This window comes from Falco punctatus (assembly GCF_963210335.1).
Source record: "Falco punctatus genome assembly, chromosome: 2".
Classification (NCBI taxonomy): Eukaryota; Metazoa; Chordata; class Aves; order Falconiformes; family Falconidae; genus Falco; species Falco punctatus.
In genome coordinates this window covers 118370928-118508036 of record NC_137581.1, presented here as the reverse complement: position 1 = coordinate 118508036, position 137109 = coordinate 118370928, and the positions used below count along the sequence as shown (strand labels likewise).

At 42.3% G+C, this 137109-nt stretch overlaps 1 protein-coding gene across 1 annotated transcript; it reads left to right on the top strand.

Annotated features, from left to right (window-relative positions):
• The first annotated feature begins 43818 nt into the window (after positions 1-43818).
• LOC308059202 (uncharacterized protein C3orf85) lies at positions 43819-108299 on the top strand. Its single transcript, XM_080376189.1, is given in 4 exon segments — positions 43819-75328; positions 75570-75655; positions 78011-78071; positions 78073-108299. Coding segments are annotated over 4 exon segments (309 nt in total). The 5' UTR covers positions 43819-75184; the 3' UTR covers positions 78091-108299.
• The last annotated feature ends 28810 nt before the right edge of the window (positions 108300-137109 follow it).

The following is a 137109-nucleotide window of genomic DNA, read 5'->3' as shown; positions in this document are numbered from 1 at the left end:
GAAAATCTCTTGACCTTTTGTAGTTCATATTCCTCCAGAGGATTTTCATCACCACTGTGCTATGCAGCACTGACTGTGCTGCAAAGTCGTCTCATACTGCCACGGCAACCGCAAAGATCATTCCTGACTGCTGTAGCTCTTGACAGATTTTAAGATATGAAAAAGTATCAGTAGGCACAACATTTATTCAAGTGGTGGCTTTTTTCCCCCTGAGTACTGACAAAGAGTATTCCTCTGCGTTTCGGCCTGAAAAACTGACAAAAATACGTGCTGGAGACTTTACTCTCCACACAGAATCTGCACTCTGAGTAAGGCGGCACAGCTTTGGGACTTTTAGGAGAGGCATGTACGTGCTTAATCAGCACATGCAATTAAAATAAAGGCACGGGAAATCTGGTAGAGTTTAGAAAGTACAGATCACTGTTTGCAGACAGTTTTGCTGATGTATTACAGATTTCTTTTTTTCATTTTTAAAGTATTTTCGTTGTCATGCAATAGGCCAGCACATCAGCGTTCACTGTTAAGGGTAAACTGCTTGAACTCTAAGTGCTGAAAAATTGGATTCAGATTTGCCAGCAAAATTTGAAAAGAAACAAAGAAGCGATCGAAGTTCCAAAGCCATTTGAAGGTTTGATTTCATGAAAAGAAGCATTCCCTCTAGCTTAAGAAGTGGAGGTCACATATTCCGATTGTGAAAACAAGTAGGTTCCTCTCAGCCATTACACTTAGGTGGAAACTGAGACCTCAACCGATCTTCCAGTCTCATGAGATGGCATTTTAAGAAAGTCTCAGACCTGTTCCAGACTTCCCTTTTCCAGGCAATACAATCTCCGCTGAACTGGTAGAGAGTCCCAGGAAGATATGGGATGACAGAAAAAAATTCTCATTCCTTAAAAATCACACATTCAGCGTGCAACAGCGAGCATGAAGCTTTTGCCAAATTCTTTTCCATAATGGGTACAAAAAGCGAAAAATATTCTTAAGTACTCCAGGTTCATTTACTTAATAAACCTGACCTCATCCTTGACAAGCACATCACAGTGAAACATGTGAACTCTTCTTGACAGCAAGTGCAGTTTGCGCAAGCCTGGAAAGCTGACCTTTAATAGAATAACATTGCTTCTCTCTCGGTGCCTAAAAACCACTGTGTTGATGAGATTTGCCTAATACACAAGATACACCTCATAGAGCAATTCCTCTAACTCTGAAGATTTACTCAAAGAACTACCCTGGCTTTGCACTAATGAGTTTGAGACCAATTTCCCAGTCTGTTATCAAAGAAATTAGTGTCCTCACAATGCCCCCAAAATTTCACAAAAAAAAGCATTTCAGTGAACTAAATTCTTTCTGCATTTATCTTTTGGTAGTCTTGATGGCCACTGTATTTTGCAACAATAGCTGAAAGCTAAAGCTCTGCTCAGGTTTTCTGAACTAGGCTTAACCTTTTTACCGACCTCACATAATTTAAGGCTGTTCCCCGGAGTACTAAACATACTTCAATTAATAAATTCAAGAATACAAATAAAAAAATTCTCTTTTCCTTGGAAAGCAGCATCCACAAAGAATAATTACACCTATCTTGTGGCACATCATCCTGGAACAGAGATGAATTTAGTTAATATTTTTTTTTACCTGGGTGTAGCATGATTTTGACTTCTTTAATTATTCAGGGGGAATCTCTGGTTGTTCTTACTTAGAAGTAAAAATAGTATTTACATTCTGGAGGTGAGCATTATGTGTGTGTGTAAAAGGAGTCAAGGGAAGTCTGTAAAGGAAGAACAACTGAACGAAAGCAAATAGAGAAAGGAGAGGACACCAGTGAAGTTCAGGAGGGTATGGAAGCCCTAGGTGAGCAAACTCTTTGCTGTCAGCTGGTGAATAACAGCATTTTCACAGCTGAGTTCTCCTCCTACGCCTTAAACGTGACATTGGAGTATCTAAAAATAATAAAGGCCAGGACAACCGATAAACCTGCCCTGTGATACTGATATAGGTTTCAAATCCTTTGATCTAAAATGAAGCTCACCAGCAGAACCATAGCAGGCTGTTCAATTCTGTAGATCATTTCCAGAGAAAGTTTGAAAACCTGGAGTTTGTTCCTGTGACAGACCTCAGAGAATGTGAATGTGCACTTTGGACACCCAGCTGCTGGCATCTTTCAGTAACAGAAGCCCCCAGTAAACACGCATAGGTAATGAACATTCCTGAAGCTGCACAACAGCTTAGGACAAAATACAAAAAGGTACCTGAAAACAAATCGATGTGTCTCTTGGGTCCTTGATAGGGAAGCGATTGAACCTTTGCATGAAAATACCTGCTTTGCCTTTCACCTTAAAGGTGTCTGGAAGCTCTTCCCTTTCTAAATTGAATTATCAATATGTAGAAGCTGGGGGAAAGCAGCTGATTAGCAGGGCAGGGTGAGCTGCAGCTTCTCTGAACAGCCCTGTAGCCCCGTCCTCCGAGTGTGCCGTGCAGCTGCAAAGCTTTAGAAATAAGTGTGAGACACTTTTTCCACGGACAAAACATAGCAACTAAGCACATGTAACGTGTATAATCAGCCTGAATAGCTGTACGTACCAAGAGTGACTCCTAAAGCATACCAGTGTCTGTTGTAAACGACCGTGGTGGGTTGACCGTGGCTGGCTGCCAGGTGCCCACCCAACCGCTCTCTTATTCTGCCTCCTCAGCAGGATGGGGGAGAAAATAAGATGAAAAAACTCACAGGTTGAGGTAGAGATGGGGAGATCACTTACCAATTACTGTCATGAGCGAAACACTTGACTTGGAGAAAATTACCTTCATTTAAATTAAATTAGAATTCAGTTAGTTCCCAATTAAAATAGAGTATCACGCTGAGAAAGACAGACAGGCAAATAAAGCCACCACATTCCCCACAGCCCCTCTTTTTTCCATGCTCAACTTCATCCTCTCATTCCTGACCCCCCTCCCTCCTCCCCGTGAGCAGCGAAGGGGATGGGGAATGGGGGCTGCCATCAGTCCACAGCAGCTCCTCCCTGCCTCTCCTTCCTCCGCATTCTTTTCCCCTTCTCCAGGGTGGCCCCTTCCCAGGGGCTGCAGTTCTTCAGGATAAACCTGCTCCAGCGTGGGCTCTCCATTGGACGCAGCTCCTTCAGGGCATGTCCAGCTGCTCCAGTGCGGTCTCCTCCAGGGGCTGCAGAGGAATCTCTGCTCAGACACCTGGAGAACATCCTCCTCTCCTCCTCCTGCTCTGACTTTGATGGCTGCAGGGCTGTGTCTCACACTCTTCCCCTCCTCCCTGTGCAGTATTTTGTTCTTTCTTGCAGACACTTTTCCCAAGACACCATCATCTTGGCTGCGGGGCTCAGCTGTGCCCTGCGGCTGGGACTGGCTGTGTCCAGCACGGGGCAGCCCACCCGCCCGTGACAGAGGCTGCGCAGAGCCCCCAGCGCATCGACACCTGCACCCCCTGCACTGCTTCAAGCAAACTTCAGTGTGGCCGAGATGGAGACAAAAGCAGACACTGCCTGCACTGAAAAATGGGAGAGGGAAATCATTTCCCTTCCAAGCTCATTGGGAAAACTGCATCCATGCGCGCCTTGATACCAATTCTGTAACGTCTTCATGTCTCTGTGTGTTGGTTGGTGTCACTGTGGTTTCCAATGAAATGGGAACGGTACCTGCATCTGTATGTCAGAAGCACTTAAGAAAGCAGGATATTCCCCCCTATTTAGAAAGCATCTTTTTGTTTGTTTTCTTTTGTTTGTTGGGTTGTTTTTTGTTTTGTTTTGTTTTGTTTTAATTACACCTGTGTGGACCTTTTCTGGTGGAAGATACTTTTATTCTAAGTGAATGCAATCAGGCAGCTGTAGGTTCCCATACTGTAAAAGCAGATGTTTACATCCTCCATGGGCATGCAGGTAACCTGCTGTCTTGATAGCTTACATCTGGCAAGAAACCACAGCAGAACTCCAAGAAGTTCAATGACAATCAAATCAAATACATGTCAGTGATGAAGCTTTCTAAAGCACCAGGAAAGTCACCTCCTGGTCACTTGGGGCATTATTACAAAGGACCATGGCTGGAGGCGAAGCTCTCCCCCGGTACAGTGGAGGCAAATAAACTGTCTGTAACAAATGAAACTGTGCTTTTAAACACAGCAAGGCTTTAATTTCTTGTTGCTTGGTCAGAGCTTTTATGGAGAAAGATTAAAATCATACACACAAAATGTGCTTACAAGACTTCAGTGCACACCATTCTGCCAGAAGAACTAGCAGAAAATTTACGTAGTGGGCAGTTTCCAATTTAGTACGCTTTTAAGTAGCAGAAAACTTCTCAGTTTTATGAAGATTAATTCTGTTTATTCAGCCAGCTGTATAAGATGATACTAAACCATCTGGCAGCCATAGTGTGTAATTTGGTGTTTAAAATTAAAGGACTGGACAGCAGGACAACCATTTATACTATCCAACGTGTCTTCACTCCGTGCCTGTGCTATCCGATGCCACCAATGTGCCATCCACATAGTGCCAGCAGCAGAACAGTGAGCTTGATTTTTATTTTTTTTTAATTTATTTTAATTTTACATCAGTGATGGAAAATGGCCATGTTTTGCAAACCACTTCCTTGTATTTCAGCTAGGAAGCTGAGCACAGAGAGGGATTTGTCTCAGAGCTGCAGCGAAACCATGCCGGGGTCAGCAGTGCCGACCTGACACCTGGCTTAGTCATTTGGCATCTGAGGGGTGAAGTCCCCTCCCGCTCCACTCGCTTTGTCCTTGGAAGGGATGCCCCAGGGCTGTCTGCTGCTGCGGGGATGCGACAGCTTCCATCGAGTGCTGTACAGTGTATTTACTTGTGTCACTGCGTGCGGTGGTTGTGAGTTCAGTAGAAGTAGGAAGAGAAAGGATGAAGGACGGTCGTCTTTCAGAGAAAGTATTCATGTTGCCTAGTCTGCATTGCCTAATAACTCTGCCTGAATTACTGAATGCCTGAAGATGGATGCAAATCCATCACGGATGCCATTTCAATAAACGAAGGGCAAGCCCAGTCACAGACAGAGGCTTAACTCACCTGGAAATTACTGCAAGCTCCTGCCAGACCCTACCTTACACATCCAACTACCGTGCCACTGCACTTAGAGAGTAAGGGAGGCTGGCTTCTTACAAGCTTAATTTTACCTGCAAAAAGTCTGAGTGTAAAGGCTGGCACTGGCGGCATTTCAGGTGCCGGTGCTCCTGGCCTTACGGCAGCCGTGCTTTCCCATAGAACGGTGTCGGCAGGCTGGGTCTAAGGCATTTCTCCCTATCAGCAAACAAGCCACCTTAGGGAACCGCTGGCAAATCTGGCAATTTTATGGGACAGCTGCTCTGTTTCAGGCCCATGATAATGATAAGGCTGCAGTATCACACTTACAAGACGCACGTGAAGAGAGCATTTAGTGCATGAACTGAGATCTGACAGTTCAGCCGCAGCGTGCTCCTGCTCATTTGCAAACTGCATCTGCCGCATCAAAGAATAAACAAACAAAACACAGCAGTTTTTCCTCTGTCAAAGTTATAAAAAGGTTTTGCAGTGATTTCAACACTTCCTCTAATTTAGGAATTATTTTTCTCCTCTCAGAAAATGACTTGGAGCAATTATATTAACATTCTTCATGATGTTGTTGGCCACAGCAACTACTCACTGGAACAGAAATGTCGTCATTTTGCCAACAAACGTCTTCATATCTCTTTTTCACTGCACAAGTTGATAATCTTTAAATAGGAAGCCTGGTTAAGTTTAGTCTGCTTAATCTTAGTTCCTGCCTATATTTTTTTCTTTCTTCTTTTAAGAAGACTCTGCTAAGATATGCTTTGTCCAGTGGCTGTTTAATGTAAGAGACTCCTGGCGAGCAGAAGCCTACTGTGGGACCAGATGCTCTTTATACCTGACCTAGAGTGTCTTGCTTTTAATGACCAGTGTTAAGAGGAGCATGGAATATGTCCCTAATTCTGTCATTTGCTCGGCACATCACTCCATTTTGTTTCAGGAGATAAATGGCCTGAAAACATCTAAAACTCTTTTTGCTTCTGTCTTCAGAACTTGACATAACACGTTGCTTTTTACCACAGAGCAGACAGTCTCAGAAGGCAAATCTGCAAGTGACTCAGTTTGGTGTTTTACTCCCTATGTGAAACACATAGTGCATGACGAGGCAAATTGAAAATGCAGTAAAAAATTAAAGAGTTGCAAAAAGAGTTTCAATAGCACTGCTACCACAATGCAACTAGTTTAAATTCTAAAAGCAGCATTTCAAAGTTATACTCCCAACTCCCCGTTCCTCCTCCAAGTCTGGTAGAAACACGTTTGCCAAAAACTTACGTATTCAACTTATGCTGTTTCCTGACCACTGAGTTCAGCACTACACCAAAGATTTCCTCCCTCATCCAAGGTCAAACTACTCGCAGCTTCACTTTTAATTCAATTCACTGTCCAGAGGAAGGAACAGTCTTTCACTCCCTGAAAAACAGCCCTGAGCACCCGCAGAGAGTGGGGCTATTCCTGGCTTCAGAGGGAGACATAAGAGGTAGTAAGAGACGGAAAATCCTTATTTCACCCTGCTAAATCCACTGCTGCACTTGGTGATGTGACAGGAAAAGAGCCAAATACCTGCCACCTTCATCCTGCTGAAGTGCTGAAACCAGGATCAGAGTTATATAAATGTTGTACAACGGGAATTCAACTTGCCAAGGGAGGAATCTCCCCGTTCCCTTCCTTATTAAAATCACGGCTCATGCAGCTCAATAGCATTGCCCCAACGTGAACAAAAATCATGCAGAACCCAAGTCCTCCAGGTAGTAACTCTCACCCAAGCGCAGTCTGACAAGAGCACACTCCAGGAGATCTACGTGCACCTGAAACTCTCTGCTTAGGGTAAAAATGGCAGAGTACAAATCCTAGACCGGTGAAAACTCGATCAGATGTTTATCATGTTCTGGGTACTTTGCGCAGTGCTCAAACTTTTATATTTCTGCATAAGGCTCTGAAGCACAGACTGAAATTGGGTTCTGACCTGCCTGCCCGCAGGATGAGCACAGCAGGACTGCTCAGATGTTCACCGTAGAAAAGCTTACCTTAAACGAGAGGGTGGCATTTCAACTGTCCTCCTCCACACGCACAGGGAAGATCCCACGAATGCTGTCACTGCATCGGCTTCCCACCTAACGGTGCAGACTCCTTCAGTATGCTAAATAAGCAGAGAACAGAGTCAACTCAAAGCAAGCCAGAGGTACCACGCTGCCACGGGGAGTGTCAAACTAAAACCTGGAATCGGGGAGACCACACCATCCTTATTTTTGAGTCAGGGTGTGGAAGCGGGTGAAACCTCCACTGGACAGAAGGTGCTGGCTCCAGGGCTGCAGACTGGGAGCTCCAGTTTTCTCCAGCCCAGCTGCACAACCCTAAAGTGCACTTGGTCCTGAAAGCAGGGAGTAAGGCGCTGTCTGGTTTAACCCCGGCCGGTAACTGAGCCCCATGCAGCTCACCCAGGGGGATGGGGAGGGGAGTCGGAAAGGAATGGGAAACTTGTGGGTTGAGATAAGAACAATTTGTAAGTAAAGCAAAAGCCACACATGCGAGCAAAGCAAACCAAGGGATTCATTCGCTGCTCCCCAAGGGCAGGCAGGGGCTCAGCCATCCCCAGGACAGCTGGGCTCCAGCACACGTTGCAGTTACTTGGGAAGACAAACACCGTAACGCTGAACGTCCCCTGCTTCCTCCTTCTTCCCCACCTCATATACCCAGCATGACGCCATACGCTATGGAGCATCCCTCTGGCTAGTTCAGGTCAGCTGTCCTGGCTGTGTCCTCTCCCAGTTTCTTGTGCTCCCCCCAGCTCTCTCGCTGGCAGGGCCCAAGAAACTGAAGAGTCCTTGACGTGGTGTAAACATCACCCAGCAACAGCCAAAACCATCAGTGTGTTATCAGCGTCGTTCTCACCCCAAATCCAAACCACAGCACAGCACCAGATACTAGGGAGAAAATTAACTCTATCCCAGCTGAAACCAGGACAGGGGCACCTGCGCCAGCCTCTTTGGTCAGGGAGCAGAAAAAGCGCATTTAGAGTCGTAAGAGCCAAGTGGAAGGAAAGGGCTGGCAGAAGGGCTTGCATGTGGTGCTAATGAGGTGCTTTGCAGTGCCTGGGTGGCATCTGCTTTGCATATGGGGCTGGTGACCCAGACTAGGCACCACCGAACCACTGCTGAAACTGGGGGTGCTCACAGCTGCAGCTCCCATCACATGGTGAGGGGCCATGGGACACTGCCTGGGGCTTTGGATGGCCCCTCTTCAGTCTTCCTTCCCCACCTGCCTGCAGCACCGGTGAGTAAGAGAGCATCAGGGTGGCAGAGCTTTGGGGTTTCCACATGAGCTGTGGCTTTCCTTAGCCCACGGAGATGCCCCACTGCCTTAGTTGCTCTTTTTCTGCTGTTTCAGCCTGGTGCTGAGGGTGGAAGGTCCATCCAAGGCACAGCAGAGCGATGTCCAACCCAAAAGGAGAAAGAACTCTTTCCCATAAAATCTGATGGGGGATGTCAAGTTGAGCTGGTTTTGGGTGTTCCTCATCTGTCACCATCCTGATACTTTCCTTGCCCTTTCTTACTGGTCAGGGTATCTCAAACAAGCTCTTGAGCATGCCAGAGCTTTGCAGAGCCTTGCAGGTCAAGTAGGTCTGAGCCTTTCCAAATTGTGGCAGTACTAATGCCTCTCAGGAAGAGTTTGGAAGAAGTGGAGTGAAAGCAGCTCAGGTATTAAACATCTGCTTTTGCTTTGGGAACAAGAGTATATGTTTCCTGGAAAAGCATGGTCTCCCTGACATCCGGAGTGCGATACGCGCAAGTGTAAGCCAGGGAAATACTGCTAAACTTAAGTGTTTTGCCAGCTAGAGCTCAATAATACCAGACAGGGATGAACAGAAGGCATCCTTCAACCTGTTCTTTCATCCAACAGAAGACAGGTACTTTTGTACTAGGAAGACAAGTCAATTAGAGTTGTAAATTTTACTAAAGAGCAAATAAGTGGTTGGTGGAGTGAAACCTTAGAACTTAATTAGCTTACACGTGCAAAACCAAACAAGTAAAAGGTGAATATGCACTTTTGTGAAGAAATAAAGAAGGTGGGAAATAAACTAAATCCCTTAAGAAACAGCTAGTGTTAGGTGTTTCGGATTTTTTAAAAAACTGTTGGATATTTTGTATGAATAAATGATCTTGTATTTTAGTACTGACAAGCCAATATTCTGACTGTTACCCTCTCCACAAACATTAAATTACTTTGGGAAATCTGCTAATAATAAAGCTTTATTCAGTGGGTTTCCTTTTACTGCATTTTCAGAGAAGTGCATGAGAAAATTCAAAGCAACAATTCCCAGTTTTGATACATACTGTTAAGTGCAGAAATGTATACTGCACGCAGCAACAGTCCAAGATACCACATAAATATAAATGATCGAGGTACCACAGAAAACATATTTATCCAGACACTGCCTTATTCTGCTGTAGCATTATTTTAATGCCTACATTAGTGTTCCTGAAGTACCTTTTCCATTTATCTTACTGCTGCGCGGCAGCACTCTACATGTCTTTAAACTCATTCATCCAACAGAGCCAGGACAGTTGTCTGAATGCTACATTGCATTTAACCAGCCTGACAGGACTAGGGTCAGGCATCCAACAGCTCCAGCCTAGGGAGTCTTATTATAGCAAATTTATGAGAGCAGATGTTGCTCCAAGCCTTGCAACAGTGTTCTGTTTGGCACGCTGGAGATGAGCAGCTACAATGGTACATATATTTTCTCACAGCTGCATAAAGTAGTAATTATATTGGTCTAACTACATGCTAAAAATGTATAGCTGAAGCTAAGCTAGCATGATTAAGGGATCTGAGACCTTGGGCAAGTCCTTGACTGTGATACACTGGGTGAACAGCTGCCTCCTAGAGGAATTTGGGGAATTTAGGAACTTAGAGCAGTTTAGGGAATAGGTGTTTTATCGTTGCCTTTAAAGTCTTTCTGAAAATAATTGAGGCTGTGTTTTCATCAAGAATGTCAGATTTGTTGTATTAACCCTATATTTATCGAATAAAGTACCGGCAAATGAGGAAGAACAAAAATAAACATGAATTCCATAGCTATAATTTACATCTAGAGACATTTATTTATGGAAAAATGTTGCATTAAAATTAATTCCTCAAAAATGACTGGAATTATGAATTAAATCTTTAAAAGAATAAAGGAGAATTTCAATGGGTATGGAAGGCAAAATTTCATACATAAGACTCAAAGTCACTCTCAAATCTAGGAAAAGGTTGCTAGCAAAGAACATTTTCTGTTACTTTTAGTAAAGGCAAGGCTGCTGGTCTGCTGCTGCAGTGTTATATGACACAGTTGACTCTGGGATGAGGAGGTGGGAGGCTGTCTCAGGAGGATGCTCCTGGTCATGTCATCCTCAGATAATACTCATACTCTGATATATATATTTTGTAAATTAAATATCATACTGAACACGGTCCCAATCTCCCAGTGTACCTGTTGATTGAAAACAGCCTCCAGTCTGAAACATTTCTTGAAACCAGGATGTTTTTAGCAGTCGCTTCACTGTATAAAATCAATGAAATAGTTTTAATGCTATGCAGTCACCAAAAATAAAGCGTAAATACATGACACCAGACATCATTCTCCAGGGAAGGTCTCATCACTGAAACCTGAGCAGGTCATTAGCCCTAGTATTGAACTCACTCTTTTATATAGAATGGTCTATGTTATGCTTTGCATTATGCTTTGTATCACTGGCTGCAGCTATTCCAGATGGCATGGTTACTCTTCTCACCTGTCTGGTTTAGAGGCAGCAAGCTACTTCCCTTTTCCTCCCCATCAAATACACGTTTACACATCATCACTTCCTCACTGCTCTCAAGTAAGCCTACAGACTTAGCCAAGAACATCAGTCAAATGATTTGAAAATGGTATCTTTAAACAACTTCTTAACACATCTACCCTTAGTAAGGATGTACCTGCTTACTGGTTAAAATACCGTAGCAATCATTGTTTTCAAAGAGCGGAAGAATCATACTGCTCCGTGTTGAGTGGAAGCAGAACAAAAGGCTCCTCAAGGTGGCTTTTCTTCCAGGTAAATAATCTGTAATAGAGAGATGGCATTCAGATTAGTTAGCTGCAGTTCCACATGACATACTAGCAAAATAAGGTTTTAGTCCTGTTATACATAAATAGTTTTGTTTAAAACCATTCAAAAGCAATAAAATCTCATAAATGCAAATTAAAGCTCAGAGCAATTTTTTCCCTGTCTTCCATAAAGCCTGTTCTTAACTTTCCTGATGATAAAGCCAGTCCTCGATCTTGAAGCAAAGTTTATAAATGTCACAATAAAGTCAGCTTTTCTATGTGCTACTCTACCTAACTTTGATCAAAGCACAGGTATAGCTAGCAAGAGTCAGATGCTATTGTTCCATCAGGTGCAGCGCATCCTACTTTACCTTTGCTTTCATTTTCATCAGAAATATGTCCACCAATGTTAATGGGTTCAAACTGGCAGAGACGAGCTATAAATATTTCCCTGCTGGTTGTTTCCCATGTCAAACCAACACATTTTCAGATGCCAGCTCATCATTATTATGAAACAGATTATGAAACTGGATTCATCTTGAACCATGAATTTTTCTCACTTTTGCTCTTTCTGTTCTCTCCCCCGTCTCCCGGGGGCTGGAGGTGGGTGGGAGTGTGAGCGAGCGGCTGGTGGGTGCTCAGCTGCTGGACACAATATAGAACAAACAAAAGTGTGTGGACACAAAGCGTTTTGCTACAGTTGGTGAAGAAGCTTAAGCTTTCCGCAGGCTCTTTGATTGACTTAATTATCTTAAATGTGTCTGTATCCCGACTGTTACTAAAGAACGTAGTAAGCAGATACACAGACCTTTAAGAGAAGTGGTTGAGCTGATGCTAGTGGGAGAACCCTGTTAGGAACAGCTGTTGAAAAGCTGAGTGAAAGAGCTTAAACCCAACAGCCCAAGGCAGCGGCAGGTCAGCCTCTCACCTCATTCTGCCCTGCTACACGCCAGGTCCCAAAGGAGGAAGTAGAAGCCAGACTGGTTTGGCCGGGAAGGCACTCAGCTGGTGCAGGCTGGCTGTCGGAGACAGAAACCGAATCCGCTGTTGGACCAGAGGAGTAGATCTGTACAAGCCTTCAATTCCCGTCAATTATATATAGCCCACACCCGCTTCAACAGCCCTGTTTACTGCCTGCTGAAAAGCGAGCGCGTAATTTCCCACTTGCTCTTGGATATTAGGTTTATTATACCAAGCTTTACCTTAGAGTATATACTTTGAGAACTGTTATATATTTTGAAAGAGCGGGGATTTGTAACAGAGCTAGTAGCAGGCCTTTGTTATAGAGGTGATAGAGTTACCGTCTGAGAATAGTAGAGGCTTTTTCCCAGGGTAATTGGCATTGATTATCTTCCATCTGTGCACACTGTCAGTTATCGGTACAGATGCCCTGGAACGATGGTTTTATGAAGTGTCCGTTCATGTACAGTACTGCAACTTTCTTTGCAGTAAGAACAAGTTTATTATCGCCTACAATCAAATCAGAGCAGCCAAAAAAGTTAATCACAGGTCTAGATGTCTGGTATAGAAGTCATAGAAAGTCAAGAATTATTAAGCTCACAAAAGGAGACAGGCAAGCTTCTAGCTTAAAAGGGACCCCCCCACCCCCCCCAAGAATTAGAGCTGTAACAAAAGAGAGCTCCTGAAGTGCAGGGTGCTGTTAATGGACAGCAGGAGGAACATCACTGAGTGCTCTTATTCATGTGGTTTGGCCACAGTGGGTTCTCAAGTTGGTTTAGACCAGCTTTAGCTGTGCCATTTCCCTGAAGTGTGCTGGTGTAGCTAACGACACGGCCCAACAGATGATGAAAGACACGTGGAAAGGCAGCAATGCCATGGTTTCCAGAGAAAGAAAGGGTCAAGAGAGATGTAACTTACTCCAGTCTTTAGCATCACGTTCCTACAAATAGAAACTGGTACTGAAACTATTATTGTCACCATTCAGGCATGATGAGAAGCATTAAAAATAATGAACTAACTATCTGAGAACATAAAAATGAGGTAAAGCATGGTATAAGGTATGATTATTGGACATTGCAGCTATCCCTGAAATGGGGATAATACCTGTTCTGCAAACTATCCATCAAACCTATCCTACATTATTCCATCTGACAGATCAAATGGCTGATCTTCAGTGCATGTCAAATCACCAGATATCCAGCACCTTAAGATGACCCAGGCTAGTGACAAAGTGCCTGAGCCCAGTACTAATGAAAATTACTACCTTCTTTTATGCTGCCAAAATGCCAAGTTGGCATGGCTTGAAACAGAAAAATGCACAAAAGCCTGCGTGCAGATAGCTAAGCAAAGAGAGTGGGGTTAAGATGAACAAAAGCAGGTTGAAAACTGCCAGTGTGAGGGTAACAGAAGCTGCTAAGGGAGGGCAAGGCACAAAATCTTATGCTAATTTTCTAGCACAGAACAGCATAATCGAACAGCAATCAAAGGTACATGAGGTAATTATCAGCCGACCTAATTGCTCACCAACAATCTGAGACTAGATTGTCAGCTGTGATCATGCAGCTGTGGCTTAGGCAAGTCATAGTCTAAGACATATGTATATACATTCCAAGCAAATTGAGACAGTGTCATAAGGGCTAAAAGCTCATGAAGGATCAGAAAAGAGAAGCATCATAGCAGGTGACATACCTGGGGAGAATTGTGCAGCAATTTTGAAATGTTATTGTTTCAAGAATAACCATTTGTAGGGAGTTTATAGCTATCCACCATTTATAGGACAAGCAGAATAGTATCTAAGCAGTAATTAAAGACAGATTAGGATCAAATGATACAGGAATGCTACAGAATGGGTAGAACTTGTATCATGGCGAATTCTTGATCAATACAATAAAACTTTCAGTGTAACACAGAAAAGTGTCCTCACAAGATGCAAATGGCTTAGCAGCATTAAGTGCAGTGTATGGGCTCAACTTCTCTTTGCACACGAGCAGCACAGCCCCTCTGCTACAGGGAGGAAACCTAGCAGGCAATGCCAGCTGCATATCCTGACTTGGTGAGACCTGTAAACTCAGGCCAGATGATAGTAACTTATATTCCAGTTCTACCACACATGCCACCTCTTTAATATTTGCACATAGACAGTTATTTATTTGCAGGAAACCCACAGAACACAGCGTAGCTGAAAGTGACACAACTGTGGTTCCTCTTGAGCAAAAGGACCACAACCTGAGCAGCTTCCAGCCCGGGATGGACATATTCCAAGGTCTGGTAGTAAATGAGACACACCTTTAGTGCCTCGCTTAGTGCCAGACACTGTGTCACTTATGAGAAAGAGTTGTGTGCTATAAGCACTCAAAATTTTACTGACAATTAGCTTAGTGGATGGAAATGATTTTGCTTTCAATCAGCTCAGGAATACTCTGCTCTTTGACTGCTAATTCCTAATGCGAGCCTGCTATCTATCCACACTGCTACCCAAGAAACTGCTCCTTAATTTGAAAGTCCCTCTCTTTCTCCATCAAAGGTGTCATAAATTGGTGTGGATTTCTTCAATTAAAAATGTCGTTAGGAACTTTTTTTATACCCTTTGTACTGTTAAAAGCCCATTCTGTGCTGCAGTGAAGCGCTACAACAAATTCATGAAAACAACCTGCTCATACCTTCCGAGCTCTGCCTGATTTATCTTCTGCTTACGGTGTACCCTCTTGGTTCTGAGGTGTCCAATTCAGACTATCTTCAGAAAATTATGTTTCCTGTATTTCTTTATAATTTTGCAAATTAGCCTCTGGCTATCAAATTTCCATTTCTGAAAGTTAATATGTAATAGATATCTTCACTTCCTATATATACTGTATCAGTGTGGTTTCTTTCTTTCTTTCTTTCTCTTTCTTTCTTTCTTTCTTTCTTTCCTTTCTTTCTTTCTTTCTTTTCTTTCTTTCTTTCTTTCTTTCTTTCTTTCTTTCTTTTGTTGGTTGTGGGTTTTTTTTCCCTCCCAGAGAGGGAGACAGGGAGAGAGAGGGAAAGATAAACCTGCTATGTAGAGTGTTTGATATTATTCTAGCTTGCTTATGTTTGCGTAACTAATTGAAAGGAAGTATTAATTGAACGTCTCTAACAGGTTTGTAGGCTGACTTTCACTGCATCACCAACATTATGTTTTCAAGAACAAGTCAGCACTTTAAGACAGATGATCCACAAGTAATTAAGGCAAATTAAGCCAGAGATTTAGAGTGCTCAGTCACCAGGTTAAGAGTATTACTGGCTCTAAGACACTGAAAGCCCATCCATGCTAGAGCTCATCCATGCTACCTTTCCTGCCACAGCACGGTCTTTTATGCTGCTTTTCCTGCTGTGCACGGTCTCTCATCATGGTTTACAAGAAACTTGGCAAATTCACATTTATCTACAACTGCTTTCAATCCTCAATAATAGTACAATATTGTAAGACACCAGTTTTAGAAATGATTTTTAAGCAGCAGGATATTTAGGATCACCCCTGTGTTCAATTTTGATACAATTTGTTCTCATACAACAGCTTTGGTGCTTTAAAGAAATTCCTTACACAGATAAATTTCGCATCAATTGTAACAACATCCGTGGTTCACAAAACAGGTGTTTTCCTTTAGATTGGGAAGGGGCACCTGCAAAATTATATACGAATCTATACAAAACAGTAAGTCTGGGGGTATTTTTAGCTTAACATGTATGCCGAATGCCCTCACAGTCTGAAATCGTTCCCTGGGACAACTCCTTTTGTGCTACACTGCAGAATATGTTTCTTTTTTTAAAAAAAAGGTCTTGAGTTTGTTGTGGGATGTTCCAGATGGCACTTACACCCTGTACCCAAGGTGCATGGAGGTGATGCTGCACCGACCTTTCTGGGCTGCGTACTGCAGCTCTGCCGCAGCGGAGCAGGATGGCGGGCAGGAGAGCTGCCTCATGCCTGCTTGGCAGCACAAAGAGTCATCTGCCTAGAAAGATATAATTAAATTGTCTTACAAACCACTGCCATCACTGTCACGAGAACATAAGATACATTGTTAAATAGCATTTCTGGGGAACGTGCCCCCATGCTACAGCATCCCGGTTCATGTTCTGGTTTTAGGGTCAAATTTTCAAGAAAGTAGCCTCTAAAGCATCAATCTCTTGTGCAACATCCCACGTGCTGTTTTTGTAGAAAAATGTGGGTAAAACTGGATGCTTTTACTTTTCTCTGATTGACTGTCATAGAAAAAAACCCCAGGTTTTCAATTAACAGCTTATGGGCTGACAACCCTTTATCTTGTTGATAGCACTTAGCTTAATGACAGGTTAATCTTTGGAAGACAGAGATCTGACACACCTCTTTTTCAGGAAATCAGAAAACAAATAAAATGCTAATCATTGCACATGTGGCCACATAATTCCTCACTACTGCTTGCTGCAGATATGACCAGGAATTATTTTATCAGGTTAAACCAATATTTCATGTAATCTTCACCTGGAGTAAACAACAGGGAAAAGCAAATAAACCAGGATGCAAACAACCAACGTGCTCGTACTCGACAAATTTGCAGTGAAAGGAGGAAAAATGGGCTACGAGGGGATAAATTTTTTCCTGGCCTTTTTGTGCGATCGATGTATATCCTGAAGCATGAAGACTGACAGCGCCAATAAGTTTTTATCCCAGCCAGTTTAACTACAAGCATTACTCATGCCGTGCCTTATAATTTAGATTCTTATTAACATACAGCTTTATTTACTGCTCTCTGACATTCTGTTTCTTCTAGCACAACACAGAAATGTTGGGCAAGTTGAATTATAGGAGCTGTAACACCACAATGTTATCTTCCCAATTGTATATACATTAACATTCTGATCCCTTTCCTTTGGGAATGAAATCTGTAGTGCTAGAGGCCTGGTCTCTGTCCAAGGCAAAGCATTTATTTAACTTCCCCCTCTTCCCTGAATCTCTGAGGATGTATGCGGGGGAGGGGTGTGTGTGGAATTTTCAGGCATCTGAAATAAAAGTGGTTCTGTCTTTTTGATTCTTGAGGGAATGTGAGAACAATCTAATGCAAAAAAACCTTACTTTTTTGTTCTGAATAAAAAATTGTAGCAAAGTACTGTGAGCTAACTGTCTGAAAAATGGCTTGGGAGCTATTCTAATGAAGAAAAAATGAAATAAACAAACCTTCACAGGAGCAATGTAATTAGTTCTCTTGTCAAAGGCTTGACCTGCAATATCACGGTGTAAGAGGCTATTGCCAAATCCAAGAAGCATTAATCCTGAGTTGATCCAATCACCGTAATAAAATTACCAGCAGAGAAGATGAGCTTCATCATCATTCATGAGCTAAAAGATGAGTGGAAATATTTGTGGTTCAGCATACAAACATCCTTTTCCAAAGCGCTGGCTAACTACACTGTATATACCAAACGCCTGTTCCTGAACCTGGTATTTCACACAGCCAATCTCAAGGGCAATAAAAAACCCCATCGCCTTGCTCTGAACTGCTACTCCGGTTTCAAAACGAAGATGATGAAACATGTAGTCAGGGTCTATAATTACAAGGAAACTTTTCGGCGAGAAGCCAAGTATGGTAAAAATTAATCAGCATATTTACTATTTTAAAAACACCACGCAGGGCAAAGATCTTAGGAGAGAAACTTCTTAATAGATACACCGACTTCTGTATGCCTGGGAGAAAAATATTAAAGGTTGCCTGAATCACCACCATCATCAAAAATCACCAGCAACAGCTTACCATATAGTGGTGTTTCGGCGTGCGGTAAATGGGAATCAAACAAATGGAGAGTTGGATGAAAATAGGTGTGTAACAACAGCAGAGGGGTACGTACTTACCTGGAGGTTGTTCCAGGGAAGCTACTACCCATCGTAACGCTAAACAATGCTATCCTTTCTGCATTAAACCCCACGCAAACCAGCTTAACCTTGAATGTGTTCATTTTCCCTGTACAGCCGTACAAATGTCACTTAAGGTGCACGCAAGTTTCTGTAACTGCCTTGCACCTGAGGCTGCTCATTGCGTGATCTCCATTTTTGAGCCTTCCTTGTTATTTAACCAAACAGATATTTTTTTTAACCGTATCCCCTCTTTCGCGTGGCTCTGGCTGTCAAATGGCAAAGGGAAACCTTGTGTTTTGATAACACTGTGGACTCTGCACACAAATGCAGAATTCCTGGGAAAAATATTTGATTCCTTACTTACTTTAAAAGTGCCTCAGAACCTGAAAATAAGGTTTCTCATGTTGTCGGAAAAGAAATAATAATATCCTACTAATACTACTACTACTAAGTAATAATAATAATAGCAATAGTAGTAGTAATAACGATATAATATTAATAATAACAACAACAACAACAATAATAATAATAACACTTACAAAATCATTTACTACATGCCCCAAGAGCTTTCAAAGGCTAGATCTTTGGGGGCAAAAACCCTTCTAAAAATACCGAGAACGATGCCTCCCTCAAGAAACTTGCTCTGCAATGTGTCTAAAGCAGCCGGATTCAGAACTGGGTGTCCCCTCACAGCAGCCTCTGCTACACAGCAAACCTCTCCTGGAGGCCTGCCCTGCCCTAACTCACGGTATTTACATCTGCAGAGCTTTAGTGAGGAGCAGGTTGCTACCAGGGTGGCCCAGCAGCTGGTCACTAGGGAGCCCACGGGCAACTGCCTAAAAACCCAACTCAGAGGGCAGCGGAGGAGGCTGCTGGGGGGACACGGGTGCGATTCCCACCTGCACACACACTCCCACCGGATTGGTGCCTTCGTCATCACGCAGAAGGAACAGGGCTATTTTACTCCAAATCATATCCGGCAAATCACTTTTGATGCAGTTTTTGATGCACTTTTTGCACAGTCTTTTAATTGGGGATGCTCACGGTAGTTCAAAAGGGAGGGTATGTTTGCCATCAAGGTGATCTAGTTTTCCTTGAGGAGGGAAGTCTCTGGCCTGAAGGACAGCACCTTTCAGAGCCTGGTTTTTGCATGTGGCCTTTTTTTCCTGCAGGTGCCTGCGCACAGCAATGACAGAACTGATCCCTCAGGGAAAATCAGCTTTGGTGCACTCTTTTGTGAGCACTCGCTTGCTCCTCAGAGAAAGGAAGAGGCCAGCTATGCTGAAACTGCTCCTGCTGCTTCGGCTGGTCCATTTAAGAATCGTCTGTGTTTGATTTTACAGTCTAACTCATGAATAAGTGTAAAGTTTGACCTTTTCTTCTTCCTTGCTAATGCTAAATGGGTTTCCAATCAGGTAGACTGTCTCTGTAAGACAAAACGTGACTTTTTTCTGGGGGCAAGCTTCTGTGTTGTGTGATGTAAAGCCAAAAGCTGACTGTGCACACGGGGTATTTTTATTCTTATTCGAGCAGTGTTTTGTAGGTGTTTGTCACAAAGCATGAAACCAGACAATGAAATGCATTTGTTCCTGGGGCTCTGCTGCCTGCAGAACCAAGAGCTGTTTGTGGTCTTAATGAAAAAGCCCTCTAGAGAAAAGGTGCATGAAATTTAGGCACTTAATTATATATGCCTGTCATTAAATGGTAAAGGCTGGCTGAATGACTGTTCGAAAGGTTAGCCAATGACATTTTAAGTTAATGCTCAGATTCTGTGTGCCCCCTGATGTGGCAGCACAAAGAAAGAACTACAGAAATCAGCTGCACCCCCCTTTCAGAATGACTTCTAACTACCCTTACCAGCCTGTGGAGCAAAAAGGTCACTTCACCTACGGACGCCTGCTCTTTCTGAGATGATGTCTCCTGGGCACGTTCAGGTGACATCATATCAGCTCCCCCCACCCCTGCACAGGGCAACACATGGACTGTGCACGCATCATCCCTACCAGCTGTTGGCAACTCAAGGTAGCATCAACAGGCATTGCCGAACCCCCGAGCTCTGTGTTTTCTGTGTTTCAGAAACTCAAGAAATGAGAATAGGATATGAGCCTTCATTTTCTGCTTCTCAAAGGTCTTGAGGTTGGGTGTTGACTCTCCAGAAGAATGCAAGATGACTAGAAATCAAATTTATTAGAAAACAAATTAATTATAAAAATGGGAATAGTTGTATGTTTTAATATGGGCAGTTTGCATGATAAATTATCATAGACAACACTAGCTCAACATTTAAGTTATGTGATCCTTTAAGAGCTGTTCTGTATACATTTTCAACACATATAAAACACGTTAGGTGTAGAAATTAATTACATAAAATTCTTTGCACAAGGAATGTAGGCTTTTTAAGAGCAGTCAGCATAAAATTACGTTTGGACCTCCTTGGTGGAATACGTGGACCTATCAATTTCTTAACTGTGAGGCCGAAATACACCAGATAAGTCGGTGACCTGGCAGAGCCCAAGGGCCCATCTCAGCACCTATTCTGTTCCCAGAAGTGCTAGAAGAAAATGCTGAAGGAGAACAGGATCAGGGCAAGCCATATGTGATACTTCTGCAACAGCTTTCAGCTACGTTCAGCTGAATTTTTTTACATGAAATTTTCCTACATTTTCTATAAATACCTGAATTATGTTTATGCATGAAAAAGAATATAAATTTTCAAAAATATGAGAGCATTTATACTTCCTTCCCAGAAAATGTGTTAGTATCATTTAAACAATGTGTAACAATGACTATTCTTTCTTTCTTTTTTTTTAAGAATAAAGATTTGTACTGCACTTTGTAAAGCATATATTATGCACCCCTTTTCTGCATTGTGCTATCACTACATTTTAGGAAATCATTTATTATTCTTTGATAGGTGACTTAAGTTCAAGAAGCAGCTGAAAAGAGCTTAACCCCTCTTCACCTGAAAATCCTCAAAAGATTCTGTAGTTTGAGTGAAAATTTTGAAAAAATGGACTCTAGTGATAGCAATGATGCTTTTCTTAAAAAGGCTGCAGTATAAAGAGGTGCTATAAAGCTGCCACAATAAAATGTGTACATTTTTCAAAATTCCATAGGATTCATGCACAACTGAAGTGTTATTCCATATTCATTTGGACAGTGGAAAGAACATTTATCTTACCTGCAGAGTCCTCTGAAGGTGTTACCACCAAGATAAAGGCAAATTCAGAGGATGTAGTTATATTTAGATTTTTCAGAAGCATTTGGCAAGGGATTTCAATCAAAGAAACAGAAGGTGAAGTAGAATATGGGACAAAAAAGCTGTCTGAAGAACAAAAAGGAAAAGCTGCATAGCTGAAAGCTTTTCAGTTTGGCAGAGACGGCTCTGATGCCTGCACTCCTTCTGCCCTCTGGAGGGGCAGCTCTGGGAGCTGCTTAGAGATTGCCCACAGGTGACACGCTAACGGTTCAGAGAAATGAGAGATGTTATAAGAAACAAATAGCCAGTAAGGCAGTAACACCATGTATCAAATTAATTCCAAAGTAAAATTTTAGCATTTCTGCGATAGCTGGTGCATGGTTATGGCAATGTATTTGGAAGAAAAGGGACACCTGGCCTATCAAAAGGCGCTTTTGCTTTAGCAGCTTGATGTGATGAAGTTTTATCTGCTCAGCAAGGCTGCATGGTTGTGTGAGAAAGACACCTGGAAGGAAGAAAACAGGATCTCTGGCAGTTAAGCAGGCAGAAAACCAGGAGCTGAGCTGGGAACTGATGACCGCAAGCATGTCAACAATTTTAATAATGGGACTAACCGCTTGTATGCTTTTAACCAATTAGTATCTGTATAGCAGCATGTGAACAGTGTATGTAACCAATAGAATGAAGTTGTGACGTGTATGAATATTAGTTTATGTATAAGTTTGCAGAAATTTAAGTAAAGTGGCTTCAGGATCATATTGATATGTCATTGAGACTGTGATTTTGCTCCTGCACATGGTGACTCTCCAAACCTTCATTTACCCCATTTATGACCCATAGATGAATTCATATTGTCTATATGTTCTAAACTTGTAACTGTACTAAATCCTTGTCTCATATTTCTTTTGGGAAAACTAAATTTAACATAAACACACAGGATTAAGAACTGCAAGCACTGGGCTAAATAGAACATAGGGATTATGCCTTCAGGCAATTCAATACCAAGATAAAGAAGATAAACAAGCATAACCAATGCTGGAACAGACAAGCTTCAGAAAATAAAGAGAATCCGATGAAGAAAAGAATAATCCAGTTGGTTGACATGCTGAGAAGCAACATTGCCAGAAGAACTTTTAAGGCAACACTGCTGAGAATAGAAGAGGTGTGCATTTGGCAGACTAAAGGAGAAATGCTGAATCACAAAGACCTTGACTTGTAACTTAGTTTAGTGGTAATTTCTGGTAAATTTATCAACCACGTAGAGAGGCATGGTTTGTTCTAGAAAAGAAAGAAATATGAAAAGAAAAATTGGTGTTTGATATTAAGGAACTTGTCTGTAAATCTGTACAGAGGAAAGGAAAATGGATCAAAAATACTAGATGAGCTGAAGGGGAAAAAAAAAAAGAATATTACCAACCCTGTAAAGAACATCATAAGAGATGGGGGCAATGCACTTTCCTGCAGTTGAAGTGATTTCAGTTTTACTGTCAGAAACAGATTTCAAAAAATCTACATAAATGCTGACCATCCTCGTGTGATCATACTTCTGGCTGGCAGCTTTTGCAATACTTGAGATGTGTCCAAGCATCTGATTGTCATATAAACTGTCGTCAGAAGTCCTTAATAAACCAAACAGATATTGCCCAGAGCACAGTGGTGAAACCCCAGACAAAACTAACTTTCCCAAAGTGTAGTGACTTGAACAGAAAATCCATTGAAGCAGCAGATAAACAGATGTCACCAGGGAGATACAAAGTGCGTCGGCCGTCAAGCTGAGGACAGGCAAAAAGATCAGGATCAGCTAAAGGCGCAGTTAACAGTGAGGCAGGAAGGGGACTCTGTGATGTAGAAGCAAAGCCTGGTCTTCTGCAGTGATACATAATGGACCAAATGGAGTTGGGAAAGAAAATGAGTGTGAGAAGACACCAAACTGTACCCTGCAGAACACCTGCGAGTGGTGAGGGAGCCGTGCTGGGGTGGTGCATTGTTTAATTCCCACTTCATCAAACAGCTGGAAAGAAAGCCAACATTTTTGAAACCCTGTGCAAAACCCATCTTCATCAACTATTGCATGTGTCCAAGGAGATAACGCCCCACAGAGCCCTGGCAACAGAATAGCGCTCTTGAAAAGAGACTGCTTACCGCTCTGGAAATGCTGGGGTGGAAGAGGTCTCACTTCCAGAAGAAAACTCCAACAGATGGCCCGGCATCCCAGAGCACACCAGGGTGCCAGAGACCCTTGCCAGAGGAGGCGTAGCCCCGTAGAGCTGCAGAGCTCCCACGGCAGCAGGCCAAATGCTGCGGTGCGCTGCGGCGGCTGGGGCAGGGGGGGCATGGCAGCGGACCGCAAGCGAGCATCGCAGCGGGCACCCACAACTGGTTTTGTGAGTTACAGGAATCAGCTTAATATGCATCTGCCGTGGGACAAAGACAAATAAAACAGGAAACAATTTCCCATCCTTCTCTCACTATGCAGCAAAGGGTAGAAATTACAAGGTGGGAGGCACTACGTCTTCATCTCTGATTATTAATAATAACTCTATCAAGCCCCCTCTTGGAAAATGGTAGAATAATCTGATAAAGAGCATGAGGTGACAGGAAGATAGAATGAGGTAATCTAAAAATGAACATGCTAAGTAATTTTTAGCACTATGTTACTATTGCAAATTTAGTTGATAAAGAAAATCTTAATTGTTAAGACAGCAATTAGACATTAAATATATTTAGGGAAAGTCTTGTGATTTCTTTTTCCCTCAAGACAAGGCAGAACTGGAAATCAGGATGAAAAGAACAGTATTACGTATCATGAAGTGATAACTTGGCCAAACAGTAATTTTCTGTTCCTTAAATATGGCAGAAACGAGCAGATGTCCTTGTTCGCACCATCAGAAATTTGTTTCTGAGAACAAGCATTTTGTCATCTGAGGAAGCGCTATACCGCACAGTTTTGTGATGCAAATTCCTGCAAACAGCAGCTGTTTGTTTACCCCCTGTCCCTTGATCTAATGGAACAATTCTTAATGCGGGATTTCTCCTTGGAAACCAAATGCTGGGCTTAGGCTCAAGATCCTGAAAGACTTACTTGCATTTGCACTCCTGACCACTGTTTCCATGGACTAAGGAAGGTAATTCCTTAAGAGCATTTAGCAAATAAACTTGCCCGTAAACTACTTGATATAACCTATTCCTAACAACCTACAATTCCAAAACTTACTATTACTTCAAAGCAAACACTGGTTTCTGTATTCCAGGTATAGGAGGAGGAAGGTCTCCATCTTTCAAACTGATCACTCTGTTTCATTCCCATCAAACTGAGCGTTTAGCAAAAATGTGTAATTATTTCAGCTGTGACTAGCTTCTACGTTCATTTGGATAAGAGGGTACAGCAGCTGATTACAGAATCCTAATGCTTGTGGCAAAAACTCTGAGTTGAGACAGACTTGAAAAAACACTCATACCTTAAACGTAGCGTGGCCAATTTCATGCTTTTACAATCAGAATATTTTATTTCAAGAACAGACAAATTTAGAGATTTTTGTTAGTTTTGGTTTGTTGGGTTTTTTGTTGTTTTTTTTTTAAATGATTTTTCATAAAGTGGGTTCCAACAAACAAACTTGAGGCGCTGGTAAACCCATAGCTGCTGCAGAACAATGTGGCCCACGGTGCCTTCAGCCACACTGCTGCTTTATCTGCTTTTCCCAGTGGACAGGGAGGGAAGAGGGTCCCAAAAACCAATACCCCCCCCCCCCCCCCCCACCGTGTTTAGTTCTCAAATCCAGACTGAGTTCAGCAGAACTTTTCAAAGGCAAACCACAGACAACTCAAAAGCTGGATAATCCTCAGGTAACAGCTTACCTGGGAGTGCAGATTTTCCAGTTGCTTTTGATGTCTCTCAATTGACTCTTTAACATGATTCTTTTTGTCGTTTGACAAATGCAGCATTTTCTTCAAAGTGCTCAGAGGAACAGAGGGTAAGCGCCCCGGTCTATTGCACCTACAGAACAGGACCAATCAATACCTGAGAAAGCAGCAGCAAGAGAGGAATATTATGTGCTATCATTATCTTGCATTGCCTGGCAAGAAGTTATCTTTAATGATTTAAAGTACGGCACTGTTCTCATACGGGTTTGTTCTCCAGAGTGACTATAAGAAAGGCTTTGTTTTATACAATAGATCCTTCTCTGAACGCGCTCTGTATCGTTCCTGTTAACATCAAATGACAAAGTAGGCATTTTTAATTTTAGCTGTTGGCTCTAGGGAGCACACGCTGCTCAGAGAGAGGCGCTGGGTGTATGCTAGTATTGCTTACTAGATATGCAAAAAAGGCCAGTTATTAATTGCACTGAAGGCAGGTAAAAGCCACTTTCTTGTAAAGATTATGCTAAAAGCATGCAGCCAGAACAGAGCACTCGTGTGAAGAGCCTGGCTGAGCATCACAGGCACAGCAGCTTTTCCTTGTCACTTCATTTCTTTCAGCAGAGCAACCAGAAGCAAGGTTTCATTTGACATTTCTTTTACAAAGTTAGTTTTTGGAGTAGAACTGCCCCTGGCATGTAGGTTCCCAACATGGTTTGGTATCCTCTGCCTAACCAAAAACTCCCCAGCTCTCTACAGATGTGAAATCAGGGTGTGTCACCTCTGCTACCCACGCAGAATGATTTTTTTGTTAAAATCCCGTTGCTCCGTGGCTCTCAGCCACACAGCCATTTGCTCTCTCCAGGATGAGACCCTGGGAACTGAAACCACGAACATGATAGAGAGAGTAGGGTGAGTGTAAAACTAAGTCCACGATTAGGCTGGGTCTGATGGGAACATACCGCCAACACCTGATGTATGTTTACAGAGGTGGAACAAACCCATGCACTATACACTTTCTACACTAGAGGAATATGTTTGAACTTTCCACGTAAGGCACGCACCTGGGGGCGACCCAGAGAAAGCAAACCAAAGCACGCACCAAATTATCGTAAATGTGGGACCTGACATCTAACCCTGTGCCACATTTTTTCGTTCCTTCTGGATACTAGGCTTAATTGTGTTCCTCATGCCCAGTCATTTCTCAGACCTTGTATTAATTTAACGTATTAAGAGACATTTAAGCCAATGACTGTCGTTAAAAAGAAAAGCAAACCTTCAAAGTAGCCCATCGTGGAGGAGGCTGCTTTTCATATTCCCTCCTGCCTCCAAATCCCAGACCGGGTAACGTTCAGGGCAGATGCAGTGCCATGACAGCCCATCCACCGCAGGAATGACTGAAACCTGCTGTCAGCCTTCTCATTAAAAAGTCAGGAGCTGGGACCGTAAATCCTATGAGGAGGGAAAATATGGGACCGTAGAAATGACATGGCATATAAAAAACTAGCTGAAGTAGTTCCAAAATGTTTCCAAGACTAATGTCGCTAACCGGAATTGCATTACTAAGGAAGACAACATATATCAATCCATGGCTGGTCTCATGTAGCCCCGTAGCTCAGTAAACACCGTATTGCCAGTGCTAGCAGCAGTGCAGCTAGCATCAATAGCTGGCTAGCATATACCGTGCTGAGTTTGCAAGGCCTCAGGGCAGCAGCTTGTCAAACGCAGTTTTGACATCTCTCAAGCTGCCTGCAACTTCCCAGCTTAGCTATGACAGAGTTTTCTAATGACCAGGTGGTTTTGCCCGATTCATTTTATTTTTGCTTATCTTTGTATGGTATAACCATAGCTGTATACAGATATTCTCTGTGGAAAGGTATGATAGAGGAAGCTTTGAAAAGTGGGACACAGGGCATGGTCTAGAGAAGTGCAGGTGTGGGGTGGTAAGAGATGGGGCATAGGGTGATGCTGGAGGCCCAGCACCATAAACAGCTCACTGTCAGTTGAAGAAATGCAGACTCAAAGCTGAGCAAATCCGCATTTAGAGGTACAGAGAGACGAAGAACCATCATCCAACTTGCATGAAATGCACCATAAGTAGCAAATTTGGTTGTACTGTGGACTAATCAGTAGAGAGCAAGCAAGGGGTACGGCGTGTTAGCAAACACGTAAGTACTGCTTCAGGAGGCTCCTGAGATGAGGAGGAAGAAATCAATGATACCATATTCCTCATGGCTGAGCATCTGAGCTGCATGATCCCCTCTTTTGGCAGCCTTCAATGGTAGGACCCCAAGGGGCGCTGGAAGACTGTGTGTATCAGGAAAAGGAGCAGATGCTAGGAAGTACATGTATAAGAGTTTGTGTTATTATGCTTTTTCTGTAAAGTGGGTTTTTTTTGTCTGTCCTGCAAAGACATCATCTAGGGCAATAAGTATTATTTAATTAGACTGTTAAGATTTTAATTGGACATAAAATAAATTCTTGGCTTTACATACAACATGTTTTTCTTTTTTTCGCCCTTAATAAAAATTTAAGGGTAATGATATGTAGATACAATTCTGCTTACAGAGGCCATTTCATGTCAGGATTTTACATAACGAATGTGTGTCATTCAAAACAATCGCCATTCCCTTCCTTTACTCATTCAAGTTTAAAAACAAACAGAAGTTAAAAAAACCCCAAACAACAAAACCAAAACAACAACAACAACAACAAAAACCAAACCAGAAAGACTCAACCATGGAAATTTTCTTTCCTAGCACAGTTTCTTTAAATTCATCTAGCAGTAGTCTGAATATTTAACAGTCTTTTTGTTTCTACTTGGTCAAAACCGAGTTAATTTGTTCTTGTATAGACACTGTTGTGTGATTTAAGCAGTAATAACGTGGGCAGAATATTTTCTAACTGTCGCTTCCTATGTGACAGAAATCAATACATTTCTAATTATCAGTCCAACAGCTTAAAGATACTTAAGAAACAACTAACCAGTAAAACTGCTGTCAAAATGTCGTATTGTGGGTAAGGCAAATAATTGTACTAAACTCACATTGCTGGCTTTCATTTCCACCCCACTGAATTCCAACACCTTCAGTAAGCAGTCGCGGGAATACAGAAAGGATTGTGCTATTTTTGTGGAAGAAACGGCTGTAGGTGGCATCAGCTCTGCTTACCTTCCTGTTCCACTGCTTTTGCTCCAGAAGGTGATCGGTTACATTTGAATCGCGATGCCCTGGGGAAGTCAGAGAGTTATTAAATGTTTAGACTTTTTGTTTATTTATTTGAGACATGTCTTTCCAAAGCTGAAAATGAGTCTCTTGCATGCTGCTTTGAAGTTGAGCAGCATGAGGTTCAGATGATCTAAGGCAAATTTTGGTGAGCCCTGTTCATTCAATGTTGATCAAGAGTTTTTCTGTGTCGTGGTGGAGACCTGCCTGCACTACTCCAGGCTGAGCATGAAGTGCTATTGCTTATGCAAGTGAAACGTTCAGTTTTGCTGTAATGATTCTGCAGTTTTCAGTGTATGAAAATATATGTATCTAATGGGTAAAGAAAATAATTTGATATTTTTGACTCTACACTGAAGCAGGGGAACATATCTAAAGAGACAAAAATGTAGAATCTCATACACCATCTGTGTCTTCTTTTTAACTCTAAAGGCACTTTAAATGTCATGTTCTTCACTCTTACTGCTATTACAGTAGTTTCCTTCATGAAAACAGACAACTTAATCAAGAAAATGCCATATTTCAGAGACACTGAGGGGAAAAAGCCCTCCTATTACAGGAGCTTTTCCATGAAGACACGTCTTATTAAACTTTTGACTTGGAACATCTGTCTCCTCAGTTCTTCAGAATGACTTGTGCTGCACTTGTTTAACTGCGCTATGATAAAGTGAGACATGGGATTGGTGTCCTATTAGAATGTCAGAAGATCAAGCTGGCCATCTGTAAAATAAGCATTACCATGGGATGGCTGGATGCCGTAGAGAAAAAAAAATACTGAAAATTAAACCTGAATTAAACTGGTAAGACCTCTCTTCACATTGTATTGCTGGTATGAAGAGCACAACAAAATCAAACCCAACTTCAATAAACCCTCCAGCTTCAGGCTTGGGTTTTCCCAGCTGTAAAGCTTAAAGTGCCCAGCCTTGCATGCCTCTGGTACACAGGGAACGAAGAGTGAGCCACTGTAATGGGAGCACACTTCTGTACGATAAAACCTGTAAAAAGAGTTTAGGAAGTTCATTAAAAATGGTGGTTAACCTGCAGACTTAGATTTAAATTTTTGCATCTATTCTTTTCTTGAAGTAACGAGACCTGGTATGCTACTGTGCCCCAGACCACTGCGGTCTCTCTTGGGTGTCTTTGGAAGCCACCAAACAAAACCTGACAAAATGAAACCAGCAAAACATCCCATAAAAAAAATATTGATATGTTCTTTATGTAAAGATGAAAATGAAGCAAGAGAGCATTAAGAAGTAAAACATACGTAGAAAAAAGCAAATGAGAGTGCGGCAGTATATTCTCAAGGTGCTGGAAGGAGCTGAAGCAAGGTTTTATTTTCATGACTTTTGGGTACTATCTTGCGAAATCCTAACTCTGTTTCACTTTATATAGTTCCAATTATGTTGGCTCACCACATCGAGCAACTGGCCTCATTCGTAATGGATTGTCTCTGAGGCTTTCACAGACCATTTGTCACCTACAAACTAAACATGTTCAAGAATCAAGCTACCCGCTGTGGGCTTAAAAAATAAAGAAATAAAAATACAGCTGGTTATCCCGTGCCAGAGCAACACGTTTGACTAGTCTGAAGAGTTTCCAGTTGAAGAATGTCCACAGGGAAGGAAATTTTATCTATATCAAGAAGCACACGTGGGCAAGAAGGCAGCTGGAGGAGGTTGTTGCCCTGAAAACAGGGCTTTCTTCCAGCGGCTGCAAAAGGACTGTATCTTCAATTAACTACCTGCCCGATGCAAGGGTTGCAGCGAGATTGATTACCTCATTTCTGCTAACTCCTCTGAAAAGCCTTAAATGCACAGGGAGCACCTCTTCGCCACTGAACTCCGCCGGGTAAGTTGCAGACTCCCGCATAGCTGTAATTTGGAGCTGTGCTCTAAGTGCTTGGTGTGTAAATGGAGATGGAGATGTGTGGTTAGCAGAGCACTCTGCAAAAAAGGAGTGTTATTTACCTATCAACGCCTTTTTGACATCTCACCTGTCCAACAGAAGCAGCTGTCCTCAAAGAATTTTCAAAATGAAAGCCATTCCCACCTGCCAAAAAAACCGAAATACAGCGTAGCAAAAGAAGAGGCTCTAATATTTATTTGTAAAAAAAAAAAAAAAAAATGCTCCCTAAAAAGACTGCGGTGTCATGGAAGCTTTCAAACTACAGTTTAACTAAATCATTTTTCCTGAAGCTCAATATATTCCAATCTCCTACTATGAAAAACAGTGACAGGCCATGCAGGGTTTCTGAACGCAGATGCATTTAAGTTTCAAAAAGTCTTTACTGAAGCATTCAAAATACAATTTTAGGGAGTGCTCATCAATTTAATAGGTATGTCTATATGAAAGCAAGTAATAATGAAGTCCTTAAATTATATAGATTCTTTGTATACTTAATTTTAGAGCTTAAATTCTACAGATTGTACCTCCAAAAAATTAATAAACCTACCTGCTGGCATTTAGGTTTGAAACATAAAGTGTTGAGAATCTCAGTGCCACAGGAAAGCAGGGAAGATGACTTGGCCTTCCTTTGTCCAAGCTCTGAGCAACATTCCAATGGAAGTATAAATCAGAATAAATTCAGAATAAAAGAAACCAGAATCCAAAGAAACCCACATAGAGCAACCAAAAAATCAAAAGCACATTTTGAACAAGTAAGAGAAAGACCTCTTTGGGTTGCTCTGTTGTTTGTTTTTCAAAACTTTCTCAAAACATCTTCTGTCACATATGAACTCCTTTAAAAAATTTTAAAAAAAACCAACAAGAAAAAAAAAAATCACATGCCCACATCTATTTCCATGAGATTCCTAGTACATTTTTCACATTAGCCATGAAGTTTTACCACTCAAGATTTTTTGTTTGCAATATATACTAAAAGGAAACAAAGTCAGAGTGTCATAAGTGTGTGAAATTAAGCCTATAGCATCTTATACATATGGCAACTGTTGGCACGATTTGCATTTCTGTATATTCTGGATTCTTCCATCATAATACCTTTGTCATAGCTCTGGTACAACAGACCCCACATTTATAACAGGGAGCTCAGCGGAAGGTTGCTTACTTTTGGTAGCGCGAACCCCGAACTAACCGAGCTTTTCTCCAGCCCGTTTTTCTCTGTGCCAAAGCTGGTCATTCCAGTTCTAGCTCCCCGTAAAGATGCTCACACAAAACTCTAATCCAGAGGATGTTACAGAGATTACTGCTGTAAACATGGGATTGATAACAGTCTTTTTTCTTGGTATGTTGCTATCAGGAACGTATAGTAAGTATGGTTTATGTGGCAAGTAAGACTAATTATGAAAAAACCCCAAATGATCTTTCCTTCCCTTTCTGTTCCAAGTCAAGTATGAAAGTTCTCGGTACTGTGCGCTTGGGAATTTCATAGCCCATCTCATCCCAGTCGGTGCTAGGTGACCACTGCATACATCGTACGGGGAGCATGCAGTGGCTCCCATATTTCTTTTACCATAAACAAAGGTAAGGGCTGCAGGGGGGAGGGAGCGGGGAGGGAAGAGCCATTGCGGAAACATGCAAGTCATGGAGATGAACTGCAAGAACGTCAAGTGAAACTAACAGGCAACTGGTAACAGAAATACTAAAGGAGGTACCTGTTTGTGCAAGGAGTTAAGCTGGGATGCTCCGCAGGATGTCTTGGATACTGAAGCTGTGAAGGAGTTCAAAGGCAATTGGACAAATTCATGAGAGCAAGCTGCTTCAGAGGCCACCCAACGCAAACATGCTGCCTCTGGTCAAGAGCAACCTAAGCCATAAATCACGAGAAGCTGGGAGAACGGTCTGGAAAACCTGCCCTGTCCTTGCTCTCTGCCCCAACCATTCCCTCTTGGCCACTGCTCCAGCCAGCATCTCCACAGGAGTCAACTGCTCCCAGGACAAATGGAGAAACATGCAAGCCACCTCATGCCAGGAGCATTTACAAGAGGAATGTGTTGCCCTTCTTGTGCTGAATACATGGTAAATTGGAGCCTTATGAACAGGAGGGCACAGAAAACTGGCCAGCATTGTAGTATGCAGTAGGAATAGTAAATAAGCAAATGCACCACATGCAGAAGCCACAAATCATGGTCTGAAGGTGCAGATAGTGCAGTCACATTATGTCCTCCTGGGGCCACGAATAACAACAACATGGGCAAAGACCACAGCATTTTTTTGAAGAGATGACAGGACACAGGGAAGTAAGCCACAATGTGTGAAAGGAGAAACAACGTGGAGTTGGCTAAAATGGAGCTAAACCAGTTGTGTGTAATGGCTGTACTGTCAAAAAAAAACTTACTGAGAGCTGCCCAAAGCGCTGTCCTGGTCCCTGGTGAACAAAGCTGAGGACCAAACGCCCAGCTACCTGGATGCCATGATCCAAGCAGTCCTTGACAGTTTGCGTTCAGCGCAAGCAGTGTACAATTGCTGAGTGCCATAATGGGGTGAAGAGAGGCAGGAGAGGTGAAGGACAGGACACCCTGTGTGACTGTTTCCTCTGGCATTGCTCCTTGTGACTGCAGAACTGGGACTTTATTGCCCCGATCCAGTCCTTCTCCTAAGACATCCTCAGGTGCTGCCTCTCACATCTGACCAGGCTAGCTGTGGGCTTCAGTGCATCTTCAGAAGCAGGGACTTTTGCTTGATTTTAAGACCCAAAATGCTTAATTTAAGACCCAAATTGTCTTTGAGGTGACCCATGTGAGTCAGCAGCTATCTCTAGTCTCAATATCTATCACTAGTTTTCTAAATGCCGTGAGCAACGAGCAAACAAGCCACAGTACTGCACCCACAGGTATTGGTGGCCCATAGGACGAGCAGCGCCTTGTTCTCTTCCGCTCCCCGTTACTGTCCCCGATAGCACAGTGTGTGCTCAGTCCAGGCATCCAGTCCAGAGCTGTGGAGAAGTCACCAGAGGATGGTCCTTACCTGTTACACTTGGACATGAGCTTCACAGTGGTCCCACAGACCTGGGCTCACCTCCCGAGTGGTTCATTTAGGTCTGTCTGCTGGTAAATTAAGTACCACAGCAAAAAGAAAGGCCGATGGAATGAGAAAGAGAAGGAAAGCTGCATAAAATGCGATCAGAAATCAAACCTATGCCTCCCTTCATACAGGAGATGAACTGCCTGCCTCAGTTCACACTCAGATGACTCCCCGGTTTCAAAAATAAGTGACGAATCGAGCAGGTACCTCACTAGCTTTTATGATTCATACACTGGAACACTGGAAGTATTTTATTCCTTCCACCCTTCCTCCCCAGCTAGTGCTGAGTCCCAGGCAATAACAATTGTATTTTTTTTTTCCTTTTTTTTTTTTTCTTTCTTTCTTTCCAGAGTCAAACTAACAGATGGATCTGGCCAAGAGAAGGGTAGTTAGCCAGAGATATAGACCGGGGCTGCGTTTAGTGGGTGGAATCAGAAATGTGGAGACTTAAGCCTATCAATATACTCCCAGAGACCTGTGTAATAATAGCAATCGAGAGCTTTTATAGCTACACAAATCTGTCAAACTCCACTTCAATTCTATTTCAGGAGGGGATTGGGCAAAAAGCTTTTTACGGAGAGTTAGGCGAGTTCTTTCACACCTGATCTATTTGATACTGCTTTTAAGTCCTGCAGCAGCCACCTCCATGCCCGAGGTAGGAAAGGCAGCGCTGCCAGGCTGCCCTAAGCCAACGGGCAAAAGGCAGCGGCTCTCCCGAGGCTGCCCAAGGCCCCCCCCAAGCACACTTTTGATGGCGGTGTGGGATGGGGAAACCAGTCTTGGCAAGAAGTAGAGCTGGGTGATGCAAGCGGCTCAAACTATGCAAAGTAGCTCTGAAATAGAACAAAGTTCCTTTTTCAAAGCGACGAATTCGGGTTTATACTGAAAAAAAATCACTACCTTCAAACCAGAACCGAATTATTCCAGCCACCGGCATAGAACTGAGAACTTAAAGACCCTAAACAAAACAGAGTAGTATGTTTTATTTATAAGAAAGCCATACTAAGATTGTTTATTACTTTCACTCCTGAGCTGTTATGAGAAAGCTCAGGTTTTATTCACGCTGCATATATTTGTAATACACACTTGCATTAAGAAAATCTGCAGAAACCAGATTACAGTTTTTAAAACATTGCTTTAACTTAGACACACTAAGGGTCTCACCTAATTTGCATGCATATATAGGCACATTATATTTAAATTTTACATCTTTTTGTATTTGCCTTTCCTTTTTTATTTCCTTGCTGGTGGAACAGAAATCCCTCAAGTTCGCTACGAAAGGTGGGGAAGGGGGGGTCCTTCCTCTCATCCTGGTCTTCACCTTTCTCTCCCTCTCAGTGAGGGTGCAGACAGGCTGCTGCTGAGGATGACTCAGCTCCAGCATTACTCAGCAGCCAGCTGCCCATTTAGCTTGGGGCTTGCTTATCCCAGCCCTTCTGCTTCTGAAATTAAACACTGCTGAGGTCAAAAATAAACTGCCTGACCAGCCAGTGACCTTGCTTAGATTCCAGTTTAGCTTTTGAATTGCTAATATCCATCTACACAACGTGTGCCTCGTAAGAGGTGTCAGGGCATTTACTGATCTTTGTTCCTACATATATTCCCAGACAAAGTGGCAGCTGCACAGCAAATGTCTCAGTTACCTGGTTACCATTTATGCGCAGTGTGCAAAAAATCTCCAGAAACTGCCACTGGTACCATTTTTGACCTGTGCCCTCTCCCTCTCCTCCCCTTCTACTTTACCAAGTATATTTAATGGATTAGCAATGACATATCCTGAAAGAAAAAAAGCCATGAAGAATGAGAACCGAAGAAACCCTGCTTGTCTGGGCCAGACGGTTAAGACTCGCTTTTTGCTGTGTCCTTCCAGCGTTTGACCAGACTATATTGCATGGCTGCCACCAAGGGGTTTAATTCCCAGTAGAATTCTGCTTGCCACGACTTACCCTTACTACTTCTAAAGGCAACCCCCCCTACCTACCAGCTCCAAACCCGAGCAAAACCAGCTGGAATGCAAAGCACTTGGAGCAGTGAATAAGGCAAGAACCTGGAAACGTTGCAAATGAGAGAAAGGTTCCGAGTCTGGAAGAGTAACAGAGACCTCTGCACTTTGGTTGCCCTAAGGCAAAAAAATCCAACTTGAAATAATGTAATCAAGAGCAACAGCTTTGTAGGCAGGATGGCTTGGAAAAAAGCAAGACCAAGTTAGTTCTTTCTTAGCTCTCCCACAATAGAGTTCATCCTGGCATAAAATTTTAGATATCCCAAATGCTGGTAAATGTCTTGGTACCATCCAAAAATTGCCGTTTCCTGGAAAAGCATATAGAATCTTGTAAGCCAGGATTTATTTAAAAAAACCCAAGAAGAATCCTTACTGAGATTGAGGCTTCTTTTTGGGTCGCAACTTTTCATGCTTTCTAATCACACAGTTGTTATAAATGAAATACCCACCCTGATTTCTGTTCTGCACATTTATTCCAAATATTTGATAGCACTTCTTTGACTTTCTTAATTTTCTAGATAGTGAAAAATGAACAGACTGTTACTTTTCTTTTTTAAATCCTTAACATCCTTTCAGTTTAATGGCCATTGCCAAGCTGTGTTTGGGAAGAATTTGATCATTGACATTGAACGGCCATAAACATGAAAGACAAAATAATAGCAAAAATGAAGAAAAAAGATTTACAAACTTATTCTTTCTGGTAACAAAGTGAGTGGGGGACTTCAAAATACTGGCAGCTGATATAGTGAATCTGAGCCACCAAAAGAATTTCCTACTGCAATCCTGAAGATGAAACGCCAAAGCACTTCGCTTAAACAGAAGATAACTAGGGTTTTTAACAGATAACTGAGGTAGCTTTAGATTTCAGATGTTCTTCCAGAGAACACAAAGCCGCAGCTGTGCAGAGGAGGAGATAAAAGGCTTCAGTGTACCTACAGAATACTGCTGGATACCGGTGTGCTCCGCAGGTATTCCCACCGATGTCCTAGAGCTACTCCACAGATGATCCATCCAAGGAAGGCAATCCAGGTTCTCTATCTCCTTCCCGCTTCCCGAAAGAATACACTAAGCAGATAAAAGTGTTCTGAAGAGTAGGGATTATGTACCAAACTCTTTTAATACAAAATTGCTAAGAGACAAATACGTGCTGCCCCCAGACACTAGCACAGGAAAGCACCAGCTGGACTCTAACAGCAGGGTATTTCTCTCAAAAAAAACATGGATTTATAGACTCTCAACAGCCTTGGGTGTTGCACACTTGCTGTCCTGAGTGGCCCAGCTGCACGCAGGGGCTCCAGAACACCTGCTCTGACATAGGTTTGATTTTATCTCCTTGGAACAAAGCAAATTTTTGCTCCAACATTTCTAACAAAGGGAACCAGCATTTTCGATATTGCTTTCACTGATGCATTGCAACTATTCCACAGCATTGTATTTTTTTTTTCTGTCCCTTAAATGGAGGAACCATTCTTTTCATATTTTGCATCTTGCCTTTGTTGCTCTTCAGACTCCTGACATATTCTTTCTGCATTTTCCTGAGCATACAGTAATACAGCTTGAGCAGGAGATTTTGTCAGGGGAAGGAAGAGGAAAATGAACCTAATTTTGCATCAGATAGAAGAGAACAAATTACATCCTCCTGAAAAGAGAGGACGGTCTGGATCTCACGCTGCTTGCAAAGCTATCCCTTATTCTGAAAACTGACTTGGTGCTTCTACTTCACATTTTGCATGTTGGAAACTGAGTCTGAGTAAGTTTTAAAGGCTGGTAAGCCTTTCTTCCCACTGCTCGGTAGAGGAGATGGAGCTGTAAGCGACAGCAGAATACCCTGATGCTGGCCTCTTGAAGGAATTCACTTTCCACAGAGGCAAAATAAAAAGCAAAAACAGTCCTGTGAGATGAGAAAAATGAAGAAACAAGACTAATAGCTTTGACAAATAAAAATTAAATAAACAGTGGAATATAGTTAGACATGTCAGACTCCTCACAAATACTAGAAAGTGTGAATACTGTCAAAACAATGATTTATAAAGTAATTTAAGTTTAATGGTTAGCAATGGTTTACCTACCTGCATCTGTTGCGGGTTCTCCTCTTCCATGGTTCTATTAATTCAGCAAAGTTCTATACATTTCCAGTGAGAAGCCCTTGCTGTTATCACCCCCTGGAGAAACTACAGAGAGAATTTGAGTCTGTGCATGCAAAGAGACAGAAGACTGTGGAAAGAAGTAAATGGGAGTAAAAAAACCCCAATTTTTTTTACCTCCCACAATGCAGCTGATTTAAACATAAGGAAATATAGAAAATGCAGTACATGTACGCTTAGGGAAGTATGATCAGCCCAATTACTTAAAACCTTGTCTTGGAGGAGTGATAGAATTTGATCACAAAGCTACTAAGTGCTTCCTTCTTGGTAACAGTAAATATGTAATTAACAACAAACTGTTCTGTTGATCTTCTCTATCGTTTAATGCTACCAGTGGGATAAATTTCTAAACCCTTTCATTTGGCTTGTTCTTAATGCAGTTTGGGACCATGCTACATTACAAATAAACTGGGTAGTTTTCCAAAAGCAGGCCATTGTTGGTTTTCCATGGGAATACCCTGGGTCCTATAAAGCAGGTGTTGCTGTAGTGTATTGGAAATGAAAGGCAACATTTCAGAATTTGTATAAGAGGTTACGTACGCTGCAGTGCCTCGCCGAGCTCATGCAAGGGAGGTTTGCCCAGCGCCGTAATTGGCACTTTGCTTCTGTTACAGCTTGTTCGCCCAGACAGCCCGTGTGGAATAGTCACTTAAAGCGTAGCTGAGAGTATTATAAACCACATCTTTACAGGAAATAAGAACATGCATTTGATAATTGCCATGACAACTTGGCCACGTTTGATTTAAAAATCATGAGTTTCCTATCTGTGAGATGATGAGCGCTTTTCTACTTCTGGGCATTCACGGCAACAGGGAGCCCTTGCTGAGCTGCATGGGGTTGGCCACTGTGGGTGGTACAGGGGGTGGAGGAGGCAGGGGCATCACCACCCAGGAAAGCTCACCCTCACATGTTGTAGGCACAACCCTAACAAACATTTGATTCAGAGGTTTATTGGTATGTTCACCCAGTTGTGTTGCAGGGCGGCTCACAATAAGCCCATTTTGAGCGAGGAAATGCAGTTCATGTGCAGACCTAGAAGCGCAGGAAGAGTAGCAACCTCATGAGAAAACACTCCTTCAACAAACCCAGAATATTCCTCAGGAGCATGGTGACTGCTGGATCTTTTTGACAAAAGCAGGATGGGAAGAGCAGAGGGATGGGAGGGCAGACTTGAAGGTGTACAAATGAAAAGATGGCTCCTTCCCAGGAACAGGACTTCATTGCTTCCAATGACTGAGGTGTGATTGGGTTTGCTTTAAAATAATTGCTTTACGATTCTGTCTTCTAGGAAACTTGCAATTCAATTGTTTGCTCTAATTTTGCAGTAATAACATGTTTGCAATTAGTACACTTTGCATTTGGTGGAGAGGGTTGGTGGGTTTTTTTTTTTGTTTGTTTTAAAGGGATGAGGAAAGTGATGGGGAAAGAAAGAAGGACATAAACATTCGTTCACAGGAAGAGGAATTTCCTCCTTTTCAAGCAGTTTTTCACTGCTGCTGTTAAATTGCCACAGATTAATCAGTTGATCAAATTATCAAGTTTGCAGATGTGTTTGGCTTTTTTTAACTGAAGGTATAGAGAACTGTATGTATTAACAAAGTACTATATTTAATAAATTTTCATTCTGCTGTTTACTCTTTACCCTGAACCACTCTTTTTACTCCTTTTGCACTTACCAGTCCCAAGTGCAATGACTACAGCCTTGCTTGCTAAGCAAGGTTCTTCTTTAAAATCAGGTGTCTCTAAATGATGATCGCCCATCACTAGTGATGCTGCTTTTAAAAATCGTTAAGGTCTGCAAGTAGAGAGGAGGTTTATGAACAAAGTGTAAAGCTACACAATAAAATACGGTTGATTTTTCTTGGGAAATAGGCTTAGCCAGCCTTTGCAAGCCACAAACACGCACTAAACAGAAATGCAAGCATACACACAACACAGCAAAGTAGTGCCAACCTTCAGCTGCATTTTTGCCTTCTAACGCCATTCACCGTAGCCTTTTTTAATGATGATTGAGATGAAGGGATAAATGCTATGAAGGAGTACGGCAAATCGTTACAACCTTTTCTTCAAAGCATGGATTTTACACACCCCTCAAGACAGTTACAAGCCTATACAATGTTTCTTCATACATTAAGGGCTGCATAATGGATTACTACACTTTTGATTAATTTACCTTCTGACAAAGCAATAACACATGGCTCTACAATGCACAGCATCCTCTAGCTATAATATTAAATTATTTTCTCAAAAAATGATCTGCCACTCAGAGCCAATGTAAAATCCACATGTTTCTTCTCATCTTCGCAGTACTGTTTTCAAAAGAATGGCTTACCTGGTTTGGAATTACATGGTACTATAACGCAAATGGATCTTAATGTCAGCATCCAAGCTATCTAGCATGTGTACCTAACAAATATCATAAACAAATACAAAAGCCACAGGCTGCTCTTTGATTCATACAAATGGATTTACTAACTCAACCTGACAACTCAGCTGATTAGACAAATAAAGTCTCTTGGATAACGCCAGCGTTGATAACATTTTCCAAATGGGACAGCTATATTTCAAGCTGAAAGTGAATATACAATTGCAGGTTGTTAGAGAACATGGGAAAACAGCTAACAAGAAAAAGCAGGTATTTTATAAAAGACTGGCTCTTTTCTTGCCCTTGTTTATACTCACGGTTTCTAGCTGACGCACACCTTAGCCAAGAGACACATCAATGTATAAGGTCAACTGCTGAGGAGGACACAAGCTGCTGAGCTCTGCTGGGTGTATTAACCTGGAGGTGGCAACACAGGCTAGCAAAGAGAGGCATTTATGCCACAAATGGATCCTCCTTCCTCCATCCCTCTGGGAGGACCAGGCACTGACAAAGGACCAAGGCAGGAGAGACTCTCTGCAGCAGCCCCACCGTGCATCCAGGGACAGGAGAGTGCGTGGGCAGGGGCAGCGGAATGGCAGGAAAGGAGAAAGTCACGGTTGTCAGCAACTCCGATGAAAAATAAAATGCAAAGAAAATGGTTGGGAACTGCTGGTTTATATCATGAACTGTGGAAAAGATGTCACTAGCCCCCATCAAAGAAGCTCTCGGCACTAAAAGGAGACAAGCCAAAATCTACAATGTTTCTGACACCTGCTTGAAATATTTAGCTGCAACCAAAGAGAACCAGAAAGCACTCAAACTGCTCAAGGGAGAATAGTAAGATGAAAGAAGATATCATTAAGATAATTTTGCATACAAGATACCAGTACAAGACAGCTCTTCCTCTAAAAAGAAAGAGCAATTTTGTGATCTTTAAAATTAATTTAGATACTCTCATTGCTTTTACAGAAAGATTTCCAGAGAAAATTGGAATGGGAAAGGGTTCTTAGAATTAAGAATGATTTGAGATCCTGGGACAACGCTCAAATGATGCTGTAACATTTGAAGAGTGAATTAGTCTCATTACAAGGCTCCCTATTTTTCACTAGCACTGAATTTTTAAGAGCAACTTAAAAAAAGTATCTGAAATGTCCATTTATGTAGTAGTATTCTGTTATTTAAAAAGCTTTCATTGACACTATAAAGTGTAAACTATTAATGAACACCAAAACTTACAATTGTGAGTGGACTTGTTACAGTTCTAAAATTGCAAAAAATTAGTGGGATGACTTCATGAATTCTTGGTTGCTCCAAAGGGTCTGTTTCAAACTGGGAAATAGAAAAACAAGAAAAATGTGCTAAATTAGAGATGATTTTTTTCCAAAGCCCCAAATTTTAAAATTAAGCCTAAATCTATTTTGTGTTCTTTTGAACAGTAGAAGACAGCCATCCAAGAGCTGACGACTGCATATTAGTAACAGAGACCAGTTGTTTTCCCTAACTAACAGATTGAGCACAGAACTTGAAGTTGCTTTTAATGTGCGATTTCAAAATGATGCAAAATGCCAACTCATACAAAATGGATGAATATGTGCAGTGCTGGGAACCCAGTTATCCTTGCCAGCGTAACCGCAACGGTACATCTTGGCCAAGGGAAAATGTAAACAGATGTTACAGCTCCACCTACTGAACTAAGGAGAAAGGATCGGAAGGGGTATAATTAGTCACCATAACGAACCACAGCAACTGAAGATCTATGAAAACCCCAAAACAAAAAAAGTTTTTTTAATTGTTTTGGACAAAGTCATCTGGTGAAGATCAGGTAGTTTCAGATGCAGTAAGCCATGTTACAGAAGTGGGAGGCAACCAACTCACCCTGTTGGAAGCAGCAGCCCATTTTTGAAACTCGTGTGAGTTGTAACGGGTTCGTGTCTACACTTGCTCACAGTCATTGACCAGCATGAAAGTCGAGCTTCGTATGCACAGCCCTCACTTCAGAAGGATGCTGCCACTCCGGTGGTATGGATGATGCTCTGTCTGTTCAAGGACCATGAAGTGAACATTTTGCAGCCCTTTAGTGCCATTTTTTGGTGTACAACAAAAATGAAAGAAAAGGTTGGTCGATATGAACCTCACTTCAAACTGGAGGAATATCTGGGAGGTTACAAAAAAAATTAAAATCAATCTTGTAAAGAAATATAACCATGTAGCTACAGTTTTAGCAAATAGGCTCTACTCTAACCTAATGGCAGTAAGTATGAGTAAAATGTGCCGTTTAATGAATGCTCATCTTATGTATCTGCCTTGAGGGTTCAAAGAGTGGCTCAGAGCCAGAAATTGTGGTTATTGCAGAAACCTTAAAGACAACAGATCAACAAGTATTTCCTACACTGGGACTGTGTTGATGGGGAGAAATAACTGAAAGATGCTGAAGCGCAACTTCTTAGTCTATAACTAGTGTTTAATGCTTACCAAGGAAAGCAAAAGGATCATGGCAACATAGCAGAATAGGAAGAGCATGGACAGCGTAAAGCTTTCATGCCACTCAAAAGATTCTTACAATGAGCTGAAACAGTGCTCTCTGAGGCTGGAGGGCAGCAGTTCTAAATATTGCACCTGAAGCAGTGGAGTGTTCAACAACATGACAGCTGTAACAGGCAAATGATGAGGCATTTAGTCCAGAGGATTACCAGGGTACAAACACCCACAGGGCACTGGCAACAGCATAACACAAAACACGCATAACCTGGACCATCAAAACATTATATATAATAATAATATTAATAATAATAATAATGAGCTTAAACCAAACAAGAAATGACACTGATAATAACTGGAACTTGAACATATGCCTAATGTTTGCATGCTGTAATTAGACCACCTAAGTGCGCGAGAGAGGGTAGCTAAAATGAAAACATTTGAATCAGTTGAGCAGGGAATGTGGAGTCAGGCTCCTTGAAAGGTAGACTCAGATGTACGCATCTTGGTCCTGCACAGAGTGTGTTTTACTTGCCACTTGTCTGTGCAAAGGAATTTTCTTGACAAGCACAGCCTGCGGTGCAGGCTTGGGTCCCAAGCCAGCGGGAGAGGCAGGCGTGGGAGGAAGGCGGCTGATAAGGAGCCAGTCCCAAAATAGCCAACAGTGGATGAAGGTGGCAGTTCCCATCAACACGGAGAGACGAGGCTTACAAATTGGAGATTTATAGCATAAACAAGCCCGTTTCATCTTCGATTCTTACAGGCTCAGTGAGTGAAGAAAAGGAGATATAAAAGCAAGGAAACCAAACGCCTGCGTTAGGGCTGTTGGATAGTGATAACGACAGCATTCAGTGTGAGCCCTTCCGAGTGGACACGTTTTGTGGAGGAGCTGAAGGACATGGAGAGGAAGGAGGTTTTAGCTGACATGAACAAACATGACTCTGTGACATTTCCACTACGGGAAAAGTTAAAAAAACAATTTATGAATTAAAGGCAACAGCAGTGAGAATCTATAAGATCGATCTTTCTTTGCCTTACAGCTGCCTTCCCCACCTAAATAAAAAGATTTTGAAAAAACACTCAGTGGTGTAGGAAACAAAAAGGAGCAGGTAAACACCAACTGAAGCAGGCTTTGATCTCACAGGCGAGAGAGGCAATATATGGAGCTGGTTAGATTTCATTTCATTCTAGTATCGCTTTCTCAGTTTATAAAAAATGTAGGAATGTGGCAGCACATTATGAGATCTGAAGAGATTCTAATGTCGCAGGAAAAATGAGGAAGAGCAAATATGATACATTAACAAAGAGATCTGGCAACCAGTACTTAAAATAGAACAAATCACAGAAAAGTTCATTAAATATGACAGAGAACCAAGATAATGGACTTAATATTTAAAAGTGATTGAACAATGAAGGGACGTGCAAATGAAATGAATATAATGCTAGAGATAGACGAGACTCTGGAAAAGATGGAAAAGTGAATGTTGTCATTAAACCACTTGCTTAGAACAAAAGAAGAGTCTGTATTTTCAGAAGAAATTATTTATTTTGGTCCCTCAGAAGTTATTCCAGTGTTTAGCTGGCATCTGAAGTGAGGGTGGCACTAGGCAGTGCGCGCTGCGGTGGCACTGGGCAGCACTGTGGCCCAGGGCTCCCCAGCCTGAACACTGGAGAATAACAAGTGACTTTCAGAGGTCATTTCACTTGCTTTTTGCTGGAGAAACCGAGGCTTAGGCTCCTGCCATCCTTTGTGATGGAGTGCTTTCCAGTTCCAAACAGGGAACCTGCAGGGACTCTTTTCTTGACACTACTTAACAGGCAGCCACCTGGAGACTTCCAGCAATGGAAAGCAACTCTGCAGGGCAGAAGCTAAAGATTTCACTACATTAATACCACACAACTCTTCAACATTCCCTTTCTGCAAGCCGGCACTCTTTAGCATATCTCTTCGTTCCTCTTAACTTTGTGCTCAGCATTTTACAAGATGTCACCCATGCTTTGATATCTCTCCCCCCACCAAGTGTACCTTCCAAGTTTTATGTGTGCTGCTTTCTGCTGGGCTCAGCAGTTGACTTTAGGTGTCCATTTCAGCTTAAACATTTACAAAATCCACACAAATACCTGGATAGGTAAAGAATTTGCCCAAACAGCTGTAGCAACTGAACAAACTGTTTAGAGCTCAGATTGGAAAACTTTGCCTGGTAGGTACAGTTACTTTATTACTGTTGAGCAGTTATCACAAATGAACTGTTTTTATAGTTCGAAAAATAAGTAGGAGAAACGCCAACAGTGCTGGGAAAAAAAAAAATATATCGTGAACCCAAACATTTTAATAGATATCTAAAGCAAGTGAATTCCTGGAAAGAGCCCTTAGTCAGGCTCAGTGGGATGTAACAATAAAGGCACAGAGCGAGAATTACTTGTGACAGGGCAAGACAGCCACTGGGCAAGCCTGAGACAAACAAACAAACAAAAAGCACCACAAAAGGAAAGCCACAAGTTTGTGATGCAGATTCAGCAGATTGAGCTGAAGTAGCTGATTCTGTGATTAAAATTCTGTTTTCAGGGTAGGAAAGGTTGTGATGCAAAACACACGGCAGACCCTTGGCCCTTTCCTATTTACATTGCTGGGCTCGTCGCCTTGCTGAGTTTATAGAGCAGCTACTACAAGGACTTTTATAAAAAGTGCACTTGTGTGAAAATAGGTGTGAATCATTTATGACATCCAGCTGTGTGTATATGACAGGTACAATCTGCACCTCAGCCTGCAGCAAACAAGCAGATTACAAGCAACGGGCAGGGAAAGAGCACTCCGCTGGCCCAACACTATTAACTTGAGCAGACAGAAATAAGGTCAAGGTGAAGCACTTCTGAGAAATCAGCCTTCGGACTCCACGGCTATGAAGGATACAAGAAAACGTGCACCTAAACAGCAGTGAGCTTAAACCTGATGAAAACGACAGCTGGGATCAAAATAAAAATCAAGTCTTGTCACACTAGGAGCGTCAGCCAGGGAACAGCATGCCCAAACGTGTAATCTGTCAGCACCAGCAGCTTAAGGGGACTGAAGCGAGTCTTCACAAGGACTTGCTTAAAGCCCTCACAGTAGCTGTGGCACCTGCGCCGTGTGCCGCAGCCACGGGCTGTCCAGCAAGGTGCGCCCAGGGAACTTCTTTTCCGTGCCAGACCTGGATCTGTCTGACATGGGCCAAATGCCCAAAAAAGCCAGGACCACTCTGTGCCCATCACCTGGGTTCTGAAATCCCAACATCTTTAGTCAGATGAGCTGCATTTCACACACTGGGCTTTAGCAGCGCCCTTGCTCCCATACCACATCCAAATCCACTCAGCAGCATTTTATATACATTATCGCCTACGCTGGAGCCGGATAGGGTTGATGACCAATCTTTCCGTAAAGAACCTGTGCTAACAACTTAGCTGCTAAATGGCGGATTGCTTCAGCTTGTAGGCAGGGTCAGAGCCTCGCCATGCTGATATCAGAGAGAGCTGGTGCAGGTCCCAACAGGAATGGGAATCCTTCCACTAATTAGGGATGGAAAGATTTACTTCAGGAGCAATTCTGTGTAAATGATGTGTTAAAAGGTTAAGGTTCCCTTATAAAAGACCTGCATAAATGACCTATAATCTTATATTTCAATTTTTATACACTTTGGTGACACTCAGGAAAAAAAAAACCCACAAAAAGTACCTCTTAAGGTGATTTTATTTTGTACTGTGTTTGCTGCCTTAGGTTGCAGTGACTGCCAAATTTTTTTTGTCACAGATGGTTACACTTAAGCAGACTCGCCTGCCAATGAGATTTGAACTTTGCTTAAATTATAAGTCACCCCACCATCTAAGTCAATTTCCCACCATGACAAAAAGGTTATTTAAGCTTTCAAGTGCATTGGTTTGAAAATTAAAATATCTAAGACTGTAATGATAATGCAAATCTGCTCACCACAGTTTAGAGAGAAAAAAAAAAAGGGAAAAAAAAAAAAGGAAAAGGCACGTGTGGTTTGCCTCTGCCTTCTCACCTTGAAGAAATGTTCCTCTGTGGGCCAAAACAGAGTAATAGCTACATAGTCTTTCAGTGACTGTCATCTTGGAAGGCTGAAATATTTGACATGCAAATAAGTTTATTTGGAGATCACAAAGTGAAAGCTCTATTATATGGGGAATATTAGGCACATAATAAGCAAAGAACACACAACCATCCCAGAGTTATTAGTGTCCTGGATGCCCTCTGTATGCTTTGTGGGAAATTAGAGGATTATCTGAATATTCTTTGGAGTAAGTTTGTCAGATCCCTTCAAGGAAGCTTCAGTTTGAGCATTTTTTCACTAGACTTGAACCTAAGAGAACTAAACACTCACTATGCTTGGCTAGAGTGTATTTGTAATGGAATTTTGTGATGTTACAATTAATCACAAAAAAAAAGATTTGCAATGGAATATTGGGGCTGTGCAGAACAAATATTTCCCAGTCGGTGGGATTTAATGACACACAGGGGTAGTCCCAAGGCAAGGCTGTCCTGCAGTTACATCATGGACCAAGACATTAGGAACAATTCTCTGTTTCTGTGAATCTAAGGTATCTAAGACATTCCTTCTAAAAATTCAGAATCAGGATTTATTGTCATATTTGACAACCTCCCTAGCTAAATGTCAAGAAAAAGAAAAAAAAAAAAAAAAACACCAAAAAAACATCAAACCAAACCACCAACAACCCAGCAACTTTGAACTTTCTTCTAAAAGCATCACTGGGTAATGCATATGGTAGTGTGTTAATGATGATTTAGAAATTATAACTGAAACTACAGTTCTTTTGGGTCTATTCTGAAGACACAAAAAGACTACTGAGTCAAAACCCAAAATAAATGTAAAGATTATTCACTAAATAAAGCATCTCCTATTTCCAGTGGGGCTTCCTTCTTTTTAAAAGCCAAACTTGCCTTTTCCTTTCCCCCTAGGCAGTTCTTGTCAAAAGTTCCTGGCTAACACAGGCAACAAATTCATTATTTTTTTTTAATTTTTTAAACTTTTTCTATACTGTTCATCCAACCTCACTGAAAAATGACTGAGTATTGCCACAATGCTATCCCATTCCATTTCCACAACCAAGCCTCGTCACTGCCTTTCCATATCTTTTTTTTTTTAAATAGCACAATCATTTCCATGCTATTTTGCATCTCCAAAGGTGTTATTAGCTTGCCATAATAACAGACCCTTCTCCTGCTGCTAAAGAAATTATCCCAGCAGCCCAAAGAAGCTGTGTCACCTGCCCAGCAGCCCAGCATTCAAAGTGTTTCTGTATATAGCTGGGATCTCCATTGTCCTCACGTTTTAAATAATAAAATTAAATTTGCTTGAAAAATGAATATTTTTCTATAACACACACAAAGAGGGCTATTATTTTCTGAGGTCTACTTCACTTCAGACAAAACTATGGAAGCAAAGATCGCAGCTTTAGATCCCGGTCCTACTAAGAACTACCACCAATGGTGCAAACACATGTTCACTGGACCTGCTGCAGGAGGTGGAGCTGAGGGGGGGTGCAAGCTTTGATCTCCTTTTCCAAATCTCACCTCTTTTAGATGCCTAGACCATCATGACTACGATGATAGTGCCCTATGGTGAGTCAGGCCAAGACAATGAGAGGAAGAACCGAGGGAAATGATGGAGAGCTTCAAAGTGTTTGTAAAATCAGAGCTGGAAAAGGGGAGAGGGCAAACAACAATAAACCAAGCATCTCCGTCACGTGTAAGGCACAAGCTAAACCCAAAGGTTCTTACATCACCTGTTAGTCTCTGTAAAGAGACTAATAAAAGCCTGCCCCCAAAGGCAGGTGAAGGACCAAAAAAAAAACCAAACCCCAAAACCCCACCAACCAAACCCCAACAACAAAACTACATAGAATCTACATGGATTCTTCTCAAAATACAGTAGGTCTGACTGATTTCTGTTGTAGTAGCCCAGGTCACTTGGCACGGCTTGTGCTTGAAGTAGTTTAACAATGTTAAACCTGGCTAAAGAGAAATTTAATCAACTGGACTCTGTGAAAAGCCATGACTACGTGGCATCCCAAATGATACTCTGGTGTTACTGCCCATCAGCATGGCTGCACATAAATGATATTTTAAGGTCATTATAAAACTATCATAATTCAAATGGTAGCTTCGTGTACTTACTGTTTGCACCATAGAAGGCACCGACCCATTGGATCTGTTCAGCCTCAGTATTTCGAAAAGAGTATCTCAGAGTGAGTGGCACCTCCACAACACGTAGAAACATCGTAACCTGTGATAGATTCTGTGGTACTTGGCCATCACAAAGGCATTAGAACAACTGTCTAAAATAATAATAAGTATAATCCCTGCACTATTTTTTTCAAGAATAGGAAAGAAATGTTCTTATCCTTGGACTTTTGATTTCTTGGAGAAATCATAAATGAAAGAGTTATCCTCAAGATAATTAGTCTCACAAAAGAAAGGATGAGAACAGTGCCAACTGTAATGAGATTTTGTTAGGGAAATTAAAACCATAGAAGAATCTGCTAACAGTTAGTTTTCATTTTCTTTCCAAGAGCTGGGATCAATAGTTCTGAAATGTGTTGGGACTACTATTTCTGCAAAGATCTTTTCAAGGACTACATCTGAAAAAGGCAGCAAAAGCAATGATCACCCAGGTAGCAACCTACGGAAGTCAGCTATACAGCAGTAGTGGAATGCCCTGCTTTGTTATTGTAAGCTTGCAGCCTGAAGAACTGAGTTTAGATCCATTCTCTACCACACTTTCTTGGAACGACTGTCAGAAAGAAATCCAGTGCATGACTAAAGATCAGCTGATGGCACTGTACTTCTCACAGGGTGGCTCTCTTGGAAGGTTCTACTAAAATTTATGATGTGCTCAAGGGCTATTTGGCCTTCACTGCCAAACTCTCAGAGTAAGTAAATGATTAACTAAGACAAGGCGATCTGGAGTGCTTGAAACAGCTGCATTGTTTCATAACCTCAAGGAGAAATGACTAAACAAACAGCTGAGAAAGATAATTTACTTTTCCACCAAAAGAAACCTTTTTCTCTTACAAGAAACAGAAGAAAACTACAGCACACTTCCAGAAAAAGATCAATCACAGACAGAATTCGTACAACGGTCCTTATCTTTGTTTGGCACTCACTGCTGTCATCGTGAGCTGTTACTGCAATTATTAGTAAAATAAAATGTCTCAGAACATCCCAGATCAGACCGGTTGCTTTCCACAGTCCGCTATCCTAAGGGTTTATTATATCAATAACCTTATTATCCAGTTACATATTTGGAAGAGCAAAGTTACCAGAGACAACACAAACACAGACAAAGCACATCTGACATTTCAGTCCCTGCTTTGGTGTATTGCAACACGTGAAAGGCAGCAGGGCAGAAACGGAACCTCTAAAGAGAAACGGTTGCTCTGCAGTCATGGTGTCCCATCCCTGGTAACTGCTCCATAGAAGCACAACATTTATTTGGGGGTTTCTGACTCGTGGGGTTTTTTTTCCCTAAGGCACCTTGAATGTTTTTGAGGTTTTCCATATTTATTTCTTTTTTAAATACTTATGACATGAAGGTGCTTGCCAATTTTTTTAATTGTTGTGCTGTGATCACTTCTCTTGCATCAGATGCAAAGCTGCTTTTACAGCACAGACAGCACATACTGAAAATTTCTTGGGTTTCTTACTTGAGACCGGGTTATGAGAAAATATCCATCAGTTGTTGTTGTTGGTCGTCATAACTATTTATTCACAGGTCTTTAAATACATCAGCCTACAAACTGCTAGGATTTAAATCAAGAGACTCATCCATGGGGAGACTGAATTCTTTGTCAAACTTCTGCTCCTCAGATGTTGTTACTGGGACACTTTTTCTCAGCCACGGAGAGACCCGCTCCCTCCTGTGCTTGGCAGGGGCACAAAAAACTTCTTGCAAAAATGTAAGAGTGCAACTCAACTGCAGGATACATCTACCTTTCCGTCTCTCTTCCCTTGTGCCCAAAGGTCGGGCACAGCCCGTTTACACCATTTGTTTCTCCCTCCTCAAAGAGCAGAGAAGAGCCAGCCTCTGAGGAAGAAGGGTTATTAACCACAGCACTAACCCCAACGCCACAGGACCTCACACTCTCTTCTTCTGGTCACTCTGTTGCTACTTTGCTAATTGTTTAGGTTCTCAAATGAAGGTTTATGAGTTAATGCTTCATTACAACAGTTTTTACCATGTCACTCCCTTTCCCCCCTCCTTTTCCTACCAATTCTTTCAGTTCCACCTTTCCCCCCACATTTTCAGCTTCCATGTTGTAGCTCACCCTGCCAGCTGTACAAGGCTCGCCGCAGTGAATCGGCTTTAATGAGTAAAACCAACGGGCTGTTTCTCTAGGAAAGGTGTGCTGGGTTGCATGAGAAGAGGGTTATTTGGCCCCTGCTCCGTGAAGCTCCTGGTTCACCCCATGAAGGAGGACTGCACGTGGCTTCTCCCTGACACCATCCAGCCTGGTGAGAGAAAAAGAAAAGAAAAAGACAATTTTCCCTTTTTCCAAGTATGTTTTTACACATATGTTATTCAAAACAAATTAAACAGTTGATTTAGAAACAACGCTCACTTAAATTTCCTTGAGTTTTACATTTGATCAGATAGAGTTTTAAATTTGATCAGCTAGAAGAGATAAAGCTTTACCCAAACTGCTCGCCTGCCAGCTAAGGAAAAACAAACCACCTCATTAAGATGTCCTTTCTGAGAAAACATTGATGCGGAGTGCTTATGTCATTGCCTCTTCTTTCTCGGTGAACAGTATGAGTTGTTTGCCTATTCACATACAATTAAATCAGGAAAGAGCTGATTCCTCTGAAAAGCTTGTTGTCAAGATGCTGCTCTATTTTAAAAAGGTAGAAACACGTTTGATGCTCCTGTTCTAACATGCTCGGGTCAATTTGGCAGTACTAGTGCTGTTGTGTTCCTGGATAATTTGAGTATAAATGAAGTTTGGGGAGAAGGGAACAACCCTTTTAGTCCCAGCATTTCCCTGTGGAATTTACATCCCAAGGAAGTTGCCTGTTTTTCCTAGCTAGATCAGTGAGAAACTGCATCCATATGAAGCAAGAATACGAGTAACAACTGGCAGCATTCTTCTGAAAACCTTTGAGACAATAGGAGACAGGATGGTTTAAAAAAATACATTCCTGAAACATTCCTTAGAGATAAACAGAAAATAAGTATCCCAGAGCTTCAGCTGCATTAGCAACAACTGTAATCTAAACAGTGAATTAGATAACTCATTAGCTTTTCACAGCTCATGGTCGTATAATTTTATTTTGCCTGTTTTTTGGAACTTGCCATTACATGAGCAACTATTTAAATGCAGTGACAACTGGCTATAAGCCTATGATTTAAAAGCAAATCCTTGGACTTCCTCTGTTGTCAGTATCTAATAATCTTGGAGCCTCAAGTCCATTTAGAAAACTTTCCAGAATAAATGAAATCATTTGCTTCCTCTGACACACAAGCAAGCTTTTCATTTTCTGAATTGCGCCTGCAAGGCATTCGTTAGATAATACCCTAACTTGTGCAATAGGGTTTAAAAACATATAGTATTTTTCTTATTGCTATTATCACTCACTGTGCTTTAGAACAAAGCACGTATCGGAACTTGAGCGTAGGTTGTTATCTGTCCAGCCTGGAAGGCATCTAACGCGTTTTCCCAGCAAACGCGGTGCGGCTAACGTGCCCGCCTCTCCCTGTCCTGAAACCAGGCTCGAGTCACCAGAAGAAGCCAGAGATGGATCTCAAAGACCAAATTCCAGTGGCCTGATGCACTCATACCAAACTATAAACGTTAAGCTTTATTTACAAATTAGCTGATATTTGTTTCACATTTGATGCAATGCTCTGGATGCTTCAGGAGCATGAGTATATTGATCTCCAGTATTCCGAGGAGGTAAGAGCACTTCTCTCATTTCTAATGTAAGGAGGGACAACATCCTTAATGACAAGTGGCTCCCCATAGCTGGGATCAGTCAGCTGGCTGGCCGCATCGGACACCAGGCTGTGATTTACCGCCCTATCGCAAAAAGCACACAAAGAGGCAGTCGGCAGATCCGAAGGTACCGATACCTGCTGAAGCTAACGAAGAGCTCTGTTTCTAAGGAAAATCCACACACTCAATCTCTTTCAAATGCCTAAATATGAAGAGCTGGCTTGCAAGAACACCTGGCAACCCCATTTTGGGAGCATCTTGTTTTCAGTCTGTGACAAACTTAAAGATACCAGGATACAGACTCTGCATTCTCTGCTCAGCAATGGCACGAAACAACCGAGATACCGAACAGCAAAGACACCTTTTTGATTACAAGGCTATTTGGCTACTTGAAAAAGGGCAAATGTCGTTTTAAAATAAATAAATAAATAAATAAAAAATAAAGACACAGCAAGAGAAAGCTAGGAAACACTTTTCAGATGTCTAAGGACTCACCACTACAACAGCGCGTAGCTTCTTCCCCGAGAGGGATGAGCTGTGAACAAGAGCATTGTGGTACCAGAACACTTTAATGCCATCCGTATGGCGACTTGCAAAACACAATGGCAAAATTATGCAAATTTTTACCACAGAGTCTCCAAACCAATGAAAGTCACCACCAGGACAGTCATTTGGAAGAAAGAACTTTTAGGAAACTGCCTGTGTGGGACCACGTATTAAAAAAATGTAATATGCAGTGATGTGAGCTTATGTTGACTCTTTTCTCACAAGCAGATGGCACTGATATGAGTTTACTTTAAAACATAGGATTTAGGGGATAAATGGCCTCATCTAGATAATTGACCTTCAATGGTTATTCTTTACCTGGCTCAAGCACAATACAGAGACAGGGAACCCAGGTGCCAGCCATACCTCAGTAACAATTAGCTCACATTAATTAATGCTTAAATCATGTGTTAATTAAAAGTTCTGCATATTTTCAGAAAATAAATTAGTATCCCTTGCAAGCATCTTCCATCATTAGCTTCAAAGCAAAAATTCATATACGCTCACATGTGCCGCTCTTATTTCTGGCGCTCCAGCTGCATCGCTGTAGGTCAGCTTGCTGCAGCGCTAAATACACAGCACGAGGGAGTTGGAGAATTCAGAGCAAAAAGCGCTCTCAAGTGCTCTTTCGATTTCTCAATGTGACTATCTAGCTAACAGAGCATGGGAGTCCCAGGCTTGATTCTTATACACATGGTATTTAAAGGGAAAAGCAGTTTTCAGGGCATCGGCAAGACGATAATTTTTTTCTGCTAGATTTCCACCTTCCTTCTTCTGCCAGAGTATGCTCTGGTGAAGCTAAAGGACAGCGCAGCAAGGGCTGCAGCAACCCCGTGATGAAGTCTGAGTTTTGGAGAGAGGGCAATGCAGCAGTCAGGGAGCGCTCTCTGCCACCTTACACAACGTAGGCACAGTGTAAGAAATGCCCTGAAACTGAGAGAAGATGAAAGAAGAATTGTAGAGAGGATATTTAGCTGGAAAATGAATCTCACTTGCAAGCTATATCACTGAGATCCTACTTCCATAGAATTAACAAAACTACTGGATATTTTCCTTCGAGCAGGTTTTACTCAGTTTTTTCTAATCACAAAATTAAGAGTTAATACTGTGTTTTGGACCTCTGGCTGCTTCCTGACATGTGGTGGTGCTACTGCTTAAAGCAAGTCAGATAGGCTTCTCTAAAGATTAATTTCACGTTTTATTCCTTAAAAAAAATGCACAGTCATCTTAGAAACAATAAAAAGCATACCCTCCCATCCTCATATTAATTTTTTATTCTCATAGAATAATGTTTAAATGTTCTTTCTTGATCTAGCCATATTTTTCCTTTTATAATAAATAACTATATGTACAGCATTCCATTAGTTTAAAGAAAATTTCCTTTAACCATGCAGTTCAGCACTTATGTAACTACCTTACTTGGGGTCATACCACATCTATCACCCAAAAAGCACAGGAGAAGTTTTCCTTTTAGCGGACCTCCACTCACTGGAAAAAAACAAAGAAAAAAAAAAAAAAAAGAAGAATGTGTCAGGAAATTATCAGTCTTTTGATTATAAGCTTTCCTTCACCCGCGCAGAAGAGAGCTGATAAAATGTTCTGCTGTGCTATTCTGACTCCCATTTTTTGCCGTTTACTGCAGTTGTGTTCTGCATATGGACATATTTCATTTTGTTCCAAGCTGTGCAGAAGGGAAACTTGTCATGGCATCCCTTTCAAACCTGATGAGAGCTATGCAAATGCTGGCCTTCATTCAAGGCTGCATCTGATGCTCCTGGCTGCAAGTGGAGCAAATAACACACATGGAGGAAGCAGGGAGGAGCACGAGGGAAGGCTGGCTTCTGAGACATCACAGCATTAGGGAAAAACTCAGTTTAGAAGTCTCCTATGTAACAGTAATAATAATAATAATAATAAAGGAAATTTGTTTGGATCTTTGTTGTCAGAAACTGGTGCTGTTAGGGGAACGAGACTGGCCCAACTCCAGCTCCTAGCAGGACTGACTGCGGAAGAGATTTGAGAAGGCTCCGTTCTGTGCAGCAGATACTCCTCTTCTATCAATGACCAAGAATAAAAAGGTCAGTTGAAAACAGCTCACCTGAAAAAACAAAACCCGTTTTCTGCAAGGAAGCTGAACTGGCAGCACATTAACATGCTCACTGGTCTCCATAATGCCAAGGAATAAGGTTTGGCACTCAAATGCAAAATACGCTGTTTTGCATGCCTTCTGTTTGAGGCAGAAAGACAGTTTAGAGGGGGAAGGAAAAAAAAAAAAGGAAAAAAAGCTTCCTAAAAGGCAAGATCCATTTGACTGTGGAATAGTTTTCAAAGGGAAATGAAAATGTCATCACCTGACATTTCTGAAGCTGAGCTTTCAACTCCTGAGACAGTGTGCAGGCAGGAGTGTTAAATAGAAGAGCTGGTCACAGACCAGTACACTCTCCGTATGTTTCCCTGGGGCAATTAGCGTCACTTCCCCTTATCAAGGGGCTCACTGTGCTTACCAGTGAATATGTCAAGTCTGGTTGCTCGTGAGCCTCTGAAAATAAACAGTAAAAGTCACTGACAGGACCTTTAGGTTGAAAAATGAATCCTTCTAACTCATACAGTCTCAAAAAAGAAACTTTAATCGAACAGTCCTTTGAAAGAGAGGATCGGTGCTCCCATGTGACATCCCCAGGGAAGCAGAACACGTTCAACCAAACCCCTGTTTCCAGCCAGCTTTTGGGCTGCTTTAAGCTCGTTTTTCCCTGCCCTCCTTTCCTGTTGCGCTGCTGGATTCACATGGCAGGGGCAGAAGCTTTCCCCCTCCTCCAAACAGGTGGCACTACGCTGCAGGGGAGCCCCTGAGGAACCTGGACCACCACCCCAGTGCCGGGATGCCCTGAGCCAGCGGGATGCCGGGAGCATGCCCTGTCCTCCCCACAGCCCCCAGCACAACCGGGGACCACGGCAGGCTGCCTGGAGGCGCCTTTAGCTAGCACAGCACTGCACGAACATGCTGCTATATGGCCTCAAAGGTCTTCACATTCTCAGCAATCCGCTGAGCTATTTTAAATTATTTTTATTTAGGAATCCCTCTGTGACCAATGAAAAGCATCACCTCTGAGGGGCTGTTCAGACAGCAACACTAAAAAAAACTGCTAGCAAGGGGAGTCAGAGCTGAAGGCATCTCCCACACACAAGCAATCACAACCACCTCCTCCTTCCCCTTCCATCCCTCCTCCCGAGATGCAAATGGTGGGGAAAAGAAAGCAACTTCTTGCCTTAAAGCCTGATACCGATGGTCGGGTCACTCCCCTTTGAGGAAGAGGGAAGCAGCAGCAAGGACAAGGCAGGCTTCCTTCCACGCGCATCATCCTGGACCTGCCCTTGACAAAATTTGCTTATACGAAGTGAGGATCAGCCAAGTTTTGTCTGGGGGTGATGACGGGGGAAGCAGTCTGAGCCTCAGCATGCACATGGCTCTCTGGCACATCAAATCACCCAGCGAGGTGGTGCTGGCCCTGCGGCACGGGGCTGCCAGCATCTGGGGGCCACTGTCCAGGGCCACCGATGCCACACTGCCCTGTAGCTGGATTCTTGCAGCGGGGAAGGGATTCCTGAATAAAAGTCTTGGTTAAAGAAAAAAAGTAAAAAACAAACCCCAAACCAGAATAAAACAAAAAGGCAAAAAGCTTTAGTTTTCACTTTAGCAATTTATCTGCAGGAACAGAATACAACCACTCTGTGGAAGAGTTGCAATTTACACTTCAAAGCCATTTGTACCCATCTGTGGCAAGCTCAGTGATGCTGACCACTCCACAGCAAATGGGACTGACCATGAGCAGCGAGCCTCGTGTCCTTCACGAGCTTTATAGAATTAAGTTGTCTTTCAGGCAACAGTTTGCTAGGCTTTTTTTTTTTTTTTTTTACCCCTTTTTTTTTATTCTTTTAACTCTGGGTAGCGAGGTCTTAATGCAATATCTGTTTACTACAATTCTCCAAGAGGCAAGATGTTCCTTGGCTTTTATCCAAACCATTTAGTTCACATACATATTGGAAAAAGCTGTCATGTCAGCAGCTAAGGTTGATATCAAGAGAGACAATAAGAGGATTAAGAGGTGGAAAGCTTTAGAAGGCAAGCTACTGAATATTTCACAAGAAATGAAGCTGAGAGTGCTACTGATGCAAGGGGAAGGTCAGAAAGCTTAAACTCCTCAGGGACAGTTAAGCAATAATAAAATAGCCATTAGGCATTCCAGATGTTGATCTGCAGCTTTTAGAATCCCGAGATTTCAATCTGAGTTTTGTACCAAGGCGAGCGCTTGGGTGAATGTGCATCAGTTACATACAGCACTTGCCCAGGGAGCGTGCAGGGACGCATCTGCAGCACCACAGGAGCATGTGACATTTGAGAGTGCCTCCAAGGGCTCGTACTTTGTCGTTTTATTGCTCATTTTTATTAACACCCGAATGCTACTGATGTGGATGGAGTTCTACATCTCCAGCTGTGAGGGTCTGGTGAGATCCAAACGGGTGAGAAATTTCACAAAGACCAACTCCTTGTCACAGTTACCCCTTCCTACCTGGTCCTCTGATGACGGGGTTAAACAGACCTTCTCCGTTACATCTCACCACCATCAAGACCACATAGTCTGGGGGGAAAAGCGGACAGTAGAAGAATTTCACAAGGCATTACAAGTATTTGGCAGCAAAGGGACCAGGTGGAGGTAAGCCCAGGGGTTTTCTGTAGCCTTGCCAATGACGAGAGACAAGGCACAGCAGGAATCTCTGTGCCGTTGCTTCATTCTACACTACAATAATCTCACCTATAAACTTCAAGACACAGCCTGCCAGTGGGCAACCCAAAGGACATTACTTTCTGCCAAAGCGGAGAGGGGCTTAAGTTTTAAATTACCTTACATTACCCTCTATCTCACAAGTACATCTGAAACAGCCCTTCCTTCCCTTCTCTGTCTCCAGGCTACCAGGAAGGCATTAACAAACTCAGATAATGTATTTTATATCTTTACATCTTTGAGCTCATGGAGCACACTAATGAATTAACACCTTGTCAATATACCATTTCTGTTATACCCTGGTTTTGTGGCACGTTTTACTTAATGACTTTCTGGAAATCCTCAGTAATAAGAAATGTCTCTCCCACCTCCTTTTTAAGTACAGCTATTCTACTGCAAATGTTGAGAAATGCTCACCATTTCCTTTTATCATGACATACTATTTCAGCGTTGCATCCAAGCCCTTTGCACTTTAAAAATGCTTGAATTATAAATAGTAACTTTCTAGCCCTGTGACTTTACAAAACATTGTTTTATTTCTTAGAAAAGGTAACTTGGCTTTTGATTAAAAAGGAAATTTCTAGAATTAAATTGGGAACTACTTTTTGTTGTTTTTTTTTACTTACATTAAAAATTGTTACGTGCAAAGATCTTTTCCCCATGTACTACTACTGAGCTATTGTGTTTTCACTCCGACTAACAACTTGCCCACTGTATGATTTCTCTTTTATTCTTAGTAAGTAGTTATTTTAAAGTATTTGTCCCATTAAAGAAGAAACTGGAGGAAAAGCTGCATGCACAATAAAGGGGTTTTAGAGGTGTATACTGTCTGGTCATGGGAGGTGGTAAATGCAGTCAGCCACAACTGCTGCTTTGAGGTTGTGCTAAAAGGACAAGTCAAGTCAACATTAAGTAGCAACTAAAAACTGAATCTTCTCTACACTAGCACAAATGACTGGTGGGAATTTTTTAGTGAAATAGTTAATTGCAACAGATTAAAGGATGCTTTTTTCCCCAGAGAAACATGCCAGTTTCAACCCAAGGTTTTGCACATAGAGGTGTTGACTCTAGACTAGATAACATGGTACATTACTTAACGAGACAGAGAAACCTTAACTCCCTACACCTGCAATAAACAGGAATGTGGACATCGAGACCTATGGCTCCATCGTGCCAATGCAGGATTAGATAGCTTACCTGATTTAGCTTGGATAAGTACTGTTATTTTTTTCAAGCAATCAGACAAACCCTTGTAACATCGTCGCAGTTGCTTTTCCAAGCTGTTTTCCTATGAGATACAGTGAATGTCTCCAGTATTTTCTTGAGATGGAGTAGCCCCAGACATCAGTCACTGTTGCAACAGCCCATGCATACCCATTAGCAAACAATGAAAAATTAAAAATTAAAAAAGCTCCAACCCCCAAAACATTTGATTAGCATTACTTCATGCAGATCACATCATTTGCCATTTTCTGTACCACTTTGTACAGCACGGTTTATTTTGTTAAAGCTTCTACTAACCAGCTGACAGAGAACATCTTCATCAGGCAGTCACTCTAGATTCCACAATAAAAAAGTATTTCGTCCTTAAAAACACAATATTTGCTAGGCATTATCAAACATCTCTGCAGTCACTCTGAAAAGGAAGCAACGAATGGAGCTAAAAGAAATTTCAATGTTTTAGAGAATTAGAAGTAATTAGCAGTAATAAATCAAATAACTGTGTCGTGCTAATGATCAGGAGCGGTGATCTGGTGATTGAAATGTATAATTGCAAAGGATTCTGTTAAGGATTTCTAAACAGCGAAATGCTGACCAAGACATGCAACCCCCTTTCTCAAACTGTGTTTTAATCTTTTTTTAATATTGTATTCTGCACATTCATTTACAACATTTTAAGTGGTGATGCAATTACCAGCGTTGCTCTCTACCGAGCTGTAAGGCTAATATGTATTTTTTTGAATCCAATACAAAAAAAATCCCCTTTCATGACAGTGTGATGGATGACCTAGGAAGAGCTAGAGCTATACAGACATGTATTTCTGTAGTCAGAAAGATCAAACCAGGTTCCATACCTGTGTAGCTCCATTCCTAGTGGATCTATTCCTGTTTTACCACAGTAATGAGATTTAAAACCAGGCCTTATCTTCCAAGTGCACAGAAGGATCAGTTCATCCCACATTCAGCAGCAGCAGGTGACAGGGGGATCGAAGCCAGATTAACAGACGGACTTCACAGAACAGGGATTTAACTTGACTGTGTTAAATACACCTGTGGCAGAAGTCACACCAATAGCAGTTAATTCCCACTGCAGCCCGTGATAGCCCTGAAAACGCTCCTCATGTTGCTCTAGTTATAGAATTTTTCATATTTCTCATCGGGACACTAATTTTCCCAGTTTTATGACAGGACTACGAGAATGCAGGCTGTGGTTTGATGCGCAGTTCTATACGTCAAAGTCAATTCTTTTGGCTGTATATTATTCAGCTTTTAAGAACCAGTAATAAAAATTGACTTTACAACAAGCTGAAACATTTGTTTGTTTATAGATGTTAGAAACTGCTTCACTACGTAAATAGAAAGGGGGTGACAGCACAAGATGCTGCCAACAGCTTTGTTGTTTTAGCTGAGAAATGGCACCCACATGCCCTCCCTCCAAGGGCTGATGTTAGAGGGAGCAGGATCACCAGATCCTGTCCTGGATGGATCAGTCTGACCACATAAACACTGCCCCAGGTCTGTGCAGGGGCAGCAATACATATTAATTTCCAGATGAGAGGGGATTTAACATTAATTCTGCATTTAAAATTGCTTCAAGTTGCACCTTCCATGGTTCCTACATCACTGCTGGCAGAAAGGCAAGGAAAACATGTGGAAGATTCTGGATGTGGCCTTATACTACATCAAGAGAAACATGGTGCGTGGGTTTTTTATTCTCTGCAAGCCACTGTTGCTCTGTTGTGGATCAGGACTGATGGATTAGAATCGCTCCAAGAGCTGTCAGCTAATATCTAAACCACAGCAAGATCAGACAGCAGCAACCTGTCTGGAATGCTGTGACAATTTCTGGCTGCCACCATGAGAACTGCAGGTCATGCTACCATAGGGTATCTGAAAGTAGAAACCTGAAGTTAAAAAAAAAAAAAAGAAAAAGAAAAAAGCAGTCATGGAGACTGCATAATCCAAAGAATAGGAAGTAAGCTTTCAGAAGAGAGTACTGACAGTCTCTTGAAGATTTTTCACGTTGCTCCAGCTTCTTGTGCAGTCTGATGACACCGTATTTTCTCATTATACTGGGGCAGCTGCGTTCTATGACCAGCATCATAGTTATCAGTGGGGCCACTCAGTTACATCCTTGGACCTGCACTTGAGTTCAGTGGTTAAAAAAAAAATAATTAAAGAAATATCTAGACAATCTAGATTCTTGTATCTCCCCTAACTCCTATGTGCATTGAAGACACCCATTATCCCATGAAATAAGACACTTAATAGGTACAAAATCAGAATTAACATTAAGGATAACGAAGTCAAGGAAAATGTAGGAAGACACTGTACACACCACAGTAAATGCTCTGCAAAGGATGCCAGAAGTTCAGTCATTACCATCTCAGCAACAAGAGATGTATTTCTCAGACGTTACAGTCATCTAAGAAGGTCATGACTTTGCAAACAAGATGATTGTTCAAAGCAACGATTACTTAACTTTCTAGGCCACTTACCTGAATGTTGGCATCCTTTCTTACACTTTGTGCTGATCAGACAGAAGGAAACCACAGTCACTGGTTGTGTTGCTCGTTTCTTAACACCAAGCGTTAAGAAAAGGGCTACGAGGTTTGAGCCTGTGGGTGATGCTCGCAGGGCACTTGATGAGAATGGCTGGGGACATGGAAGGAACAAACCTGCTGACTGCTGTCTACACACCAGAAACCCAGCCAGAAGGAAGGCAAACCAGCGTGGTGACTCTGCTGGAGACACGGCCATGCTGCCCACATAGCAGGACACAGACGCCCACCCTTGTGGCATCCCAGTGCAGGTACAACAACTCCAGTGCATGGCGAGGTGCCATGGCCAACCAAAGGGAGGTGGATGCCACCAGATGCTCCCAGACCCTGGACTTGAGTCACTCACAAATTGAGAGGCTTACACAGGTGGCTCCTGTCCCTGCTCCTGGCTGTTCCTCTTGCCCTGCAGGAGCTTCCCTGGAGCAGCCCCTGCTGCAGACAGCAGCCTGGGGGTGCTGCGGCGTGAGCTGAGGACCACGTCTAGTGCCCACTCCTGGAACTGGAAAACTGAGGAGTATGTGCCATCAAAAGGGGAGAGTTTTATACAGTGCAGTTCCGGGAAAACATGGCAAGTTGAAGTTTTCATGCCTTCTCCCCCCATGGAGAGAGAGAGACTTACTCGTGCCCTTGGGACTTATAAAGCTGAAAAGAACAAAAAGTGCTTAAGCACAAGAGCAGCAGGATGGGACTGGTGAGGCCGGTTGGCACAGGCAAAAGTGGACTTATCAAGGGCTGTAGCTGGTTGGAATAAAAAACTGAGCTAAAACACACCTCCAAGCTAGAAGGTGTAAAATGCACAATCCTTCTGTGCTAAATACCTCCTTGTGTGCCAGCTTCAGGCTTACTTCAAGACACACTAAGCATTTGAGGTGGCAGCCAGTAAAAGACCTGTTAACTTGCTCACATTAGAACTGCCAGTAGGTCTCAGCTCAGTTCCAGTGCACACAGATTTATACAAACTGCCTTTACACCACCACCTTGGAAACGTAGGGGATAATGAATTCCTAAAAGGAGGAAAATTTTATGAAGGCAGGTTAGTCAACAGAACGCACTTGCTTACCCATCCTAGGGCATTGGTGGTGACTTTGGGGAGCCATCCTCCCCGGCGCTGCTTGGAGTGGCTGGAACCAGAGCGCTGCCCCTACGTCAGGTGTGGATGCACATCCCCAGCAGTGCCAGACTGATGGCCACAGTCTTCCAAGACTTGCAGCACTCTGAAGCAGAATATAGAAATCAATAACTGGAATCAGTGACTGACCCAAATCACCAAAAATCCCCCAGTACTTTCCAAAAACTCCTGCAGGGATTGTCTTTTCTATTGAACTGCAGCAGCACCCACACTGCAAACAGTCCTGACGTTAGCCTTGCTGCCCTTCCACCAGGCCAGAAACGGCATGCCGAATTATCTAGTCAGGCTCTCCCTGTGAGACAAAAGTAACAGAAAAAATTTTGCCCAAACAACTGTCAGGTGCAGGGTTCAACACAGCACCTATCACAGCCATGGATTTCAAAATCAATTACAAAATGAAGGTAATGAGAATCTATAAACACTGAACACTACGCTACTGCCTCTGACTTCCAAGTCCTCACCCACAAGGTGCTGGTGGCACAGGAGGTAAGCTGGTGCAAACAGTGGTCGCTGTTTTCTTAGCTCCCTCCCTAGACCTCAGCTGCTGGCCACAGTCAGGCATGGGATGCCAGGCTTCCAGTTTAACCCAGTACAACATGTCTTGTGCTGAGCTCCTAAGGTGTAGCTGCTGGAAGAGGACTGCTTTGCGTAACTGGCTCGAGCCTCCCCTTCCACCGCCTCCTTGCTCACTTTAACTAGACTTAAACCAGGCAAAGAACACCAAACATAACGAAACAAGTAAAAGAAGGTAAAAGAAGAACTTTATGCTGCTAATACACACCCTATTTTGAGTCCTTAGAGTAGGTTGTTCCCCATGTACAACTTTTGGGACATGTTTCCTCTGTTTAGAGAGAGGTTTTTCATGTCCTGCATATGTTTTATGTTCCTTTAAATATTACCTTGCACTTGCCTCACCTCTACTCCAAAAAGATACCACAGCAACACAACAGGCATTTTCAGGTCCTTAAAAAATAAAGTTCAACGCTGGTGTAGGCACATCCACTTAAGTCAAAGATGTCTTAGAGATGAACAAACAGAACTGGTAAATGTTAGACAAGCTTGAAACAAATGAGGAATTTGATATTAAATACACCAGAAGAAGATGACATTTTCAACAGTTACATAGCTGTTTACAAAGTCTGAGAGATCAGCATTACACTTAAGTAGCAAAATTGGAACAAAAGAATTAAGCTTTCTGCTGCGAGACACATGTGCAGGTGTGAAGCAGGTGCCAAGGAAGAAGAAAGTGGATTTTCCAGCTCAAATTGTTCAATTTTATCTTCCTTTTTGTTCCTTAACCCAAGATATGTATATGATTTCCCACCTGTTTGCTCCTTCCCAATAACTTCATATTACCTGATTTCAACAAACTTGAAGCAACAAGTGATCTTAAGGATATTCAGCTCCCTGTCTCTCAGATATTTTACAAATTAGCCATTTTATAAGTGCTTCACTAGTGAAAAATATATTGAAAAAGTATTCAAGGAGGCAAGCCAACGGTCATCATCTTCCTCAGGATGTTTTTAAGATGAGCCCAAACTCTTTCCTTCCTTAAACTGTTTCAACTATAATCAGCTACAGGTTAGGGGGTTTTACTTTTTCCTGAAAGAAAAAAAACATACCTAACTAGTTTCCCTAAACTAGTAGGGAAAAAATATAGATCTTTCCCCTGAAACAGTGACTTACTGTCTAAGTTTATGATGCGCAAAAGGAAGACTGTTCTGATCTTTCTCTAACTTACAAGTTGTGCTGCTTGCAGCCTACCTTACACCTTATCGATAAGGCTGGTACCATTGAAGATCGGCTGAAACATCCATTCGTATAATCCTACTTTCACTTCCCTATAACTCAGCTAAACTTTTATCATTTGGTCTGATTTTTTAATATTTTTTTTTTTTTTAAATATGTTAGGTGGCTGCCTCAGACTGAAATTTTTTTTGGAACAATTTCAGCCAATATCTTAGCTATTTCTGCAAATAAGACAAGGATGTGCAGAGGAGAGGGAAGTTTAACTTGCATTGAGTATTCTGATGACAACTCCTTTGAATAAGCTTTCTGTGATTTAAAGCAGGGAATAGAAAATTGACATGAGAGGGAGGGCATCATATGAAAGTGATACGATGATTCATTCCTCCATATGAAAATTTGAGCCATTGGGCCAAGTTCTCAAATCTTCCAGAAAATTGCAGCCTGTCTCTCTGTTAGTGATTAACAGCTAAAATTCTACATTCAATGAACACATTCATGCTTTTCATGGGTTTTTAGTGGTATCCAGATTGCATATATAATGCCCACAAAGAACAGCTAAGAACACATCTGTCTCCTTAAAGCTTTTGTATGTGAGCCAGCTGGGCATATGCAACCCCCAGGCTAAATATACATCCCAGGGCTTCAGGAAGAGCAGCGGCTGCTGTGAGCAGAGGTGAGCCTGGGCAAGAGCAGGACTGGGGGAGGAGGTGGGAGAGAGCGAACCTGACGGCTCCACACCACGTGGAGATAGGTAGCAGGACATGTATGAGAGGAGGAAAGAGAAATCACACTGGAAAGCCACTCTCCTTATAAAAGACTTCTAAATTTTTCAATCTAAAGAAGCTGGGTTTTACAGACATAGCATCTTTTTATGTGAAATTGCAGAGTGTGCAACGAGAGGCAAGATGAGTCTCGGGGGAAGAAGGCAGAGCTGGGCAGGCTAGGCAGGAAAGAGCCAGGGCCAGGAGCAAGACCAAAATCAGACAAGGAATCGAGGGAGGCAGGATAGGGGATGAAGCAAAGAAAAGCAGGATGAGTGCTCAGGGGTAGTGGATCTGCATGTCCAAGAGGATGTGCTGCCTGCAGTTTTGCTGCTTCCCAGATCTCACATCGCTGCCCAAGCTAGCTGACCACTGTTCCATCTACAGCAGAGTCAACCATGCATTCTTCTGAGCCCAGAGCCTAAGTCCAGGTGTTGCAACATTCCCACTGTGTTTCATAACCCCACCAGAAGACTTTCTGTGCCTCTCAGCGAAGACTTTCCCTATAACAGAGACAAAGTTTTATCAGTAAAGAATATAAAGAAGTCATATTCTTCAGCATGTGACAAGTTTTATTTGGAAGTTGCAAGAGCAAGGATGAGTTTTCAGGTTTTGTGGGCCTGGACTTAGGATACTCAGGGTCAGCCGGGATCTGTGGCCTCTGTCTGCTTAATTTTTCCCAACTCCTGTTCCTAAGAAAAACTTTCTTGTCTTGTTCTTTTGCTTCCTCAGATGTGATAGGAGGAGTGGGTGTTGATCTGTGTTGCCAGTGCAGCTCCCTGTGAGCTGCTCCCAGGCAGCAGTGAAGTCTTACTAGCCACTATCAACTCCTTTGGCCCAGGCCACATCACTAACATTCTGCTTTATGACCAGACTGTATGTTAAAGAAAAGATAACCACAATAAATATAAAATGACACGCCAACATGTTCTTCCATGCATTATACTAGGAACTAAGAGGGAAAAACCCTTGGGAGGGAAACTGCAATATAAAGGCAGGTCCATGTAAGGGTGAAGTGCGGAAGAGGGTGGAGAAGATGGCCCCAGAAAAGTTGTTAAGAGATAAAGATAACTGGTATTCTTTCCTGGAACTTATTTCTGAGGGATCCACAGTTCTTGAGAGCTTGTCTGTCACAGCTGTCTAGGTCACCTATTGGAAAATGTCCCCATCCTCACACCTTTTACAGTAACGCATAAAAATGATGACATCTAACACTTAATTTAGTAGCTCAGAGATGGAGAAAGCCAATCCTAAGTTTAGATAATTAATACTTGTTGTTAACACGGCACCAAAGTGCAGAGCTCCTGTCTCCGTACACAATTTGCTAGGTGGAGTTGATTTATTTTTTTTTAGAACAATGCTAAAATAATAATAAGGTTGTGAAGCAACCTAGTGCTTAAGGATCCCGCTGTTAGACCTCCTGTTCAATAGTCTCCCCTCCTGCTCACCAACATGTAACGACAAAAACTGTAAGGCTCTGAATGACATGACTAAATGCTCTTTTATTTCCCAAGAAACCTTTGCTCCATCCGCTGTCCAGACTGCATGGTTCTCACTGTGAACGTAAGGGTGAAGTACTACAGCTCATCAGTGTGGAGTCTGGTCCCTGACCAGTAACGTCAACCAGGTCTAATTCCCTGCCAGAAAGACCTTTGGGTAGATGCACACCTGTGCTACTGAACTGCAGATCAACTCGCCTCAAGCGTGATGAAGCTCAGCTTCCCCGTGGTCCCTCGCCATAGGCGGAGGCGAGCTTGGGAAGATAAAATGCTCTGCAGCAAGACAACTGTTACCGACCGTGAGTTTAGATAGAAAGGCAACATCTAATTGGAGAGGTAGGAGAGGTAAGACAGCACAAACACCGCAGTGTCCCCACTACAGAGTCCTGACACTAGCAGAAGGCAACGAGAGACGCTGTGACCTGTGCCCAGTTTAGGGCAGGAGCCCACCTCCCTCTCTCCTTCCATGCCCTCGGGCTTTCTCAGCCGCTTTTATCATAGGTTTATTTTCCTCAACCCAAACATTACACCGCTACAACATACTGTATACTTAGGCACTGCTCTCAGACCAGGTGGGTTCAAACACCGTTTCCCACCATTCGTATCCATATAAATTCATATAAACCGCTCATGCCCATTACCACAGCAAGAGAAAAACCATCATGCAGAAGACTGACTCGCCGCCACTTGCCCATACAGCACCCACAGAACCAGCCCAACATGCTATTTTGCATTCTAAAGCTTATGAAAAAGTTGATGCATCCCCATGATAATGAGCCATTATTGCTCATTAGAGGCTCAGCTTGCAGAGTCCAAAGTGTACAAACAGAGGTGTACAGGACAAATCTGAGCTAAGCACTGTACCCTGCCCTCTGCCCGCACCAACGATTTACAGGTATCTGGTAAATGATTTATAAACCTGAAGATAACAAAGTATAAAACCGTATGACTGCCTCCACTTTACAAAGGAAATACTTTCTGGATAATCTGCCAGAGCTCTGAAAATGTTTCAAATTTTAGTGTCTGCTCTGCTGTTTACAGGTAAGTGCCTGGCACCCTGTCTCATGTCATTCCCTTCTGGCTTGTTAAATAGTCAGCTGGCAAGAAACCCCGTGTTGCCACCAGAACAGCACTGATGGAACAGAATTAACTGGAAATCGCTGCAACAGGGACATATGGGAGAGTGGGCGAGCACAAGACTGCATAGCAAATTCTGTGAAATACAGTCTTGATTCTGCTCCTCGTGACTACTTTTGAACTTCTTACTGCTCAAGCCCTCAGGTACGAGCAGCAAGGATACATTCCTGACTGAAAGGGATTCTTACAGGATGATATCCTGAACTGTTAAAATTGTAGAAAAAGCTTAATGCCGTTTTTCTGGACTCGTCCCTAAACATTATTCTGATTTCAATGTCTATTGTTTGTAAGAAACAATTTCACATGCATTTATAAGACCCATGACGATCTATTTCTGGGAGGTCTGATTTGAATTGCTTATGGAGACTGATTTTTTTTTTAAATCTCTCTGGCTGTGTGATCCCTGAACCTTCACAGCAGCCTGCAACCAAGGCACTTAAAATCCAGACTCACCCTGTAAAACTTGGACCAGAGTGAAAATGGATGGGGCAGGGCTGCAGCATCAGCAAGGCTGGAAAAACGTTCTTTCCAATGCAGCACAGACTGGTACAGTCGATGATCAGTGAAGCACAGGCTGTGAGATTAATTTATTCGTCACTAAATTAGAACAAACCAGGCAGGCAGTAAGCAACTGGTGACTTCTCAGGTGATTGCCTGCATCATGGAAAGATGCTCCATCCACATGCATGCATTAAAGGCATTTCTTAGATCTGAGCGCTCCAGCGCACGTGTAGCAAATACCTGATGTGAAAAGCTAAGGCAAAATGAGGTAGACAGAATTATCCAATGCTTAATCATGAATTAATAAAAAAAGATGCTTTATAAATTGGGACCACAGTCAGGTGTACTCGCTCTTGTGGGACAAATTCTCTTTCTGGTCATACAAGCCTAAGTTTCAGCTGCAGTGAGGCTCTGCAGGGAGGGGTGGAGGTGGAAAGGGCCCTTTTTTCTCTTCTGCAAGTTAGGGCTTACCTAGAAACCTTCCTTTCCCCTTCATTTGCACTCCCTGAACTGCAACTGTTCCTGGATCCTTGTCTGCCTTCCTGAGCCTCACCTTCTTCCCATTTCCCATCACAACACAAGCAGCATCACTTGAAGCCAAGCTGGGAGCACAGCAGCCTGCTGTCCCTCCTTTTGGAAGGCTTATCTTTGCTTTCACCACCCTTACATCTGTCTTTCCTAACAGATTCGTTTACCCTCTTTCCCTGGCTCCTTTCTTCAAACGGCAGGAAGGAATTAATTACTGATTTTTAAGGAGCTCTTGAAAAAAGTTTCATTGGTCACAAACAGTTCTGTTTTTCATTAATTGTGAATCCTTTCAGCAATGACCAAGGTGGTGGTGAATTAAAATGGAGACTGTAAGGCTCACTAATGAAACCCTGACTCTTCATCACACCTTCAACTCAGCTGCTATAAATCCCTCCCCGTAGCAAACCATCCGCACATGTCCAGGAATAGACTTCCCGGGCTCTTGGCTGGCTGGTTAGCCTCTGCAGGGTGCAGCAGCGAGGGATGGGCTACAAGAGCATGGTGGCCTTGCACTGGGCTCATTACTGAAGTCTCTCAGATGTCTGATATGGTGTCTTGCCCATTCACTCAAGGTTAAACTGATGGCCACATACGGATTTAGGAAGGATATTTTGCCAGGACCCACTGAGCAGAACCAATGGAGCAATGCTTTTTTTTTTTTTTTTTTTTTTTTTTTTTAATACTTTGCTGCAGGGGAAGTAGTTCCTTCCCTAGGATTATCTAGGATTTTTGCCAAATTGCCTTGCTATTTACCCACACCTGACAACTTTCCTGACCCCTGGCATCACACCAGCAATATGTTCAATAGCTAATTCTGCATTAAGTGTCTGTAACTTGTCTGCCTCTGCCGATGAGGGAGGGAGGCTGATGCTGTAGCCCTAATGATTGCTAATGACTGAGCTCTCATCTCTTGAACCAGAGAGCTCTTGTGTCCTGTGCTGTAAAATTAAGAACTGTCAAAGAATAGACACTACCGTATTTCAAGCTTTAAAAATAAACAGAGAAGGCCAAAATTTCAGAGACTGGGTGGTACAAGCAGTGTAGAAGCACTTAATCAGTGACTTTAAATTTTGCTGTTGACAAGTGTTAGCAAATCTAACTGATCTAATTTTATTTTAAGATCTGTTACCATCCAAACACTTCGGGATACATGGCCAATGTGCATATGCACATTTCTTTTTCACCATTTGAAAAAGCAATACGCAGGTGTTTAATGTAATTGTACTTGTCAACTCAGAAAAGGCGACGTGGCCTGCGGGATCCAACAGTCTGTCCCTGCTGCCACCCAACCACGTAAGCAAAGTGCTGATAACCACATCCTGATTTCCATGGTGTGCGACGTAACCTAGAGAAATACTTTAGCGAAGAGAAAACCAGCTTCTACACTTTTCTTCCAGCACTTGCACTGTTGCGCTGTGGTATTCTGCATCCTCAGACCGAGTCCTGGGGCGTGGCTTTGGCAATCTTTTCTGGATTTAGAAATGTAGAGAGCTGAAGCATTGAGGGGTGGGGGTGTGTGTCCATTCTGTCTCATTTCCAACCTTAAGAAACACGCCTGACCTGCAACATTTGATTTACTTTTTCAAAGTTCCCAACACGTCAGCACCAGCCACCTCAGCAGGGTTAAAGTGTCCAAGGTTGAAGTTTAGCTCTGTCCAAGTTTAGCCTCTGTCCAAGATCTGTCCTTAAAGTGCTGATAAGAGCCGCAGCCTTACTCCTGTGAGCTGACATTTTGACCAGACAATCACCAAAGCCGATAATAAGCAGAGTTATTAGACAAAATAGGAAAGGAGCCAGAGCAATTGCCAACTTTTGACATTTAAATTCCATTGATATAAATACCTTCAGCAATAGGTTTTCAGGCTGTCAGAAACTTGCAATAGTCTTCAGAAACTAGGGGGAAAAACAAATAGCTCCAGTTTATATGACAACGTGCATAGAGAGTGCCTGAAGTGCTGCTAAGTAATTGTCAAATTTTTTGTAAATATCGCAGCAAATCAGAGGTGAACCACTTTTCCCTGGGGTAGATGCACACCAGGGATAAATTTTTGTCCCAAGCCTTGAGAATGCTCCTCACCACTTACACAATACTGCTGATTGAGGTAAATAAGGCTCCTGGGGCTGCAAGGGGGCGGCTTCGATGCATAACTTATACTAAATCAAGTTTAAAGGTTTGACTTGTCATTTAACTCTGCCAATTACACATGCAAATGGTGGTTTGGCTGCTCTCCCCAAGGACTGCTAAACACACAATGGCTCATACTTAGCTTTTAAAAGAGAAAGAAAGCATATCAATTAAATGGGTGCCTAAGCAGGCTAAGGTGTCAAAATTTAATCCCATACTCACTTTTTCAACCGTGTGACGAAGTGGGTCATTGCATGTTCAGCCGACAGGAAAAGATGTCTTCCTGGGAAGATTCTGCGGTTGCACCCAGCCAAATATCTTGCTTTCTAGAAATCTGTCCTTGCACAATAGAGCTCAGCTTCCGTTTGAGTCTAGTATGAAGAGATTTTAATGCATAATAACTTAAGAACTACGCAGGTTGATTTTATATTTTAAGTGCAGTTTGCTTGCTATACTGTAACACGTTTTTATTATTACCTTGACATGACAAGCTCTTTGATATGCCTTTTTCATAATCAGGATTGGGTGGGTTTTTTTATAGCTAATGCTGGTGTAAGTACACAAAGATGACAAGGTTCTATGACCATCTCCCCTCTGTGAAGTTATATACCAGCATATTTATTCTTATTCCAGTTCACACTAATCCAAAATGAGGTGCTCAGAAGACACGATAGCAGTAACGATTTCTAATAGTTTTCCCTCTGGACAATCTGTTTGGGTGTACAGGATAGACAAAACTACCTGCTGAAGGCAATAATTACATGAGCTAAATATCTGCTTGCTAAAACCAGCCCATTTTTTCTGTAATTTGCTTTTCATATGAGTACACTGAGTGAATCTTCAAGAGATGATGAAAGGAAACACTAACTGGTAGCAACTGATACAGCCCCTGCAATAGTCACTACCCACACACATTCCTCCTATTTTCCCTTTGGGTCATTAATTCCTAAATGTGCTTTTCAAATAACATATTTATATAAGAGGGAAAATGGTATCAAATAAAAAACCTTAATGTACAGTATGTCTGACCACTCTTTACAGTGACTTAACTTTGTTTCACTACAATTTGAAATTCTTCCATCTTTCTTCAGCTCAACTTTATGCACTGTGAGCCATTTCATTAACATTACCCACTTGCTCTTAACTCCCTCTTGCCTGATACCCAGGTGCTCCGAAACCCCATTCTCCTGGCTTCTGTGCTAGTCTTCTGCAAGATGGAGAGCTGCAGTCCTCCAGGAACAGGCTGTGTTTATAAAGCACCTACCTGAGCAACAAACTCTTCCACAATCTTTTACTAAGCTGTTCAAAAGATGGGGGGAATTGACACCCGGTCTGAGAAACTGAAATTGAAGCAAGATGTAGGTTACTTGCGGCAGACAATACACCGTGTTCACGGGGGCTACTCAGATGGAGACATCTGGTCTGATGCCCCCAGGTCTACATTAGAGCTTTAAGACATTGCTTTCCCCGAGCTCTGCCAGAGCACGAGCAGACACACGACCCTGCTTGTCTGTGTAGTCCCTGTGAAAGACCAACAGAAGTATTTCTAGTTTCTCTAGAAATGGTCTCAGCAGAGTTCTTCTGGAGGAGAATGGAGTTTGCCCTGTTCGGAGGCATGTAACGATCTTTACAGTGAGATGAAGCGGGAATGAACTGAGCCTGAAGGATCAGCTTGAACATAAAGGCACTTACTGATTCAGTCTGGAGAGGAGGAGGCTTGGGGGGGGACCTTATCACTCCTTACAGCCACCTGACAGGAGGCTATAGTGAGATGGGGGCCCGTCTCTTCTCCCAAGTAAGAAGCAACGGGACGAGAGGAATTGGCCTCAAGCTGTGCTGGGCGGGTGTAGATTGCTGTTAGGAACAATTTGTTCATGGGAAGGGTGGTCAGGTGCTGGCACAGGCTGCCCAGGGAGGTGGTGGAATCACCATCCCTGGAGGTGTTTAAAACCCCTGTAGATGTGGTGCTTAGGGATGTGGTTTGGTGGTGGGCTTGGCTGTCCTGGGTTAACAGTTGGACTTGATCTCAAAGGTCTTCTCCAACCTATACGTTTTTATGATTCTATTCTTCTGGTACTTACACATCTTTGGAGTGCCCCAGCAGTTAGGGAAAAGCCCTGCAGAGATGGTTCCCAGATGCTAAAGGTGAGAGGCAGAAAGGTTTGAGATACCACCTAGAAAAGAACAAGAGCTGGGTGTCAACGATGACAAAAGCAGCCAAGAGCAGAGCCGACCTCCCTGCCTCTCCTTGGAGCAGGCAAATGCACTTTAATCAAAGTGAATATTCTGTATTCTTAGGGATGGCATCTCTCACTGGATACAGGTGCAGCTGGAGCAGACCAGATATTAAAAATTGAAGGTTAATAACCTTAAGATGCAGCACTCTGCACCACAGCAGCCAAGACAACATCTCACCGTCCCACCAGCAGAGCAGCAAGCTCTTGTTATGAAGATGCTGGCAGCAGGGAAAGGAAACACAAAAAACCAGAGCTACTTCGTAGTATTTTTTTCTAGCTTACTGCCAAACGAGAAGGCCAGAGCACATACTGGTGATAAAAATCTAATGTTTAATGGCCCTTACTAACTATATGTACATCTAAACAAAAGCGAAGCCCATTCCTGAGACAATTACTGATCCCAGTTCAGTTATCCCCATCCAGAAATGTAATCATGAACTTACAAAATATTCAAGACAAAAAACCCCACCCACAACAAAGCAAAACTCACTGAAGATAAGTTATCAGGTCATAGATTTTCTATCTATGGGATAAGAGCAAATTGCCAGATAAATAATGAAATTTGGCACGAGCTTAGTGTATCTTGTGCAACTCTGAACCAGAAGTGTAGCAGCTTAACAGACAAATGCAAGAAATATATTTTTTTCAATTACCCAGGCAAAAATCTTACTTGTTTTGTGAAGCACAGAAGCAGCTATTCCTCAGTTCTGTAAGGGAGAAAGAGCAGTTCACACAACAAGTCTTCACACCAAGTGTCTGAATTTCAGTTTTTCCATGGATTTGTTAACATTTTTAAAGATGGCATTCCTTGAAAACTCCCTACTCCAGAATTTCTTCCTCCAGTTTCTGATTATAGTAACTTGGAATCTAAAGAAACTGCAGTAGGAGAAAACTACAGGGACTGTCATTGCTTGCTAAGTAAATTTTCTAAAGTAGTATTTCATGTCTGTTAAAAGCGAAGATGACAACTAACTTCACTCCTTTTTTTAGTTCATTACTGCATAGTCAAGCATTTTGTCACACTCTTTTCAAATGTTTTTTGGCTTTGAAAAGAAGCAAAGTGAAAAGGAGCAGCAAATACTTTAGCTTATATATCTGCGACATATATGCATTCAGCGTATGTTTTCTTCTATGTAAAAAACTCAAGTGACCACATTGCGGGCGATCAGCAAAGCTAGCAATAATAGTAAGCGAGCTGGATTCAGCTGAGCATTGCACATGAAAGCAAACGTTTGACATTTTCAGTTAGATTTCGCCCCCCTAGAAATTCAGAAATAAGGGCACTGGAGAGCTGTCGGTGAGGCCGGAGCTTGCCCTGCTGAGCTCCCGTTGTAAGACAAAACAGGGAGGCGTTCAAGTTCTTGGCCCATCTATACCAAGAGTGTGCAGGTCACCCTCAGGTGTCCATCTAAACCCACTTCACTAAATCGGAGCACAGCTGTTTACAGACACTGGCCTCAGCTTTGTTGATGTAGCTGAGCTTGAACTTAATCGTTGGTTCATTAAAAAATCATATGATTCTTACTGACATGTTGTTTCAGACCAGTTTAACACCAAATGAATTTGTGTCTCAAAGACTGGAGACTAAAAAGAAAAGACTTTTCCTGTACCAGAATCTTTCATATGAAGTTAATGAGGAATTCAGCCCTTTTTCTTAGGTAGAATGGTTATTTCAAGATGATCTACAAGAAGTGCTTTGGCACCTGGGGTGACCTCAGAAGCTGTCTAAAGCAATGCAATAACAAGGTTAGAAGTGCAATATATTGTGCTCACAGAGGAATTCCCATGCATGCAATTTCTATGCTGCTACTAATCAGAATAAACCAGGAGGTTTAGAAGGCATACTTAAATTCATAGATAGGTTTAGGGTTTTTTAAAACTCTTGAGGCTTCTCAGCACACCTGAGACTAGCATAATTCCATTCTAAGGGGTTTTTTTTGGTCATAAAACCTTGTATTAAAAATAAATGAGTGCCTTAATTTGATTGTGACTTTACTTTGGATTCAACAGCAAAATAATGATTTATAGCAGCTGTTGTATTAACTTCAGGCTTAAAAACACCAAAAGTCTTTCTGAAGATCTAAAGCAGGACCATCTTTGATTTCTGCTAAGTGAACTACACATCCAAAGACATGCTCCTGGGGTATAAATAAGTTTTTTGAAGTGCGCTTTCTAAAATATTTTTCTGATATTACAAATGTTTCTCAGCTTCCATGTCAGGTGTCCTTGGAGCACCTTTTCTGACAGAAGAATCAGCAAATCAATTTATACGACTTAAACGACAGATACCATACTCTCAGAACTACTGGGACCCAAGCAGCAGCCAGAATGCATGGGGATACATTGTGGCTGAACAGGTATTTTCTTCCATCATCTTGCAACACCTATTTAAAATAAAAAAAAAATAAAAAAATAATAATAATAAAAAAAAAAGCGCAGCACATACAGGTCCAGGATTGACATGTAACAGTAACTCTTTGGGGCAAGGGAGGAAATCTGTCCAATTTATCAATGTAGGCAAGGTTGCTCAGTAGTCACACACTGGATTTATTAATTATCAAAGCTCAGAATATTCTTTTCTGTTTTGATCTGCTTCAGGTTAGTGAATCATGGACAGCTTTGAGAGACACAGCACAATACTACCTGGACTTGGGTTCTTATGCCTTTGATCCTTCAACCGCCACGTACGATGGGGTTTCTTAAGAGACCGTTTCATAGAACGCGTGCGTGTACCTAAGTAAGTAAAACTGACCGATATAAAAGTGCTGCCAATTGGGTCCCATTGGCATATCTTGGCACGTTAACAAACCTGATGATAATGGACATCTTGGAAAATTAAAGTAGATTTGTTTTTACTGTCCAGGTTTTATAGTTATTTAAATGCGGTCATTTTATTGTGGCCTGTTCTTTTGTAAGTACACTTTGAAAGGATTCATTAAAAGCTTGAAGAATATACTTCTTAAAAGTTCAGAGAACCTAAACTGCAACAGTATGTCCTATATAGTTGGTTTAAAAAGCAGACAGAAAGCAATTCCTGAGGAAAAAAAAAATAAAAGATACCCCCCCCATCTATTTCAGTAACAAAACTGTATTCAGTGTAGCATAAAACTTCAGTAGAACAAAACAGAGAATGGGACACAGCAGTTGGTAGAACCAGTATATATAGATTAGCACACAAGTGCATGAAAAGAAGTGTCTCAAATTGTCATAAAGAAATTGTTTAGGACTATGCTAAACTGTACGCATTTTTGGGACATAATTTTGTCAAATGTAGGAAACAATTGCTAAATGGTTCCGTTTGACAAGCACAATGCAGAATAAACACATTATTCCTGTGAAACACTTTTCATACGGAGATACTACAGTCCTTTGGAATGAACAGGAGTGAGTAGAACTAAACTTATACAACTTCAAGTTTCAGAGCTTAAAATAGTTACCAAGACACGGCAATCTGATCAGCCTGACTGTAATCACCAATAGGAAAATGGGCAGACGTCTCCTCGTAATATACTTTAAATTCAATATGCTTTGAATTTTATTGACTTAAAAGTAGCTTTCCTTTCAAAAGCAAGTTTCATTTTGAAATGTGGCTTTTTGAAAAGGCCTTGTTTTTTTATAAGATAAGAATTCAATTTGAAGAGTCTCAGATTGAGCTTGCTAGGGCTGCTCCACCTGAAAGTGATGCCAGTTTCACTCACTCTGAGCTGAAGCAAAATGGAATAGTTAGAAGTCATGATCTCGCTGCCCTCCTGCCAAGCCTTCAGCTGATGCCCTTGGACCACCGGAGGGAAGCAGCAGGGCATCCATCCTCTTGCAATTTCTAACACTGATATGGGCAGCAGGTTTCTTGGCTAGCAGCAGTCACCTCTGCCTTAGGACAAACCTGAAGTTACCTGAATACACTTTACTCAGTTTTCTGGAAAGAAAACCCACCCTGTCTTTTCCATCAGAAAAGTTCAGGTAGAAAATGCCTAACTGGCCTGGTGAGGCCACATCTGGGGTGCTAGGTCCAGTGCTGGGCTCCCCAGTTTGAGAAAGATGGGGAACTACTGGGGAGGGTCCAGCAGAGACTATGAAGGTGACGAGGGGCTGGAGCATCTCCCTGATGGGGACAGGCTGAGGGAGCTGGGGCTGCTCGGCCTGGAGAGGAGAAGGCTGAGAGGGGACCTTACCAGTGTCTACAGACACCTTAAGGGCAAGTGCCAAGAGGACGGGGCCGGGCTCCTGTCTGCGGTGCCCAGGGACAGGACACGGGGCAACGGGCACAAACTGCAACACGAGAAGTTCCATCTGAACATGAGGGAAGAACTTCTTTACCTTGAGAGTGACAGAGCCCTGGGACAGGCTGCCCGGGGAGGCTGTGGGGTCTCCTTCTCTGGAGACATTCAACCCACCTGGATGTGATCCCGTGCAACCTGCTCTGGGAGACCCTGCTCTAGCAGGGGTTGGACTGGGTGGTCTCCAGAGGTCCCTTGAACCTCAACCGGTCTGGGATTCTGTGGTTAGTTGTCCAATACACATGTCTGAAGGCTGTGATCCTGGCAGCCACCAGGCGTACTACAAGATGGGCTATGCCTCCAGAATGACAATCCTTATGATTGTCATATGACAGGATTAAAACCAGTTTACAGAAAGACATTTGCAGGCACTCCCACTGAAGCATGTTTATGATTTCAGAACAAGGCTGGTTAACTCCCAGACTGAAGTTAACTTCCCAATGCTAATATGACAGAAATTAACATCCAGAGTTTTTAATGAAGGCATGTAGTAGAAAAGACATCAAACCAGAAGTTACAACAAACATTATGGATCAAGACAGACAATGATTTTCAATCTTATTGATCATGATTAGTGGTATTTCTGAGATGGCCAAGAAAAGCAAGCCTATATAGCATATGCAGGAAATCTGGTTCAGGCGCTGTACTTCCAAAAGAAAATATTTGCAAAAGCTTACAAATCTGAAGACTGGAGCTGCCAGCAGGATCTTTAAATTAATTTTGCAACATTTTTCTAAAAGCAATTTATTCCATCTTTTCTAGTGACTACATCAGACCTTGCACAGACACGCTACAGCAGTCTGGGACTCGCCTCCAAGCAATAGACAAGGATGAGCTATTAAACCCTCCACGTCTCCCATCTGGCCATGTTAGGGTATGGCATGTTACGTATTTGCCATTATGTATTTGATCAGATGACTTCATATCATCCCACTGTCTAAACCCCAAATTAACACACTAATTCTCTCATTGTAAATTGAATAAGGAGTTGAAGACAAGACAAACATTAACTTTTAGCAGATTAGGTTTAAAAAACCCTGTGTTTTCAAGTAAAACTTCTTTCTTTGGCTAAACAATTGTTTTTAAACGTACATTTCTGCTTCTGTGACTGAAACCCACAGTTTTGTTTGTCAGCATTTTACTTTAGCTACATTTTTGAGATGCAATGGGTCACTTTGGGTGGGTAAGAGAAGTAGAGCACATTTGCTCTGGCTTTGGCTAGCGAGAGGAGTACCCTTCTGTGCTGCAAGTGCATTTCCATTTGTTCAAGTACTGGGGTCAAATTATTAAGTATTATAGTATAAATCCATATGTATACACAAGTGTATACTTTATTCTCCACATTTAAACTTCTGTACTTGGTCTTGAATGACGAAACCAACTGAAGGCACAGCTGCTATGGTGACTGGCTTTTTCCTACTCCGTGGAAGTAGAAGCCGGTGGAAACATTCATGGCTCCTTTTCCAATAAAAGCGGAGACCAAAAAAAAAAGTGCTTTATGCCAAGTTCTTGAGTCTGGAAGTCTCTCCATTCCTATCCTTTAATCTACCTTATTTCGGGACATCTTTGAAGGAAGGATTGGGCTTCCACATTTCTTCTGTGTGTTTATTAGTATATGGCTAGCAATTAAAAGCTTTCAGCTGTGGTCAAAATTTCTGCACAAGAAGTACCTGTTGGGGAAACCGAAATGGGTTATTACCTGCAGGGCAGGGTAGGCAAAGGCAGGCAATTTTTGTTTAGTTTTTATCCCAAAAGAGCAGGTTCTGTGCATTGTACAGTCAGGGTTTTTTGTGAATATGAACTGTATACTGACATTGAAGATAATGTTGGATCTCCTGAAAAAAAAAAAAAAGTGTATTCTTGTATTTTGGCAATCTCTACCATGCTCCTAAGCACAAAACTATCCATAGGCCATTAAAAATTTCTCTGCATAGAACAATGGGCCTGAAATTGCCATTATTCATTAGCTGAAGCTGAAAATTCATTAAACACTTGAAAGAGATAAATGAGGTGCAAGTTCAGTATTTGCCATGTAGAATTTCACATCTTCAGTCACGCTACTTAATTATGAACAGTTCATTCAAAGATAAGGGGTGACAAGTGATGTATAGACTAGAAGACCTCACTAGTTACACAGTCATTGCCTGTCCCTTCTGTCCCCCGTCTCTGTGCTGCTTGACCTTGGAGAAGCGAGTGCTCCAGGTCCTAAACCTTCCGCTATTTTCCTTAGTAGCAGCACAGGCATGACAGCATTACTGAAACTCTTCAATTACAGCAAGAAGCAGGACTGTAAGGATAAGCATTGCCTTTTATTTCAAACGTAAATAAAGTAAAAATCAAAAGGTCCTCCTCCTCCCCCGTGCACCTTGCTAGTCCCAGAGATGTTGCCATGTTGCAGGCAGCGATGCCCAAGCCACTTGCGCGTTAGTTCCTGAAGCGCTGCCATCTACAGCCCTGCCTCTCTAGTGGATGTCGTTGCTGCCAAGGTGGCAGTTTGGGATCTGTTTGAAAACCAGCGGTTGTTTTCACACCTGCATGGTAAGTTAAACCAAAACGGGAGTTACTTCAGGAGCTGATTTGAAAGCGAACAGTGGGTGTCCCTGGAGTGTGGGTGACAAAGTCCAGCAATGAGGTGGAAGGTAAAACAAAACACGTCTTACCTCACCTGCTATCAGCTGGGGAGGCAACTGCCCAGCCTTTCTGAGTCATTTTATGGTTGTCAGAGCCACGACATTAGAATAACCACTGCCTTAAGTCTATTGCGTAAGGCTGGCTTTGCAACCAAAACGTCAGACAGGGGATGCAATTTGACAGTTCTGTTGTACTTAGACATGACTAATTCCTTTAAAGAAGTTGTTCTGAAAGCCAGAGCCTCAATCTGCAAAGCTGTAGCTCCAAGCTAATGTCACTAATTCAGATAATTAGTCTTGCTGAATTAAATGGGAAGAATTGTGCATGCATGAGTAGTGGTGGGAGATGAGGTGCTTATTTCATGTTATCAAAATACATGCCACTCATGACAATGAGCAAATGGCTTTCACAAGCATTTGAATATTAAACTCCTTCTTCTGCATTTATTAATAACCAGGAAAAATGTTTACCTTGTGAATTTGCTCTTCTTCTTTAGTTTCACATACAGTTTCATCCCTAAGGCAAGTAACTTTGCACCTGTGTTTACTGCCTTTTCCCACACATCTTCACATTGCCACCTACAGATTTTATCTCCTTGCTTTTTTTTTTTTTTTTTTCTTTTTTTTTCTTTTTCCTTACACAGCACAGATACACATGCAGTACTTTATTGATGACATATCCAGGAAACGGGCTAAACTAAAGAGAATTTCAAGTACAGCTCTGCTGGTCATGAAGATGGAAATATAGGCCTCTGGGCACAGGACCTTTGCTTCTTGTGCAATGCAAAGCAGTTCCTCTAACTAGTTTCTGAGCACTGCAATTTTTTTTTTTTTTAAAAACCACCCTAAAGCACACCAAAACCAAAGCTCCCTAAAGCCAGATGCAGCAGAGGTCTTGGGGGCAGAGGGGGAATCAGCAGAGGAGAGAGGTCACAGAAAGCTGAAATCAGGTTTGTCTCCACTTAGACATTAACTGGACAGATGCAGGAGAACATCTGACTGGCGGAAAAGTTGGAGCCGTGGGACTAAGTGGTGTGAATGTCTAAAATCAGCAGAATGACAGAAATCAGGATGCCCAGGTATCTCACAGCTGATTACTGGCTCCAGCAGGAGCTCTTCCCCAGGCAAAGCGCCTAAGCCCTGGAGTCCCCCAGTGCCAGGTCAGCTCCGAGTCACACTGCAACCCCTTCCTCTGTCAGAAACCCTTGCCTATTCCTTCAGCTTCTTGGATCCCCGATTTTGCAAATCTTAGTTGCCATCTCTGCTACTCTCTCATGTTGGACTGAAAACAGCCCACAGGTTAAAAAAAATAATAATCATTGCGGCTAGACATAGGGGATAAACAACGCGTGCCCCTGCAGACAGCACAACTGTAGGAGCCTTGCTTTGGTAGAGAACCAGATCAAAGATGCAAGAGTAGTCTGACATGAAAGGAGAAGGCAGAAAACCCATCTTTCAAAAAATAATTGAAGAAAAAGATTAATACTCCATGAGCTTCCTTTTAGTGAGAAAAAACAAGCCATTCTGAACAGAGCAAGGAGGGGAAGCTGCAGAACCCCCGTAACCTGTATATAACCCACATTACAAATGCTGGATGTGGGATAAGTACTGAGACACACTGTTTTCTATAAGCTCAGGAGAACAGGTGAGTATATAGAAGTAATGAGAAAGAACCATTTATTTTATGAGCTGAAATGTTTTTTTACAAACAGAGCAGCGGCACCTGGTTTTCGATGGAAGATCTATACACTACTTCATCACTATGGTAATTCGTATGATTGAACCTGGTCTCATACAATTTTAATGCATAAACCTTTTGAGCTTGCATCACACTATTCTCATGCACTTGCTTTACACTTGATCTTCTGTTGTCTTAATTTAAACCAAAATAGCTGAGACAAAATATTCATCTAATCTATACCTGCTGCTGTAATCCTCAATGCCAGCACAACTAAGCTGTGTTCAAAGCAATTTTATGTTGCCTGATTAAATATACAAACCACCCACCTGAGACAGGTGCATTGCTGTAACCACTCAGTGTAGAGTGGAAAAGAAAAGAAATTATTAGTGTTTTGTAACATCCATAGGAAGCAATGAGACCAGTAGTTAGAATGCAAAGATAGAAAATTATCCAAAATTGAAAACTTCAGTCAGCAACAGAAATAAGATAATAATCACATACAAAGAATGCATAAGTAAAATAAATAAGTGTCAATAATTACTGTTCTGCCCCCAAAACTGTTGGAGAGAGAAGTATTTCAAGCAATATAACATCAAACCTGCAGAAACTACTTTCTGCTAGCTGGAAAGAGTAACCTTTTTTTTTTTTTTATTTTAGAGGTGAGTGGTATCAAGCTGGATATCTGTAAAGGTGATTGACATGGGGTGACACAGCAAATGTCTGTCCCCTATGGGCAAAGACTGAAATCACGTCCCACCACTGCACTAGGCAGGCTCAGTGCTGTGGCTGGCTGTCTCAAGATGAAACAAATACTCACCGAGGCCCGTAATGAGAATTTAATAGACATCCCCCCCCCCTCCCCAAGGAGCCAGTGTCAGTCCAGGCAGGGGTAAGGGGAGGAAGAAGGGGCTGACTGGTGCACTTCAGCCTTCTAGGATCAACCCAAAAAAGCTTCTTTCTCTACAAGATGTTACAAGATGGTCAGCTGGGAGCAACACTTATTCAGCTACTTACTCCTGGTCATACATTGGGCATTCTCATGCCAGTCACTGCCTCCTTAGCAGGACTGAAAAAGCACGTGAGATCCTGTTGGAATAGTTCAGCTACATCCTGGTTGTGAAAGCTGCTGTGAAGCAGAGAGCTAGTTCAGGGAAAGCTTAGGAAACATCCTTAAAAATGCTGTCAATATTATTATCATAAACCTGAGCCCTGGTTGTGCCAGGTACCATGTGAAAGCACTTAGTATGGCATCTTCAAAAACACAGGTAGAACTCTAAGGGCAAGAAAACAACCACAAGAAGAAAGCAGCTGAAAGGACAGCCTTGGTGGTGGCTGCTCAGCACTGCAAAATAACTGATTAAGTTATTTAGAAGAATGAGTTCAAAAGTGTCTTGTCTTTCAAATGTGCTTTGGATGAACCTTGCATGGACAACGATAAAGTGCTGCTTCCTCTCCGTGTCTGTGCTCAGGTAGCTATGGCGTTACCTTTGCTGCAGCGTTCAGGTAAGAGGCTTAGTGCTGAGAGAGCTACCACAAGCTTTCTGGTGGTGGAACGTGACCCGTACCTCCCCACGCTACACTACAGGCAGGAATGCAGTCTGGTTTTGCTATAGTACCTCAGAAGACAGCTACCATTGCATTATACCAATGCTACATGTACTGACTTTTTGGTTTTAATTTAGAAGTGCTTACTGAGCTAATGAAGAGTCTATTTGTAAAAATCTACCACAGTGAACCTAAGGGCAGGGCGGGGGGGAACCCAGAACCCATGCATCATTTTGTAACAATTACCTTTTGCGAAGCGTAGAGACAATTCAGTCAGAGCAATGGACTAAAGAAATAATTTTCCTACAAGTAAGAACATAACCAGGGTTACACAGTTCCCTACTTCTTTCTCATTCTTTTTGCTCCAGGCTAAGGTCTATTTCCATTCCTTCAATAATTGCCAAAGGATTAGATCTAGCCAAAGTACATCCATGGATATTGTTTATGGCAGATTTTTCTGTACCTCACTGAAATGTTCGAGCTGCCTTGATCTATCAGGTCAGCTACGTCAGGAACAGCATACATTGCAGCAATCACAAAATAAACAAATTACAAAAAAAAAAAGTCTCTTTGAAACGTCAGACTTTGTCATTAAGACATGCTAGTCTGAAACCAGGAATGGAAGCTGAAGGATTTTTCAGAGAATTGGTTGTCTGCCAGCTCCTGCTTTCCCACAGTGAAAGCTTTGAAGCTACATTACCAGTGAGAGCAGTGAAAAAGGAGGACAGGGAATTATTTGAGGTGGGCAAAACCTTTATTTCCAGCTCTAAACTAACACTTAAAATTGCATGCCTGGAAACAAAGGGGCAGCCAGCACACATACTGAAAACATTAGGCACACCCTCCTAAAATCAGCTTCTTTAAAAGAACATTTAATGAGTAAGCAGAGATTAACACACAAAAATGCTGCATCATCTGCATCGCAGCCGGTTGATTAGAAGAAACATGTCCCAGGAGAACAGGGAATAGAAAACTGCATTTCTCTCGGAAGCTCTCTGGGTAGCCTAGGCCAGCCAAGTTTTCTCTGAATCTTTTTCCAAGTTAATCTGCCCTAAAATCTGCTAGCTCGAAACTGCTGCTACTATTAGCCTGGAAAAGGAACTCTGAGAGAAACACTTTGAAATTGTCAGGTTTGGTCCTGAGCAAATACTGAAGTAGCTCATCCACATCAATGAGTTGGCTGGCAGAGGACTGGATGTGTCCTTCGCATTTGACCCTGATACAAATGATATGTTTTCTTTTACAAGTCCTGCAGCATCAGGACTCAATCAAGTTAAAGAGCTGATTTTTACCATCCTCTAAAATTGGACATTCTGTATGTTTATACAGAAAATGGCTCACAGTACTGGAGAGCACGGACATGAATTCATTATCTTTCTAGTACAAGATCATACGATGTGTAACAGCACTACCAATCATCGTGTCCAATGAAAATAATGATTATAAGTGTTTCCATCTTATTAACTTGTACCTATACAACAGTTTTATAAAAAGACTTCTTGAGGACAAGCTATATATACACCTGAGTCATTTTCCTTTTTATACCATTGCTTAGACTGTATAGCAAGCAATTGTCCTAGATAGAAGGGACCATTCAGCAACTGCCAAGCCTTGGACTTTACAGTTCTCCAAGCTTGCTTTAACACAAGTGAATATATAACAGATATTTTTTTTTGAACCCAGAAAAGTTGGCTGTTAAGATGGGGTAACAGTCAACAGGGAGACCGCCGTTTTCCAGAAAAGGTTTGGAAAATGTCATCAAATTACAAGGTGGTGATGAGATTTGAGGGTTTTTTTTCAACATGTACAGGCGTCCTGCTAATCTGATATGCCAGTGCCAGACTGTGCCTCCAGAAATAATTAACAATAGCAGTGGCACAGGTTCTCCATCAGTAGAAGCACTAGAGAGTATTGAATCCATGCAAAGATTGTACAGGTAGAAGAGAAAGATCATTACAACAGATACACTAATAAGCTAGCAGTGTATTGGTGTGTGAAGTTCAGTTTTGCAGTTTCATCTCTTTCCTGGGCTTCATGTCAGCAAAGGAGGTTTGAATAATTTCAAGGAAATCAGTCATGAATTTTGACAGCTATTTTTATTTAATTTTAAAATTTTATTTTAAAGGTCTTATTATTTTCTTTAAGTTACAACCTTTGGAAACTACAGAAACTTATTTTACTGTAGAGCACCTAGCTGCATTTTTTCCCTGACAATCATATTGTGTTGTCTTTGTTTCTAAGTGGAATGAGCACAGCTTCTACTGGCTATTCACTTCATTGACCAGCAGAAAAACAATTAAAATTCTCAGCCCACAAATATTCATGCATGGACACTCATGCCACTTGAACTCCAGCTGAAAGTTAAAAATGAAGACAGTCTACTTGAATTTTTACTTATGCATGCATAAATACCCACCTGAATTTCCCCGAAGTCCCTCCCATGTTCTCACAGAGTCACCTTTTAGCAATAGTCCACAGCCCCGTGGCCCACTTCCACAGGAAATACTTTCTCTGAGCACTTTTAAAGGAGATCAAGTTAGTCAAAAGGCTATGAAATCGAATTTATATTTGCAAAATGACTTAATGGAACAGCCATGTAAAAAGGCCAGCCACCACCAGTGGTTCTCTAGGCTACAACAGCTTCCAGGCAGAGTTTCATTTTGTCCTATAGGGCTCCAGCTTGCTTGAATTAATTGCACAACTGACTTTTTCTTCCTCTGCATAGTATTATCTTAGTCGTGAGAAAGATCCTTCCAGAAGAGCCTCAAGTTTTAAAAGCTGCACAGAAAGATTCAAGAGTTTCTTCTTGCAAGACAACATCAGTCATGGAAGTCATTCTTCTACATGTCGTCTGATAAAACTCGAGTCTCAATCCTAACACCTGCTGTAAAGCCCAGGATCACCCCTCAAAAGTAAGCATCAGCCAATAGTCAGCCTAAATCGCTTTATTATCATCATGCCTAGTCTCAAGCATTAGTAATGAGTTATGTATATTTTTCTGATTTAGGGGTTTGGACAAGTGTTGCAGTCAATTTTTGAACTGGCATCCAGTTGGAAATTCAGCAGATAGAGACCAAATCCCGGGCTGCATCCAAAGCAGCATAGCCAGCAGGTCGAGGGAGGGGCTGTGCCCCTCTGCTCTGCTCTCATGAGACCTCCCTGCAGTGATGTCTTCAGCTTTTCAACACAAGGACACGGACCTATTAGAGTGAGTCCAGAGGAAGCCACGAAGATGCTCAGAGGGCTGAAGCCTCTCTCCTATGGAGACAGGATGAAACAGCTGGGATTGCTCATCCTGGGAAAGAGAAGCCTCCACAGGGATGTCATAGCAGCTTTCCCATACTGAATGGGGCCCGACAAGAAAGCTGGAGAAGGACCTTACAGGGCCATGTAGTGATAGGACAACAAGGAATGGTGGTAAACTGACAGAAGGTAGATTTGGATTAGATATTAGGTAGAAATTCCTTACTGTGAGTGTGACAGGACACTGGCAAAGGCTGCCCAGAGCAGCTGTGGATGCCCCATCCCTGGCAGTGCTCAAGGCCATGTTGGCTGGGGCTTGGAGTAACCTGGGGTGGGGGAAGGTGTCCCTGCCCATGGCAGGGGGCTGGAACTAGGTGATCTTATAAGCTCCCTTCCAACCTAACCCATTGCATGGGAAGACATACAAGGCTTTATGTGGGAAGACTGTGGAGGAAAATGGAGGTGTTATTCCTTCATAACTCCAGAAATAGGTTAAATACTGGATATGGGACATAATGTGCTGCAGGAATACTCCCCAAGCTTCTCCTCCAGAAAGGAAAGTGAGTCTTTATTTAGTGGGAACACATCCTCAGGAAATATGGTTTGGGAAGGTAAAAACTGAATCAAGAAATAAGCCCGTGTCTCCTTCTAGGAGAGCAGATCGTCCATGGGAGTGAGTGGGTTTGGCTGGGAAAAGCTCATCTCTGCAGAGGCAGCCTGGAGCCCAGAGCACATATGAGCACAGAACCATTGAGGAGGGAAAGCATCTGTAAGTCCCAGCTGGAAATGGGAAAGTGAAGCTGACCTTTTAGATTAAGTTTCAATAGATTTGCAGCAATTTCCTTGCATTTCCTTAGAACCGACTTTTATAAACATTTGTGCCAGCATTCTCCCTTTTGGATGCTGCCATTAACCCTTTCATTCAGGGTTCACTTGAACCTGGTTTGGGCCGACAGCGATTGCTAGATAGCAGGCAAGCATCCCGGCATCTCATGCAAAAGCATGCAGTGAGCAGGAGGGCAAGGAGGAGGAAAGGTGAAATGTAGCATGTGCAGGAGGAGGGGAATAGGTGTCACAGGAAAGACCATGATTCTGACCCTGTTTTCTGGGATTTGGAAACTCATGCAGCCCCAAGATGGACAACTCAGGAAAGGAAAGAACCTTTCCACAGCTGGGAAAGGCTCAACCACCACGCAGGAGCAAAGGAGAGGGTGACTGATAGGGCTGCTGAGGAAGGCCTTAAAAAAAAAAAAAATAAAATAGCTGTTTAAGGTGCAATAGTGGCTGTAAGGTATTAAAAGCTGGAAAGCTACAGCTGAAGTGGTGAATGATCTTACTAGCTGCTATTCAGGGACAAGCAGTAATAAAAAACCAGAAGTCCTGCCTACTGTGAGGCTATAGGTCTGATAACATGCCTGGCATTTAGGCTCAAGGCTGAGCAGAATGAACTTCTAAATGCAGAATTCTTGGTTTCCATGACACAGATTCACATACCTACATAGGTCTGCTTGTTTCTACTCGCCTCTGTCTTTACCCCAATAAAAATGAGATGAACAGCATTTGCTGCTGAGCTACCAGCTGCACCAAGTTCAGGTGTTACAGCATCAACCATGCAGGGCAACATCTGACCCCCAGTGTCTGCCTGCCTGGGATGGCACTACAGAGTAAATTAAATGAACACCTTTCCACTTTGCAACAACGGGAGAGTAGCGACTTGCCAAAGCTAAGTCCTTCCCAGGGTGTACATCCAGCTGAAGTCCAAGAACCTAAAGACAGATGCTCTTCTTAACTCCCTGCTTTAATTGCAAAGTAAATGGAAGACCGATCCAGGTTAACTCTGCTTCTATCTTTATAGACCAACACTTAGCTAGCATGGCTTGCAAAATAAATATAAAACCAAACAAAATAATCACACACATCCCCAGTGTACCTGGGGATTACAGGCAAAACTGCCTTAGTAATCTATTATTGTACTGTCATTTGACGATGACCAAAAAGAAGAAACTAAACAGGAAAGATGACCAAATCAAAAGGCTTGGAAAAGCTTTCTCAAAAAATGGCTGGATTTTTGACTAAATCATTTTTCACCCCAACAGTTTCATAAATACCAAGCTTTCTTGCATTCAAATTCCCCCTACCACCACTTTTTTTTTTTTTTCCGGGTAGTGAAACAGCCTTGGCCTTTGGCTTTTAATTTCACACCAGCTCAAGGCAAGAGTCAAAGTTTCCACTGACTGCAGCCCATCGGCAGCCTGCCACAGTTCAACAGCTCCTCGACAGGAGGGTTGTGACCGTGCCCTTTAAAACCTTCACAGTTTAGAGATCTTTCACATAGAGCACTCTTTTCCAGGAGACTGGTTTGCATGCTGCCCCTCCAAAAATGTTCTTTCCTCCTGCCTCTTGTGACTTGCATTAGTCTAATTTTTTCATAATTTTTTTCAGCTCAAGGCTGACATGGGGAAAGCTGGGCAATTTAATCACCCAGCAGAGTGCTTACAGTTACACAAACGATGATAAGAGCATGTTGCTGCACTGCTTTCTACCTTAAGTAGGATTAATGGAAGAAGGCAAGCCTGCTGAAAAGAGAGCATCGAGGAGACTCCAGCCTTGATCCAAAAAGAGTTTGGGGCAGGTTCTGGGATTATGCACCGGACCGTGGCTGCCCCTGTACGTACCTGCCTTCTTGGCGGAGGTGGCAAGAAGAAATGGGAAGTGGCTTTGCCCCACACTAAGGCTTTACCTGCTGACGGAGCCGGGCAGGGCTGCGGGGTTTTGCTCACTTGCAGGCATGAAATGGAGTGGGAAAAGGCTTCGTGTAAGCTTGGCTGGAGGAGACTTGGGTAGGGTCAAACTGAGGCGCGTGTTTATTAAACAAGGGGCAGCACGTTTGTGATCCTGACCAGCAGCCAGGGGAGGGGAGGGAGAAGGCAGGCAGGGCACTGGTGAGGCAGCACAGCCTGCAGCTGGGGCACCTGCGAGGTCAGGTGAAGCAGAGACTGCCCACCCTTGGTTTGAACACACACGATTTATGCGGAGTCTTTTTTCCAAAGAAACCTGGCTCACAGGGCTTTTAGGTGTCATCATGGAGGAGAAATCTGTGCTGGGGGCATTACTCCTGTCTGCTCCAGACTCCCCTGCTCTTTCCCACCCAAAGGGCTCCAAGGACCCATGCACAAGTTGGGAAATCCCTCTTGAAGGCATTAGAGGTGCTGGACTTGGGTCCCAGGAGGCTGGAGTTTGGTGGGAAAGGGGTCGTACCCAGCATATAAGTCTGTTCACATCAGGCTATTGCACAGGGAGTAAAAATAATATAAAATTGTCTCTTTACAAAAATAAGCCTTGCAATTCCCTCCTTTGGAGGTCTCTGACAACCCCCATCCCTTAGCTCTCAGAAAGCAACTCCACCTCAAAAAATCACTTCTTGAAAGAATGGTTACAGCAAAGAACAAACTCCCTATTTCTTACACCTCCCACACAGAAATGTCAGAAAGGTACTGCCAAAACATTTTCCACGATGACTGGCAACTTGCTTGCATGCCAAGAGAAAGGAACTTATAAGAACATGCAAAAGTGTAATCTTGCCATTCCCTGCATTTAAAAAGTTTTTAAAAGATGCTAACTATTTTTAATTGAGTTTGAAGAAGAGAGCTACACTATATTGGTTCTTTTTTATTTTAATCTTGCGCAACTCACCCATGTCTAGTCTTGTACCAAGAACAAGAGTTAGAGTACACCCTCCACAGGTAAAATTTAATTAGCTAACACTTGCTTATTATCCTAGACTGCCATTTGCATTCCCCGTGCCCTGTTTAGGAAGTGATGGTGTATGTTCTGCAGTTCAAGTGTTATTTATGTACCCTCCCATCATCACTTTGTCAAAAACAAATGTCTGAGGTGAAGAAAGAAGCCTGCACTGCACTAATTGCTCATTGATACCCTGGTCGGGCTTACCAGCCTTTTTTAAAAACAGTGTTAAAAGACACCATAGACCAGTATCTCTATCCTGCAAGAGCCAAATTATTTCCGCCTGTTGATAAGCATGTTTCTTACAGACAGAAGAGAAAGCAGCTGATATCCAAGCCTTCTTTCTTTTTTTTTTTTTTTTTTTAATATATATTTATATTCAAGGGCACAACTGTATTTCCTTAAAACATGTCAGTGGTAGGAAAGGTCTGTGATTTAGGAGTGACGGCAAAGTCAATGAGTCTTATGTCAACATCCTTTGTCCAAATCTAATTTGATAGTGATGAAAAGGTGTCACTTAGTGATCCCTCTACTTGAGATAAATTTATGGTAAGACACTTGATAGGCAGGTGCTTAAAATAGAAAAGCTTTTCTTATACCTGTGGCAGCATCAGCTGCACTTTTTCTATAGATAAATAGAATACCAATGACATCAGTTCAGACAAATAAATCAGCCCATACTGTTTTGAAGGGATCAATTGATCAAATGGAAAAAAACCCAAAAAACAAAACGCCAACAAACAAACTGAAAAAACTTCTTCCCCCCAGCCTACCTCTTTGCTATCACAGCAGAAACTTCTGAGGACACAACTCTTCCAACAAACCTCATTTCCACCCCAGAGGAACAGCAAGCCTTCTTCACAACACCTCACAGAAGGATGGTTTCAAGCAAGAGGAACATACAGAAAACTAACCTCAAATTACTTACTTGCCAGACTAATTCATGGTGCTTGCTTTCTTCCAAACAGTCACTCCACTCTTGGCCTCCCCTCCAGCCCTTACAACCTCTCTCCAGCTCCGAGGCTCTTTGCAGAAGCAGATAGAAGCCCACTGCTCTTGGTTAGAGACCCTTCACCAACCCACGACCTACCAGGGCTATGACCCCAACAACATGTGCTCAGACACACCTGTATAATAAAGCTACAGGTGAAGGAAGTGAAGCAATTACCATTATTGATGCAGGCTTACCCTTGGCTTTGGAGAAGTGAGAAAGATGCTTTGGCACAAGTGTAGAGGATGAGAGAAAAGCGGCAGTGGAGATGTATCATCACCCGGCCTTGGTTTGTGGTCCCTCCAGCCTTGCCTAATTCTCCTGCAAGGGACACATTGGAGTGTATGAAAACAGAATTAACCCTGTGAGTAGCATTCTTCACCCTGCTCTAAGGAGATACTCTAGAGTTACAGACAGCAGTGGAACTGAGATCAGCTTGAAATGGAGGTGTACTGAAGCTACTGGTGTTGTACTGATAGCTTAAAAAATCCAAACAAGAAAAAAAAAAAGCTCATTTTAAGCTGCTGGACCCAAGCATGGTCTTCACAACCCTTTTATCTTTTCTAGTTGGGGAATGTTCTTTTTTAAGCTGAGTAGTAATTGATATTGAAGGAAGAGCTCCAGGGCATTAACTAGTCCATACTACCTCTCAGGGTTGGGGAGTTAAAAACGGGGAGCGTTCTTCCACACACAGCTAGCTGTGCTCATGGTATGTAGCTCGTCTTTCTGGTCCCTTACACTGATGTCTGTTGGAAAGCAGATGCGTAGAGGGCTGAAACCCTCACTGAAGCCACAGAAAACTGCGAGTGGTCAAGTATATGAATGCCAGGCAAACTATTTGCTCTGACAGTGGCTGCTTTTCCTTCGTTTTTGTCTTCCCTACAAGATTTATTTTTAAAATGGTTTATTTACAGGTTTGACTTGTATATCTAACTGCACCCAGAGAATTCCAGCTCAAAAATTTATGTGTGCTTAGTAATTTTAAGCTCCACACATGAGGCAACGTGTGGAGACAGAAAGAAAGGGGGGAAAAAATGATTCCAAGTATGTTGCCTCTCTGAAGAGCTGCTTTGAGATTGATAGTTTTACTGTGCAGATCCACATCCCATTAACCCTCATAGCAGTAGGCTGCCATTAGGAATTTTGCCCTTCTTTTTTTCCTGGGTTGCCAATGAACTGAGGCCACGTTGCAGAGGGAAGGATGCTGCTGCTGCTTGCCCACCCGTGGCCCTGAGGAAACATCAGGAAGAGGTCAGTCCCACCCAAACCCCACTGCCAACTGTGTTTGTACAGGTCTCACCGATTAGGGCAGAATTTGGCTTGCAGAAAAAGCTGAGCCCTACATGCTGGGGAAAACCGATGGGTTGGCTTGGGGATCTCATAAGGACGTTTGTAAGGCTGGCTGCAGGTGGGGTCAAGGGCAATTGGCTGTTTATATATATATATATATATTTATTTATTTATTTTTGTGAACTGAACATCCCTGGTGTGTGTTCTGGGTCTAGCTGGGATGGAGTTAATTTTCCTCCTAGCAGCCCATATAGCGCTGTGGTTTGAATACCTCTTTTTCAGGGTTGTGCTTCACCCTTTGCCCCTGCCCCATCTCCTTTCCCAGAAGCTGCCCATCACAGACCTGTCTCTCACATCCATCCTACCTGCGTGAGGGCTTCTCTGCAGCATTTCAGGAAACGGATGAGTGCATCAACTTATTTGTGGCAACTTTTTGTAAACAGTGAGGAATGTGCGGCCATATGGAGCTGTGCACTGAGCTAACAGGCTGGTGTGAATCCTTTTCTGGGAAGCTGGTCTCTCTGTCAAGGAAAAGCAAAACAAAAGAGCTCAGCAAATGTGCACCCAGGATTCTCCAGATGATAAAAGCTCAGAATAAGGGGCACTACCTCGCATATGCTGTGTGTAAGCACAAGGACAGTTACTTCAGCATAACTTACACAGAATAACCTGAAGCCTGACAACCCACCACACTGCAGTTTGCTGTCAGTAACTGCTCCCATTGCAAAGGAGGATTTTGGCTATGGAGGGATTTGTCTGAGGTTTTGATGGGAAACCGGAGCTCTCAACCATGGGCAGCCCTGCTCATTTCAAGGAGTGATACCTCATGTGCCCTTGACAATACTTTAGATAGTCTTTTAAGTCTTTTCTCTTTTCTAGTACTTATCAAAGGACTAAAAGATGGCTGCAAAGATCTACAGGGGCACTTGATTAACAGGGGAGAGGAAGACAAAGGATGCATAAATCAAGGAGAAAAAGTCTTTAAAGACAGAGTGAGACTGTAAAGTAACTTGCTCGCACAAAAGGAGATGCCAGTAGTTAAAATTTCATGAAGGGGCTCTGGCTTTCAAAGTTTGGAGGGCAATGTGGAGAGTGTTTCTAATACTTCAAAACCAGCTACTACAATTTAACAAAATAATACTAAAAAACACACTGAAAAAAGAGAATGTTTGGTAAAGACACTCTTACCAGCAGCTATCCAGCCTATTTGAGTCATACCTCATGGCAAACCATCTGACACCACAAAAATCTGCAGCTTCCATTTGCTATCCTTTTTTTTTTCTTTCCCCCTTAACTATGCCATTTCTACATTGGCCTGCAAATTATTTCTGTGACCCCCAGACTGTGACCAGAAAGAGCTGTGCAAATGCTTTAAAAAAATAAATACTTGAGAAAACTGCTTATCATATTAATTATTTCTGGTAAATGCTAAATTATCCTCATACTATTTTTTGAAGAAATTGTACAACAATTAGCAAGTAATGGCATCTTCAGTTGCATAAATCCAATTTTCCAGCATTCTATTGGCTGCCATACAATTCTATGGTCCATACAAATCCTAACTTCTCCCTCTGGTAAAGCACTTCCCTATATTCACCAGACAAAAGTAAATCTTACGAGGTTTGATAGAAAAACTACAATCTATTTTACTTTTAAAATTAGGAGAAGTATTTCTTGGATTTTTTTTTTTTCAAGTGTCTGAATAAGATTTAAGACTCATAGTTCAAAGGAAAAAAGTTCAACCTAGTATTCTCTCACTTTTGTAAAAGCACCCCAAAAGATTGTTCCTTCCTCACAGCCCACAGCTGCAGCTTCTTGAGGTCAAAAACTTGACTATCATATAAATTATATATTTTAATGCCTGGAGAACACAAGTGGATGTCCTTACTAACAATTCTACACTTACTGGTAGGAGTTACCTCCATGTATCAGGGCGCAAATCTATCAGCTTCCAAAATCAGGACCCTCATCTTCATGCTGTGCGGCTCTTTGCCTGTAGCCTAATAAAACTTTATCCAGGCCAGGCAAACAACAGAAAAATATAATTTAAGGAACAATACTGCCTTGACCTGCAAAGAAGAGGGAGTGAGATGGATCTTAATCACCCTCTTCTGCATCTGAGTTCAAGTGCTATGAAGTTATAATGCAAACATTGAACAGTCCTGAATTGAATGAAGTAAAGATAATTCAAGGACAAAAAGTTGTTTGCAGCCAATATAGATATTTGAAATCTTCTCAGTAGTTCTTTAAAAATCTCATTACAAGCTGAAATGGGTATTATTTCTTGTGGTGCTCTTACAATGCCTGAGTTTCTTCATTGTTTCATTATGTGTGTTCTGAATACAGAGATGGGAAGTCCCAGAGATAAACTACAGAACCATGTAGGATACAAGATATCCATAAATAATTATTTGGTTATTTTATTCTCTAAAAAAATGACTCTTGTCTGAAATATTTAAATCTAGATGCACTCCAAACCAGGAACAGTAAAAGGGCTTTGGTGAGTGCTGTAGCATTACAAGAAGGCAGTCACTACTTCTAATTCAAATCTAGTGTTAGTACTTGGCATTTTAATTTTTTTGAAGATGATAGGTAAGCTAGAATATATGGTATGTGAACTCTTTCTTTTTTCTTTATCCCTTATTATGGCTACAAATATCCCAGTAAGAAACAAAGTATCAAAGCTGCATTTTGAAATAAATTGCTGGGATTCACTCATGTATTGGAAACAAACAAACCAAGCAAAACAAACAAGGAAAAAAACCAGCCCAGAAAACGATCTGGTAAGTATATGAAAGCATAGTTTTGCATTACAAAATAATCCTGTATTCTATAAAACAGCAGGATTGCTTTAAAGCAAAAAGGGTGACTAATTTTCTGTCTACCATGGATGCATTCGCAGCTTGTTGTTACTGGTGTACTCAGGTGCGCTGGGTCTGCGGGAAGGTGTTAGTGCCAGGGGGCTACGGGGCGGCTCTGCCAGAAGGTGCCGGAAGCTTCCCCCGTGCCCGATGTCACCGGTGCCAGCCCAGCCGGGCCCAGCGCTGGCCAGGGCCGAGCCCAGCAGCCGTGGTGGCAGCGCCTCGGGGGCGGCGGGTGTGAGGGGGGAAATAAAATCCCCCTGCCCTGGCCAGAGCACGGGGGGAGGCCGTGCGAGAGCCCCAGCCCCCGGGCACCAGGCGGGGCAGGGGGAGGCCAGGGGGCTCCAGGCGCGGAGCAGAGCCCCCCCGGCAGCCCTGGGGAGCCCCCGGCCAGGCGGGCTGGGGCAGGGGGCGAGGAGCCCCCCATGGGGGGCAGGGGCGGCAGGGACAGCTGTGAGGGACTGACCCCGGCCCCGGCCCTGCGCCGCTGTGCGGAGGGGGAGAGACACCGGGGGTGAGGGTGGGCCTGGGGAGACGGGAGGGGTGGGGGGAAGGGGTTTTACTGGTAATAAATTAAACTCCCCAGGTTGAGTCTGTTTGCCCGTGCCGGTAACCACCGAGTGACCTCCCTGCCCCCATCCCGACCCACGAGCTGTTCCGTACCCCTTCCCCCGCCCGCCCAGCTGAGGAGGGCAGTGATGGAGCAGCTGGGTGGGCACATGGGGTCCGGCCAGGGCCAACTCACCACATCACGGAGAGATGTTATGTTTCCTTTGGCCGTACTGCTGAAGGGAAGGCTGTGGTTCGGGAGCCCAAGGGAAGAAAATGGGGAACCTTGTGCCCTGCAGAAGACGGGCTTTGGCGTATCAGCTTCACCTAAGCTCTTAACTGGGACAGGATATTCTGAATCAGTCATTGCAAATTGTGTGACACTATTAATACAAATGTTCTGCAAAGATAATGGCCAGTCCTGCTTATCTGCCATAGTAATTAAAAAGCTCTAATAAAATAATATTGAGATAAATATCAATGCTTTGTATGGTGGAGCTCCTCACAGAAAAGTAATTTTTTTACAGCTTTAGCTTCAACTTGTTACCCATTTTTGAAAGCTAATGCCATGGTAGATTTTAATAATATGACTAGTGCACATATCTATGCTGCATTAATTATAGATTTACAACTCCACAGAAGACTCCCACAAAGAGGGCAAATACAAGAAATATCATCGGAAAGGGAAGTGCCTATCACAACAGCAGCATTTTCATTAGGTTTAACTATTCTTGTCCAGCATTTGTACACTTTAAATTATCGCCATGATTCCTTAGCTCTCCTCCTTCCCTAGAGAGCTCCATGGATCTAGCTGACACTCTTGTAGGACTTACTGCTTCTACAGAATACTAAACAAAGATCTAAATAACTTCTTTACTCTGGCATCCTAATTAGGACCATATGAAGTTCCATGCTCTCAAGTCATAAAGTCTAAAGTCAATGGAGAACCAGAATGGAGTTTGCTACATTCACATGAGCAGTTACTTGCTTTTTTTTTTTTTTTTTTTTTTTTTTTTTTTTTAATATGGCTTTCTCATTCTGTGTCAGATTTAGTGCAAATCCCTGCCAAACCCAAATTTTTGCAAAAGACTCCATAATCAGATGGGAAGATTTTTGATGGTACCACAGGACTCTTCTGACACACAGTCACCTTTGCCTAGGAGACTCCTGTTGCTAGAAAGCCTGGAAGCTTTAATTTTGCTTGGCTAGTTCATGAGCAGAGCAGTGGCGGGGAACAGAAAGAGGCATTAGGATACACAGGGAGGGGGGGGGGAGAAAACATAATCTCGATGCCAGCAAGAACAAACTGCTGATATGACTGATCTTAAATCTTCTTCCTAGGTGGGAGACTATAACAGAAAACAGCTGAGATTTTCACCTTGGAAAATACTAGTGAACTGGAAAGGGTATTAGAAAAAATTAAAAACACTAGAAAAATGAATGCAGATTGTACTTTGCTGATACGGAAATATGAAACAGCAGCAATTAATGTGTGTCTCTACTGAAGTTGCTGATTTCTTTTCTCACTTGCAGTATATTACCTAACCAAAGATATCACAGTTAAGGAGAGAAAGGACATTTTAAAGAAAATGGTATTTGGCCAGGGACCAGCGACAAGATAGGCTACTACCCTAATTCCTGGTGTGAACCTAAATACACATCTGGTTTGTCATCCTGGGGTTCGATTTGGAAATAAATGCCAACACAACTCTGTTCTCTGTGAAATCAGATCTGTTCTTTGGGTTAGGTTGAAAATACAGAAAGTGGAATGAAGAACTCAAATGTTTCTATGAAACTTAGTTATCTTACAGTGAGCTCTATTCATAAGAGACACCGGAAAAGTTCAAAATGTTGAGAACACAACCCTGAAATTTTGTGCATGTGTTTTTGAAGGCATAGAGTAAGCTAGTTCCACAGTACCAAAGTTGGGGTATATTAAGGACCATGACACCAGAAAAACGACTCAATTCATAAACAAGTTTTTAATTTAAAATGATGTTGCAATGACATGCTGTAAGCAGTGGTAGGGTTTTAGGTCAGGAAAGAGCAGCTGAAGTTTTCTTCCCAACAAGGTTTCTTTTCATCCTCAAATGTTTTTTGAGGGCTTTTAATTCATATGAACCTAAGACTTTGCAAAGCTTTCCAGTTTGATGGGGGGCGTTAAGAGGGATGAGCATTACGTGTAGCCACAGCTCAGAGTACTCTCTATGCAGGTACCTGGGCCAGTCACCAGCAATAAGTAGAACAGAGTGAAGCCTCTCTATCAAAATCTGCCAATTTCCCAGGCTACGTCTGCTGTTGTGCCTGTCTCTTTTTTCAAGTGAAAATTCTGTTATGGACTGATAATTATCTACAAAGAGCATTAATACTGGACTATTTCAGGAAAAAAAATGCAATGAAGTTTTAAAAACAGCTCTTACCAGCAATTTATAAGAAGGAAAAATTTAGGAAGTTTCTGGCTAGCCCTAGCTGTAGTGACAGTTTGCAAATACAAGAAGTATCCTCTGGGAAACAGAAGACGTGAAGATCAGTCTGCATATGCAGATAGTGGATTAGAGTGTTGTGGTTTTTTTTACTCATATGGACCTCCTGGATCATGAAATCCAGTTCCCAGACATGCACACGAAAGCACCGACACCCTAATGAGGTTCAGCATGTACATCTGAAGCCCATTCACAAAAGTGAACAGAAGGCTGTACATTCCACCACCAGACCATTCACAGGAAAATGGGCAAGAACTCAAAACTCAGATAAAACATAAAATCTCACTTTGGTGTTAAGTAGCAGGTATAACAGCTCTTAACTGACTTCATTTTCATAGGCTGCAGGTTTTTGGTGGTGCAGACAGGCCTACATTGCGTTACAAGATAAATACAGTCTTGAATTTCTACCATCATTCACTCCTCATAACTCTGATTACTGCCCGAAACGTACATTTGCAAAATCTAATTGGTGTAAACTTTCTCACATTCCTTCTCCTCACACTGTATCTCCATACAATCTCACTGTGATTCTTCCCCAAGGTAAATTCATACTATACATGCACAAAACCACAATCTACAGCTGAAGCAACCACTGATTTTGTATGGTTTTTGTATTTTGGACTAGCCTTGCACTCTTTATGTGTTTGCCCAGAGGTGTATTTTACCTGCTGTGTTCTTCCCTGCACCTCTAGCATTAGAAGACTAATCACATTAGACACAACGGATGCACGGTCCTCTGCTTTGTCATTATTTTGCCGGCAGAAAACAGTGAACGACAGCTGAGAGATCCTTAAAGGCTTCCATTAAGCGCTGATCAAATGCTGGCCTATTTTTCACATAGGTGAGTCTATTTGTGGAAAATAAGAAATAGAAGTAGCACAAATCGAATACAGATAAGCTGGAAATATTCCCTGATATGATCAAACCCAGCTGTGTTTAAAAGGAAATGATGCAGGTCTTATCGGCTGCGATTTTGAGACGGATAAGCAGTATTCATCCCTGTATCTTCCTAAGTTCATTAACCGTTCTGTAGGGTTATGCACACAAGTCCCCGTGCTCAGACTTGAAAGGGCATGGATAACCAGCCTCTTAAAATATATACACTAATGTGTATGCAATGAAATATGTACGCGTCAGTTGCCATCCTGGCTGTGTTGTTGCTATCCTCTTTGAAAGCCATCACGGCGTACCTCACAGGCGGTGCCTGGCTTCAGCCTGCTGGACTGTGCTTGTTTTTACGTGGGTTCCTCCTGCTCCAGGACTTCGGGAGCTTTGGAGAATAAGATTTGGAGAATAAGAATAACAGACTGTCCCTCATCATGCATACAGGGACTTTAAAGGCAAGCAGTACCTTTAGGCACCAAGGGAACCAGGTTTACTGATAGTCTGTTTAAAGGACTGACAAATTGCTCGCAGGGTTTACAAAGCAAAACCAAGAGGAAAATAAAAGTGAGTATAGCAGATGAAACACGGATTATTTTCAGACTGTTGAACTTCACAAAATAAAATACATGGGTCCTGACTGCTCTGCATTTGGAACTCAAGATAAGTGTATTTAAAAAGTAAAGGGGCAATGACACGGAACAAAATTGCTCTTTTGAGCTCCCATTGTGCAAAACGGTCCCAGTGCTCCAATTGCACTGGAAAGGCTCAGAGCTTTCCTTTCCTCCAGAACATCTGGGATGGGCTCATTGTTTTAAGAAACACGTCATTATTGCCAGTTTCAGTTGAAACGCGTTTTGCTTCCAATCCCCATTAGTAAGAGGAAGGAGGAAGGAGGAAGGATCACAGAAAACAGGCTTGTGATGGAAAATTAAAAGGAAATAATTTTGAAGGGGCAGCAAAGAGGAAGACAATTCATGAAGAATACTCCAGGAATAGCTCCACACAAGGCGCCCTCTTGAAATTAATGAAATTGTTGTACATGCCCGTAATTATTTCCATTCACATGGAACAGGTCCAGCTGCTTTCAGCATCATCAAATGAGAAGCAGAAGGAAGCAGAAGAGAAAACAACCATATTTTGTTATGTCCAACAGTTAAAATCACTGGATAGCAAATAAATTATGCTAAGCACAATTAAACACAGAATTAACAGTAATCATTGGTAACATAACACAACAAGACAGCTGAGATAAATGAGAAAGGGCTTGCATTGCGTCGTATTAAGAAACTGAATGATACGTTGCCAAGATACATGTTTGCAGAAATATGAACCTGAGGTCAAATAACTGATTGGCTTCTAGCGGTATGTGTATTCATCTACGCCTTGTTTGTGGCTGTTTCTAATCCCTTCCCCTGGTTTTGTGTGTGCTGGAAAAACTCCTACTCTTGTAATAACTACTATTTTAGCATGACTGGGGACAGGAATGCTAGTGCAAATCTGGGCTCAGGGGGCTGATGTTTAGTTATTACTGAGTGGGTTAGACTTCCCCTGCGCCAGGTGAGAGATGGCACGGCGACAAATAGGAGCTGCCACTCTGCTTGAAATCCCTCTGAACCTTGGAGGGCTGCTAATGACAGCAAAACAAGAGGGAAATATATATCCCCAAAGCAAATTCAGTCAGGGCATGCCTGCACTGTACCTCATGAGCAGATGCAAGCTTGGTCCATACATGCTCCAGAGCGTTGTGCAAACAACTCTAATCCAAGAGCCGCACGTGCCGATTAAAACAGTCAAAGGGCTGGGCTGGTAGATGTTTGGCTCCTCAACAGGTCTTAAAAGCTTGGACCTGTGAAAACAGTAATATAGACATTCAGCTTTGGTCAGTTTGAAGTGCAAGCACAGCAAATGCATGTAAGTCTGAAAAGTACCATTTAGACCTTCTCACAGTTACAGCTACATTAGCTTTCTAAGGTTCAGGTGCTTGCACTTGCTAAAAAAACCCAACCACCTTCTTCATCTGTTGCTATAACAACTCTCTTGCCTTTCTACTCAGCAACAGTATTGGCCCAGGCTTTAGTCTTGCTATTTATTTTATTGCATTCTGTGCTGTCTTTCAAAGACATTTTAACTTGCCATGGTGAAAAAGCAAACTATCCCCTCTCACTGGACAACCTCGTGTCAGCTGTGGAAGGCGATCAGAGCACATCCCAGCTCCCCTGGGGCCCTGGGGGAGCTGTGCCCAGGTTTCCATTGCATGGCAGGGTTGATCACCCAAAACGCTACAGAGCTGGGTTACTGCCGTAGCATGCATGCAGGTCTGGAAGTTGGGGATTACTCCTGGGAGCTACAATAAGTAGACACAGCGTCTGTGCACCTAACATGCCAAAAAGATGATATGGATAACCTCTAACATCACCGTGTTTACAAGCTAGCTGGCGTGATGCTTTTGCTTTGCCTTCTTCAGTTGCAGTCTTTCCTGTTCAATGCAAGAAAAAAGGCTCCAGCTTTCCAGGACAAAGCTCTTGAACATGATCGTGCCACAGGCAATCCTTGAGGATGTAATCGAGCATCTCTGGGTTAGGAGTGGATGGGGAATCAGAGACCAATTATGTCCACAACCAGGCCCACTGCTGGAGCCTGTGGGATTTTCCTCTGAGGGTGAAACAACACGGAGAGGAACCGCAGTCCAGCTTTACTGCTTCGTTAAGTCTCCACCTGTTGCTCTCATAGGAAATAGAAGCACCCTTGAGGCTCCGACCTTCAGCAGCATTTTATTTTCTGTGTCAGACATGGGAGTTCATTCTCTGTTTCAAAAGAGACCTATGCCATGGGCTTTCCATAATCTTTGAAGGATAGGCCAGATTTAAAAACTGATTTCTGGCTCCTGATACCAAAAGACAGGCAGAAGATTTCCATAGTAGATGAGAGGATGGAAGAGCAGGTCTGAAGGAGAGTAGATAAGCAGGGTCACGGTGTAACTGTTTCCTTGAGGATGCCCATTTGGCCCTCGCCTATAGATTTCACTCAAAAAGAGGAAGCCTAAATCTATTTGGTTTCTGCCTGCTCTCTTTTCTTCTAAAGAGTAGCTGACAGGTGGAGACCAAGCCAAGAGAACACAGTCCGTGCACTAACCATTAATGGAGACAAATGCCAGGTGTAGATGTCAACTGCAATTTTTCATTCCCTGCTGATAGCAGAAGGTTCCACAGAGCAATGCCAAAATGTTAGGGTAGAAAATGCACTTATGGCTTCCCTAGTCCTTTTGTGACTTTTTAAAAAGCTTTTTGTTTCCAAAAAGTGATTGCTTTCTGGTACTTCCATTACTCCATGTGGCTTTGTCACAGTTGATCTTCATTAAAACTGAAGACGCTATGAAAGAAGTCACAATTTTATAGTAAAGGTAATTGTTGTGTAGTCCGATCCAGAGCAAGTGCCAGCATGCAAAATAACAGCATGCACTCACACATGCTGTGTAGCGTTAGACAGTGACACAAACAGCAGCGTATTTCCCAGTTTGTTTTGATTTAGGAATTACGGTGAAATCATCTTCTGATAGAGGCATTTTTCTACAAAACAGACATGAGCAGTGTCACAGCCAGAACAGAGACTTCAATTCACACAGAGGAGAGCCTGGAAACCTTTCAGGGTTTAGCATGGATAAGACCGAAGTTTTACTTTGCTGACTTCTTCAAGAGCATCCTTTGCTGGAACCATCTTTTTATTTTTATTCATGTTTTTGTGATTCAATACAGTTCTGCTTTTGTGGAGTGAAGGGGACCCTGGAATCGCAGATGTTTCTGCTTCCGCTGTCAAATGGGGCTTTGCACTGACAGTCCCTACAACCGTGTATATCTGACAAGGTTGCTGCCATAGTCCAATACTGTATGTTGATCAACCTCCTAACGAAGGGAAGAGAGAGCGATTTAAGTCCACCAAAGTTCTCTCGACAGTTGTCTTTGGGCATTACTGCTCCGTCTGCATGAAAGCCTCAGCTATGGTTTCCCTCAGCGGTAAGATTGCCTGAAACCCACTGACTGTCATCCCAAATGGCTGATTAACAGAGTATCTGTTCTAAATCAGCAGCCGCTAATGGAAGGCATGTGCTCATTTAATGGGTATTGTTTGCCTGGAGTATATCTGTCCATTTAGTCGCTGGTAATAAAACGCAATGTTCAATGGTCTGAGACATTTCACAGTGAAATGTGCTTGCTGAGAGGCTGGGAGAGCAGGGGAGCCAGGGGAAGGTGTTATGTCCTTAATGAGTTTAAGAGTCAGTCACTTTTAGGAGACAGCACCTGGTCTGTCAAAACTTATATTAGGCTTTCCAAAGGGGGTAGATGTTCCGTAATCATTTCCTGGGGGAAAGAAGGGCTAGATCCTTCCTTTACTAGCTTAGTGTATGCTTAATGGCTAAGGAAAGGAGAGGCAGATTTGAATGTAAGTGGAAACCCAAGAGACTCCAAGGAACTAGATACAAAGTCTAATTCAATTGGCTTGGAAGGTCCTGCATCCACTGGTATTCATGAGCACACAGGAAAATAACACGTTCCTGAGCATTTGAGCCAAAAAGCAGTACAAACAGGTTGGCTAATATAGAAGGGGATATTTTTGATTGGTTTTAGCATGAACTTATTAAACAGAACAGCTTCCTTTTTACTCCGTACGCATCTTTTGCCAATATTTTAAATGATGCTTGTCTATTCTGGGCTTCGTAAACAAACTTCTATTTGCATCCATCTGAACTCGACCTGAGTTAAAGGTGACTCCTGGGTACTTGTTTGACAGCAAGGCACTCCTCAGAGCATCGTGATGATCCTTCAACAGTAGCAAGCAAACAGTTTCTTGAGGGGCTCTGAGGAGTAACAAACTGTGCCTCCCCTGAACTTGTGCAGGCTGCACTTTGCACAGATATTACCATATTCCTGTTGACAGTAGAGAGAAGGACAAATAATGAGTATTCTAGTAGAGCTCTACTAAAGGTTATTATTAACAAGTCATGCACGATGACTGTGGAGAAAGAATGTCAGGGAAATGATGTTGATTCTTCATCCAGCTTTGCTTTTAGTAAATTCACCAGGTCTGCAACATAACAAGTTAACTCTTTCAGCTCTACTGTGGAAAACTTTGGTCAGATAAGGTATAATACTATAGCTGTGGATGCTATAGGCAACATTAAGATAAAAATAACGTGAGTTTGGCAGAAAATTTGTCACAGATGTGTACCAAGCAGAAATGACACAAATGTTGTTAGTAAACAGCATTATCTCAGCTTCTGAGAAGCAGTTACACCCACACACATATCTGTTTTTAAAGTCCATAGTCATTTAGAATGATCTGCTTATAATCCTTGAGTCAAAGAAGTAAGTACCTGTGAGAAAGAGGAAGGAAAAGACAGTTGTTCTGGTGAGAGATAAGCTTGGGTTATGACATCATAGGAGTGAAAAAGGACTAAGACCTTTAATACTATTGTCTTCATTTTGTAAAAAATAAATACTTATAAAACTAATTAAGCAATGAGATAGATCAGGATTTAATGATGGCATCTTGCCCTTGACTAAAACAATTTCAATTTATCTCAAATTGTAAGTGCCTATGTGAAAAGTCATTAATTTAGGTCTAGCATTGATGTAGCAGTTGAGCAGACCAAATGAAATTCACACTTGAAAGTCATAGTTACCTATGTGTGTTTGGTTAGCGAGGACAGCTTAGTAACCAGCCTGAATAATAATAATTGCACCTTGCCTGCAGTCAGCTCATTGTCTCCAAAGAATTGCAGATTTAAAATTTTCTGCTTTGTTAATCAGAATTCAGAATGGTTACCAAGTACCCACCCAAGAGTTACCGATACAGTCCATAAATGACAGGTCAATTAAGAAGGCAGCATGAATTCCTAGAAATGCTGGAGAACAAGGGGTGGATAGAATATATTACAAAGCAATTGTGAAAATGACTTAATTTTTGAAACAGAAAATCAGAACGGAGGACAAAGAGGTAGGGCAGCACAGAAAAATAAAGATCAGCCTATACTGCCTGTATTAAATACTTACCTCCTACTGGAGCTAAAAACCTGTCAAATTCAAAGGTGGGGTGGGGATGGGGGGAGAAATTCAAAGGTAGGAGAAAATGTGTGAGTTGGTAACAGCATCTGAAAGCATCACCTGGTTTTGTGTAGCCAGAGAGGATTTATTTAAGTTGGGATGATGGGACCATAAGAAAACAGAAAGCACAGGGCTGTGAAGAATCTACTGAACAGCCTGAAAGAAACAGTACAGATGGATCTAGAGATCACTGGCATCCAGATGACAGCTTCAGAAAAAGGTGGTACATTGGCTGCAGATATCAGCCGTTGTCCTCCCATCGCAGAGGTACACGTTATTACTGCCACCTTCTCCATCACTGGTACCAAAAAAGGCAAAGTGGGATCGGACTGGGCCAAAGAAAAAGATTGTCCAGACTCATGCAATGTGAGCTGAGTGAAGTATTTCTGGCAAATAAAACCTTCCAAAATATGAAGTTTTGAGCAGACCAAAGCACTGCATGAATTTAACTAAATTCCAAATATATTCCAAACAGGATAAGTGGGGGGAGAAAAATACACCCCTCCCCACACACACCCCCAATTTAAAAATAATTGTTTTCAACGAAGTGCTGTGATAGGTAATTTTGTGTTTAGAAATAAGAATTTTCAATTTTGTTACTGAGATCAAATAATATTTTGGAAAAGAAAATAAACAACACAAACCTTAGAACTGTAAGACAGAGCAAAACACTGTTTCTAGTCAAACAATATGTTTGGACTTGTTTTGATAATTCAGCCTCACTTTTTTTTTTTACTTTTTATTTTTTTTTTTTACTTTGCATTCCCAAACTAAATTTAGATATCAAATACTGTGATTTAAGAAAATTGAAAGAAAATACACTGGAATGAGCTTCAGAGTCATAGCCCTCGTGCAGCTGCAAGCCTGAGTGAGGAAAGGCAGACTGCAGACTTCCAGCAGCCCTTGGGAGAACTCTGCAAGCAGAATTAAGGATACTGCCTATGTACTGCTCCGAAACTGAGGTAGAGGGATAACCCTTGGTGTGTAGCAGTGCTCCCTGCACCTTCATCAGCCCCAGGAGGGAACCAGTGCCTTCCAAGCTGGTGAAGTTCTGCCACTGCCTTGAACAGCAAGCAAGCAACTTACCTGATACACACGGTGAGGAACCTTCTGTGCTCATCCAGCGCTAAGTAGGGTTAAGTAAAATATAAATCTGTTTCAACCTGTTTCTCCTGTAGCATCCAGAGTGGTCCAAAGCCACAGATCAAGACTGGTAGATCTAGTTAAGAATCTGCAGGCAGGGGCTGGATGACTGCAGAAATAAAGGTTTGTCATTTTTCACTTTTCAGCCTATAAAATGGAAACAAAACCACTTGAGTTTTATCAAAATAACATGCAGTCTTGATAAGGCACTCAAAGGCACTACAGTAACCACAGGCACTGTAATAACCATATAAATACCAAGACATGAGTAAATATAAAGGTATCAAGTTGGCCAGAGTGTGCCTTTTCTCTACATGACAGAACAGAAATTCTTTTAACATGGACGTAATTAATGAACTGTTGAATTATTAACCGGTATGAATGTGCCAAAGTGATTAGTTCATTATTAAGGTTTCCATCCTTGCAAAATTATATAAAATACCTCAATAAAATAATTTTGTACTTTCAACCGAACTTATTAAAGAATAGGTTATAACAGTAGTTGCGTAGTAATGGAAGAATAATCAGGTATGCTCACAAAAATTCTAGAATAAAGGAACAAGAAATGTTTCATGTGCGGCACTATTACCACAGATTCAGTTTCTCAGTAAAAGCCTGACTGAAAATGTTTGCAAATCCAGCATGGAAGTATCTCTACCAGCCTCAGTTATCCTGTCTATACACAGTAAATACTGTCCAATTAAAGTATCACAGTCTCTTATTTAGGAATATAAATTTTGACTAAATGATAATATTTCTGGCAAAAGGTAGACCATGAGTAGTACACTTTTGCAACAAATAAAAACAACAACAAAATAAAAACATCCAAAACAACTCAACACCTTTGAGATGGTTTAATTAAACTGGGACCCAACTGCAATTAATTTGTTCTCTGTCATCAGCTCAGGTAGGAGCTCTAAAGAAAGACAATATGTCAGACCTAATTGTGCCTTATTTAATGTGAAAATAGCAATAGACTCTCTAGGGGGTCACCAGAGCAGTAAAACGACCTTTTATTACTTCAGCAGTCTCATTCCACCACTGCTTGGGGAAATGCCCTACCTCTGCTCCTTGGCTCTTGTCTCAGCTTAACACCTGTCCTGTGCAGCAGGCACAGAACCACGCTGAAATATCTACCCGCAGAGTTTTAAGCATCCCTCTGACCCCCTCCCCCGCACTGGCTGCTGTCAGAGAGAAGATGTTAGCTTAAGTGAGCGCACCTTCTTGAATAATAATACCGGCCAAGAAGGTTCCTAGGGAGAGGAAAAGAAGAAATAAGAGAAATATCATCCCACCTCCCCAACAGCTTGCCTCCTGAAGGAGTGCTGGTGAGGAAAAGGTACCCAGATCTTCCACTAGCTGTCACCCAACCATGATGTCATAAGATTAAGGTCATCATCTGACATCACAGGCATAGGATGCTGTGCCTCAGTTTCTTTCGTTCCATGTATAGGGCCAGAAAAGGTGCGGTGACAATAGAGCTGTCATCATAGCAAAGGGGCTTCTGGAAGGGAGAAGAGCCCAGGACTTACCTGAGCAGCAAGAAGGTCCAATTTATTGGCATTTCTCCAGGAGTCAAGATGAGTGGAAGGCATGGGAGATGGACGCAAGCAGAGCAGGGAGCCTAGCAGAACGAGAGAACACCAGGTTTGTCACTTATGGCTGCAACTGCAAGATGATTTCAGGAGGTTGAAAAGTTCTTATTCTTATCAGACCGTGACTTCCCAAGCAGGGAGAGCATTCCAGGGCATCTCACGCGTGGGGCAGTGGTGTACGCTATAGGACTCTCCCACCCATGTGTGATATACTGTCACATGGCAGTGAAATCGACTCAGGTTTTAGGAAGAACATCTGGGAATTTCAGAGACGAGTCAATAAAAGCGAAGCATGCACTGCAATATGTGGGCACTCGGGTACAGCTATGTGCAGATGAAAGGGAGACGTCAACAGACTTAGCAAGAGAAAATCCCATCTCACAGGATCCATCACACTACCTGCTGTTGCGCAGACAAAAGCAAATACACATTTGACCTAAAATATCCTTCCCAGTCTCCAGAGTTCATCCTCCAGGACCCAGCACAGCACCCTCAAAGGACTAGGGCTGCTGAATTATATCTTTCTGAGAACCAGCTCTGCGATAGGCTCTTGACCCACACGTTATATCCCCATCTTACACAAAGAGCACTTTTCACAACCGTGCCACCTCTGATCTCTTGGTCCTGATCTTTAAGGAAGATCTCCAAAATACCTTCCAAAGGCAAGCCTGGAGCTAACATCTTAAACTCTGCTAGTCACTAAAACCCAGGGATTCAATAGAGATACTGATTTCATGGCACAATATAATTTCCTTTCCCCTCCACTAACCTTTCCACATTCCGCAGGCTATAAATTATTTTTTCTTTCTTTCCCTTAGAGAGATAACTGCCTTACCAGCTTTCCCTACTAACTACCTTTTGTTTCAGAGGTGGTTTACCCGGGACATACCTGAGCAATTGCTTTTCATTTTGCGTTTGTTTAGCTCTGAAGTCTGCTAATTCTCTTTCAGGCCCGAGGAAGGCTGGTGTGCCTGAAAAGTGTCTGCCTTTCCCAGTTGCGCCAGCTGATTAAACAAAAGGTGATATCCCAGTGTGCACATCTGGTTTTACCTCGACTTTAGAATACTGTTGCTAAAACCACACAACCACATCTCCTTTATAAATATTTCTGAAGTTGGCAGGTTCAGTGAAAGAGGCAAGTAAAGCACACCAAGTTAAATAAAATATGAGACTTGATAAGACCCTATTCGACTAAACAGCAAAGCGGATCAACATGTAGCAGCGGAATCATAAATAATCATTATGAAGAGTGCTCACCAGGGACTATGGCTAAACATACATTTTTTTAAAATTTTTTTTTCTTTCTTTTTTCTTCTTTCTTGTTCTTATTTTTTTTCCATTTTTCTTTTTTCTTCCTTTCTTTTTCTCTTTCTTTTTTCTTCTTTCTGGTTCTTTTTTTTTTCTTTTTTCCTTTTTTCTTTTTTTCTTTCTTTTTCTTTTTCTCCCCACCCCCACCCCCCCCGCCCCTGAATGTACCAGAAGATTTTGGTAACTATTTGCTGTCTCTGGGCAGCTTCATACTGGAGTACAAAGGTGACAGCCCTGTTGTCCTAGAGAGCACTATCCAACAGACTGCACTTAGAGGCAAAGGGGACCTTTCTTCTAGACATAGTGCATAGACACTGTACCCCGTGGCCGCTCCACCTGCTGATTCAGGAAAGCAAGGGACTTCTCTAGACTCTGTCACATCAGCCAATGTCTTGTGATTATCTCAGAAGACTTGTGGCAGCCTAAAAGGTCCTCGATGTTAAGGAAACCCTGTTTAACCTAACAAACACCTGTGTGAGGAAGAACTTCAGGCTCCCCCTTGGCTGGGCTCAGCACAAAAGCCAAAGCCTCTCTCACATACCCTAAGTCAGTGCTAGCTGAGGACAAGGTGCCCAAGGTACGGAGCACAAGGTGAGAACATCGCTCCTCCCCAGTGCCGAAGACAGCCACGCTGGGGAGGGCACCGCGACCACCTACGCTGTCAGTAGGACCAGCTTGTTAGGCTGGACCGTCTCCTTTTCACTGACCTAACGGGAGCGCGGATGAGGAAAACAGGTAAGAAACTACAAATGAATTCAGAAAAAATAGCAGCTTGCAAGCTCTGCATTTCTTTCAGAACACTGGTACTTATTTTTCCTCTTAGTACTTTTTTCAGCTAACCAGTAGTAAAAAAATTATATTCTATATAACATCATTAACAGCTTCACTACAGCCCTCATGAACTTTCCCTGTATTTTTGATCCTTCAAAACATTTATCAATAAAACACAAACAGAAAATAAGAGAATAATGTATAACAAGTCCATAATATATATATATATATATTTTTCTGGACAGTGTCCTTTCAGACATAGGACAATTCCAATTTACCACATGAAAAATAACACAAGTATCTCAAAACACATTGTGATGTAGTTGTGACAAAATAAAGCTTTGAGCCAGCCCTGATAATATTTCCAGAATTCAATACTTTCTATTTTCTAATTAAATTCTAAATCAAATTTTTAATTCAAAAGAATTAGAGATACCAGTGGGAGACACTTCCCCATTTAAATTTGTTAGATGCTCTAAGTCCATCCTTTGCTGCAGGTATTATTTTTGCTGTGTCATTTTTTTTTTTTTTTTTTTTTTTGTATTCTTCAGGGATTATTCACAGAAAGTGAGCACCAGAAGCAACAGCTGTGTTAAATTAAATCTTGTTAATACAGGAAGCAAGATTTAATATTACCTGGCCAGCACAGACAAATTGGAAACTTAAAAACGTTTAAAGCTGTGTTTTGCTATCAGGCAAATATTTATTTTTATGGACAGCAGTTACTGATGGACAATATTTACTGTATTTTTTTTTAAAAAAATATTCCTTTGAAATCCATAAACTTCAGTAAAATTTTATATCCTGTGACTAAAGCTATTATTGCATTCTTCTTCAGGTCAGGAAATAAAAGAGATCCTGCATATAAAGTGATTTTTAAAAATTGTATTTCCATGCTTTTTAATATTATTTTATATATCCCTCAAGAGGTTCGTTGGAGGGACTAATTGCCAGAGCTGTTGACCATCCTATCAGAGAACAATTTAAGAGAACAAGAAAACGGAAGAGGAGATTTCACACTGGCCAGGATCAATCTGCTAGTGCTTTGAGAAGGTGCCATTTACAACCAAACAAATAAATAGTGCTTGGCTAAACCACGGCTATGAATCCATATCACAGGACCTCATGGGCTCAGGGACTACACAAGGGAAAAATTAAAAAAATGTTACTTTTCCTTCCCACCACTCATGGTGTAAATAAAAGGCAAGTGCTTTGTTAATGTGAGTGCAACACTAATTTATAGTTAAGCCTCTGCGGTTGCCTCGGTGTTGCAGCCAGAGACTGAGCAGCTGGTTTGCATGATGCTTACCTGTCCTCTCTGCTACCTAAGAGCAGTTCCCCACAAGCCAAGGCAGTGCTTGGGGGTTTAGGAGTTACCTATGAATATTAGAATTCATAAGGTCTTGTTCCTTGAAAAAAATAAATATGCAAAATTTAGTTTTAAAGCTTATTAAGAAACTTTATCCAAGGATTTTGGGGCTCTGAAAAGATCCTACAACCCTAGGAACATCTGGGAAACCAGTGGGACGTACAACTTACTGAAGCATCAAGGTACAATCGGAAATAACTGCAAGTCTGCACACCAACACGTGCCTACTTCCCCGTGTCAGGGAAATCCACTTCAAAATCACAAAGTTTGTAACTTATTTGTTATCTGTCACACATTTTACCTTACTCATTCATTTGCTTATCATTCATTACATGAAGGAAGCAAACTGAGGGGAATGTTCTCTACTTAGCATACCAGATGTCAGCTGGAAAAAAAAAACAACCACCTTGTCTGTCCATCCATTAGAGAGTAGGAGTGAGATGGATAATTGATCTGACTTTTTATGTTGTTGAAAAATAGAAAATAACAAACCATTCAACTTCTCAGACTTAAATGACAGACACTGCTGCAGCTCTTGTCTTTCTCGTGCATGATGGCCTAAAACGAACCCAAATTTTAAAGCAAAACAAGAGTCAAAATCACAGGGTAGCGCAGCTAGAAATGTTGGTCGTGCCCGTGCAGACCAAGATGCACAATTTTGGCACAACTCCACCAAGAACGACAGATAATTGAGACTACAAGCCTACTGCCTGTGAACTGAATGTAACACTCTTGCTTTCTGCTGACAGCTCTGAGAAAAAAATACTCCCTCAGCAGTGAGTGATCACACTCAGCTGAATGTATTGCATTACTCTGCTCTCTCACAAGAAAATCAGCTCCTCCTCCATCTCCTGGCTTGGTGGGTGACCATGGAGGGCACGTGCGGGGGAGAGGAACAGCTCTGGGAAGCGACCCATCGCCCCTATACCAGCGGCTCTGTTACTCAGGACCAGGCAAACGTGGTGGCTGATCAGATTTCAGTGCCCAGCGTTTTGCTTTCCCCCTTGCTGGTGTTCACCGTCTCCCTCGCACGGACAGAGAGCAGGAGCCTGTCCCTGCCCAAGCCTGGAGAGGAAAGTGATTGCACAGGCACACAGGTGGGGTTTGATGCCAAGCTGCCACAACGTCACCCCCGACACCCAGCTTCACTGTCCTAGAAGTGATGCAGTGAATGTCAGGAGATGCTGTTAGCCCTTTCAGAAAACCCTTCCTAGTATCACTCACCCTCAATAAAAGATCGGTGCGCTTCCAGAACAGGGAGCAATATAAAACCTAAAACAATTATTGAGGTCTTATGAGGCTGCAAGGGTAGGACCTCAGATCATCTCTGTAAAAGCACTAAAAACTTGAGGTTTGATTCTCCTAACCTCTCTGACCCTCTTTTTCTCCCCAGCCTCTATCAGCTTGCCCAGGGATGAAGCTTCCAGCAACAGGAATCTATGTGGCTTTTTTCACGGTCACAGCCACATGTTGATATTTAAATACAGGTACCTAAGTCAGGACTCTGCTTCCGAGAGCTTCTTCCCAAGTTGGACTTGCCCGTCCGCAGCTTCAGTACAAGAGCTAAGTTTTGTTCCACCACAGAGTGAGCCAGATACCCTAAAAAAAGGCAAAATGCTTCGATCTGTGCACAGAAATCCCAAGGTTGCAGCAGGTGGTACCTCTCATCTACAGCAATAGAAGAGAGGAGCAATAGAACATTCAGTGAGAAAAATGAAGTAACTGAACAAAACAGTGATGATAAATAAGACTACCTTTTTTAAAATGTCCCACCCCCCACCGGGTCAATAAACAGAGCTCTTCTTTAATTAGTGAATTGTGTATGGTTACTCAGTTTAATGTGTTGCCTTCTGCATGATTTACATCCAAAACTAATCTAAAGGGCTGTGTTTGTGATCCAGGAGCAGAAGCTTCCATACAGAGATCATTGTGTGTTCTCAGAGGCAGATGATCTCTAGCACTGGCTTTTAAACCTCTTTTACCTCCCCAAGAGCTTTTCTAGGACTGGGAAAGCAATCAAAGGATATTTATATGTCCTTTGCTTACTGTGCTTTTGTTTCAACCTTTTTTTTTGACCCTGGAAGTGTAAAAATCTTGGACAAATCGTGCTACCCTTTCCTGCATGATGCAGGGCAAAACAACCTGGCATACACCTTGACACCTCAGAAGGCTGCGAGGATCCGACTGCAATGAGGAGAAGGAAAGCAGAATTTGTGCCCACTTCCACCACAGTTTCTAAGCATTTGTCTAACACATAAGAACAACTGACACAGATTTGGGGAGGTGATAAAGAGGCTGGGCTGGTTTGGCGACTATAAAGGACAAAGGGCTCTCTAGTCCCAGAAGCAACAGTTTGACTTTATCCACAAAGGAAAAGATGAAGATACAGCAGCACCAGCCCGACTGCACAAAACATATGTCAGACCCACAATATTACTTGTGCAGTAACTTTAAGCACAAAGGAACATATTTTTCTAATATGTGTAAGCATACACATATATGTAAATGTCTGTATATAATACATACTTTTAAATATTCTTTTATATATATATGCACACACATATGTACATGTAGGCTTGAGGCCAGACAATAAGCAAAAGGGGCTAGCAATGTTCCCATACGAGCAAAAAAAACCTGATTAGAGTTAACCAAAAGTTGCTGGAATGATGGGAAGACAAAAATGTATGGCTCAGGCTGCAGAATGATAGGGAAGAGTCTTGGTCTTTTACCTGGTGCAGCACCATTACTTTTAACTCCCTGCCACAAGGAGGAGGGTTTTTTTTGCAGTCACTGTGCTCTGTTGTGCACCAGGGAATGAGCTATGCAACCTCCCCCCTCACTGTCCTGCATGCCATGCTAGGAGTCTTCCCCTGGTTCTTGGAACGCACCGAGGAAACACATTCCAGCTTCTGGGATGCCCAGATTCATCTGGGACCACTGACACCCTGATGGGTTTGTTTGCAACCCTAATTTATTTGGATCTATTGTTCTGAAGAAAATAGGGGGCCCTTGTGCCTGTTAGGCTTCATGCTGACATGCTTAAAAATGCAAAGCAAATGAATCTCAGCAAAGCAAAAGGGTTAGGCTGAAAATTATGCACACACACAAAAAGGCAGAGATGTACTAAGTACCAGGCTGCCCTTAACTTCTGCCTGCCACCAAGCATAGAGAGCCATGGCAGGCTGAGGGCAGCCCGGACTGGTGCCGCAGAAGCATCATGAGCTATGGACCTACCGTGAGTATCAGACCGGGGTCGGGCTAAAGGGACCTTTTCTCCAGCAACATCCGAGTACGACCAGAATATCAACACAGAAATTAATTTTCAAGCCCATGTCCCTTACTTTTTTCCATTATTTAATTTTAGGGGAATATAATATCAATTGTGGTGAGGCTCATCGGTGAATATGCAAAAAGAAACCCCATCTCGGGGTGCCACAAAGACTTGACATACTGATTTCTCACGCTGCAGCGGAGAGAGAAGCGAGCCAGGATTTGCCTGACTTCCCATGTCTCACGCACCATGACTTTTGTTGTTGCATTTTTCATAGCTTGATTACAATTTATAAATATGTCAGAGAAACCATTATCATTAAGATGCTGCGTTTCCACAGAGACCACACACTTAAAAATCAACCAACAATATTATTAAGTTGGCACATGGTATCTCCATTTTCCAACACAACTTTGCAAGCTGGAGCCCACCATACTTAGCACTTATCTGCTTAATTTGGATCAGATTAATAAATCTAAAACGTTCAAGCATTAAAGTTGCAGCTGATTAAAATAAAATTAAGAGGTGGGTGAGCTTTATTCCAGATGAGAACGTCCCCCTGGAAAATGAAACAAACCCTTCCTTAAACTTCCAATTGCAACGTGCAGAATGAACAAGCCACTTTGTGGCTGCACTTTTCAAAAAGCTAGAATCCAGGGTTTGACTTTGAAAAAAGAAAAAGAAAAAAAAAGGAGCAGACCAATTTCTTACTAAAAGGACCTTTTTGTTTAATGTAAAATGACTCAGAACTGAATTTCATCTTGACACACAAAGCAGAAGTAAAAGTTAACTAAAATTGGTCTTCACCCATGAAAGAAAATCACACTCAGCATACATCTACACTGCACACCCAGAATGCAAAACCAACCATAGCGTATATCCTAGGGAAAAATGTAAAAAGCCATTTTACACTCAACTTAGAATGGTTGCAACCAGAACTACTGAAAAATGTCAAGTGGTATAAACTTGGAATTACTTACACACTACTGGAAACCTTCAAAACCCACCATTTTGTACATAAGGGGGGAAAAAACAAAAGTGCTGGCGGCAAAAAAAAAAAAAAAGATCCTACTGAAAGGGAGACCTAGCTATAAGAATATAGAGGAAATAAATATTTAAAGAAAAGAAAATTTGAAGAAGTATGTAATAGGAGCGAGCAACGTGTGTAGCAATTTAAAAACTCAGTGAAATCTCAACAGGTGGCATAATTAAGGACAATGAGATGGAGCTTTTAATAAGAATGAGAAGTGTCTAACTAAGGATTAAATATATTTCAACATACAGAGAGAAATCATAAATAGCACCAGAGAAAAGTTAAAATGTTTAGCAGATATTTACATTTTATAATGAGAATTATAAAATGAGAATGCATCTACTCTGTATGATATGAAACATTGCAAAAAAGTTTTAAAAGGCCACATCTGCCAAGATTAAACTTGGGCATAAATAATCAACAAGTTTAGTTAACATACCCACACCCCCTCAAAACCTGAAATTGCTTAGCTGAAGGGTTCTCCAATTCATTAATGTTTATAAATTATTTTTATTATAATAAATCATGGAAAAGTGGAACAATTCCAAGGGATGGGAGTACTGCCAAGAAAAAGAAAATCCTGGGGCTGGAAAAGAAAACCCTGCCGCATGCAGCTTCAAAAACTCATATCATCTCAATTTATTGAAGATCAACTCAAAAAAATGTTGATGGCTGTGCAAAAATGATCTGACAGCAGACAGATTTTTATTCTGTAGCAGTCTCTAGCAGGAAGATAAATGCTGGCAGAGCTAACTCGACGGGCTGAAGGATGTTCCCAGCATGAACTTTCCTAGATGGTATTTTTTTCTAAACCCTGTTCCTTACTGCAGCTTCTCCAGCTGGGAGTCTTTGCAGCGAAATCCTGCAGCTAGGTGGTGGGTCCCCCTGACCTCAGATTTCATGGAAAGGGCCCCTAGCGTCTTCAAAAGCCTTGGATGCTGCTGTGCCGATGGGCACAAGGATGCAGTCATCACACAAACAAACCGTCACCACAGTCACCAGGAGGATAAAAGCAGGATTCAGCCCGTGGAGATTAGTTGAGTGTTTGCAGATTCTTGTGATATCTCTCAGAACGAATGGAAAATCTGAAAATTAATTAAAAACACAGCTTCACAGCTGAGACCTTAAACATGGCATTTCATCTGGAGCTAATGTTTATGAGAAGTTACACTCCCTCCACTTTGGAAAAAAGCTATAAATTTGCAGCTAATAATTGTGCTGTTATTAATCTTTGAATGAAGTAGAACATAGTCATTAAACGGACAAAGCCACCTAAAAGTAAATACATCCGGCTGCATACAGAATCCTTTCAGGGGACAAAATGGGAAAAGTGGCAAGAAATGTTTTTGAAGGCTTGTTACTAAAAGGCTCCTATTCTGGTGACAAAGAAACTCTTGAGGCTCCCCCAAATGAAGCCTCTTACACTCAGCGAAGCCTGCTCCTGCTCCATCCTTCTGGAGCCGTGTCCACTTTTGAGTTCTAGCAGATCAGAGGTCACTGTCCTGATTTCAGTTGTCCCCGTCAGCAGCTCAAGCCCAATCCTCTGGCATTTCCCCAAGAAGGTCTACAGCATGTTCCCATTGCCACTTGTTGATGCTCAGGGTAGAGATATAGCGGCAGTAGCATGTGTAGTCTGGAGCTAAATCCAGCACAACAGCCTGCCTGGGGTCTTAGATCTTCCCTTACACTGCTCTTGGTCCCCCATTGAGGCAGCCCCAAGGCAGGGTGAAGGACCATTAGGGAAACAGGCTCCGTTCCCACCACCAAGGTGCACAGTGAAGATCAGTTTCCACTACCTACATTTTCTCCTTCCTCTGTATTTTCCTATTGTCTGCCACCACCGAAACCAAGAAGGCACGAAGCCCTCACCCAAAACTTGCTCTGGAAGTCCTTGCAACAGCTAGGGGCTCACGCCGGTGTCTGCCCAAGAAACTCTTTTTCTTGTTTTTAAAGTAAACCTCCTGAATATCACCTTCATGGAACGTCCTTCAGAGTTGTAACAGGCTAGGAAAAGGGAATTTTCTGCTTTTGCGTCAATTCTAACTAAAACCTCCATGATCCTCAAACCTCCCCAAAGCCTCCTGAGTTAATTTTACAGGCCCTGTTAGAACCAAGTTCCTTGTTCAGTGTGAAAAAGAAGCAATTTTACCTACTTTTTATCCTCACTGCTGCATGGCGTGGGGAAACCACACTGACTTCTTCAAACAAAATGTAAGTAAGAAATTAAAAGTGACAAGTAGTCAGGTTTAGCCCTCCATAAGCCTTCAATCTGGCTACATATTTAGAAATGTGCCAGTAAAGTAAGAGCCTAATCAGGTTCCACAGTCCTACAGAACCTAATGGTGAGCAACCAGGTGCAAGTGAGTTCATTAAGCGGCGCAATGGGAAGTGAAGCTGAAAATATGTATGAATAACTTTCTTGAAGATCACAGAGTAATGGAAAGCTTCCATGAGTTTGATAGGCATTTATTTTCAAAAGACAATTTATTACCTAGGAATGTGTGCTTTTTACATTTTTGCTCTTTAATGACTTCAGCATTAGATTCAGAATTTTGACATGAGTATAATTATGACACTGCCAAAGGTAGTATCTCCACGTTCATGGAGCATCAAAAGTGTCCATGTTTCAGAGCCTAGAACAGTCCTAATACTCCCTGATAGTACCAGGAAAAAGTTTTTAACATCATCTGTAAAATGTTTTAGTCATTCCCCAGTGACCATCACAAGTTATCCAAGAAATATCTAACGGAGGGAACGAGTGAGCAACCTACATCAAGGCCATTAGAACATGAAATTTTAGTTTTGGTTAATTTTGTTGGCTAATACAAGTGAGCCTTTTACTCATGCTAGGAATGTTTTACTGATTCCACTCACTCTTGGGGCAGCTTGACGGGATTTAGACCAATGTAACCGTGGCTATCCCTCTCTTCAGAGGAAGCCTACATCTTTGTGTTCATGCTATATTCATGTTGCCTGGTCTGTAATAATTTCTCACTCCTGTGGTAAATTGTAACAGAGTAGGTAAAGACTAAGATATGCCTCTACGGAGGATACAATTAAGTCATCCTTCCAATCCTTCTTCGGAAAGATTATAACACTCAACGAACTGATTTTCCATGCCTTCACATAAGGGCTTTTTCCCTCCTGTTTCAAAAGTCTTGTCAGCTGAAACAAGTGCGTTCTGCTTCCACACTCCTTCTTTCACATGCATTTGTAGGCAGTTAATAGTTATTAGGCTGCATCATGCAATTTAGAACTTCAAATTGACAACTGCACAGTGCTAATACAAGAGTAAGGCTGTTTTATTTCTCACCTCGTTTGTTAAAATATCATAGAAGATTATTATGAAGATTGATGGAGGTGATCCCCAGCTTAATCACCATAACCAAATGCTCATTTCACACTGATGCATAAAATACAGGGTGTACCAAGTCAGAAAGTATGCACAGATTTTACAAGGCCAGAGAAAATCATATTAAGTGTGGAGAAGCAATTGATTATTTTCACTGAGTAGCCTTTTCATAAGACTCAGCTTTCAGTTATGTACTGCCACAGAATGGCCAGAAATTTTAAAATTCCTATCCTGACTGGACTCCCTTAGCCAAAGTAGTAAATGGAAGACAAAGACAAGGGAAAAAGGTAGTTAGAAACAACAGAAAGCTGGTCAGTAAATCATAAACCAGGTCCCTGAGGATAACTGGGCAAACAATTAATTTCTAATGTATACTACTGACAATTGTAAGTACAGTAGCCCAGTGGGAGAGGACATACAGAGGGAAACAGCTGGCACTAAGGGCTCGAAATTCACATTATACACATTTTGGTGAGATTTTAATTGTCTATAGCTTGGTCCTGTGGACTAACCACCCACAAGCTGCTGGAGTGCATCTTCCAGTCAAGTTCCAGCTGACAGGAGCTCAGCTCAGGTGCTCTCATGCCACTTGGCAAGGGGAAGCAAAGCCAGGTAGGCAGGGACCGTAAAGCCATTCACCTTAAAGCGAGCTCCTGATCCAAACCAAAATGCTAATGTGGATGTTCCCAGTGTTTTGATTTACACAAACAGACAGTGTGGCGAAACGATGATAATGCTGCACTTAGAGTCATCCACGTGCTGCATTGCCGTGATCGCTGCAGCGGTGGTGTCAGTCATGTCTGTCATGCATGTTTTAGCTTTGCTTCCACTTCACTAGCACTCGGGCGTTATCCGTGCACTGCCTTTCTCTTCCAGGTGAAGGGAAGAGCGAGTCCTCATGATGCACCAAGTTCTTCTCACTTATCCTTTCCACCTCTCTGCCAAGCTCTCACCAGTAAAGCATTCAGCTCTGTGCTGGCATGGCACAGCTGCGGCTCGAGAGAGCCAGCCGAGCTCCCAAAGGGAACCCTCACCTGCGAGGAAATCCCATACTTAAAGGACACAAGAAAGAAGATTATCCAGCTTCCACCTCCCATGAAAGGGAGTAGACAGATCCTTTTTCTTCCTGCTGACAAGCTCTCTTCCCCACCCCAGGCAGCCCAGCAAAACACCTGCCAGAACAACACCAAGGTGGCCCGGGCTCTGCAGTTGCCCTCTCCATCACTAGGGGACAGTTAGTCTTCTCCAAGCAAGACTTAGCTCATTAGAAGAAAACAAAAGGACTTTGTTTCAATCGAGCAAGATGACTTTCTTACCTAGAGGAGGAACATTATTTCCTATGTGCTCATCATTTTTATCTAAGCCATGTTACAAACTGCCTACTGTAGCTAATATAGCTGTTTTCTGTAGTGCACTTTTCTGTAGAGCTTTAAGTAACTAGGAGCTAATTGTGAGAAAGAGGGAAGTAAAATTCAGTGCAGAATCCTTCAAAATTCAATATCAATCCTCCTTCATGTGCATACCTTCATCTGAGAAGGGAGTGAAAGGGGGGTTTAAAAGCCATTACAGATTAGTGATTAGTGTCTTTTTATTCCTACCCTCCTCTTTGAGCATTCCTCTTGCTCCTAACACACCACAGCCGTGGGTGGGAACTGCTACCCACGAGACTTGGCACATCACCGCACAAGTCTTACCTGGCCTTCTTAGAGAGTTCAGCCTGTATGGGTCCTCCTGGAGTAGTATCCCCTGGATTTACACCCTGCTGAACCAACCTCCTCCACCTTTTGGACTTTGTGAGTCTGGAGTGACTGAGGTGTCCTCCCTGTTTTTAGTTATAGCATCCTTCTTTCAGAAACGGAGGCCAAAGGAGTCAAGGAACAGCACTCTGTCAGGGCAGCCGGTGGACTCTGGGTTTCGGAAAAAAAAAAAAAAAAAGGTGCAGCACACAGAAAACAGCTCTCAAAAAAATACGTATCCTACATACCAATGTTATACTTCCTGATTCAGGTAACACAGGTGATGATGTTTTCCAACAGTGGTACATCCTGCAAATAGCTAAACAGACTGGCAAATCTGGATCAAATTTCCATCAGAACCAAATGCCATCAAGTGTACAGCTGAAAGAGTCACATGGTTGAAAATGGCAGCTTTATGCAGCTACCCATAGCAAGCGGTCTCATACCAGGCACTGCTGCTAATGTTCGGTTTTTTTCATCATTTAAAAGGTACTAACTCACCAATTTACCACTGAAGTTTACAGTTCACTAAACTTGATGCAGATATAAAAGCTGCAGCTGATAGAATCATCTACTGAATAAAATTAATGAAATTACTTTCACACACAATCCAGCACTGCTTTAGCTTTAAAATTTAATGTGGAATCCCACACGTGAACTCTTTTTACGTTCATTTTATTGTTGTATATGATGAAAAAAAAAAAATCTCTGAAAGCTTTTGGAAAGGAGAATTTTCAGAATCCATTACAGTTCCTGTGAAAGGCTCTGCCATAACTGATCTGGAGCCTGAAAGTCCTTTTCCTACATTCCCTTCAAAAATGAGGTGCAGTGTGGGGGCACGAGAGCAGCAGCTCCTTGTGCACGGCTTTCACGATGCTTTTTCCTGATATCTCTGCCCACCAACTGGAGTACCACGTCGAGGCATGGGAAAATAGCTGGCTTCATCTCCATGCACATTCCTGCCCTCTTTGCTTGTAAAGCCAAAAAGGTTATAAATAGTGATGGGGAGTATGTGACATGGACACCTGTGGGGTTAAGACCTCAGATTATTTCACAGGTTGCTGAACAGCTGCTAAAAATATCCTTTCTGTCTCCCATTCCTTTTTCTCACTCACTCCCCCAGAGAAGTGATGAGCTTAAGCCAGCAATCTAGAAGAGTTCTGAATTCTTAATAAGCAAGAAGCAGCACTGATTTTCCTTAAGTAGATCAATCCATGAAGATATGATTTCTCTCTCTGGTTGGGAAAGCATATGGAAAAGCTACTACATGTTGTTTAAGGGCTGAAGGAAAAGGATGCTTCACAAATAATATATTTAGCGTATCACATTGGCGATGTTGCCAAGGGCAAAGGAGCGTTTGGTGACATCAGTACCTATGACAGCTGACACTGTCCATGGACTTGAAAGCTAAAAGACTCCCCCTTGCAAGAGGGTGTTTTGCAGCTGTATTCCATTGGTCTTCCCCAAAGCTCCTAAGAGCTCCCAATTGTCTCCATGTAGCAACCTGTTCTCAGCAGCCTCATTGATGTGTCCCACCACTGGCCCTACAGCACATCTGTTGGGCTTAGGCTGGGAGCAGCATGCAATGCGGCAAGTAAGCTCTGTGAACTGGTCAAAACTGGGCACCGAACGGCGGGTTCCTCAGGGTCATGAAGCAGTTTGGTCTGTCTGAGGAGCTCTGCTGCAGAAAGCAGGTTTAAAAGGAGAGTCACACACAGATGGGGGGATGCAAGCAAAATATTTTACTGACTGGAAAGCATCTGGCATACCATTTACCTACACTTAAATAACTAAAAGCTAAACAAAAGTTTTAAGTAGTGTATGATATGTGTCTTTTGGAAGGACCTGAAATGTGGCAGCTGAAGACAAGTTGCAGGATGTTTAACTACTGGAGATCTGAAGCTGTCCAAACAGATGCTTAAACCATAGCTAGAACCAGAGTAAAATAAAATAATAATAAAAAACCAAAACAAAACAAAAAGAACCAAGCACAGAGCCTGTTCAAACCAAAATGATATGATGGAGAACTGGGCCTGCTCATGTAAAGACTGGAAAATGATTAATATATTGCAGACTACAGTGTTTAAAGGTGAGCAAGAAGGCTGAGTAAGTGAGCTTTACTTCATTATATTTTACCAGCCTTTAAATTTTACCCATCTCTAAGACCAGCTGAAACTCTGCTCATCCGCTATCAGATAATTTTGCCTCTGGGCACAGAAGTTGTGCAGAGGTTGGGTGATTAACTCAGAGTAACTAAGTCTGTGTCGTGGTTTAACCCCAGCCGGCAACCAAGTACCACGCAGCCGCTGGCTCCCTCCCTCCCAGCGGGATGGGGAAGAAAATCAAAAGGGTAAAAGTGTGAAAACTCGTGGGCTGGGATAAGGACAGTTCGACGGGCAAAGCCAAAGCGGCGTGCCCAAGCAGAGCCACCCGAGGAATCCCTTCCCCCTGCCACGGCAGGCAGGGGCTCAGCCCCCCCAGGGCAGCAGGGCTCAGCACGCGGGACAGGGCTGGGGAAGGCAAACGCCATCGCTCCCGGCGTGTCCCCCCTCCTGCTTCCCCAGCTTTATGTGCTGAGCGTGGTGTTACATGGTCTGGGGTATCCCCTTGGGCAGCGGGGGGCAGCTGTCCCGGCCGTGCCACCCAGCCCTTGTGCCCCCCGGCCGGCTCGCTGCTGGGGGGAGGCAGAACAGCCCTTGGCTCCGTGCAGGCACTGCCAGCAGCGATGGGAACGTCCCTGACTTACCCACACCGGGTCACCGACCTAGAACACAGCCCCACGCAGCTGCTGTGAAGGAAATCAACTCCATCCCAGGCAAAACCAGCACAGCCTGCAGTTCCCTAAGTCTTTTAGCTAGATGAACTGATGTTTGCGCTGCTTTCTAGAAACAGAGAGGCAAAACAGTTTTTCTGCAGCTCTGTAGTCCTTAGCAATTCTACATCTCTCTCAGATCTTGAGGAATGAGTTTCTCTGAATTTCTTTTCTCATTTGTTACAAAAAAAACCCCTAACATCTTTATTTTATTCTAGCATCTTCCACATTTACTTTCATTAACTTGTAAAATACAGCCATAAAAGGAAGTGGACTGTGATCCTTTTCCATACACTACTGAATTAGGAGACATTTGTCTCAGAGGATGGTCAGTGTACTACGTAGCATCATAAGAAAGCCTGATACCAGTTCAATTAATGTTAAGAAAGAAACCCACCACACAGATTAGAATAATCTGTAACTATTTGTAGGTTTGCCCTTGAAAAAGACGTGCAGGTAGGGAGCTTCAGGACATTCCCAGAGGACTAAAAAGGTATTACCCTGTGCTTACATTATTTTAAATATAACACAATTCTTAAAACGAAGTTTTGGACAGGAAGAATCTTTGGCTTCGCCTGTATTTGTATTTCACTCACAGTAAGCAGCCTAGCCCACTGTTGGCTAAAGACTATTGCCCCAAAACACAGCTGCTCTTAATTTGAAGATGTTCCATCATTGTCTTTGTTGATTTGATTCACTTCTCCCCGGTGGTTAATAACAGCTAAATAAATATAATAATAAAAAATGCCTGCCTGATACTGAATTTGAGCTTGTCTTGTTGAGTTTCCAGCCATTAGTTCTTGTTGTGTTTTTCTCTGCTAAATAAAGAAGCAATTTTATATCCATTTCTTCTTACCATGGAGCATTTGTACACAAATCAAGTCACTTCTCAGTCTGCTCTAGTGTAAAGAACAACTTGATCTGCAAGTGTCTCATTATACAGCTTTTTCACTTCCCTTGAGTAATTAGTATTGCTTTCTTCCTCACACTCTACAAGTTTTAATATCCTTTTAGAAAAAATGAAATAGAAATAAGTCTCAGGTTCTGACTGTTGTACTTGCACAGAAAATACCTTGCTGCTTCCATACATTCTTCTTCCCATACGTCCCAGATGCACACTAATCTTCCTGCCCTTGTAGGGACCCTCACGCTGCCCCCTCTAATCTCTTTTTTCAGAGTCACTGAAAGCCTTCCCCCCTACTCTGTTTATGTTCTATGTTTCTAGACATACCATTTGGTTTCTTCGCATATTAAAGTGCATTTAATTTAAATGGACTCTGTTGCTTAGTGTTCTTGACCTCTCTGAAGGACTGCCTCTTCTTCAGCCTTTGGCAGAGCACCTCTCCAATACACTTGTAAATGTCAGGAACAGGAATTTTACATTCATTGCTCAGTATGTGAAATAGCAGTGAATCCTGTGTTGCCCTCTGCATAGCCTCCCCTCTAAGAGTGTCTTCCTTCGCTAATTACTCCTCATTAAATTGTATTTTTCAAAATTTACTATTTAGTCAGTATTTTAATTGTGTAACATCCATTAAAAATAAGGATATTCTCTGCTCCCATTCAAGACTGGCAGAAAAGATTTTAGCCATCTCTTTTTACCTTCCTTTAAAGCGTTTTGTATGATGCACTTACCAGGGACCATCCAGGCATCTTCATCTAATGAAATCTCTTGTGTTGTTCTGAAGTGGGACGTGGCTGAAGCTCAGGGTAAGCCTTGCTCTCCTCCCATGCACCAGTGTGGGCTTGTGACATCTCGCCAAGTGTCTAAGGTCCACCTGCCTCCAAGGGCAGGGACTCCATGGTCTGAGTGGTCCCACTTCAAGCCAGATTCCTATAAACTGTCCTTCCATAAATTTATCTACTTTGTATGGCCGAAGAGGAAAGGAGATGTATGAGAAGACCACACAGCCATCCCAGCTGTCAGAGGCAGAATTATGCTCTGGCTTTCAAGGACTGTGTTACACCCTAGCAGGGCAGAGCCACACCAGAACTAGCGTGGCTCAGTGTGTGCTGCCCCAGGAGCTGTACTACACAAGAAATCATCTGAAGACATTGTGCTCAGGTCCTGTGGATCCAGCTGCCTGAAAGTGCTTCCTAATCACAGCGGCACAGCTGTGAAAATAAACCTAATGGATTGTAACTTCATCTATGGGCAGAGCAACTGCAACTGGGCTCATCATCATCATCATCAGCGACGATCCTTGTTGTCCACTAGGATCTTCCGATAAGAGCAAGTGCAAACATGTTGACAAGCTCCCCTGAATTTTCCAAGCCAAATCTGAGTGTTCCCATTCAGCCTGTCACCAGGAACGAGACAGACCTTGCCCACCAGCAGTCTCCTGCTCCTGCGTCAATCCCTGAGGGCTGTTTATGCCAGTGAAAATTAATGGAGTTAGCGTCACACCCCTTTCATCGATCTTGGATATCACTAAGCTCTACCTAGGGATCCTTCACCTGAGCTACAGGAAGAAACCAAACCCACAGAAATGTATACAACCACTTTTTAACAGAAGGATGCACCCATCAGAGGTAGATTCTGTCCTAACAAGTTCCTGCGATAGCCCTATCTCTGAATTAGAGAAACGCACCCAATCCCTAAACTTTGAACCAGCTCACTCTGCTACCCGTCAGTTCTCTAGTAAATCTTGTACACGGTGAGCATAAACACCACATTAACGGTATAGTTACACCCATCTTCTCTGGCAGCAAAGCCGGGTCAAGAAGGACCCCAGCGCTTGGTCCTGCTCCAGCTTTAGCACGTCTTCACCACACCAGCCCGGCTGTCTGAGGTGGCATGTTGAGGCTGCTGAAGTTACCAGGGTCAAAAAAACCACCGGACAAATCTCTTCCATTGCAGTCTCTTCCTCTCCAGCAAGGCAAAGGGGGTGGAGCGGGCAGGCAGAATATAAACAGACATTTGTAAAAGCTTTCCCAAGTATTAAAATGGAAGAGGGCAGATAATACTTGAACTGACTTGGCCATCTTCACCAAGAACTCACACTCATAGCTGCGCGTAGGGAAACATGTATCGACAGAAGAAACCGCTCGCCCACCTGCGTTAGAGCAGACAGAAGCCCTGCCAGAGCCAGCGTGGATGACAGCACACCTTCAAACCGCAATACAACTGCAATCTAACATTCAGGGCAATTCAGTTTGAGGTTTGGCTTAAGGTTTTCTCAACAAAAAAGGAAACAGTTATAGGATGACAGCATGACTGAAGTATTAGGGCAATGGTCTGGATGAGAGACGAGCTCCTGAGTGGTTCCTGCAGACACCGCCAGCTCTCCTGGCATGAGACTACTGGGAACAACCACCACCAAAACCATCGAGGGTGATGTGACTTGGCTTCACTCCACCGGAACTCCCGCTTAGAGAGTCTCTTTCCAAATTCAAATAGCCTTAACCCAATTTAAAGTAGTGAAAGAGAACTGCATTAAGAATCTTTGAGTCTAGAATAAATCCCCAGGTGGTTTTCATCCTGTTTACAGAAGGAGAGGAGTAAAGGAGTCTCCGGCTCTTTTCATTCCAGGCAGCCTCATCAAATTTCCCTGCTGCACTGATCAAGTTAAGGTTGGATATTTGTGACCCTACCGCTCTACAGCTTGCTAGAAATTTGTGTAATATTTATCCCAAATTTATTCATGACCAATTTACTCCAATTTATCCTCATAACAACACTGTCCTTTGGGTTAAGTGGCTTTTCTCCCGCTCTGCTCCATGCGTTCTAGGCAATATCTTATTTTCTTGCAGCCACCGTTTTTCCAGATGAACGAGCCAGCCTTTTGCGTTTTTTTTTTTTCAGAAGGAGAACAGTTTGCCACCAGCCTTTTCCCAAAAGTCCCTCCTCTCCTGCTCTAATTAGCATTCAGCTTCCCGGAGCCTGGGTGACCAGCACTGCACACAGTCTTGCAGACATTATTTTGCTGTCGCCCTGGATGAGGAAATCCATTAAAAAATTAACTTAGATTTACCCATTTAATTTTTACTTTTATTACCTACACCAAGAAACTTCAAAAATATCAGGGTCATTTTTTGAGCTCATTCCTCATGATTTTGACACAAATCTAGGAAAGTTAAGACTTGGGAATGTTTTTCCTCATGCTGCATTCTGAGGCAACACAGTCTGAGTTGGAGACTAATGAAAAAAAAAAATATTGTTATGTCAGGACCATATAGTTCATACCACATACCTTCAATAATATAATTGACAAAGATAACATGCTGTTTAGTCTCAAGAACCTTTTCTAAACATCCTACTCAAGGTTATGGGTAGGTTATAAAGATTTTATCTGTTTTCCAGAAATTGAAAACCTGCGCTAAAACCATAATGGTTATGGAACACAAGATTCTCTAACAGTCCTTAAAGTGTACTTAATTTTATCTCTGTATTTAATTATTTCTTTTCATGATTTTTACTAGGCTTTCCAATTGCTGATGTTTTTTTCTCATTAAAGTGATAAAATGACTCAACTGTTACTACTTTAAATTTCGTTAGAGTAGCCCCAGGATGGTGCCGACAGTTACACAAAGCTTAACAGCCAGAATGTAATTATTTACCTGCTTTAGTTTTTGACTGCTATGAATGTAAGCTGCGCCTGTCATCTAAACAACAATCTTATAGACTATTTGCAATGGAACAGGGCTTTGCAATTAATTTTTTTTAATTATTATTGTTAATATTGTTTTTGGTTTATGTTCTGTTTTGTTGTTAGTTTTTTTTGGAGTAAGATCTCTGGCTCCATATGACACACATGTGTGTGTGCGCATGTTTGCGTATCTTCAGCTCAGACAGCAACTTATGAAAAAACTGGTCCGTCTTAACAAAGGAAGACTGCTATTCTGATTTATACCACTACAGACTTGGAATGACTCCTGAAAAAGTCATTGGATAGAAAAAACATGTACCAGTTTAGCCGAACATTAATCCCATTCCCATGCAACTGAATAGTCAGTTGAAGTTTGAGATGCTGAATCCCAGGGCTGACATTTAAAAACTGGCAAAGCAACTTTTGTCCGTGACCCCAATATTTTGCAAATATTTATTGTCTAAATATCTCTGTGTTAAAATCACTACCCCATCACTACATAAATATTTCTCTTCGTCAGACAGAGGAAATGCAGGCACCTCAAAGCCAGCTCTAACAGAGGTAGGACAAGACTCCAGGAGTCTCCTCTACCATGGGACCACCTCCTCACAATGAACTCCATCACATGTTGCATATATACAAACAATACTAAAGCCTAAACTACTTCCTTAACTTCAAATGCTTAGCAATTCCATTGTCTGAAGAGCCCTTGGGGCTCTTCAGTTACCTGTAGGAATGGATCTCTTCAGTCAGCTAATTCAGTGAAGGGGAAAGAAAAATAAAAAGCTATGTCCTTACAAGCTGTTCTGTGATGATTTATATTTACACTCAGTTGTCCTATCTACACTTGTACAGCATAGTTGAATGAGACTTGACAGTTAAAAAAACTTCATAAAAATTAGTATCACAGCTTCATAAAAATTAGTTTTTTGGTTGCTACTTCTGTCTTCTTGAACCAGATTTATCCTGCTGGAAAGGTAACAAGAATGGTGTTTCATCTTGAGCTATCTGCACAAGGCATTAAAATTCAGCTTTGTGTGCACCCTAAATAAGAAAAAATACCATATTTAATTTTATTTTTAAATCACAGCATGTCAATATGAACCATGTAGAATAGCAGGGACTCATTTTTTCATGCCTAACAGTAATCCAGTCTCATTTCCATTCATACATACCTTGTGTGAAACCAAGAGGCAGGTAACAGGAGCTCTATATTCCACAATGCAAACTCTTTCCTACTTATTAGATGCTCTAAATAGAGCATCTGAATTCCAGAGGTCAATTTATATCACTGTCTTGGTTTGCCACCGGGTTGAAGCTTTAAAGCCCAGATTTGGTTGCCCTCCACACATGCAACTCTCTTACAAGCTAATGCAAGCTTTGGTATGAGAATTAAGATAAAATACTGGACTAACCCCTAGCTTACTACACTTCAAATGGTGGAATTCCAGCTAAGGGAGCAGAGAAAATATACCTACTCCAAACACAGTAGTCATCTTCCCCTTAGTGGAGCAGAACTCTCACATCAGTAGTGAGAAGAAAATTCTAGCCTTCCTTAGTAAAAAGGAAATAGCACGGTTGCAACCTCAAACATCTGTGGTTTCCAGGATTCTTAGAGAATGTGGGCAAACACTAATACCATATTTCTTCTCCAAAGTAAGTGTCATTGCCATATATATACATGTGTGTGTATATATATACACACTTGAAAGAAACCTTTTTAAAAAATGTTACAAGTTCGCTCCCCACCCCACCACCCCCCTTGTAAGCAGGACAAAGCTTGTGTAAACTGCTCCCAGTGCCATCAATCGTGGCTGGAGAACAGGAATGCTGCTGACAGCAGTCGCTATTCTTTTGATACACCAGATACATGCCTTGCATTCCTGCGGCAGCTGACACCACAATTAGTCCTTGTATGGCCAAAAGGGGGTAAGGAAGAAGGGAGTTCTTCTGGAGAACAGTTGGTTTCCATGGATAAGCTTAGTTTCTTCTAAGGCAGTACTGTCAGCCATCCAAATCATGAAGCCTTTATATTCCAATTCCATTCATATGAATCTTGAAGATTTCTGAGAGGGGAACAATTAATGAGTTTCAACCTTGTGAAACTTCATGCCAGTGAAACTGGGGTGGGGAAAAAACAAAGTTTTCTCAGAGTCAAGTTGTCTAATACATCAATGAAATGTCTACTGAAATCAGAAAGTTTTCCTAGCAGGTTCTTTGGCTTTCTTTTTATGCTTTCCTTGTTTGAAAATGATTTCTGACTAAGGATAGTACTGAAGGCTTGGAGGTTTACTAGATGCTCAATATTGTATAAAGCCATACATGGCAGCAGAATGAGCGTAAAGAAACAATGGGTGTTGATTACTGATAGAACCTGACATGCATTTTTCGCCTAGCACAAAATCACGATGGTGGTTACAACAATTTCGTAATCTCAAACATCTAAAACCAGCTAAAGGGTCTGTCTGGTCTCCATTAACAAGATTTGAAAATATACCCATAAACAAAGTTCTCTCTAGATTTTAAACAGGGATATAGGTGTATATATACACATACTTTTAGACAAATCACAAATTGGTTCGAAAATTCTATATTGAAGACATAGAGTTGCATGAAAACTCATGTTTGGTTGGGTTTTTTAAAGTAGCTAAAAGTTGCATCTTAGCATACCTTTGGATATTTCTACTGCATCGCGATGAATAGATGGTTTGTGCCTAGAGGTCAACATCTTTTCCACTCACCACAGCTGGAACAGAAGTTGAGTAGGCTGATGTGGAGCTGCCAAGACTGTTGTTCCCCTGCAGGCTACATAATTTTTGCCCTTTTCAGGAGCCAAAAGGGAAGGCAGCGCAATCCATTGGTTTGCCTCCAGCTCAGAGCTCAAGATTCATTGGGGGTTTAATGATTTGTGTGCATTATGGAACAGCTTTGTCACCGATATGTTTTAAATAAAAGTCATGTTCTGCTTCCCTGACTTAACTCATAATTTGATTATCCAAATCCAGATTTCCCAGGGGCTCTCATAAGTTATTCCAGACAAACATTTCACTCCTTTTCCTATTACGCCTGCATTTCTTGTGCTAGCCTGTTCAAGACTGACATTTGCTATACGAACAACCAGAAGGTACCTTTCTGTCCAAGCGGAGAAAGAAATCATTTCTGCAGAATCCTTCCCCTTCCACTGCAAACTCAGACCCTGTTATTGCCAGCCCTGTGAATAATCACAGGCAGCTCATAAATAATTTGATCCTCTGCTTTTACATTTCATGTTTTTAAGGCTGGAGGATAAACTGGGACAAAACTAACACTTCTTTCCCTTTCTTCTCATTTGTACCCTTATTATTGATGACCCTGAGAGACAATCGGTTCTGAAATGCAGCAAGCAGGTTTTATTTCTTCTCATTTGAATTCTTACATGGTACCTGATATTTATATCCTAGGCTTTCCTGAAAAGGAAATGCTTATCTCTACACCACTCAAACACAGAGATGCACAGTAAAAACTAGATTTTGCATTCTGTTCTCTATTTTCTCCCCCTTTAATATTAATGTATTGAGCAAATTTTGCTGTAAGGCTGGTACACTGAAATGAGCAGAGCTGCAGGTTACAGGTGAGCATCTGCCACCAGATCACAGTTGCGCTGCGCTGACGGGAACCCACCATTCACTAGTTTCTTCCAGGGCAGCATTTTCCACCAAGAGTGGCTTCCACCTGAGCATCTCCAGGTGCTTGACACACACAAAGTCAGCCAGTGCTCTGCTCCTCCCTACTTTAAACTTGTTGCTCGTTGAAAGAAGGTTGAAAGAGCTGTATAAATGAACTGAAAAGGATTTTTGGAAACACTGTACACAAGTGAAGAAAAGTCAGAGCACAACTGACCTGCCCAGCAAACCAGCGGCCAAGCTAGAAGACACCTTCGTGGTCCCCTACTCCAGCAGCGACTCAGACTGCACGCCCGCAGCTGAGGGTGTGCCAGGCTCCCCAGACTGAACAGCAGGATGGAGTTTATCTGTGGAAAGAAAATCCTTTGGGTGGAGCCCTGGGAGCTGCCCAGAGGCACTGTCCAAGCTAAGGCCACGTCTCCCGGGACAGAGCTCACTAGAGGGAGCGCACAGCCCGCCGCCTCCCCGTGCCTCACTGCAGCCCGCTCCGGGAGACCCGCTCCGACTTCCAAGCCTCCTCAACTGCTGAAAGTGAAATGAAAATAATAAATCCGAATGAACAGACATAAACATCGTCGTTGCAATTTTCTGGGGAAGGTTTTCCTTTAAAGAAATTTGGTTTTAGAAGCGAGTCTGACTGTTCTGACGGGAAAAATACAATACTAATAAAAAAATGAAGTTGTTAATGAATAAATCCCATCTTCCTTTCCAGAAACACAAGGTAGTTTTTCCAACCCTTCCCACGTTCAGCAGTTGCACTGGGATAATAAAATAATCTTGTTACCATACGGGCTGAGCAAAGAAGAGGAACCAGGGAATCTTGACAGACTGTGAAATGAAGACTGGTTTTTTCCCCCACCTTTCATCAGTTTATTTTCCTAATCCTGTATTGCTGATAGATTCTGGTGTAAACAACTGTATCGGCAAAAGATTAAATACCATCGCCGGGGTCTGTTGGGCAGGGGCAGCTCTTCTGGAAATGACTGCTGCACTTTCAGGCTGCAGTCATGAAAAGAGACGGCTGTGCTGTGGCGTAGCTACTCTGCTGTTACTTGTACCCACCTTTCCCAAACAGACTGGTGATGCATCTTCAGGTGATTTTTTCCGAGATGTATGCTAACGTGTTGTTTGTTTAAAACACAAAGGGCTTGTGCATTTGACTTACTATCTTTTCAGCTAGGAACTTGGCATTATTAGCACACAAATCACCTGAGCCTGATGCTGATGGCAGTTCTCTCTGCTCTCAAACAACCCTTTGAAGGGCAAGATACACATCAACCCCTTCAGTCTGCACATTTGCATATCCACCCCCTCCATTCCCTCATCCAGCTGCAGATGTTGAGTAGTGCCTTTGGTCTGGCTGCTGACATCTGCACCTGAAACAACTGTTGCAAATCCCAGACTCCGCTCCTGGCTTCCTTCTACCTTCTTTTCTGTTTTACTTTTTCTTTTCTTCTCTTCTCATTTCTTCTCTTCTTTTCTCCTCCTCCCCATTTTTTTTTTTCCAAATAGTTATGCAAGAAGGCTGCCAACGGTCCTTTAGACCCATCTTGGTGAAATTACCCTTGAATTTCTCCTTGCTCTGCATTCTTCCCAGGCCATTTGCATTTGCTACCTGTTTGAATTGCACAGTTCTTCAGGCATTGCTGCAGGAACTTCTCTTTTAATCCTTATGTGGTGTGTATCCCACTCCTAATTCAGAGCAGTCAGGAGACAGGTCTCCTCAGGAGAAAGGCCAAAGTCACACTTAGTCATTCTTGCAAGTAGATACACAAGAAGATGTCATGGTCATTGCAGAAATGTCAGGAGGTTGATAGCAATGAGCTCTATTTATGTAGGCATGTGAAAAACCATCACGTGTTGTGAGTGCGTGTATGTTGGGAAGGAAAGTGGGAACAGAAGAACAGCCTTGGCGAAGGACTAGAACTAATCCCTTCATCCTAACGAGTCACGGAGAAATACCAAGGCAGCCACTGCAGCCTGCAAATCCCAGTAACTTGGCAGTGCAAACCCAGAGTTGCCAAAGAGACAACCTTTAAAAAGAAACTACTGTAGCCCTCCCTAGCGGAGTGCACCATGGCAGCCCTGTTGGATTGCTGTAGGTCATGGGCGGAACATATTGAGGGTTTATGTCTCTGATAAAGGGAGTAAGTCACTTTCTCTGCATCTGGATTAAAGCGATCTTCCAGCAGCTGCCATGAAATCCTCGGTCGGTGGTGGTAACTGGGACTCTTTCCCCACTGCTGCTCAGCAGTTCCAGCAGGTTTCATGTGACATGCTTTTCCAAACAAATACAGATAACCAATTTATAAAAAACCAAACAAAGCCCAGTCAGTCTGAAAAAGAACGGCAATGTTTTTCAATACTGATGACAGTTTTCTCTATGTGCATTTTCTCACTCTTTTTTTCAGTGGTTCTCTGACATTTTTAAATTGTCTTTAGTGCCAAACCTTCATTCCAAATAGATCAATCCAGACTGAGCGTGATGTAAGAATCAATATGGCTTGGGAAGAATTAAACCCGTTTCTCTCTTGAGTCTCTGAAGGCTCTTAAAGTACCAAATATTTTTCCTATTAAACTGCACCATAGCCAACCTACTAAATAGCTGGAAGATACTTAATTTTTTAAAGCATTGCTCTGAATCAGTGGAAGATTAAACTTTGAAGAGTATTGGCTTCTAAGGGAACCTGACAAGCTACCTACAGAGACATGGCACAGGGATCTGTGAGGTGCCTTTATCCAAGGAATTCTCAATCTTCCGCTTCTAGAGTTGTGCACCCCAAGACCTGACAGATGAGAGGCCTTTCTGTGGCACAGATCTCACTTTTACTATCACTGCAGGGAAAATAAAATGACCTTCTAAACCACGACAGAAGCAAACCTTTAAACAGTGACAGTGAACTGCTCAGGCTTTTCCTGAAATTCCCTGCCTGCTGCTTTACCACTCACACAATTCTTGTCAGTTTTGGTAACTGCAGAAATGTTTGTGTCAAGCACATCAGCTACCGAGTTGGCAGCATTGTTTGCTGGGACACATTTCTGGTGATTCCCCTCCGAAAATATGACAGTTTATTACAAGCCAAGAAGAGAGCATGTGAGACATCAGCATGGTTTTGGGAGAGGATTGGATAAGAAAGCTTAAGATGACACAACGTAATTTGGTCTCCATGAAAATATGGTCTGAATAGTCATATGGTAATACTTAAATGCATTTCAGGAAAGATAGCATAGTAGGAAACTCCTTTGTCTGTTAGAACCAAATTTTGAATCAAAGCTAGTTGAGAAATTGCACCGGAGAATCCAAGGAAATCAGTGAAGATTTTTATTTTAAAAAATAACCAGTAATCAGCCACCATCAGGTGACAACCCCAAGTGGGAAATGGAAGCCTTTCCTCCATCATATGCAGTTCTTTCCCCAGCAGTGAAATAATGTAATACTTCTGCCCTTTGCCAGGTTTTCCCAGACACAACATCAAGCATGCCCAGCCCCACCTCTGTAGCCCATTACAGGGTTCTCCATCTCTCTAATAAGAGGCACTTAAGTAAACCTTCACTGCATCACACCTGTGCACCAACTCTGGTTCAGTCAACGGTGAAATTGTACAAGCCACTTGAAAGGCAAGACCTCACGCAGTCGGAACTCACTCCTTGTTTCCTCTCCTCACCTGAAGCTGGATGCTGACCTCGCCATTCCAGCATGCGTGGGCATCTATGATAACAAACCTTCAATAAACACCATGAGCACAGCTTTGATTGAGAGCAAAGCTGGTTCATGTTGGGAGGGAGATGAGAGGAAATACACCGTAGGAAGTTATTTTGCTCCCGGTCCATTAGTAAAAGGTCTAGATAATCTACTACATGAGCACTATTTGGGGCACTGAAATGCCTTTAATTACAGCTCTCATAATTGGAGTTACTGCTATAATAAAAGGGCAAAAGCTTGAACTGGTTTGCTTGAAAAAATGACGGCCTTATTAAAATTTAATCTATAATAGCAGGCTTTATTCTGATAAGGGCATATCTTTTCAGACCAATTTTATACAGTGCTGCTATATTTTCAGCAAAGGAATGGCTCTTCCCGGGGCTAACGTTGCTGTGATGGATGTAGAGAAGGTACCACTTTGCTAAACCTGGATATGGGCAGCTGTATGTTACTGTCTGCCTCAGTCTCTTCTTTTTCATTCAAGATGGTTAGCCTGGCAGTGTTTTGGACTGGTTTTGCACAGTGTGCGAAGCTTGGCTAGGTGCTTTATTAAATTCAGAAAAAAACCTAGCACATTCAAGTCACTTCCACAGAACGCTCCCCTGAGCCACGCAGAGACACTGCCATCACATCAGACCAGCTACAGAAATTTTCAATCTCACTCTACGGTTTTTGCCCCTCTGTTGGAGTTTATTTTGCTGAAAGGCATTAACATTAAATTAAAAGAAGCAGCAAGGAACATCCCTCATCTTAGAAATGCATTTAGGGCTAGCTAAATGCATGTGGGAAGGAGGGGGAAGCAAAACTGGTCAGGAAGTTTGTGATAAATTGACTATCAAAGTGAAACTTTCATAGTAAAGGCATATCCATCAATGTAAAGTTATATATTGAAAAACCACGAAGAACCGAAATGCACAAAATAATTCTACTAATTTGGGCTAGCCAAATCCAACAGTTCAGCTTTACAAGCACCTGTGCTGAGTCCTGTAGCCATCAACAGAGTAGCCTGCAAGTAGATACTTTACATAGATCTTTAAATTAAACTGCCTTCCACATCTGGTCACTGCGCTTACAGCAATGTCTTTTCAATGTAACACTTGCTTGCAGATTTCCTTTGTGAATCTGGGCAAAGTGCTGGGATTTTTGGGTACATTAATTTCCCATCTGTGTAATGGCAACAAGTCTTTTGATGAGTTTTGTTTTTGTTTTTGTTTCTTTTTTTTTTTTGTTGTTGTTGATGTTGTTTGTGTTTTGTTGTTGTTGTTTTCTGAAGAAGGGTGTCCTGGGAATACGCAGGTTGAAGGACGAAGCGTGCAGGTACTCTAGCAGAAAAGAATGTGCCAGCAAAACAAGGAGCAAGCAAATCTGAAACTACTCACAACTCTTTAAATTACTAGCTCTCAATATTCAGGCAAGGGCTGGGAGTCATGAGCCATGTACTGCATTTTTCAAAATTAAAAAAGCCCAAATTATTGGGCTTTTCTGAGGCTAGGGGAATGGATTTCATGGCTGACAAG